Source organism: Amblyomma americanum, chromosome 1 (genome assembly GCF_052857255.1).
Source record: "Amblyomma americanum isolate KBUSLIRL-KWMA chromosome 1, ASM5285725v1, whole genome shotgun sequence".
Classification (NCBI taxonomy): domain Eukaryota; kingdom Metazoa; phylum Arthropoda; class Arachnida; order Ixodida; family Ixodidae; genus Amblyomma; species Amblyomma americanum.
The window spans coordinates 2,780,701-2,924,879 of NC_135497.1; the positions used below are offsets into that span (position 1 = coordinate 2,780,701).

A 144,179-nucleotide genomic window follows, 5' to 3' on the forward strand; every position below is an offset into this window, starting at 1 on the left:
TTTCACACCGGCTCTTATACACCTGTGCCCTTTTTTTGTGTTGTCATTATGTTGAGCCTTCGCGGCGCTAGCGCATCTCTTGTTCTGTTCATAGGCCTTATGAGCCACCTGCTTTCATAAACAAAATCAGTTGGAAGTCTGCGCCTTCACTGTTCTTATGTGTACCTTTCGTCTCGTTCACTTTGCGCAGTTTTGCTCGTGCGCTTCAAATGAGCCAAGTAGCCTGCAAGAGCGTCCTACTTCTGAAAAATTGCCGTTGACGGAGACTTGTTGCTTGACCCTTTCGAGATAGTTTTTATTCCACTTCGCGTCATGAAACGTTACCTTTTCATGTAACAGGACGGAAATAAACTCTTTTAGTGCAGTTTAATACGAGTAGGTGAGGCCTCAAGTAATAAGACTTTACCTTCTTTCTGTGCGCTGCTTTCTTGCGGTTTTGGAAAACTTAGTGCAGATACGGCAGAACTTGAGGTTCCACCTTGGTGCCGCCATTTTAAGCCTTTTCTAGTCAAGTGCTGCACTTTGTTTTTGTTTTTTTGAACGACGGTTTCAGCTACTCCAGTTAACGCCACCCAAGAGAACCCTGCGGTCACAAGACGGCCAACCTGACTGTCTAGACTAACGTCCATCTGGTTCAGACAGGATTTTAAGAGTGAATATCCAAGCATAACGAGGCGATTGCCCGCAACATTATTTTTGACTGTGCTTAATTGAAGGGAAAGAATTCCTTGCTGGTTCGAAGAGAGTACGCCTCGAAAACACGATACTAGCGCCACGTGTGGATGCTCCAGAAAGGGAGCTAGAAAAAGCAGAAAGTCAAAAACCTCAGGAAAAGCTTGCTCAAATGAAAGCAAAAATGACCAACATTGGCATCCGCTATGGCGGACATTCATGCGCGAGCGATGTGGAGGACAGTCAACAACGCGGTGCTCAGAGAGACGAAGAGCGAACTGTCGGAGAACGAGGCAGCAGGGCGTAATCTGGCAGCAGTGGGGACTGTGACGCCCCGCTAGTGGCGGCTCAGGGACTTTATGGCATAAGGGCAACCTTTCAGCAGGTGCAGATCGTGGTGTGCACAGTACGAAAGGTGCTAGCATCGAACGGAGTGGTTGATAAGGATGTGGTGACTGTTAATTGGCAGATAAGGAAGTTGAGCACGGAGAAAGGCTTCCAAGTGGCAGAAATAAACATGGAAGTGCATGGAGCAGGCGCTGGCAGAGGGTTTCGGCGAAGTGCCCTCAACAAAACCAGCTGGATTCTTGAAGCCTATAGCACCGCCATCGCGGCCTTTCAAGCAGATCGGGATGGACATGCTGGGCCCATTCCCTCTTTCTCATTCGGGAAGCAAGTGGATCATCGTTGCAACTGACTACCTAACACGATACGCGGAAACATCAGCTCTTCCAAGCGCCACAGCCCTTGACGTGGCAAACTTTTTCACCTATCAGATCGTTTTGCGTCATGGTGCACCGGAGATCCTAATCACCGACAGGGGTACAGCATTCATGGCTGACCTCCTGCAGCAGATTTTACACCACAGTCATACAGAACACCGAAAGACGACATCCTACTACCCTCAGACGAATGGTTTAAAGGAACGATTAAAGAAACCTCTAGGTGACATGCTCTCAATGTATGTCGACGTTTAGCACAGCACTTGGTACGAAGTGCTCCCATACGTCACCTTCGCATACAATACGGCCGTACAGGAAACGACAAACATGCCACCGTTCCGTCTCGTTTACGGCCGCGACGTGACCACGATGCTGGACGCCATGTTACCGCATGTGGGCGACATCGACCCGAATGCGGATCTTTACACCTTCCTGCACCTCGCTGAAGGGGCTCGCCAGCTGACCAGAGTGAGGATTCTTGACCAACAATGCCGAGATGCCCAACACTATAACCTCCGACGCCGTGATGCTCGGTACTCATCAGGAGACCGTGTGTGGGCCAGGTTCCCATTCGCCGACGCGGACTTAGCGAAAAGCCCCTCTGCCGGAATTTTGGACCCTACAAAGGGATCAGGGCAATTGGAGACCTCAGCTGTGAGGTCGTTCCTGCCGGCTTTCAGAAGCCTCGGCGATCCCTGCACCCTGAGGTGGTACACGTTGTCCGTCTAAAGCCTTACTACGAGTGACAGCGGTAGAGCTGGACTTTCGCGCGCACGTCATGCTTTCCCGAGTGAATTTTTTAAAACACACATGCTACGCATCGGGACGACGCTATTTCTTTCCGGGGGGCCAGTGACATGGTGCATTCCGCTAGCACACGCCGCCTCAAAAGAAGAAGAAGAAGAAGAAGAAGAAGCGATCTGGAGCTGTGGTCAAGACGTTTGTCGAAGCCCGCCGCTGTCTCTTGTGATCAGTGATCTCCCGCATTCACGCGTGACAATATACATACAAATACATTGTCTATGCACAATCCAGCATACAAAGAAAAAAAACTGCAGAGAAAATATACTCTCATCACTATGATGTATAATAGTTTTTTAACACGAGTGGAAAATTTGTGCTTTGCTCCACATCATCTTTAAGGGCATGCCACAGCTTCCTCCCTACATGAGCAATGGTGCTTTCTCCGTAGAGATTTTTCGTCTTTGGAAGAAGGAAGTTTCCATGTGTAGCGTTACGGTTGCGATTAGATGGCAGAGTGAAAATGGATGAGTGTAATGGGTAATTGTCCACAAGACATGCATGTACCATTGGTAGAGTCCTGTATTCAATAAACGATTTTAGTGGTAGAATATTCATGTATTTAAAAAGAGGAGCTGTGTGCGCATTGTAGTTCGACTGTGTGATGAACCGAATCGCCCTTTTTTGCAAAACCCTGAGCGGCTCCAAATAAGACTGGTAGGTGTGAGCCCAGGAAATAAATAATTCTGAGTGTGTCTTCGTCAAAGTACTCGCGGCATTTATACAGCGCAAAGAACGCTGCACCCAACTTTTTAGAAAGTGCCTCAATGTGGTCCTTCCAGTGCAAGTTCTCGTTCATAATTACTCCGAGATATGTCACCTTATTGACCGGTTCAATAGGATTACCCAGCCATTGCACTGCAGGCAAATTTTCAGGAATTATTTTTCTTGGGCTCTTAAATATAAAGTGTTTTGTTTTATTAACGTTTACAACAAGTATGCTGGAGATCAAATTTTACTCAAAGTTTCTAAATCCCGGTTAGACGTGTTAGCTAGTTCAGATACACACTCATGTGAGCATAAAAGAGCTGTGTCGTCAGCATACATAAAAACAGGAAACTGCTTCGTGAAGTGTGGTAGGTCATTGATGTAAAATGTGAAAAGAATCGGAACAAGGACTGAACCCTGAGGCATGCCTGCAGTAACTGCTGCAAAATCAGACCTTGTACCACCCAGTTGGGACATTTGGCGCCTGTTAATAAGGTGACTTGTGAAGAATGCTATGCTAATCCTTCCAAATCCATAATGCATTACCTTCCTTAGTAAAATATGATCGACAGTGTCAAATGTTTTTATCATATCCAAAAAAATTTCTAGAACTATTTTATTCCCATTTAAGAAAGAGTTCATTGTATTTGTTAGAGATACTACTGCTCTCCCGGTAGATCTATTAGGTCTAAATCCGTGTTGATGAGGAGACAGTAGGGTTTCGTGCTCGAGAAAAGCCTTAACTCTGATAGCAATAAGTTTTTCAAACAATGTGTTGATACGGCTTAAAATAAAGATGGCGCGATAACTCTCAACCAGGTTTCGGTCTCCATTCTTGTATATCGGTACAATTCTAGCTAACTTAAGTAAGTCCGGATAGGTAGCGGAATAGAAGGCGAGGTTGAAGATTTTTTCGAGTGGAAATCATAAAATATGCTATGCATTGCTTTAGCACAAATGAGGTGATTCCATCACATCCCACTGATAATTTGGACGAAATATTATGAACTGCAGAGACTATCTCATACCCTGTAATGTCGGGCTACGCAAAGGTAGCTAAAATGCGTTATGTAGGTGCGAGGTATTCTGTGGACGGACAGCTATTTCCTGTTTTTTGCACCAACAGTGGAACAAAATATATTAAATGTTGAAACAAGACTTTCAATAGATATCTCTGAGACTGATGTCAGGCAAAATGAAATAGTTGGCTGCTGGTTTGATACCCGAGTTGCTGATTTTCCACGTAACTTTCATATTATGGGCCTTTTTCAGTACTAACTGTGAATAGTACTCCTTTTTTCGCGATCTTATAGCTGCTGTAACCGGGTTTCTTGCTCTCCGGAATTTTTCGAAGTAATATGAATTAGCAAGGTGAAAAGTTGGGCTGGTTGGTGCATGATCTTGTGGCGGGAGCAGCACAGTACGAGACAGAGAAGGGAAAGGCGGGACACGACGCTGACTAACAACCAGATTTTTAATGCACGTTCGTCGAATATATACACCTCGCTCGTATAAGAGGGAAAGGAAAGAAGCATGAAAAACGCATAAGGTGTACACGTGCTAAAATATTAAGACATCGCACGCAGATAATCAGTTTCTCTGTCACGAAGCGCTATCGAAGGTATGCTGACGCATACGTCGCCCTTTTGTCAGATGTTGAAGGCTTCTTCATTCTCCCTGGCCCGTTGATCAAAATATGACGCGATGATCATTGCGTTGTTAAGCTGCGGAGCCCATTCATGCTCTCTGCAATGTTTTGCTAATTCACTGCTGATGGCGCCCTTTAGGGATCTTTTGTGCTCTCGAAGCCGTTCATTTAAACAGCGCCCAGTTTGACCAATGTAGGTGCGTCCGCATGACAGAAGTATTTCACACACAACGCTCTTCACACGATTCACGTGTTTTATCCGGTGCTTTTTCTTGCATTGATTTTTTTCTTTGCTCGCTGTTGACTTTGGCGCACAGGCTTCTTAACTTGTTGGGTGCTGACATGAGCACTTTAATGCCAGCTCTTGCGCCTATCTTTTTGAGGTTGTGGGAAATGCCATGAATGTAAGGAATGACCGCGTACGGCTTCCTTTCTTCTGATGTGGTAGTGATGTATTTCCTGCCTCTAAGTGCTTGCATAATCCCATCTGCGACACTGGATAGCAGTCTCGTCGGGTAACCTGCTGCTTTCAAAAAGCCGACGGCCCTGGGCATCAAAACTGCCTTGAACTTCATGATGACAGGATCTCGCCAATGCGGCTCTCATTGCTGCTTTTGCGATTCCCCGTGTGATGATCTTGGAATGCGCAGATGTGTAGGGGGGCAGTCCATTCTTGCTTCGTGGTACGTACCGCCAGCATATGTGAGCGCCTCGAAAGGTTAGCGGCAGGTCAAGAAATCGCAGAACGTTGTTTTCCGGGAGTTCGCTCGTATTTCTAGTCCTTTTAGTTCTTCTTTGAAGATGTCAATGATCTGGTCAAGGGGATGTGGCTGTCCATCGGACCTGTCCAATTTGTAGAGTATTAGGTAATCTTCCACGTAACGGAATAACTTTACGGTGCTTGTCACTTGAATAGCAGTCATTAGACGTCTGTAAATATGCGCGAGAAACAAATCACTTAAAATGGGGGCGAGCGAAGACCCTATGCAAATCCCCTCCCGTTGAATGTACAGACTCCCCCTGTGGCTGATGATAGTAGAATGCAGGTAGCTGGTAATTCCATGAAATTTCCTTTTGGCAGCTCACTGGAGTTTTGGAATTTTACAAAGCCGTGTCGGTCATAGCATTCTTCGACTTCTCGGCACGCTAAGTTCTGCGGAAGCGAATAGTATAAGTCCTTCACATCTATCGAAAAGCCACTCACGTTGGGCGGATAGGTGCCTTGAAGGAAGTCGTCCACGCTTTGCGGATTTCGTATCAGGAACGGGCCCTATCCGATCTCTTGGTACACGACCCGTTCCTAACAAAGCGTGGACGAAGGAAACAAAGGAACGACGCACTGGTTGACAGAAACAGGCGTTTATTGCTACAGCAAAAATAACGCCAGCTAGCAACAAAGCACGCTAAGGAATCGAGATCGTCCGACTCACCAGCAAGGTTATGAGGGAATGTTCGCCCACGCTAGGGCAAGGGATACTCCGAAGCCAGACGGGACGAGAGGCGGGAGCAAGTCTCCCCGCCACTTCCTCGCCCCGCTGGCGAAGAGCGGAGCCGCGAGCGACATGTCCGCTCGCGCCGGATGTGGGGATTGCCCCACTGTCCCTTTCTTGGATTTCCCGCGATGCACCCTGCAGTAACAGCTTCGCCTCGATGCGCGGCGCGCCACGTGACTCTCCCTGGTTAACTTAACTAGCCAGAGAGGGCGCTAGCGTCGGAGTGGGAGAGACTGCTTGCTGCGCGCGGGACAGCCCACAGCATCACGCTCTTCGGCTGGGATCGTCGGCACAAGCGGATGTGTCGCTCGCGGCTGCGCTCTTCAGCAGCGGGGCGAGGAAGTGGCGGGGAGACTAGGGTGGCTAGAATGGGGAGGTGTGAAGACCGGCTTCCGGATGCTGGCCCCAAAACCCGTTCCAGCCGCTCGGCGGCGCTGCCGGCGGGGGCGCCGTAGTGTTCCTGTATATGCTCCTGCGGGAGCATATACAGGAACGTTTCTCGCGGCGTCTGCATTGCTCCGGCCCGGCGAAATGATTTGGTCGCGTGTGTTTTTATCCGCTTGAACGCTTTAGATGCTCGCAAGTATCTTTTTTCAGCAATGCAGACGCTAAGATAATTTAATTTAGTTCCTTCCCTACTCTCATTCCACATGAGAAACTGCCAGCACCGACCGTATACAGCGAGGGGCTTGACCTTCAACGCTTATATCCAGTGGTCTTAACGCGGTCACCTATTGCCGAGGTTGGCGCACTCATGCGTTGCCGAAAGTACAGTTCGCCATAGGAATTACTGTGGAAAGGTCAGCACACTGGAACGACCTTGAAGATGTTGACCGCTCATTTGTGACGTATTTGCGATTGTGATAGTACTTTAATGGGAGGAAGAGATTGGTGCAATATGTACAGTCGTTAAAAAGATTATAAAGTACAAAACATGGTGGCTGAACACAAGTTTATTACACATAGTTCAGTTATTGCTGAACACATTTTTACAGAACACAGGGCTTAACCCTCATGGCTTTTTTGTGAGTATCAGGCTGGTTTTTAAACCTTTGAGCCCCTACTCGCCGCGGTAGGAAGTGCCTGGGTTCCATTCCGGCCACATTTCGATGGTGGTGAAACGCAAAATGCACCCGTGTGCTGTGCGATGTAAGTGCACGTTAAAAAAAAACCTTATACCGTCCGAAGTAATCCGAAACTCTCCACTACAGCTACCCTCATGGCCCGTTCGCCGCATCGGGTTATTAAAACCTCAACTTTTGAGAGAAGCTTAAACCCGTACCTTGCGTCGAAGTGCCTTTCGCAAACCGAAGAATTCTCTTGCAGCGGCTTGTCGGCCCTTGGAATATCACGTGCCCACTTTTCAAATTCATCTTTGCGGGCAGGCGCGCGGAAGATGTAGACGGCATCGCCACCTGGCACAAAACCAGGGACCCCGGAACAAAGGGGGATCGCCCCCCCCCCCCGACATTTTTCCAGAGCGGGCAGCGCCCCCCCCCCCCCCCAAAGTCTCCGACTGCTTGCTCTTGAATCGGAGTTCTGACAAGTGAAACACTTCAGTTCTAGGACTCCTTTAATGCAAAGCACAGTGCCGCTGAGCTACTTTGCTTCCTAGCCAGATGTAAAGCATTTCGTATACCAGTCATGTCCCAACAGAAGTCGACTGTCTGACCCGTGTACATAATCATGATTAGCGGAATTTAAAAAAAAACTATGCACAAACTTTTTAATGCAATTGATCACTCCTCATGCGCACAGGTTTCCATTTCAGTTCGTTTTATATTGCCGCGAATCTTTTGCACCGTTTGTTCGTTCGCAGTCAAAACCGCCGGCCCGCGGCTGTATCATTTTGTTTTGTAATGCGAGATGCGACCAGACTTAGCTTCATTGATCGTGGCCACGTGCACATGCTTCCACATTTTTCCAGATTGTTGTATTTTCTTTTGGTTCTTTATCCAGAGGGTTCCTTGCCAGCTTTAAATTGAGATCTGGAAAAAAAAAACAGCGCACCGTAAAACAAGGGCAGAGAAAGGTATAACGACACAGCGCTGAATTCAACTAGTTGAAGTTAGCGCTGTGTCGTTATACCTTCCTCTGCCCGTGTCTTAAGGTGCGCTGCCTTTTTTTTTCCAAGTATGAACTACCAACTAGCCCCTTGAACCACACTTGCATTCAAATTGAGCGTGGCCAAGAACTGCAAGCATTCATTTCGATGACCGCCGAGCACGTTTGTGGCTATCGCCACCGCCGAGTCATTCAGTTCTTAGTCGGCGCCAGTCAGCCCCTGAAACAACTTCTTTTGGAAGCCTTTTCGTTGTCTTCCTGACTGCTGGAGTGTCGTCACCACATCGTGACAGTTTGCATCAACCTTTGAACATTGAAGAAAAAATAATAAAAATATAAAATTTATTACATAAATGAGCAGTAAATGAACAAATAACAAAATATGCTCGAAATCTTGCCCCCCTCCACTCGAAAAAAAGTTCCGGAGTCCCTGCACAAAACACCACCATTGCGTTTTTTCTTCGGTGTTGGCATGATCTTTCAGAGCGTGTCAAGGGATAGCGACAGCTGCTCAAGCCACCAAAGTTGAAGAGTTGCTAAAGAAACGCAAAGGAAACAAAACAGCACTGAACAGCTAGCGAACGCGGTACCTTGAGCGGCGCCGTGGCCTACGAGACTGGTTCATTTTCGCTCTCAGCGCAACACGAACGGGACACAAGACGAAGGAGTAGCACAAACACGAACGGGACACAAGACGAAGGAGTAGCACAAACACAAAATCTTGTGCCCCGCTCGTGCTGCGCTGTGAGCGAAAATGAACACTTACCAACTCGCCCAAATTTCCGCCTTGCTACGTGACTGGACTGGCCAGGCTGACGCCCCCCCCCCCCCCCCCCGACGGAAGCGCCATATCCCCCCCCCCCCCCCCCCCGTGGCAGGAACGCGCAGCGGAGCCTCGCTAGTCAATGGCGGCGCCGCGGTCTTCACACCTCCCCCTTCTAGCCACCCTATAGGGGAGACATGCTCCCGCCTCTCGTCCCGTACGGCTTTGGAGTATCCCTTGCCCTGGTGAGTCGGATGACATCGATTCCTTGGCGTACCTTGTTGCTAGCTGGCGTTATTGTTTCTGTAGCAATAAATGCCTGTTTGTGTCAGCCAGTGTGTCGTTCCTTTGTTCCCTCAGAGCAAGGTCCGCCGTGGTCGGCGTGCGCTCGGTAGAGTGCGCGATCACGGGGTGGGGTCCGGGCGGCTTTTAACTGTGTCAGTCGCGAATAAATGGGGGGAAACGTATTTATCTGCCCTAGTAAAAACCCTCATAGTCCCGTTCCGCAGTGGCTTAGCTCGGCTATGCCAGGATATACGTAGCGCGAGCAGCAGTTTCGCTCTCCTTCTCCATGGCTATACTACACTGGCAAACGCCCCGCTATATGTATACCCCTACTGATACCTATGCGCATGCGCACAAAATGAGAGGCGCTATCAAGCGGCTCTGGCGCACCGTCAGACTTGGCTATTCCGCAACGCAGGCGCACAGCTGGGCACATTCCGGCGCCACTGCGTCTGCCGCGGCTACGGCGCACTCTGATGACAGGCGAGGCGCGCGCGGCGGCGGCGGCTCCGGCGCGCCAGCTGTGCGCCGTGTGACGTCACTGCTCCTCGTGCATGCGCAGCCCGGCTCTCCAGGAGCCACGCGAAACTGCTCAACGTCGGCCAGTGTATCTCACGCTACAATAATATACGAATCATGCATACCTTCTTCCGCAATGGAAAGAACAGGAAGTGGACTTGAAAGAGCCCAAAGGTTAGACTACAAACAAAATAGACTTCATACTATGCGCTCCCCCTGGCATCGTGCAGGATGAGGAGGAAATCGGAAAGGTGCGATGTGGAGACTGCAGGATAGTAAGGTCTCGAATTAGTCTAGATTTGAAGAGGGATACGGAAGAAACTAGTGAAGCGGAAGCACATTAAGGTATTAGCGCTAAAAAGGAAAGATGAGGAATTCAGGATGTCGCTTCAGAACAGATATTTCGCTTCAACCGAAGACACCGACATTAATGTTAATGCTATGAACGATAATCTCACAGCTATCATTATGGTGTGCGCAGCAGAAGTATACGCGGTCGGACGGTTCCACTGGATACTGGGACGCTCTACCAGGAGAGGAAAGATCTGATTAAGAAAGGCCAAATCATGAAAGCATCAAAGCCCACAGACAGAATAGAACGGGTCGAGCCATGAAAGTTACTAAAGAAGCGCAAGGTAGCCGACAACAAGAAGTTAATACGGAGAGAATCGTGCATGCTCTCATGAGCGGAGTAGCCGAAAAGCGGTGAGGAGGAAACTAAGAATTGGCAAAAATCAGATGTATGCGTTAAGAGACAAACACGGCAATGTCATTAGCAGCGAGGATAAGATATTTAAAGTGGCCTAAGAGTTCTACACAAATCTAAACTGTAACCAATGTAATCAGAACGTTAATGAGAGAGACAGTAGGAAACAGCAATGCGTCATCCGGTCAGTAATGAAAGGTGAAGTAAAGAAAGCCTTACGAGCAATGCAAAGGGGAAAAGCAGCTGGTGATTATCAGGTAACGGCATATCTATTGAAGGACGGAGGGAGAGATGCTCACTTAATGAACATGCGCAACGTCCGGATGTAGTTTGGCGCAAAATGAACTCATTGTTGCATCCCGACAGTCATGCTTCAACTCTTGATGCCGTTAGACATGCGGGAAAACTGCTATCCGGCGCTTCATTGGAAGATGCTTTTAACCCCTTCTTTATTGAGCAAACTAAACACAGTCAACACAATGGGTGTATCTGCCGAAACTAGACTCAGTACGGGCGAGGAAATGATAACACGAAGACCCTCTTTTTAGCCCCACCCAATCAAGTTTGAGCTTTGCTTGTATAAATAATATCAAGAATAGCAAGTCGCAGGACTCGAACGATATGCAGATCTTGCCCGTAAAATACGTTTTTGATACTTTGTGCCCTGTTACTACCCATATTTGCAATCTATCTCCGCCACTGGGATTTCAATAAGAAAATGCAGATAGCCCCGGATAAACCCAATATTTAAGTATGAAGATAAAAAAATATTTAAAAACTATCGACCAATTTTCTTACTGTCTGTGCTTTCTTACGGCATGGAGAAAATAATGCATATTTGACTGACCTCATATTTTGACTACAATTACTTATTCCTTGATTTTCAAAATGGCTTTAGGACGCATAGGTCTTCTGAAACGGCACTTCTAACGCAGAAAGAAATTATAATAAGGGCATCCAAAGAAAATAATCTCACCGGGGGCATTAATATTGATTTTACTAAAGCGTTTGATGTCAGTTATCATAATACTATACGTTTTTAAATTAAATAAGTACGGCGTCTGTGGTGTTGCGATAATTTAACAGAATCCTTTTTGTCACAGAGAGCTCAGTACGTAGACGTAAATAACGCGCTGTCTTCTTCCTATTACATCCGGAGTGCCCCAAGGAAGCATACTTGGGCCATTAATATTCTAATTTATATGAATGATATCTTCTGCCGCTCGACTGGCTCCCGTATTGCTACATGCTGACATCTTTTTCTGTAAATGATTCTTCAGAAGCGGACGTCGAAAAACAAGCAATGTTCTTGTTCAACTTGGTTTATGGGCAGAAGCAAATTATCTGCGAATAAATTCTGTAAAGACTAAAATTGTATTGTACCGCCCTAAGGTAAAAATGATATCAAGATCTATTGAAGTCCTATTCACTAATCAAGCTATAGAGCTCGTTGAGCCGGCAAAAGCACGGGTTACCTTCTCTAGCAATTTAACGTGGAATAGTCATGCAGAGTACATTTGTTCAAAGGTCACTTCAGCTGTCGGTATACATGAACCGTTTAGACACATTCTTCCAGTAAGAGTAATGCTTTATAACGCGTTAGTCCTTTCTCATTTTCAATATAGTACTATACTTTGGGGCCCAACGGGCATAACAAATCATAAGTTACATTTTGTTCAGAACAAAGCTCGGGGGCGCATTGCAAATGTTCAAATTAATTTTTCCTACCAGAAATATTTTGACGAAGTTTGATATTCTTCAAATATTTGCCTTACATTCTCATTGGCTTCTGTTATGTTATAAATCTCATATAAAACACCCCAATCATCCCTTCATTTTGCTTGCACACCTTAAAGAAAACAGCAGCTGCAGGGACATAAGACAGATAAATTTGGTTTACCCCAAAACCAAGAGCTTACTTCATAGATCAATTAAGTAGAACACGTTGGCGGGCTAGTTGATGCACCTCAACAGAAAAAAAACTGGCGCCAAATCAGACAACTGCGATGTGGATCAATCTTTATGTCATAATCTTTAAGTTCTGCTAAACATATTAAGCCAGGACAATTTTCATACAACCTGTAGACCGAAATTTTGAATTCGAGGTTACTGTTGGGAAAACTTTTGTCTGAGTTTTCTGTACGGCATTTTTCGATTCATTGCTTGCGCCGTTTTTTTCTTCATTCTGTTATCCCTATGACTTGTGTGACCTTTTGTTCGCGTAGCAGGTTATATATGTGTATAATGTGAGCCACCGTTTAGTTGAACGTCTTTATTCCAGGACAGTCTGGCACTAAGCGCGCGAGCCTCCGAACGAATGCGAGCGATGGCGATGTTGGGTATATACATGTGAAAGAAGTAGAATTTCCCGCAACGCGCTCGCACTAATTCTCCCGGCAGGAAAGCCACCTTGGCCGCAGTTCACACGGTAGAATGGCGTATGGCATGATGCGTGACACGTGAACGACCTCTTCTGAGCGTCGTCGACGATCGGCACTGGTGCGGGAAGGGGCAACACGGTAGTTAACGGGAGATGAAGCAATGGAGAAACTTCTCGCAGAAGCCAGGGGTGCGGAAAGGTGTCCAAAAGAGAACTTCATCACCGGGTTGAAAGGAGACAGTAGGGTGGTGCTGGTTGCAACGGCGTTTTCGTTCTTGCGGGGCGACTTCAGTGTTGAGGAGGGCAAGTTGGCGACAAGGGGCCATACAATAAGCAAACTGTTCACCCAGTGGCTTAGGCGGGAAAGAAGGTGGTGTCGAATACAAAGGAAGGTTGGCGGCCATAAACCAGGAAGTGAGATTATTTTTTTTCAGTCAGTCAGTTTTTATTTTCCGGAAATATCATCCTGCAGGTGGCAGAGACTAAAGGCATGTTTGCCTGGCGTGGTTTCTGCCCCCGTAACAAGAGGAGCAGCCTACAGCAATACAGCAGAGAGCTGGTACAAAAAAAGAGAAGATGCGTTACAGATAGTACACGGATACATCATATACAACATGGCTGTACTTAAGCGCTATGGAGAGTTTTTTAATCACATTGAAGATTCGCTCATGTCACAAAAGCACGTAAAAGGAAGTCAACAAATGAAAAGGAAATTTACATTTATCATTGTTACTTAACAATCTCAATGGAAAACAAAATTGCCCGCAGTTCACGTTTGAACGTTTTTTTCTGGGTAGACAGAAATCCAAAATAGAAGCACAGTTATTTGCCATGTCTATTACCTGATCCTCCAGGTCTTGTTTTCCATAATTTGTTCTGACTTTTTTATTTCTGCGTTTGGGGTTACGGATATCATATTGCGCCAAGACAGGTGTGTAAATACTGTGGAGTTTCTTTTCATGTATTCGCTGTGCCAGTATCCATAAATAGACTTTATTTGCTCGTAAAACATCAAATCTGGGAAAAGTGGTTGCATCGACAACAATCTAATAGGGTCGGTGTGGTTCACAAAAATCCGGAGGACACGTTTTTGCAGCAGTTGTAGCCTATCCAAGTTCCCTTTTGTCGTTGTTCCCCAAACCAGAATGCCATACAAAAGTTTAGAATAGAACAGGGAGTTCTATAGTGATTGGTTTAGCCAAACAGGTAGAAGAGAGGCTATTTTTTTAATATATCCAACAGACTTCGCGAGTTCGGAGAGCAGATGATTTACATGAGGGGTCCGATACAACTCTTCACTAAACCATACCCCAAGGAACTTTTGCACACTTGTTCTAAGTATTGTCCTCTGTACTGCAAGTTAATCATTTTTTATGCTTATTGATTGGCTTAAATATCATGTACTCCGTTTTTACTGCATTCAACTGAAGTTTGTTTCAACTGAAGTTGTAGCCAGTGGTACACTGAATCGCGGAATTATATGCAAATGTGCCGAAGGGCAAAATATTGTCCCAGTTTCTGTGGTCGGGACTGATGCACATGGATGTCATGTCGGACAACGTGCGGTGAAACCGCTCGATGAGGCCAATGGCCTGAGCATGATAGCTGGAGAACGGCTCGAGGATGTTGGCTGCGCGAAGTAGCTCCTGAGGTACTTGGGAAAGAAACGTCTTCCCACGGTCCCTAACCAGGATACGAGGAGCACAATGACCCAAAATTATCGCGCGTAGGAAGAAGTCGGCGACTTCAGAAGCGGCACCGGATCGTAGAGCGGCTGTTTCAGCGTACCGTGTCAGATGGTCAATGGCGGCGACATCCCAACAGTGGCCGGCTAGCGTGGGGGGTAGAGGGCCATACAACTCGATTCCGACAGTGTCAAAAGGCGCAGATGGGCAAGGAAGAGGTTGCAGGGGGCCAGCAGGAGACGTTGACCGCTTACATAACGGAAAAAATAGCGCACTCAGGACAACGGACGAGGAAGTCCAAACAACACCAGCGGCTGTGTTGTTTGGTCTTCCTCGTCCGTTGTCCTGAGTGCCCTATTTTTTCCATGATGCTACACCAACTAGCTCAAATGCCGATTCTACTTCAGTCGACCACTTACGATGCTGGCAAGAGGGACAGGATGATATGTACTAGGCGACGCTGGTAGAAAGGTCGTGCCAGAAGTAGCGGCTCTTGATACGATCGTACATTTTGTGGTGCATAAATGACCGGCAGTGGCGTCGTCGTGGTAAGCCCCTAAACCTCGGTGACGAAGGGACCGAGGAACAACGGGAACCCACCGGTGACCGGTAGGGTGGTAAATGTAGCGGTAAAGTATTCCATGCGGGAATTGGAACTGGCGGAGCTGACGTCGCAAGCGACTGTTGGGTGCCGCTGATTGACCGCGGAGACGAGCGATGAATGTGCGGCAGTAGGGATCAGCCGACTGCAGGGACGGGAAATCAGTGTGGATATCGCAGATGCGTGCAGCATCTAGATGATCCCCGAAGGCGGACGTGAAGGGTGGAGTGTAAAGGAGGTCGCAGGTGGAAGTGCGGGAGCAGAAGGCCATTAGCAGTGAGGTAGGGCTTCAGCGTCAAGGAGTTTCTGCCGGATTTGTATGGTAAACGCATGCTATTGAAGGCGGAGTACCCAGCGACCCAGACCACCGGTAAGTTCTTTAACGTTGACCGATGACACAGTGAAAGACATGAGAGCGTAAAAAATGGCAACACAAACCAGTAAGGAAACAGGCCGAGCGCTGCACTTTCAATAGGATTTATTCAAGAAGGAGCGTTTATATAGCCCCTGTCCTTATCTATGCTTTTAATCGCCGCTGACAAACAATCGCCTCTCACAGATGTGCATCAAGAAACAGCATTTCACTGTGGCGAAGAACAACTGACCTGACACTGATGCAATAATCACCTCGCTTCTTGATATAGAAGGCTTCCACGAGCTCACGCTCTGTCTTATCTCGGCCTTTCAAGGGCACTTTGCATTGCGGTAGTCGAGGATAGCAGGCTATACGCTTCTCTTTCGAGCAGGCTTGGCAGTGGTCAGGCAGATGGGTACCTTTCTTGTTTAATGAATTCTTATGTTCAAGCAGGCGCTCATTAAGACACCGCCTGGTTTGTCCAATGTACACCTTGCCGCATGTAAGCGGGAACTCGTAAACCACACCTTTCTTGCAACCAACATGTGGAGTTCGGTGTCTGATGGCGCACTCTTGCACTTTTTTTCTCCCAATGCGAGAACACATTCCGGCGAGTTTTCGAGGCGCTGAAAATACCACGAAGACGCCGTATTTATTGGTCACCTTCTGAGGTTATGAGATGTGAGGTGTACGTAGGGTACAACTTCCGGATTTACCAGCTTTTTTTCTTGAGGTCGGTAGTTTTCCTTTCTGCCCTTTAGCTTTTTCAGCAAGGTCTGCGTCACGGAGAGAACCAGGCAAGCCGGGAAGCCTGCTTTCTGCAGCCTGGACACCTGAGATGCAAAGCTGGCGTGCATGGCATGGTGGCAGGACTTCTTTAGTGCGGACGCTAAGCACTGGGAAGTGATAGCCCTCTTAACAGTCTTTGAATGGTTCGAATTAAATGGCAACAAATCTTTCTTGGTGCGTGGGCAGTATCGCCAGCAAACATGTGAAGGGTGAAAGATAAGGGTGAGATATAAAAACTGTAATTGGTTATTACTGCTAGGCAGTTCGTGAGTGAAGGTGAGGCCCATGCTGTTCCGACCAAACGTATCTAAAACATCAGCTACTGCTTCGTCAAAACTGAAATCGCTATCTGACAAAAGGACCAGGTAAACGCCTATATATCTAAAAACGTGGACTATAAAATCCGTGTCTAGTGCTTCACTCAAGGAGCGGTCAATTTCAGATAAAAATATATTACAAAGGACCGGGGCGACACACGAGCCAATGAAAATGCCCTTTTTTGTGGATACGTTTCGTGATTAAAATAAATAAAAGTAGCCCTCAACCGAGGACTGGCCAATAAAACAACGAAAAAAATCCAGGAAAGGTGCCTATTGGACGGCGTTGACACCCTCAACAGGTCAGTCAGGGATCCAAACCCTCCCAACCATCGAGCTGATCCCACAGCGAAGGTCGTGTCGTTTTTTAGAGCGAATGATCTGCAGCTCGTGCAGGCAGACAAAAAAGACGGTTTTGTTATATTACCGTCCGGTTTATACCACGAAAAGGCAATAGAAGCAGTCAAGAAGAATTTCAGGTCCGTGAAAGTGAAAACGACGCAAATGAAAAAAGGTGCAGCGTCGTTTTGTGAGGAACTGCAGCTGCATAAACTAGCTAGTGCCATCAGCAAGTCTGAAAAGAACAGCCTTTCGTTTTTTTTCGCCGCGAAAACACACAAGCGGGAAATACCTTTCCGAACTATAGTATGCGAAACGGAAACCTGGCAACTTCAAACCGGACTATTTTTGCTCAAGCACCTGAAGACTCTGGAAGCAGAAGACCCCTTTGCATCTAAGAACTCTGATGATGTGATAGCCTTCCTTCAGACTAATAGGAACATAAGGTCTGGTATTTCAATTGATGTAGAAGATCTGTTCTACATCGACATCTCTTTTCTGCAGTGCCTGATGCATAGATAGAAATGGAGCCACGGCTTTTCAAAACGCTACCGGTTTGAATGTGAACAACTTCATGTCATTACTTGAGTTTTATCTCACGGCCACTTTTATTTATTTTAATCACGAAACGTATCCACAAAAAAGGGCATTTTCATTGGCTCGTGTGTCGCCCCGGTCCTTTGTAATATATTTTTATCTGAAATTGACCGCTCCTTGAGTGAAGCACTAGACACGGATTTTATAGTCCACGTTTTTAGATATATAGGTGTTTACCTGGTCCTTTTGTCAGATAGCGATTTCAGTTTTGACGAAGCAGTAGCTGATGTTTCAGATACGTTTGGTCGGAACAGCATGGGCCTCACCTTCACTCACGAACTGCCTAGCAGTAATAACCAATTACAGTTTTTATATCTCACCCTTATCTTTCACCCTTCACATGTTTGCTGGCGATACTGCCCACGCACCAAGAAAGATTTGTTGCCATTTAATTCGAACCATTCAAAGACTGTTAAGAGGGCTATCACTTCCCAGTGCTTAGCGTCCGCACTAAAGAAGTCCTGCCACCATGCCATGCAGGCCAGCTTTGCATCTCAGGTGTCCAGGCTGCAGAAAGCAGGCTTCCCGGCTTGCCTGGTTCTCTCCGTGACGCAGACCTTGCTGAAAAAGCTAAAGGGCAGAAAGGAAAACAACCGACCTCAAGAAAAAAAGCTGGTAAATCCGGAAGTTGTACCCTACGTACACCTCACATCTCATAACCTCAGAAGGTGACCAATAAATACGGCGTCTTCGGGGTATTTTCAGCGCCTCGAAAACTCGCCGGAATGTGCTCTCGCATTGGGAGAAAAAAAGTGCAAGAGTGCGCCATCAGACACCGAACTCCACATGTTGGTTGCAAGAAAGGTGTGGTTTACGAGTTCCCGCTTACATGCGGCAAGGTGTACATTGGACAAACCGGACGGTGTCTTAATGAGCGCCTGCTTGAACACAAGAATTCATTAAACAAGAAGGGTGCCCATCTGCCTGACCACTGCCAAGCCAGCTCAAAAGAGAAGCGTATAGCCTGCTAGCCTCGACTATCGGAATGCAAAGTGCCCTTGAAAGGCCAAGATAAGACAGAACGTGAGCTCGTGGAAGCCTTCTATATCAAGAAGCGAGGTGATTATTGCATCAGTGTCAGGTCAGTTGTTCTTCGCCACAGTGAAATGCTGTTTCTTGATGCACATCTGTGAGAGGTTATTGTTTGTCAACAGCGATTAAGAGCATGGATAAGGGCAGGGGCTACATAAACACTATTCCATGAATAAATCCTGTTGAAAGCACAGCGCTCGTCCTGCTCCCTTACTCGTCCGTGTTGCCATTTTTGCGCTCTCGTGTCTTTCACGAATACGCACCAACAAGCCAAGTTGCAAGTACTTCTTCGCCAACACAGTGCATGGTGACCTGTAACTATGGTGAAATGGCGGCCATACAAGTAGGGTCGAAATTTTTTAACAGACCAAATAACAGCGAGACATTCTAGCTCCATTATGGAGTAGTTACGCTCCGCTTCAGTAAGGGAACGGCTGGCGCATACCACTACTTGTTATTCAGACGTTGCGAAGCGTTGCAAAAGAACCGCGCTGATGCCTTGTCCACTGGCGACAGTGTGAATAATGGTGGGCGCTTCTTCATCAAAGCGGCGGAGCACGGGAGGCGAAGTGAATGCCTGCTTGACGGCATGGAAGGTCTCTTCACACTTAGGAGACCGCACATAAAGTGCTTCAGAAGTCTAGAGCTTGTGTAATTGGGCCGCAATGAAGGCAAAGTTCCGTATTAAACGGCGGAAGTATACGACGCCAACCCAAGGAAGCTGCGGAGTTCTTTCTGGCGTTGGGGCCGAGGAAACTGCAATTTCATCGTGGTCGGTCTGGATTCCTGCCTTGCTAAAGACATGACCTATAACATTGATGGTCTTGACGGCAAAGTGACACTTCTTGGTACTGAGCTGAAGACCAGCTTATGCGAGGTACAGAAGTACTACCTCGATAGAAAGAATCGCGAAAAACCCGGCAACAATACGCCCCGCTGTTGTAATTTATTTTCATCGCGCTTTTACCTGGGTGGTACGAAAAAGACGCTAGAGTCGTCCTAGAATGTATCATGGACGAGTCTAGGGCCTTTTTGATATCACCGAAGTAAAATCGTGGTGAAAAGATATTGAAATAGCGGGACGTCTTGGCGCCGGGTTGTTTGCGTTTATTTCCATTGAGGTAGTACTTCGTTGAGACGGTGTAGGTGCTGAGCGAAGTCTGACGAAAACACGATGATATCGTCGAGATAGCAATGGCACGTCTTCCATTTCATTCCCCCTAGCACTGTGTCGATCATGCGGTCAAACGTGGCAGGAGCATTGCAGAATCCGAAAGGCATCACGTTAAACTCGGAGAGTATCGGAGGTAGCAAATGCGGTCTTGGGCTTGTCGGATTCGTGCACGGGAATTTGCCAGTATTCCCAGCGGAGGTCGTGACTGGAGAAATATTCAGCTCCTTGGAGGCAGTCCAATGCGTCTCCGATGCGAGAATGCGGATGAACATCTTTACGGGTTATCTTGTTTAGGCCCCGGTAATCGACGCAAAAACGAACTAAGCCACGTTTTTTTTTTTCTGAACGAGAACAACAGGACAAAAAGCATAAACATTTATCTGTAAAAATGAGACCGGAGTGGGTTGTGGGTGGGGTCCTCAGTCCAAGGCTCCAGGGGCTTCCGCCGAGGACCAGGGACTCGTGTATGGCCGGATGATGTTTCTCGCGAGCATGTCGGCAACTTGTTCGTCAATAATTTTGCGTTCTGATGAAGAAACGCGATACGCACGGCGACAAATAATAGCTGAGCCATCCGTTTAGATGAGATGGGTCGTGACAGAGGTCTGGTTAAAATTTGATGTGCAAACATCAAACGATCAAAAGAGTCTTCGTGCTTCAAAAAGACTGCTACAAGGCTGTCGACTGCTCAGATGTAAGGTAAGTGCTGACGGCGTTGGCGAGCGCGGAGGAAGAGAGCGGAGGGTGCGTACCAGGTGTTGGTGGCGCACTGGAGAGCGTCTGGAGGGGGACAAGGTCCCCGTCATAAAGAAAGCCGACAGTCGCACCTTTTGGTAGTAATACGGGCTGGCCTGTAGTGTTCAGAGCGGTGACAACCGCTCAACCACGGGTGAAAGAGGTGAAGTAAGGGGGGCAAGAGCGATGCCGTCGGAGGTCCACCTTGGAGCTGGCATAACTAAGGCATCACTGTCGAAAGCGTAATCCAAGTTAGGACGAACTCTTCCCTTCCACAATGCAGCAAAAAGGGAACTGCACCGAGAACAGCATGCGGAGGTGAACAGTCAGAAGCAGGGGCTAGCTCGGTGTTGGCAATGTAGATGAGGCGTTCGCAGTAAGAGATGAGGGCAAACGCTAACCACAAGAATACCCAGCCCAAAATCAGCTGATGAACGCACGAGGATAGCACGATAAATTCGATATGGTGAAGCTGGTTATCGATGAGAACACGCGCTGTACATTGCCCCGTGGGATTGATGCGAGCGCCATTGGCTCCACGAAGTGTGGGACCGGTGTATGGAACAGTCACTTTGTGCAGGCGTGAGTACAGGGTGATATGTATGACGGAAGAAACGGCGCTCGTGTCGATGAGGGCCTCAGTGCACACGCCTTCGATAATTATTTATTTATTTATTTATTTATTTATTAGAACCTCACAGGCCCCGAAGAGCATTGGGTGAGGGGGGCAAATACAGATGTACATACAAAAAAAAACCCATAATATTGGTGCAAGAACGCGGTACAAGTCTAATACAAGAAAGGAACACGAAATTTATACAAAACCGAGTTAAAATAACATCAGACACGAAACAACGTTAAGAACAAATGAAACTGTTGTACATTTCGAACATCACTATGGCAATAAATGTATACATAGATGTTTTTTAAACTCACCAGGATCAATGAAAGAGATTATGTTGTCAGGAAGATCATTCCAGAGTTTTATTGCTCTAGGTAATGCAGAGGAATTAAACGACAGGGTCTTCCCATATATCCGGTTGAAGCAGAGTTGATTGTGTAAGCGTTGTGAAGAGCGGAAAGGTGATGCCAGAGGTAACAACGAAGGACGGGTGTGAACATATTTATGGAATAAACACAGAAGTGAAATGGAGCGACGAATTTCAAGTATCTGTATGTCATTAAGGTATTTAAGCTGGGATACACTTGCGAGGGGACTATAATTGCTAAAAATGTACCGGGCAGCTCTGCTTTGAATGGACTCGAGCATATCTATGAGATATTTTTGATGGGGAGACCATATAGGTGAGATAAATTCCAGCTGTGGGCGAACAAATGTAAAATATGCAAGTTTTCGAACGGAGCTAGGTGAGTTTCGAAGGTTCCGGCGTATGAAACCTAATGTCCTCGACGCTTTGTTGCAGACTGCAGAAATATGAGAAGACCATGAAAGATTTGGTGTGAACTGAATTCCAAGGTATTTGTACGACGTAACCCTTGATAGAGAGGTATTATTTATAGAGTATATGAAGTTAGAAACAACATGCTTGCGGCTAAAAGTCATTAATTTACATTTATTAGGGTTAAGAATCATTTGCCAGTTTTGACACCAATCAACAATAGTGTCCAGGTCATTTTGAAGGGTCAGGTGGTCAGTCTCAGAAGCGATCTTACGGTAAACAACACAGTCGTCTGCGAAAAGGCGTAAACGGGATGAAATGTTAGTGGGAAGGTCGTTAATGTAGATTAGAAAAAGTAAGGGTCCAAGTACGCTTCCCTGTGGTACGCCTGAGGTTACGTCACATAGGGATGAGGAAGAGCCGTTGACAACTGTGAATTGCTGACGTAATGAGAGAAAGTTTCGAAGCCAAGATAATGTGAGGGAATCAAGGGAAAGGGTAGATAATTTTGTAAAAAGCCGGCCATGTGCAACTCTGTCAAATGCTTTTGAGAAATCTAAAAAAATGCAATCTGTTTGCTGGTTATCATCCATGTTGAAATGCAGGTCAGTAGTAAATTCAAATATCTGGGTATCACATGAGTAGCCTTTCCTAAAACCATGCTGATTTGAAAAGAAGAAGTCATTTCGTTCCAGATGGTTGTAAATGTGAGAAGCGATAATATGCTCAAGTAATTTACAGCATATGCATGTTAACGAAATAGGCCGATAGTTATCAGGAGAGTTTTTGTTACCCGTTTTGAAGACAGGGATGACTTTGGCTTTTTTCCAGTCAGTGGGCAGTTCTCCGGAGGATAATGATTGCTGAAATATATGACACAAAATCTGGCTGGAAATTGAAATGGTGTTTTTAAGTATCTTCGAGTTAATGTTGTCCACTCCGGCAGATGATGATAACTTTAGATTTTTAATTAGTGATGCGATACCCTCAGCACTAATGGTGATGGGCTCCATGAATGGGTAGTCAGACTCGAGAACAATTGGCATACTGGAATAATCTTCCTTAGTAAACACTGATGCAAAAAATCTGTTGAACGCGGTTGGACATTCAGTGTCAGCTAGCGGCAAGTCATCAGTATTGTGTAGTTGTATGAGGTCATGTTTACTTTCGGGAGATATAGCCTGCCAAAACTTCTTAGGATTAGTCTGCAAAAGTGACGGCAGATCATGAGTGAAGTATTTGTTTTTGGCAGCGGTAACAGCAGAACAGTACGCTTTCAAACACAGTTTATATCTTTCCAACGAGGTTGAAGAAGGAGCAGATCTAACTTTTCTGTATAGGCGCTTCTTTTTATTCCGTAATCGACGGAGGGTCTTGTTGAACCATGGATTTTTTATGTCATTAGCTATTGTAATCAGAGGAACATGTTTCTCTATCAGTGCAGATAGTTTGTGTTTGAAGAGCAACCAGTTTTCTTCGGTAGATCGTTCGTTCCTTAGCGGGAAAAACACCTCATTGAAAAATGAGGCAAGTTCCGTGTTAATTTCATCATATCGTGCTTTACTATAATCTCTAATTTTTTTAGTTGTAATACCTGCAAACAAGCTCGGAACTAGAATATCAAACTGCAACATCTTATGATCGCTAAATCCGTCAAGATACATAACCGGCCCTATGGTATCGGGAGCAGTGGATAGAGCTAAATCAAGAATGTTAGAACCACGCGTATTCTGGCTAATCACTTGAAATAAAATGAAATCTAGTGTTAGGTTGATGAATTCTGTTGCAGCATGACTAGTTGAAGACAAACAAGGCCAATCTATTTCAGGAAAATTAAAATCACCCAACAAGTAGATGTTGCTAGGTGAACTGTGTTCGACAGCGGCAGCAATGCTAGACCGAAGATCATGAATGAAAGAAGTCGTACAATCGGGCAGACGGTAACACACTCCAAAACGTAAATTCGAAGATATAGTTTTGCAGGCAGCCCAAACTATTTCGAGGTCTGAGTTAGAATTGATAGCAGTGGATGGTAACGTTTTTTTAATACCAAGAAGCACCCCACCCCCTCTTTTTTCTGCACGGTCATGTCTGTAGATATTGTAAGCATGGGCGTCTGGAAAGATTTCATTGTCTTTGATACCGGCGTGCAACCAAGTTTCAGTTAAAGCAACTATATCAGATTCACTGTCTTGCAGAAAAGAGCAGAGATGATCACGTTTAGGCATCAAGCTTCGGATATTAGAAAATGAAAGGGACAGCGTCGGAGCCTGGGGGCATGACGTGGACTGAGGACAATCACGCAATCTAGGTGCATTGCCTAGCTATGGTGATACTAATATGACCGAATCAGTGGCTCGGTCATACGCATATGTTTGTTTGTCCATTCTAAGTTTATCAAATGCCAGTTTATAAGACTTGGATTGTGACTTTGCAAATTTGGTCAACTTGCTTCTAGCCTCACGAGTTGTAGCGGAAAAATCCTCACGGATTGCAAAACTGGAGTCCCTCAATTTGTGGCCATTTGAAAGGATGTTCTGCTTGTCTTTAAAGAAGGTCATCTTGGCAATGATTGGTCTGTGCCTATCAGTTTTGAATTTGCCTAATCTATGAACCCTTTCAAACTGTGAAGCAGTCATAGATAAATCTAGGTGCTCTGAACAAAATGCAATGACTTTCCCTTCAGAATCTGCCCAGCTTTCGTCTTCCACATCGTCGATGCCAAAGAAAAGCAAGTTATTTCGGCGCAATCTATTTTCAGCATCATCACACCTTGAGTAAATACTAGAAAGCTGGGAAGAAATGGCTTGTATGGCATTGTCAGTTACAAGAGAATCAGGCCTATCAAGTAAGGTTGCCGTTGCCTCGAGGGCTGCCACTCTCAACGTCAGCTGCTTGACTTCTTTATCGGTAGCATCCTGCCTTTCTTTAACACCTTTGATTTCATTAAGTATTACAGCTTGGCCAGCTTCAATTCTTTGGACAGTCAGCAAGAGGGCTTCCAATGTTTCTCTTTCAGTTGCATTCATAGGCCCAGGATTGCTTTCGATGTCACCCGACAGTGAGAGCAGCATACCATAAAAAATAGGTGAAGGCGAGAAGGCAAAGACAATACACGCTTTAGTACATCAATACACTCTCCAGGGCACGACACCGTAAATAGACAGTAATCACTGCTCTTCACACAGGCAGCGCCTTCCAAATAACTAACCTGCAAAATCCGCAGCGGTAAGATTTCCATGGCGTTCACGGTGCCGTGCCCGAGGTGGGTGTTTCCGGGCTTGCTCTTATATGCGTCGTCGATGTCGGAGATAGTAGCTGAAGATCCATGTTGCCAGATGAAAAATCGGTCGCCAACTACGTATGGCCAAAAAGCAGGCGAGAGCGAAGGTCGCTCAGCGGCAGCGGATGGCGATGAAGCAGCGGGATCCGGGAAACAGCAGGAACCACATAGGAACGCGGCCTGCAAAATCCGCAGCGGTAAGATTTCCATGGCGTTCACGGTGCCGTGCCCGAGGTGGGTGTTTCCGGGCTTGCTCTTATATGCGTCGTCGATGTCGGAGATAGCAGCTGAAGATCCATGTTGCCAGAAGAAAAATCGGTCGCCAACTACGTATGGCCAAAAAGCAGGCGAGAGCGAAGGTCGCTCAGCGGCAGCGGATGGCGATGAAGCAGCGGGATCCGGGAAACAGCAGGAACCACATAGGAACGCGGCCTGCAAAATCCGCAGCGGTAAGATTTCCATGGCGTTCACGGTGCCGTGCCCGAGGTGGGTGTTTCCGGGCTTGCTCTTATATGCGTCGTCGATGTCGGAGACAGTAGCTGAAGATCCATGTTGCCAGATGAAAAATTGGTCGCCAACTACGTATGGCCAAAAAGCAGGCGAGAGCGAAGGTCGCTCAGTGGCAGCGGATGGCGATGAAGCAGCGGGATCCGGGAAACAGCAGGAACCACATAGGAACGCGGCCTGCAAAATCCGCAGCGGTAAGATTTCCATGGCGTTCACGGTGCCGTGCCCGAGGTGGGTGTTTCCGGGCTTGCTCTTATATGCGTCGTCGATGTCGGAGATAGTAGCTGAAGATCCATGTTGCCAGATGAAAAATCGGTCGCCAACTACGTATGGCCAAAAAGCAGGCGAGAGCGAAGGTCGCTCAGCGGCAGCGGATGGCGATGAAGCAGCGGGATCCGGGAAACAGCAGGAACCACATAGGAACGCGGCCTGCAAAATCCGCAGCGGTAAGATTTCCATGGCGTTCACGGTGCCGTGCCCCTCGCAACTCGCAACATGCTCGACGGTCCGCCGGGAGGAACTGCACAGTTTGTACACGAAGCAGCTTTCTCCCCTCCCAAAAACTGCTTCTGCTAATTTTCTAGGCTTGGAGCGAAAGCTGAAGAAGCGGAACGGAGCGGTGACGTTTGGCGGAAAGGCGAAGGGGAGCGGCGGCTAGTAGGACGAGATGGCCGAGAGGCTTCTTGTTCTTGCGTAGGCTAGGCGGAGCGACGGGAAAAGACAAAGTACGGCACGGCAGAAGCATCAGGCGGACGCACATAGTCACGCTCGTAGGGAGCATAACCTTCTTGCTCGTCTTGCTGGCGTCGTCGACAGACACGTCTTGTGAACGTCTTTTTAGCGCACAGCCTTTCAAAAATGAATATGTAAAAACTAGCCCGTCAGAAAGTCCTACTAAAACACGGGAAATGTGACCACGTATCTCGAGCAGTACAACACACGGCGAGAGGAGGGTCATGGTTGAACATAACGAGCCTGTGAAGAAGCCACAGTAGCCACATGACCGGACATAGGTGTCCGACAAGGCGGAGGAGACGGCAGGTGGCAGCGAAGCAATCTCGGCGTAGGTGGCTGTGCGAGAGACACACGGTGTGGGGGCCACGGCGCAGGTGAAAGCAGCCAGTTCATCTTTCATGATGCTCCGCAGATCCGCTGAGGCAAGCGGGAGATTTGAGCTTGGCGGGACTTAGGTGACCTGCCCGGGCAGCTCCTCCCGTATGAGGGTACGGATAATGGAGCGTAGGTACCCATCTAAGAGGGCGCCGCCATCGATGAGGCCTTGCTGGAGGCGGCACGACTGCAGCTTGTCCAGGCGTTGACAGGTGGAAGGAATGGCGGACACAGTAGAGGGGCTCAGCGCCAGCAAGGTGCTAAAAGCGACTTTGCCTATGCCCTTCAGAATGTGGCGAACGCACTCCTATTCTGGCATATCAGCATTCACCCGACGGCAAAGGGCGAGGACGTACTAAATATAAGACGTATAAGACTCGCCAGGTTGTTGCATACGAGTAGCTATCATTTTTTTAGCCAGCTCAGGCCGACCAGAAGGTGTGCCGAAGATCTTGCACAGCTGCTATGTGAAAGTGGGCAGTCGAAGGTGTCGTCCTCGTGATTCATGAACCAGGTTTTTGCGACGTCAGTCAAGTAGAACCCGACGTTGAACAACTTGTGGGAGTCTTTCCAGCGATTAAAAGCAATGACGCGTCGCAATTGTCAAGCCAGTCCGACAAAGATCCGGGGATCACGCTGGCGGCTGGTGACTGTCCAGGCCTGGGTAGCCACAGCAGCGGGCCGAGACGGCGGGTGTGGACGGGTTCTGTTGCCCTCATTCATACCTGATTCAAACGAAGGCCGTAACGAAGCTCCAGGGAGGACGGTAGACTGGTTGAAAGCGAGTGGTTGGGAACAGGAAGGGCACCTCCGCCACTTGTGAACCACCGCTTTGATGAGCGTGTTTATTCCAGGACAGCCTGGCGCTAAGCGCGCCAGCCTCCAAACAAATGCGAGCAATGGCGATGATGAGTATATACGGGTGAAACAAGAAGTTCGGGCAACGCGCTCACATTAGATATATTTTTTCTATCATTTCATGATGTGCATATCAATTGTTTACATTTTCAAGAGTGACAATTGTAATTCTCTTTGTTTATATATTGCATTGTCATCAAAGAGATATGTTTCATAGTATGTAAATTTATGAAATGCATTTTTGCAATCTTATGTAATACTCTGTAACCGCCATCTTCCTTCTGTGCTGTCAGTTACTCAAAGTGTCGGGATCTTTTGTTAAGATGTTGCAACAGCTTTTAGTCCCGGCTCCTCCTTTGTAAGAAAGGAAATAAACTTGAACTTCATTTAATACCCACCTGTTCCTCGAACCGCCCTCGTAGACTAGGCTTCCTGGATAAGGTTCTAGTGTTAACCGTTGCCAGGTTAAGTTTCCAGTGGCAGCGTGTCCGGAGCCACAGACTCTTAGCACCTTCCACTGCGCCTCAGGTCTCACAGCCGCCTTGGTAAGTTACTCCGAATTTCATCGAGCCCCTAAACTGTTTCCACGGTACGTCGATGACTGTTTCTGTGTGATTCGCCGACAGGATGCAAGCCGCTTCCTAGAGCACCTGAACTCCTTTCAGCTCACAATACAGTTAACCAAAGAATAAGAACAGAATGGCGCCATTACCTTCCTGGACGTACTTCTGCAAAGAACAAGCAATGGGTTCGCTACGTGCGTGTGCCACAAGCCCACTCACTCACACTGGTCGGTACAGGTCCTGAGTTTTCGTTCGGCACACCCTGTCGCGCATTCCCGCACTTTCCGCCTTTGTTCAAGCCCAAGGACACTCAGATCCGAACTAAAAATCGTCAGGAAGGATCTTGCCAACAACGGGTACCCGAAGAATATTATAATGACTGCAGAACGACGCTGTTCCCGTCGAAACGTGGAAACAACGGCCACCGAGAAAAGCAAGCGGGCAGGCACCCCCTACGCTCCAGGAGTGAGCGAGCCCTTAGCCAGGGTCTTCAAGGACTATAATGTCCGTATCGCCCACGTGCCACCGAGTAAACAGAAGCAAAAATTTGTGACAGTTAAAGACCGTGTTGAAAGAAACCGATTCTCCGGAGTGGCGTACAAAATTTCCTGCATGGACTGCAAAGCTGCATACATCGGCGAATCAAGCAATTTCATTAGGCGCTTAAAACAACATCAAAATGACGTCGCCAAAGGCCCCACGAAAGAAAATGCCTTGGCTGAACACTATCAAGCTGCATCACATGCCATCGATTGGAACAACGCCTCAGTCATCGCGACGGAGAAGTATATATCGTCCCGCTTACTTCTATAGAATCAGTTCACATCCAAACGACAGCGCATGTTTTGAACGGAACGCGGGGTAATCTTCCTGAGATTTACGCATGCTCATTGCGCCACCTGCACCGTACATTAGTCACCGCCTTCGTCCATCCGCTGCCATTGTGAACAAGGGACCCGTACGGGCCCCGAAACGTCATCGTTTTTCCTTTTTTGGCGAGTGCTCCTCTTTTTCTGTTATTATGTTCCCTCCTCGCCAGACGGGATTCCGTCAAACACTCGACTACGATGCTCTACCTCTGTGCTATGACTACACTTTTAATTCTACAAATGCAGACTAGACATTGAGGCTTGTCGAAAGCATCAGGCCGACAAAGCTGCTTTTGAAACAAAATACGAGGAAAAAAGAATTGCATAGGATATAAGAAAGAATATTATAACCAATCTCCGTGCTCGAACCAACCTCGGATGTCAGGCATTGAGCTAACAAATACCGGATTTAATAAACGGTTATCCGAGCCTTCAGGATCTCTTAACCAATATTCGCTCATTAAATAAAGTAGACATCTAAGGAATACTTTTTATAGGAAGATTAGCGCTTTCGAGTGACAAACAGTTTGTTTTCAAGAGTCAAGTTCAATCATGTGCATTTTGTAATCCGAATGCGTTTCAAATAGGATTGTTTGCCTAATTTTTCTTTTGTGCCTGTAGTGATTTTCGAACTGTAAAAAAAAGAATAGGAAAAACATCATTCCTTCTGAGCTCTGCTCAGTTTGCAAATAGTGTTTACTTTGTTTTCTTCTGTGCTTGAATGTCTTCGCTGTTTATCTCAAGGTATAATGACCTCCTCAGGCTGTTTCTTTTTTCTAGTCACGTCCCCCATCACATTAGGTGTCTATTATTGTCTTCAGTAAATGAATAAAAAATTAGCCCTGCACATACGCCACCCCTGACGTTGTCTGAGCTGATAACTCGCCCAAGACTTCATAGTGTGTGTGCATCTTAGAAAAAACTTGAGCTGTTAGTTCATGCCTGTGTCGTGTTCGTTCTACTTTGTCCTGTGTTTGCGCTGTTCCCTTTTGAAAGCAAGATGTTAATAACATGGGTGAGAATGCGTCATCCTACATGACACTCTACCTGGTTTGTATCTTATACCCTTTTCCTGGACACAACGACGATCCCAACGTGAAGTCTCCGCAGACCAGAAGACGATGCTCTTGCACTAGGTGCTGTTGGCGCACACTATCAAACCCAGGAATTGGGCGCCATCTTTTTAGGGCTGTCAAAACGCTACGAAGTGCCTTTGCGCCGAGCACAACAACCGGGGTTTGTAACCACTGAGGTTTGCAACTTCAAAGTATCCCTGTCAACCTCCTGCAATTGCAAGAAGTCTATCATCTCCACACCCGAATGCTTTTGTCGACGGATGCAGCAAGAGGAAAAGAAGCGGCGGCTTGGGTGTGGAGAGCTCTGTGCGATGTGCACGGCTTGTGTCGAGAGCTGTGCTGCTGTGCAGTGTTGAGCCTGCATCGTTTCCCATCGGGCGTTAAAAATGTCAACCTGTGTCCAAAATGGATTGCTGTGCTGCATAGAACGAATTACGAGGCAAGTACGAAAGCATGTGTAAGTACTGTAAACGGCCGACCTAACTGCGTGGCCATCGCAATACGTTCAGCATTCAGCGACCATGTTATGGGAGCATTCGGGTGTGCGTCTCGCAGGAGGGGAAGCCTTGCTCTCCTCCCCGCGGAGCAAATTGCAGTGACGGCTGTGAGGTTGATGGCCAGTACCCACAAGTTAGCCACAACAACGGCCGAGTGAAACCCTGAGCCAATGCTGCTGCGCGGCTACACAAGAAGGAAAAGTGTAGCCCGTAAATACAATGTTGGTTTTCAGTGTTTGCACGTTAGCGGCATCGATCTATGTGGCCGCGCTGAAATTGCGCGTTGGCTAGCAGTATGACCGATAGAAGCCAATAAATCTGCTCGAGTCGGGCGATCTGCCATGAGCGCGTGTTGGTCGTTAAAACTACCTCGCTTGCATTTGTACCTCGAGTGCTCAAGTGTTATATAAGTGCGTAAAGCTTCATCATGGTTCTAGCCGCCGCGGTGACTGAGTGGTTAAGGTGCTCGGCTGCTGACCAGGAAGACGCGGGTTCCATCTCGGCCACGGCGGTCGCATTTCGATGAAGGCGAAATGCTACAGGCCCGTGTACTGCGCGATGTCAGAGAGCGTTAAAGAACCCCTGGTGGTATAAATTATCCGCAACCCTTCACTGCGAAGTTCCTCATGCCCTGAGTCGCTTTCGGACGTTAAACCCCATAGAACCATCAGGGTCTCCCGAATTATCCTCCACCCCGGATTTCGTAACATCGCGGCTAATCATGTTTCTAATTCGTGGCTCGCAACTAGTGCCATCCTCGAAAGGTTAGACACTGTGGCCTGACAAAACAATATCAACTGTAATATCTGTACAGTTATTCCCTTATTATGTTGCAAAGGCCAGAAATGCACATCAGCAGTTTGTAGCAATGCTCGTGCATTATTGAAGCCTGCCTCATTGTTTCGCGGGCTTTTAACAAAACGTGGTTTGAGAAAATTGCATGCGAAATTCTTGCACTCATCAGAGGCATTTTCCCCAGTGGTGGGCAAGGGGCCTGCAATAGCCATCGCCAGTGGGCCCAACGACCTCGCGGAAAGTCGCAGGAGAATAAATTCGTTCAGTAAAAATTATGCCTTTAATTACGACGTCGTCTAGCTTTCACAAAGCGACATGTGGCTCCTGCTCCCGTTCGCGCTCTGTGTCGTCTCGCATGACAGCCCAAAAGTTGAGCCTACCTCCGCGTTCAATGGATGGCGCCACAGTGCTTTCAAAATGGCGGCACCCAAATTTCGTGTTCGTATATAGACACAGAGAGCTAGAGGAACTTTCCTGCAGGAGAGCTATTTTCTAGCAGCTGTACAAATATCTCCTCCACGCCTCGATTACCTAATGCTTGCGTGTTGCCCATGCTCCCATTAATCAAGTGCTTTTAAGCATGGAATGCTTTTAGCTCCTATTCTCTGCGAACTAAGGGACTATCGAACGGAAAACGCGCCTAATCGGAAGCAGGACATGAAGAACGTGTCCGAAACATTCCGAAGCTCTCCTTTAGAATAGTATCCACCAAAATAATGGCAAGTGTTTACGCACACTAAGTAGCATGCTAAGCTAAATCTAAAAGAGACAGCTGCCGCTGTGCGGCTGCCTGTCTTTTGCTAATGAATGAGACCTACTGAGGCGACTCAGATCACGCCAACCATTGAAACGGGAGGTCACGTTATGGCCCGTGACCTCAGCATACGACCATCTGGTCACTCGGCCAGTCACGTAACCGCGTATTGACGGATTGCGCTGTGAATTCACTGGGAAAGCCTAAAAAAACAACTCCACCACCACACTATTGGAGATTGCAAAGAAATCGGCACAATGCTGTAGTGGTGCCGCGAACTACACTGTAAGCAGAAATCCACCTAGATTAGAGCCAATGGCTTGCCGCCGTTGTTGCGTACGTCGAGACAAGCATTGCTCAGGCAGGCCTTTTATCGAGAACGAAATGGAAAATTACCAAGAGACTGTCAAGGCAGTTGCCATCAGCAGCAGAAAAGGCGGCCCTGACTTGTCTCGACCTGCGCTTCACCACGAGGTCTTCCCATCGAAACGTGACTGGCTCCCTTTCTGCTTCCGTGCTCCTGTGGCGCTTTCTACGAACATTAATTGCTTTGTTTTTCACCTGGTGGGAGTTTTTAAACTCTGCTCTTTTTACACTAATAAAGATCATTAAAGCTATTAGGCTGGTTTCCAAATCATATAATAAATTAAGTGCACTGGATGCGAATAGCATATTTGAGAACTGGGCATTAGGTGCCAGAGTGGAAGCTTGGGCGAGTTGGTGACAGAGTTGGGGACGCTTGAACCGCCCAGTTTGTCTCCCTGCGTCCGTGTTTTAGCGCTATGTGGCAAGTGGGCATTAGGTGTTCCAAGCGCAAATTTATTGATTACCTTTTGCTCTCAATTTGTTTCTTGTTATTTTGTATTGTATAACTTCCTCAACCATGTACAGCCCCCTTCATAAGTACACAGCCCAAGGGGCTCCTGAGTTGTTTAACGGAACTCCCTAGCACATCTAGCAGTCCAACGCTTGGGAGGATTGAGGACGCGAAGCCATACCTCTTTCTAGAGGTTACGGTCGCTGAGGATGCTTAACGAGGCACTCAGTAGGGCTCACGAGTAAACCCCTTGGGCCGTACACTTTTGATGGTGGATGTACTACTAGTCTAAGCCTATTTTCTAAGCCTAAAGCATTTTCTTTATTAGCTGTAACGTTGCCGATAGCCACAACTGCGTGAACGTTCATTGAGTTTTTATTACAGTTCCTGTTTCTAAATGTACTATACTACTATATTACTTTATGATTTAAGAGGTCCCAGAAGAGTCACTGACTACGGGACCCCCTTCTCTATAAATTTGTCCATCTGATAATTTCTTTTTCTTATTTTCGGCTATCAATTCCAGCTAAGTCACGCATCTTAGTATCTGCGATGAGCAACGTGTCCTGTCGGCTTCTGCTCACCGTCCCAGTGTACCGAGATGGACACGCACCAACTAGCCTGGAAACAAATCATTCTGCAGCTTCGTGTCGGCAGCAAACAACCTCGCCAGGGAAGGACAAACTGAGACCACTGTGAAGGGATTCCACTCTTCCGGGTGAAGAGGACGCCATGAGAGAAAGCTTTATTGTAAAGAAGAAAAAGCCCTTTGGCAGGCACAGTAGGCACATGGTAAGAGAGATGTAAGGCACAATTCCAGTCCTTGGTCACGAAAGCAGCGCAAGGCGGCGCAAAGCAGCCCTGCTCGCCGACTGCGAAAGAGCACATTTGTCAGCCTGTTCAGCGGCAAAAAGCACATAAATAGGCACTCTCATAAATAGATTTGGCTAGACGGGGGGGGGGGGGGGGGGGCGGAGGGGAATGTTTGAGGCAGCTGATCACATGGCTCTATCCGATGATGGGAGTCCGCCGTTGAGCAAGTGTCGAGGCCCGGCTGTTTTTGGCACGAGCGGCGCGCGCGGGGTTTGTACTGGGATCGCCGCAGGCTTGGTCCGGTCGGTGGCCAGAATAGCAGCAAATGGAGCGGAGCTATTCTCAGCCGGGGGAGGAGGCCCCTATCACAGCAGTCCAGGGAGGGAGATCCTTCAGCGGCCGCCGGGCTCTTTGGACAGGGCTGCGAGAGACAACAGAGAACACACCTGTGCAAAGCGCCTCCCTCACCGTTCGAGCAAAGCGTCTCAAAGGTGGCCACCGCGTGAGTTGCAACCGCATGTTGGATAACAATAGCAATATGCAGAAAAACACAGTAGCGTAGCGATGCTGCGCAACGCAAATGATACAACATGTGAGATTCAACCTGGATGGATGATCTATATACACAGACGCGACTCTTCATACCCAAGGATGTTGCGACAGGTGCAGATTTACGGTTAATGGTCATTGCCCCATGTTCGCCGTACGCTGTACGATTTTACTCGAAACATTTATGTCACGGTAGCAGGTGGTGCAAAAGGGCTCACGTAATCACTACTGCCAGAAATTGTGATTTGTGCTTAATATTTGTCGCAGGATATCCAGGCTTCGTTTCCCTCCTGAAACAATGCTGCTGCGAAGCTTATTCGTCAAGCTGGATGCTTCGCTCAGTCTGCCGAGTGCAGCTGCCCGACTGGGACACACCGCGTCTTTGGGACTGCCGTTGGCCGGCAGTAAAAACCACGTCCTCTGACCATGCCTTCTCTCTACAGAGTTGCAAGAGGCGTTCGACATTCTAAACAAAGGAATCATTTTATATTTAACCTAGCGCCAAGAAGAGCCACCCAAGTTCACACGTCAGATTCGCAGTTATGTCACTACTAAACAGAAGTCCCTTACAAAAATGAGTTTTGAGCTTCAGTTGACGCCTTGTTGACCTCGTGTTGAATCAACTTGAAACCAAAAATAAAAAGAGAACAATCTATACTGAACCTACACAACAGCTGCCCAAAAAAAAGTTTGGTTGGTTGCACTTAACATAGCCTATATTTGGCAATTGAAGTTTATTTTTGGTTGTGCTTTTACACAGCATACGAATAGTAAATTTGGGCTCATAGGCGCATTAGTTGAAATGTGGAAATGGACTTCCTTTCGAAAGTATCGAAAGGGTAAGTATTCTGCTGCATTGCATATTTCGATATATTAGGGGCACGATCTCACATAAGTGACAAGTTACGCGAGAATCACATACCTTGTGATAGTTATAAGCACTGTGGAACATTAGACTGATCTGCACTAACATGTGACCCCGCCTACCTGCTCATAATTAGCAGGTTTCTCCAATAGATAGAACAATTTTTTTATACGTATGTAGTTTTCGGTTTTTGAAAATCCTGTGTGAGCCCACACATTACTATTTCGCTAGCTAACTGCTATTCAGATATCGCAATGCAAAGCTTTGAATGTCATAATTCTAGTAAAGTTGATTGCGCGAAAGGGACGAAGACAAAAGGCAAAGAAACGAATCACGTGTGCCCAGCCGAGGTGTTCGTTTCTTTGCCTCTTCTGCACGTTCTATTGGCGCAATCTTGCCTTTCCTCGAAATGAACCAACCAGCTGGCAATAATGTTATCATCATCATCAGCCTAACTTCGCCCACTGCAGGAAAAAGACATCTCCCATGTCTCTCTTATTAACCCTGCTCTGTGCCAGCTGCGGCCACGTTATCACCGCAAACTTCTTCACCTCATCCGCCCACCTAACTTTCTGCCGCCCCCTGCTACGCTTCCCTTCCCTTGGAATCCACTCTGCTACCCTTAAGGCCCAGTGGTTATCTTGCCTTCGCATTCCATACCCTGCCGAAGCCCATTTCTTCATCTTGATTTCGACTAGGATGTCATTAACCCGCGTTTGTTCCCTCACCCACTCTGCCCTCTTCCTGTCTCGTGATGGTACACTTATGATTTTTCTTTCCATAGGGGCGGAGAGGCTAACAAAAACGGTTCAGCTTAAATATGTTCTACTATAGCTTTAATTCTGGTTTGGGCTTTTCTTTTGGAGGTTCTGTCAGCAGAAATTTACCAAGGGTTGACCTCAGTTATGTGAAAAACAGTGTCTTCCAAGGTCGCCAGGGAAATCAAGTAAGCAGCGCACGCATGCCCTGCTTGCATGATTTCTCTTAGCATCTTCTGCGTCATCTGCTTCCACAATAGGAAATGAACAAAGCTATCAGACTGCTGACTATGGCCATGGCGATTTCAACAGAATTACTGTTGAACGTGGTCAGCACATTATTTATTGAGTAATTTCTTTTGAATTTATTTTGAACCGTGTCTCATTAGAGTCCACGTGTCTAAGCCTAACGAAACGAAATCAGGCCAAACTTCGATATGCGTCGTGTAAACAAAACGTTGTCAGATTTTTTTATATTAAGACCGCATGCAGCACCTATTAAGACTCTAGTAAACCGCTGGAACTCTAGCACAAAAAAGTGCCAGTGGTGCAGTGCAATAAGCTCTTTCAGGCATGCCTTCTGCGGACGATTCGTATGTGCGCTCATAAAAACGGCGCTTAATTACGGCTTCATTTCTGTTGTTTACAGATGAACCAATGTCTTCAACCAACAGAACGTCGCATGTGGACTTCATTGCTCCTACTGAACATCAAACAAATAAATAATAACAGTAATAATTGACATAATCTTGCTGATTGCGCAGATCCCGATAACCCCGTGAAGGAGTATATAAGGATGAAGTTGAGATTGACCTTAAAATGAAAAAGTACTGAACTCTCGGTCAGTTCATGTTATAGCCTCGTGTACAGTACTGTTTGTTCCATGCTCTTTACGTGACGGTTGTATACGCGTAAATATATGTATTTATTTGTAGATGTATACACATCTGTGTGTTTGTGCGTATATGTTGAGCACTACACGACTGGGGGCTGCCAGAGACACGTTAACGAGAACCTGCAGCAATAAATGTGGCTATACCGCCGAAAATTGCATCGGTAATCGGTCTATCTGGCGCAACTGGAGTGCATTCATACGATTTTTTTTTACCAAAATGCTGCGTTGAGTCACCCCGTTAATTTCACCACAGAAAAGAAATAGCAGCGCTTTTTGAAGACGGACACTTGCGCTCGTTCTCTGCCCGGTCTTCAAAAAGCGCAGTTATTGCTGTACTGTGAACATGTACCAACCAGCCCGTATTATCCCTCGCCAGTAATTTCAGCATGCATTCAACAGGAATAGCAATTCTGTTGAGAACGCTCAACTGTAGCACGGTAGCCACATTTCCGTTGAAATTCACCGCTGCCTCAACATGCCATTCCTGGTCTCACCATGATCGCATGTTGAGTCCGCTCAGAAGTCCAACGCGGCCTCGAGGAGAATTTCATCGCAGCTTCAGTGGTCAACAGCAGCGCCTGATACACGAAGGAGTGGCCAACCCACGTCCCGTCCTTTTGTCTCAAGCACTGCCAGCCTTAATGTTGCGACCATCCAAATAGCGAGCGGCGCATCAATCAGTCGCCGGCAAATTGGTGCCCTCGACAGGACACTGCGGCACATGTGGTGCTGCCGCGGAACTGCGTTGTTTGAAGCGCCGTTTGATCACTCTGAGCATTGGCTAAACTGGCGGTTGACGCTTCCTGCGCCATCTGGGGCTGCAGTTCTGCGCGTCGTCACGGCAGCGCCGCCGCTCATCAACGCTCGGCGAGAAGCGCAAGGGAGTTAATAAAAGAGCAGCTGCTGCGCAGTTTCTCGCCCTGTTCTTTTGTCTCTAGGCAGAGGGAGCATTGGCTGAGCTCCCTCTCGCCGAGCACATAGCTTCCTGGGCAGAGAGAAACACAGAAGCGATTGGACAGGCTCCGATACCGAGTGCTGGTTTATATCTTATTTCAATCTTCCCTCCATTTTCTCCCTCTGCTTCTATCTTCCATTCGTTATGTATCTCTACTGGGTGACCTTGGACGGGCTTCAACCAAGCGACAGGTGGGCTTCCTATAATGGCTCACGCCATAAAAGCCGACGTTATTTTGACGGGGCGCGGCCGACAGTACTTGTCTTCATGGCTAAACTTGCTCTCATTGGTTGATACACCACCATTCAACAAGCACTTGCAGCAACAGGCGTTGTTCCCGGCAAATGTTTAGCCATAGCATGCCACTCCATTATTCTTCGAGTGTCAACATTCCAGCGCGTACAGAGTGGACATACTAAAATGTCCGTAAAAGACCGCTTCTGTACCAATGATCACTTTCTTAGTAACCTGTCACATGCTCAATGGTCTGCTCGACGGCATACTTCCTCAACCAACGACTGCTGAAGAAATTGGAGCACATACGGCCCCTCCCTCACGCGCTCGCCGACACTCGGTCTCTGTGAGGGACATATCCAAGGGAGATTACGGCGTGCGCGCGAGATCAACACGCGTGTGACTGTTACTGATAAGGATATTGCAAATGGCTACTGCATCAAGCTTAGGCTTAAAACGTGTGACCGCCTCCGTTAAACGGCGAAATTTTTGGCCTCGAGTGCTTCTGCGCAGGTCGCGGCTGTTCTCCACGAAAATATTTCTAGAGCGGCGGCAGGATCGACCCCGTCAAGTGACAGCACACGGCTCCTGAGCATCGCGCCACAGGAGCGCGCTCACCCGAAAATTTGTGGGATAATTCCACTGCCATTGTTTCTGACATTTTCTTCTCCTCGCTAAAACGTGGGACTGTAGTGTCTATAAATAAATACAGTCGTGCCTCATTAATATCCTCACTTGGATTGCCGAGCAAATCTGTCCACAATAACGACTCATGAAGTAACGTGAGGAAATAAAACAGTTAATGTCGAATGTCTCCTTTTGTGCGTAGTGGTAGGCAGTGAAGTGGCAAACAGAGAAAGTCTGATGGGCAAGTTACTCTGGCCGCCACTGCTTTCGACTTTACAAGTCCTGTATTAAAGGTAAATTATCGGAATACTACAAATAAAACAACGAAGCAATCAGCAATGAAATAACTAATTTGTTCTCACTGTTTGAAACGTCCTTTGATATCACAAGCCTAAACGAAAACTCCACAGTTGTCAAACACAAAATATCCCAAGCAGCCAGTAAATATATCTTAACATGCACTTTTAGGAAGAGTATACCACAACTCTGGTTTACGAAAGCACTAAAAAAGTTCGAAAGTAAGAAAAACGCGCATTTCGTGCATCTAAGCGACAAGAAAGCCCAAATGCGCAGCCAAACATGATAGTCGATAGTTCCAACAAGTTCTGGAAAGGTTAAACGCCAAGTATGTGTAAAAAATCTTAACTGAGCAGAGAGGCCCTCAACCTAGCTAACTTGTGGCAGCTGTGATGTTTCTACTGCAGCCCTTGCTTGTTATCCTGTTGCGCTTTGTTTCAAGCATCGATGCCCACACTTGTTTTGATTAAAGCTCTCTGAGTACTGCAGTAGGGTCTTCTATTCATTACTGTAGAAAACCCACTGTTCGAATTTGCCCGCTTTAGGCACCTTCTTTTGTTTGGAGAGGATTTTCGCCAGCCAAACAAGGGAGACCAACACAGGACAAGGGAGACTAACAACAGAAATCTTTATTGAACACAGACCGCTCAGTAACAGCCACGCATGCGCCAAGCCACGGCAGGTAATCTACACAAACTCATTAAAAATCAAGTTCCTTGGATGTGAGCGTTAGGGATTCGGAGCTGATACAATCATCGCCATGTTTCGCTATCTGGAATGCCTCAAAGATTTCACGTGCCTTTCGTGTTTTTCTTGGCCTATAACAAGAACATTCGGAAAAAGTGAGGAACATTTCACGGGACATCTGCTACAATATCATGAAAGATTGCCGTCCACGCCGGCGCAAATTTTTGTGCAGTGCTTGCGGAAATGTACTACTGGGGACAAAAGTTTCCGGGACGCGAGCTCTAGGAAAATTGTTTACTGTAGCTCCACCTCGCTATATACCCAGTTGCCTGATGTTGTGTGAAGCCATTAAAGGCCTAAATGCTCCATCCTCTTTTCACAACATTAGGCGACTGCGTAGCGATCGAGGTGGATCGAGCTGCAATAGACGTTTCACCTAGAACTCGCGTCACGGAAACTTTTGTCCCCAGTAGTACAGTCACCAACCAGCTTGTCGTGTGCAAAAATTTCCACAGTTGAGAGGAATCTTATCGATTGCTTCACTTTCGCATTTCGCGAAACATATTTCTATGTTTGGTAGTGCTGTGTTTGTCCCTTCCGCCAGGGGTCGTTCGTGCACAATGAGGCGCACAATATATCAAAAGTCATCGAGGCGGTCTCTTTTCTGCTCCAGCAAAACTTTCAGGTATTTGCGCAAGAATTGGCGGAAGGACGATATATACCAAGCATGGAAATGTGTTTGCAATACGTGAAACTGACGCCGTCGATAATATTCCTCATAGCTGTGGAAACGTTTACACACGGGTGACTGTTCGAATGAACGCTTGCACAAGCACTGAACAAGAATTGGCGAAGGAGAGCACGGAAATATTGCGTGACATTGCAGCAGATGTCCCATGAAATGTCCTTCATGTTTTGCGAATGTTTCTATTCTAGGCTGTGGAAAAACACGAAAGGCAGGTGAAATCTCTGAGGCCTTCCAGATAGCGAAACATGGCGATGATTGTATCAGTTCCCGATCTCTAGCGCTCACACCCAAGGAATCTGGTTCTTTTAATTAGTTTGTGTAGATTACCTGACCTGGCTTGGCGCATGCGTGGCTGTTATTGAGCGGTCTGTGTTGAACAAATATTTCTGTTGTTAGTCTAGACTTTGTCCTGTGTTGTTCTCCCTTTTTTGGCAGGCAAAAATCCTGTTAAACATGCCATAACTACAGGCTCACCATCCAGCCTTGCTTCATTTGTCTGCGCACTGCGTCAGCGATTCGTTTCCATTATATTGAAGAAAACGTCCAAGTGTCGGACAGGGCGGACCTGATCGCAGCGTGACATCGGTGAGCAGACTGCGTCACGCATGCACACGAGGCAGCGCATTTGTCACCTGGCTGTTACCAAACGACAGTTTTCTTACTCGCACTGACCTGCTCGCATTTCGAGTGTGCAGTGCAACGGTGTGCGCAGGAGGGAACACATGTCGGAGCTTCATTTCGGCCAGCTGCGGAAAGGCCTCGACGCTATGCGCATTCCGGTGGCGGCGGCGCGCAGGCCGGTAGCCGCGAGGGGGGAAAGTGCCCTGAAGGGCGAATTTGTTTCCCAGCCTTCCGACAAACGCGGCGCTCGGTAATCTCGGTGATTTGCCACCGGGCGGGGAGCTCGGATCACGAGCGGCCGGGGTCACGAGGTCGGGAAACCAGTTTGTCCGGCCCAGTGGCCAGTTTCGGCCGCCCACACCTCGGCGCCTTTCCCACGCCGGTCAGCGGCCGCCGCAAACCTGCCCGGCACGTAACGCCTTTTGGCGCAGCACGGGAGCGGCCGTCCTCGGCGTTTTCTCGGAGCTTCCGCAAAGCGAGCCACGGCGTCCCGTCTCGCCATTAGAGATGCCTCGAGCTGCCGTTTTGTCTCGCACAGCAAGACACGTTGTGCAATGAAGGCAGAATGCGCACAGTCAACCAAGCTCTTGGAATATCTCGCACAGACCAGAGGAAACAAGTCTTGCATTTGTTAGGGTTGGCACTCCTCCCGGGCGCTGTCTTCCCCAGTATGAGCGACATGCAGCGGCAAAGTTGAGAAAATGGCAATGAATAGAAATCAACACGTATTCTGTAAAGAACAGGCTTAATTTCGTCAGCAACAGTTACAAGAAGCCACTGTGAGTTAGGAACGGTCTAGCTAATACCAAGGTGATTAGTAATGAAATATGCAAGAAAAACGTCGCCCCTTCCTCTAACTAAAGGCTGGTTCAAAGTTTGAGCAGCGAGCCGCAGTGAAAAATTTTCCACCTTGTTGGAACCTCGCCGCGACGACTCAAAACAGGTTTTTGCGCTGCCGCGGCAGGTTTCGCTAGCATGTGAAACAGGCTTTTTTAAAAGTATAGGGCCAAAGTTGACACCGTCTTGGTGCACCGGAGTTTCGGTAGCTTCAGAGCTGCCCAATGCAGTGATTAAAAGTAACTACCCAGTGCCACTGCATTCGAACGCCGGTGTTAAAGGCATTCAAGAGAATTTTTGTTTAATTTCAAGGAAACCCTGCAACACCAGTTCCATCTTATCCGTTCTTTAAGCAGCCAAAAAGAACCGGGTATGTTCAAATAACGACACTCATCGAGGCCCTCTTGCAATGTTTCCTGTGAAGGAACTTTTTACATCTCATGGGCTAGTTCACCGACCAAAAAAAAAAAAAAATCACCTTACTTTCACAAGAAATACCGTAGTTTGGTAACGCAAATAAGTAAGTGAAAAACCAGTTATTCATTTTCCTAAACTTGCCAGTTCTGAGGCCTGACTGAGGAAACACCAAAATGCATGGAACGTCAATTTTCAGTCATATATATATATATATATATATATATATATATATATATATATATATATATATATATATATATATATATATATATATATATATATATATATATATATATATATATATATATATATATATATATATATATATATATATATATATATATATAGTGCAGAAAGATAAACGTATTTGGTTGCTAGAGGTAAATGCAAAGTTGAGAAACGCTTCATTTAGACAGACTTATTTTGAGTCGATGTTTCGGACAGAGCCTGTCCTCTTGAGAAAGGACTCAAAATAAATCTCAGTCTAAAGGAAGCGTTTCTCAAGTTTGCATATTATATATATATATATATATATATATATATATATATATATATATATATATATATATATATATATATATATATATATATATATATATATATATATATATATATGCGCGCCTATGCTGTGTAATCTAGGGGTAATAGTTTGCAGTTGTGCAGAAAAAAAGAGCGAACATGTCCCTCGAAACGCAACGAGTGCAGAAAAGGGAGCACGATCGTAACACAGGATGCACCAAGAACTAGGCGTGTGCGCGTTTTCGCAATACATTTCGGCTACTCTGCTAGTTTCGCTAAAAAATCTTATTTCTGGGCAAGAAAGTTTTGCAGTCGAATCTTCGAAACTTTCGTCGGATAACATCGCAAAAAGAAGTTCACTAACATCTGAAAAAAAAAAAAAGCTCACCATCAGTTATCTGGATAAGTTCTCTGAATGACCTCCGGTAAGGTGTTGCATTACTTTTTCACAGCTATAAAATTCTCCGTTACGAAAGCCACACTGGGCGCACTTATAAAATAAAATGCAGCTTCGTTTCTATAGTTACGTCCCTGAAGGTGAGGAGACAGTCGCCACTCCCACTCTCATTCCGGCAGGAATAAAACAGACGGTGAAGGAGAAGGGGCATAGGAGATTTTAAATTGCCACCGGGGGAAACGGCATACGTGTGTGCTTCCCTGCCAGGACATAAGACCGCAGAGGAGGTGCAGACGCACCGATATGCCAACCCAGCTAGCGGTGCTACTACATTTACCAAGGCAACAAAACATGGTGTCCCCATCGCTTTAGGTTACGCATGTCTCGTACTATATACGCTGCTGGCTTTGCTAATGGAAGCAACAAAATTATTTGCCCTCCAACAATTCCATACTTTAATGACACTTTATGTTTAATCTTCAATGTTTATGCGTGCTTTTTTAATACTTCGTGAGAATTTCAAACCATTGCCTACACCTTGGAGAAATTATTGTTTGTGTGCTTTTCGACGCAGAATATTGTATGTGTGAACTTGAACATCTTGACGGCCGAAATTATTTTCGACACTTTGTTCGCACAGGACACTGTTTCGCAGCGCGCACCGTCGCCCATGACTGAGGGTGCTCGTCATCCTGCGAGGAAGGGTTAGTGGATGAAATTGTTTTATTTTGAATATTTTCAACTAAAGGGCGCCCGTGAATACAAAGCTCCTATTGCGAGGGATGGGAGACGCCACTATCCCCCCGACATCCCATTTAGCGCCGTAGTTGCCCTCTTCGCCCCATCGCCACGGCTCTGGGCGTTGTTAGCCTCGCAGTGGACTTTCCTTGGCGCTTCGCGGGACCTACACTGACCGCTCACCATAGCGTGGCTGTAGAAATGGAACGAAAAACGGCACGGGGCTCAAACACCGGCAGTAGGTGACTACCACGTCTGCAGGAGTGTGCAATATAACCCTGTCACATTTAGCGACACCAAGTACACTTCGCTTGAACGAACGGCGCTTTCGGTGCGCGCTGTCACCCGGCAAAAACAAGTGTCATTTGGAAATGATGTCAGTGGTGATGGATGTTGCAGCACCTTGTGGAAATTAATTTGCTTTAGCGTGAATACTTAGAGAATACAATATTACTGCAAGTAAATTTTCAGTTGTATTTCCGCATCTGAATGCGTATTGTTAACTACAAAGAGCATCACGATCCGAGACAAGTAACACCCCTGCTACAAGGGCGTTTCGAATGCCTTCCAACCGAATGTCAGTCGACTCGATTGCCGCCTTGTGCTGCTAGATGAATTTTTCACAGCATTCGCCTGAGATACATTCGAGTCAGCGGAAAAAGACATTGGAGATTGCCCACGAAAGGCTAACACTGACCAACAGCCGTCGCCATCGTCCCGCCACAGCAACCCCGGACGAATGCGTGGGTTCTGTTGAATCTCCTGTGTGTTGCTCGCTTTCTTCTTTAGCATTTATTTCGTGGAGCCTCTAAATGACGTGCTTGAAGATGATGGTACACCACTGAGCATTTGCCGCATTAGCGCGAAATTTCCCCATGAGGACGACTGCACTCCAGTACTCTTGTTTATGCTAGCGCTCGTGTGCACGGCATAAAATGCTTCAGCTATGTGAAAAACAATTGCCGCTTGCTTCCTTGTTATTTTGTGCAGTGCGGCAAGCCTGAAGGAGGCGCTGACGTGATCGCGCGTGGGAAGCACTTGGTAGCCGGGTTGCCGACGCTTCCTCCTTAATCGACGTGAGGACGCTAATACCGACTCAGTTTATCCAGAAGCACGTTCTCACTGCTATGCACAAGCGAGGGCCTAAAGCACTGAGCGCGCCACTCTGGCTCCGCGTCCCGTGATGTAAAAAAGAGCGCAAAACTACGCTCGTTCGCACTCTCCACAATGGAAGGGGGTGGTCGTCACTTGGCAAAGCAGGCATTACTTTTATATGCCGATGACTCAGCTTTCATTAACAAGCACAACGATGGCAATTTTAACACCTTTTCCGTCGAAGCGCCGCTGCCGGAACACACACGCGAAACCCGTGGATCGCCAAACTCACTTCGGGGCAAGCGCGTTCTGCAGCGAATTGTCGGTCGCTAAAGCTCATCGCGTGACACTGCGCGAATGACACTTGGGCGAATGTCACTCGTTGAGAGTGGGCCCATGTTACTGCACTTTAACAGGCATTTGCCTCTTGCGCGTCATCACAAGCAAGTAAAAGGCCCATGGATGTCTGCACTTGAAGAGCGGCCCGTGGGTCGGCAGAGGTCGCGGCGGACCCTGTGCAGCTGTCCTTCATCGGCCCCATCTCAGCTTGTGCAGACCAGTGAGCAGCAGTCACTCGACTGGCGTTCGTTGCGAGCCCCGTCTGCAGCACTTTTGCTCATCCTGCTGTTCAGTTAGAGAGGGGGACTCTCGGCTAAGCGTGGATAGGAAAGTGGCAGGTAATCCAGAAAGGGCCTGCACACCTTAAGTGCGCCTTTAGGAAAGATTCAAACACCCGGAAGGCAGTGAAAGAACTCAATTCCAGCACCACACTGCTGAGGGGCTAGCGGTCGAAGCGGTGAAAAATGCTCCGCGGGATACAAAAATTTCCCTTCTCATAGAGGTTCAGTACAACTCCAGACTAAGTCGCAGCGCACAACGCTTAGAAACCAGGGCCTGAACAAACGTTACCCTGATGAGTTTCGGCGCCATTCGGTGGCAAACGCCAGGGGACAGTTTTTATGACTCACTCGTCTCGCGGTGTGCGCCGCAGGTGAGCCACCGCTTGGAGTATGTTCCAAGGTACTTTCCCACTTGGCATACTACTTCAAGGCAAGAGTTGAATTTTTCAATGCAAATTCGATTCGCTTGTGTTGAATCGGAATCCTGAACTTGTACCTCAGTGTCATTGTTCTGAGCCGCAAATCCTTCAACCCCTTGCACTGAGGATTCTTTGCTGTGTAGGTTTACATATTTGCCGTACTTCGCACATGTGTCATCATTTCGGCTAAATTTCATTTTGTAACTCCCCGGTCTCAGACGACCTCAATGCGTTTCAAACCAAGTCAGCAGACTGCTTTTTTTTTTCATTCAAATAATCCACTTGAGACGCCGTGCTTTTGTGAGCCGGCGCTTAAACCTCCTAATTCCTGCATGGGTTTGAGGAGCCCTCCTCTATCATTAGCCCCCCCCCCCCCCCCCCCCCCCCGCCGTGAGCGCTGGCATACAACGGAAGCGGCTAATCCCACCTGAGGCGCGTCTTGGTTCTGCAGCCGGGGAAAGCTCGCAGCGAGAATGGCGCCGGCAGCCTCGCGGCGCTATTTCGGAGAGGGGGTGGCGCCTATTTCGGGCGCATCGACAGGATTCCGTTCGCGACTGCTAATCTCGGAAGATCCCGGGGCCGCCCTTCTAAAGTCCTCAGGTGGCAGCACCTGGGTTCAAACTGTAGCGATTACAGCTGCATAGCAAAGCTGAACGCATGCCCCGCAGGAAAAAAGCACCAAGCAAAAGGAAGGTGCACACGAAAGAGAAACAATTTCAAGAATCGCCGCTCAAATCACGAGGCAGGCAAACGCTCACTTCAGACCCCGAAGACAGCGCGAATAGCCCAAAACTTGTCAAGTAGCAACGGCCGTAGATGCCATCATCTGAGAAGGCGTCCTTGAATGCGCGCTTAGTAGAGTAGGCAAAACGCGATATCGTCAGTGCCCCAAGGAGTGCAAAAGGAGTTGTCGGAAAGAATGCCACGCCTTGTTCGATGAAAGACGCCTCGGAAGTTTTCCCCTGTGACGCCCCTTCGGACTCGTGCAATGTTCTTAAAATTTCAGGGGCGAAAATCGGCCATAAATGGAGGCTGTTTTTAGGCTTCTTCATAGTTTACGGTGCGAAGAAACCTCGCCTGCACCCAAACATTCATTTATGCTGGGTTGAATCATGTTTCCGCATTTTTTTTGTTTTGCACCGCTTCAATCGTGACCAACACTTGCTGAATTTCTGTGTGCGCCCCACGTTCGGCGTCACAGCTGCCATTGTGTTTCCACAGGCATAGCCTGCATGCACTGGGAAGCGATTCCCAAGGAGGCGGGCGCAGTGGTCCTAGTGAAGCAAGGCGAAAGCCTTTCCTGGCTGATGAGTGGCGTGGACGGAAGTTGACAGCACCAACTGTCAATCACAAGTTGTGTGGTAAATAAAACAAAATGTTAAAGTTGATTAAGAAGCAGTTCTAAGCAACGTATATGTAATGAAATAAACCAGAAAATAAAAATGGAAACAAAAAGTAAAAATAAATAGATAAACATAAAAACACATAAAGTAATTGAAATGAAAAATGAATAAAACAAAAAAACTGAAATTATAGAAAATCACAGAAAGAAAATTGGAGGACTCTTAAGCTTCGTCTTTCCGACTGGGACGCAACACCGTGTTGCGGCGTTGCCAAGAAGTCCACGGAACGCCATCATCCGTTCGGCGCAACAGCTTGCCCGTTGGACAATTTAAGGAAAGGAAATGACGCCTGTCTCACGTATCTCGGTGGACACCCGAACCACGCCGTATGGGAAGGAAAATGAAACAAAATTAGTTTCAAGGAAAGGAAATGACGCCTGCTGCTCTCATCTCGGTGAACACCCGAACCGCGCCGTAAGGGAGGTAATATTTCCGACGCGCGGTGCCGAAAACTACAACTACTACTACGACGACGCCGACGGTTTTTCAACCGAGCGAGCTGTATACTCTATCGCGTAAAATGAAAAATGAAGGAAAAAAGAGAGGAGAGGGAAGGGCTTTCGCATTCCCGCGCTTAAGCAGATTTACGTGCCATCCTGTAAGTCTTGGGGCGAGTACGGCAGCTCATTAGATCCAGTGAAGGAATTTCACTCGAAAAAATAGCCTCTAGGAGCGGCAATTTCTGGGCAGAAATCGGGTTTAGTTGAGTTTTCTGAAACTTCCTCAAGATGCCAAATTCTAGAAGGAGCGGGCTTCACCTGGAAACAGGCTGCTCTGGATTCCGAGTGAAGTGTTCTTTCTCAACTACGGGAAACGCTGGAAATTTAAAAAAAAATTGAAAATAGGAACAGCAGCGTTCCGTCTTATTGTTCATGTGTGCATGCTGCTGCCGCCGAAAGATGCGCCTCGTCACACGAGACAGACGTCGTCCGCTTGAAAAGCTTCGGACCCGGGAGCCAAAGTAAAATGTGCAGCCTAAATGAGCGCCAAAGTGCTAAAAATGTCTGCAACAAGAGGGCAGCACTTGTGTCATCGGGGAGAACCTCCTTTGTGTTTGTTTGTATCAAATTATGCTGCAGTGTATTTTTTATTTTATTTCTACTTATTTCAAGAAACCCCTAAAAGCCCACGTCCCGAGTGTATCACATAGGAGGTGGTGGTAAGAATTCAAACATGAAGATACAAGAAGGAACGTCTAACATGAGAAACTGAACAAAAAGCAGAACAAGAAAAGCGCAATAACTTACAGTCAGCAAGTATCGAAACGTGGCGCAAAAACAAAACACAAATTGAACATAATGAAAAAAAAAACGTTATAAACAGAACGAAAAAAAAAACTCAAACAAGTTACGCTGAGCAGAACAAGAAGGAAACTACGCATCGCTTTCATTTTTTAAAAGTTCATGAAATGATCCCGTATTCGTTTCAGTTGCGATTGTGGAAGGCAGTCGGTTCCAATCAATAATCGTTTTGGGTATGAACGATTTCGCAAAAGACTGAAGTGCGATATGTGATGCGTTTGATCTTGAAAGGATGGCCACGGCGCGGAAGCACTGCTGAGTGTGAGTGAAAGAAATTGTCGCGGAGCAGCGTATGATGGTCAATTTTGTGGAAAAGAGTTAAGCGAGCCAGTTTGCGACGATGGGAAAGGTTGCGAAGTCCAGTAGTGATGTCGTGGTCATTAAGACCTTTGAGATGACATATTTTGTGAATATTTTTGTCTTCTTTTTCTGTCACTATATGTCTCTCCCACGATGTCTCTCCCACTGCCACAATGTCCAAACCATTGTAAAGTTTGGCAGTACTTGCGAAGAGAACGATCCACCATCTCCAAGATCATTATGGAAACAACAAATATTCTTGACCCTAACATGGTGGTCAACGAGTTTGATGCTTTTTTTTGCAGTCGGCACAAGAAGCGTCCCAGGCGTCACTGGAACCGTATCATCTTGATTACCCCATGCCAGAGTTGCCTTTTACCGAAGTGACATCTGCTTTCTGAAAAACCTCATTTTAAAAAAGTCCCCCGGGCCTTACTTGACTTGTCTACTATTTTCCTCAACAGGCATAGCATTTGGCTTGCAAAATACTTTAAACAAGATGTATCAGATGTTCTTTGAGACTTGTCTGGTACCAGACGGCTCGTGGTGCGCAAGCGTTGTCTAAAATCACGAATCCGACTTTAAATTTAAAGTAAAAAAAATGGCCGGCGGTTTAGCATTCTTAAACACGAGATATTGCGCAAAAGCACAGCCCTGCAGGTGGACACCACCGCCACGTACCTGAAAGTGAGACCCGGGGAGCCATTCATGCGCGTCTTCCAACTTTTTCATCGTCAATGCCAACTTACCCAATGTACGCCGGCGGCCTACGCTCCAGCGCCGCACTTGTGCACCAACGCGTATTGCTCTAGTGCCACAGCCTTGTGGATCCACGCCAACGCATGCAGCGCACTTGTCTCTGTCACTACCGCCACGTAGCTCGTGAAGAATACGGCGTGCAGTCCACAGCGCGAGAGTGTGTTGTAGTTTATCACGAGGCTAAGTAAGGCGAAAGTTGGGCGAGTTGGTGAAAGTTGGTGATGTAAAATATAGCGCAAGGGAAACACGAAATACAGACAGGAAGACGGAGACAAGCGCTAACTTGAAACTGAGGCTTATTGCTGAATGCACGCAATTTATACGTGGCACGATGAAAAGCATGAAACAAACGGGTCCAGTCGGGTGCCAAGTACAAGGTTGATAAAGAAAACGCATGCAGCACGAGTCACTCAGCGCTTGGGAAAGTAAAATTAGCATAAAGAGTCTTTATCATTAACCTTGCGCGGCGGAGACTAAAAATTATATTGACAATCTGCCATGGCAACAGAGGGCTGGCCGATACACTGATCTGGACAGATCCGTATTTGGTAAGCTTCCATAATTTCCCGGACTAGCTGGTCATGGTGTCTAAAAATGATGGCAGCTCTAACAAATACAGGTGTGACCTTTTTCTTTTTCTCTTGTTTCCACTGGCCCGGGTTCAGTAACCTTCGTGTTTCCTTCGCGCTATATTTTACATCATTAACAAGAGGCGTCCTCGGTTGCGACGATAGCCTATACTCCGTCTCATACATCAGGTGCAACGCTGTGAAAGTTACGGAAGTAGTCCGGACGGGAAAATAAAGGGAGCCGTGTTACTCCGCGCTTGTTCTGTGCCCGCCGAGTGGTCTATGACACGAGAAAGCGACCGCGCGTTATCAGCAATAACAGTGCAATTAATCGAGATCATGACAAATGTGTCATGTGGTAAGCCTACAGGCAAAGTATTTACTATGTTTGGCTCACCGCAAATAACGCACTACTTTTTGGTCGCGGACGCAGGCAGCGTAAACAAGAGCGCTAGCTTTGACGGCGTTGCACATGATGTTTGAAACGCAGCGTAGTGTTATGGCACTGTGGCCAGCGAAGCTGACCTGTTCGCGCCACCGTGGATTCGCCACCGTGACCTGTTCGCGCCACCCGGTCGCGGATATTTGTTTCTTTCACCCACAAGCATGTCTTGCCGGAATAGTTTACTCGCACGAATAAATATAGGCCCGTATCACTAACCACTACGTGCTGGAAAATACTGGAGCACGCTATTTTGAAAGCCGTGAGTATAAGTTTGGAAAATAATAGCCTCCTGTGCAATAGCCAACACGTATTTCCCTCAGGGCTATCTGGTTACACAATTAGCAGAGAAAATTCCCGATCTAGGTAGCGCACTTATCACGAGAACCCTAACAGACGCGCTACATCTGGGCGCCTCTAAAGCGTTTGACGCCGTCGCTCACAAAGATTTAGTGACTCAACTCCTCGCAGTTGGAACCAGATGGATATCCTCGTATTTAAGCAGCTAGAGCATGGATAACCTGGATGTGATTTCAGGAGAGTTTCTGCCCTGTTTATATATCATTTGGCTGGGCTAAATGACATTGCGTTCCCTCAGTGAGCACGGGTCAAGTGTCCTCGAGCCGCGCGGCGGCGTGTTTTTTTCGCCTCTGGCCGCCCGCGGTGGAACCGGTAAGAAACATCGCCAACCCGTCTAATGTCACTACTCTTCTGCTTGGCCTCGCTATGCAGGCGAAAATCGCTGTCAGCTGGAGCTTACCCGTGCACTCTTCTAAACACCTCGGCTTTCTCACTCTGGGCAACCTCACGTTGGCCCGAAATAACCCTCCGGATTGGATATCTTCCCCGCAACCTATCCTCTTCGACTACTTGCCATGAACCGTCTAGAATTGGCCGGAAAGTGTGCATGCAAATTTATTCCGTCTAATTGATCTCCCATAAGTCGCTCTATCACCTCATCCTCGCCTCACATTGTAAGGTGTCACTCTGCCCCGTTTCCACTCGGCACGCTCACATTGATCTTTCAGCAGTCCATCTTCCTTCACACGCCCGCTTCGGCACCCGGCCCTGATGCAATGCCTATACTTGAGGTTAAATAAATTATTAATCGATTACTTGACCCACACTTATAGAAATATTTACTTTACTATATGCTAAAGAAATGTGTGACCGTGTAAGACATAAGATTTCCTGCGCGAATGTCCAGAAGGGACGTGCCTCTGCAGTCTATGGGATCCGCTTTCAAATCATTTAGAAAACATATTTTTGGTTGACTGATTGGGTCAGCCTACCCTCATCCATTAAATACACCGTGCGCCTATATCAGCTATCTCCAGGAAACCCGCCATACACTGTTAAACGTAGTAAGCTTCTTGAAGTCAAAGTCACTTGTGCGGCGCAGTGAAAGCGGTGTTGGTATAGTGCAGAAAACCGGTGAATCATGCAAACTAATAACCTGATTAACTAGTTTTTGTTGGTCAACCTGTTGAATATCATAGTTTGGCAGCTCTTGGCAATTAGAGATCTGTAGTGGGCCGCTAGTAACAGCCACATCTTTTTTTAGAATTTTGAAAACGCGCTTAGCCACGATTGTGCAGGTCAACAAATGTTAACCACCCGACACCAAAGCATGCGCGCTTTCCGAAAGCACCCGTTTCTGGCGCGCCCAAAACAATTCCAAGGACCCGCTGCAGATATTAAATCCAACCTGATTTAATACCTGATTTAATATCTGCTGCGGGTCCTTGTACCAAAGATATTAAACTTATTTTTGGAATATGGCGGAGTGCTTGGCTTAAAGCACTCTGGCACGGGTCGGCCCGGTGTTTCACTGCCTCCGGGGTCGGCCCAGGGAATATTAGCGCGGCGCGTCTTTTCTTTCGCTCTTTGCTCTCCTATCCTCTACCCCTCCTACTTTCAGCACGCGGCAGCGAGCGTGGCTCGTCTTGAGCCAGTAGGCAGGCCCGTGCACTTTCCTTTTCCTTCTTCCTCTCAGTAACATCAGTCAGTCAATCAGCAATTCCTTCAGGCAGTGTCTTGGGCGCACGCGTCACGTGACCTCCCGTGTGGAATGTCGCAGCAGCGCGGGTCACGTGGCCCATGTACCCTTCACCACGGCACCTATTTCTTGTTTCGCTCCAACCTTCCTTCAGGGCGGGGCTCGGGCGTCCACCGAGATATGCGAGACAGTTACTTACTGTGCTCAGAACCAACTCAGCTTGTCATGGCCAGCTTCGAGAGCACCGCCTCGGGGCATATAAAAAAGCGCGCGCTCTCCAGCTTGGCTCACGCGTTCTAAGTTACTTTGATGACGCTTGTTTTAGTAATGTCCACTGTTTGATCGTGCTGCCCAACTCAGTGGTGTGAAAACAATACTAGCGATGTCCCGCGTGCTCAGCCTTTGCTCAGACGAGCCCACAGCCTGGAACTATAGGTCCTGCAGTGACACGTTCGTTCTCGACGCGGTTCGCATGCGTGAGGCGACGATACTTGAAGGCACAGGCCACAGAAGAGGAAGCGTGTCTTGCGCTGCTGAAGCCTTCGGAAAGCCACGCGCCCGATCCGTCGATGTAAAAATATTAGTGAACAACACAGCACCAAGACGCGACGACGCGGAAATGGGACGGTGTAATTTGTCATTTTTTGGCTTAGACGATGAAAGGCGGATGGGTGGCATCCGAGCAGAAGGTTATAAATTTATGCTCCGTGCACGTGGGAGTCAGTGCTACAAATGCCCAATTTGAAATAGCGCGCAGGCTGGGCCATTTGGCTTCCCTTTTTTAAGGACAAGCAAGCTATTCTGAAAGGGGTGCCCCCGGAGAAGACGAAAATCAAGAAAAGCACCAACGAAGGAGCCTCGTGCACATGGGCAGAAAAAAACGTATATTTTAGTTTTTATTCCAAAACGGCAGTTTTCCAGAGCAGATAGATAGCTAAGTGCTGTTACAGTCACACTTACGCGCAAGCACACCAAATGTTGAGAACTCCTCCCATATCAGTTACCTTTACTAACATCCCAAGTTTGTTGCCCAAGCGGGATCAGCTCAGTTCCATTACTGGTAACAGTGACTCAATATTCCCGTCCTAACAGAGACATGGCAGCATGGTGATATAGAGAACAAAGAAATCCTTCCTGATACCAATAGGTTCAACATATACAGACATGACCGAGTCGATAAAAAAGGCGGTGGTGTCCTACTCGCCATAAATAAAAGTATTCACTCCTCTTCAATTGACTCCAACTCAAGCCTCGTAATAGCCTGGGTGAAGTCTTTCAACTCCTGTCACAGTTTTCTTATCGGTGAACGTTACTGTCCGCGCGATCCTGTTAGTATACCTTTCTGGAAGAACTTGGCTTTAGTATCGCTATAACCATGCGACATTCGAATGATAATATATATCTACTAGGTGATTTTCCGCAGATAAATTGGTTCGATATATCATCATCCTGTCGTGCTTCTCCTGAATTTGTTAACCTTACTCTAGATTTTAGTCTATCTCAAGTGATAAACCAGCCTACCCGCGGCTCCAATTTTTTGGACCTGGTCCCCACGGATGCTCCAAACTCAATAGGTTCAGTATCATACTTTCATGACTTTAGCGGCCATAAACTGATGCAGTTATGAATTAAAATTCCGTTATCATTTTCAGGCGTCAAAACTAAATAAATAATACAGTAAATGCAACTGTGACGACATGAATAAGGAACTAGCTTTTTTGTGTGTGTGAACGTACATTTTTCCCATCATTTTAAGCTAGGTCTCTCGAAGACAACTGGTTCCCTTTAAGGATAAAATTTCCGAATGAATTAACAAATACGTTCCACTAATCCCCAGTTCGAACTATAAAAACAATGCGTGGGTCACTAGATGCTTTCGAAAACTACGGAATAAAAAAAACCGCCTCTATGAAAATGCAAAACGTACTATCCCTTACAGCTTACAGTGGCGCCGATCACTTATCGGGAGATAGTTTGGCTGTTCCAGCAAGCGCGCCGCCCCCCCACGTTCTTCTGAAGGAAATTGCTGTCGTTCTTTTCTTGCTCGTTTCGTTTTCGCCGAAGAAGAAACTGCAAGGCGATACAGCCACCGACCAGAGATGACGTGCGAAATTATCATTACTTCGTGAAAGAAGGGATATGCGATTGACATGATTTCAACACTGACAGAGCGCGTAGGCAGGAAGAGCCAGGACGTTGCTTTGAACAGGGTGTTGGCACAGCTGATGCGGACACGCGTCGCCCTTGCTACCGCCGCCGGGCTCCTTAGCAGCCTACTTTGCTCATTCACCGCAACACCTGTGACAGTGCACGGCGTCGTCTTCATCAACCTCCTACCGTGAGCTCCAGAATACTACGCTACCAGAATGGCCTCTTACGATGCGTCAAGTGGTCCCAAAATTTTATAGTGCCCTACCACTAATCTCCCCAAACGCGGATTTCGCCGATCTTTGCCTGTATTTACAAAATACACAGTCCCCAATCGGCTCATTCACTGGAATACTTTTCTTGGCTGTATGCGCGGGTATTCTTGACCACGGTACTTAACAGGCTTTCCTAAACGTCTAGTCATCTTTGAGAGACGAATTCAGCTCGAATGAAAAACGCTATTGATGGTACTAAGACAGCTTGCGTGCTGTGAATTCGAAAGCCTGAGATGAAATAGGGAGTGGATGAATGTGGAATGAGAGGTTGATTCAGGTGGATTCAGATGTATATACTGCAAGCAACAGGGCCACTGCGACCACGTGACTCCCGACGGCGTCAGGCAAATTTCCCTTTTCCCTCCCGCCAACGGCTTCCGTTGCTAATGGGGCATATAAGGTTTTCACCTCAAAATGGATTATCGGTATTTCAGTAAGAGCAAAAGCTGCGTCAGTCTTTTGTTTGTTTTATGTTTTGCGCGGTAGAATTTCTCAAGTGTGGCCAGAGATGGCGAATTGAGTAGCCTCTCTTTCGTAGTCAAACAAATTAAGAAAGATATAAACACGTCAACTGTAATTTCTTCATTGAAATATAAAGCAAACTAGCATACAATACAAGCCCTCGCTAAAGTAAATATACAACACAATTTGAATAATGCATAGCCAATCGCATTAAATCAACATGAAAGGCGTCAAGGAACGCACGGATTGTGCGTGAAAATAAAAAAAAACGAATTGTAAGTAAATACATAAGATTACCCTCAGCGAAAAAAGGCTGTGCTAAAAATGCATTTTGAAGACATTTATTAATTTCAAATTAATTATGCATTGTACCTATGCTTAAATTGCAATACGAATGCTTTTTAAGTATGTTAGGAGTAATATTTTGAACATTCTTACAAATGCGTCAAAAATACATTTTCTGTCCGCTTAGTATATTTATTATACATTGAAAATTTACTAAAATGTATATTAATACATTAAATTTCATTAAAACTACACCAATAATATACAATAAATACGTTAAAATATATAATAAATACATTGACGTACACAATTATTCGATTAAAAATATTTTCACTTGGGCTTAAAAAACGTACTACTAGTCGGATTGACCGGACAATACTGATCAATGTTGTCAACATCAGAAGTAATGAGTGAACTGGCTATAAGCATCAGGACACAGACAATCATAGAGAAAACACGATGTCACCAAGAAGTCTATGACAATGGAAGGTCACGTGACGGGGCCTGAACAGGAATGGCGTCGCCACACAATGAAATGCCGACGGAAAGCAACGTCAGCAAACAGGAACTGCTCTACCCCCCGACAGGAGACATTATCTTGCCCGGTGAGGCGCTTTTCGCGCAAAGACTGTGCCCCCCCCCCCCCCCCCCCCCCCATTGTCGCACAAGTGTCGGAGTGGTCGCTTTCGAGTCTGCGGCCTATCTAGAACCGAACTGCTAGTCGTTACTTGCGTCAGGCATCGGTCAGAAGTCGAACTGTCAACCAACAAATACATGGGCGTCTATGGGAGCCGATCGGCCTTGCCAGTCGGGGTACTTTTCGCTGGCATGTTCGAGCCCGGGGGGCGCGCATGGCGTCATTGCCAGTATAATGCTATCACGCTGGCACACGCAATTTAAATAAGTGGTGATTGCCTTTTTGCTAGAAGTTAACATAAACAAATGGACGACAGAAAATGTAGAGTTTCCACTGTTCCCGGAAATGTCATTTCGAGGATTGGGTTGTTCCACGGCAGCTTGAAGTGTGCCGAAAATATGCTGACTCCGACTATTCGTTAGTTAGATATGATGCATACTTTGGACGATTCAATTTCGCATTTACGAAAGCACACTTTAAATACATTGCCAACATGTCATTTCCCGAAACGCTATTTCGAGCACTGACTCTTCAACGGCAGCTTGAAGTATGCTTGAGCCACCGCCCGATGTAAAGGGTTCAGCCGTATCCATCCATCCATCCATCCATCCATCCATCCATCCATCCATCCATCCATCCATCCAGTACTACCCAAAACTGCTTGCTCTTCTCGCTAGACAGTGTGTTATGGCGCTGCAATCGGCACCGCAAACTTCAGCGCAAGTTCCCCATAAGCCTGGATGATGCGGTTCACAGTCTTATTTCATCTCCCAGTCATTTCAGCCATTTGGCGTTGGGTGTATTGATCTAACGACAGTTCATCCATCCGCATTCGCGCACTCTTGGGCACATGCTCCGAGCTGACAAACGTATTACTCTCTATTCTGGTTCACGCATATCAGACCGCGGCGCTTTAGTCCAGCATTCAAATGGTGATGCGCAAAGTGGCGTACTAGATATTGCCGCGAATCTTTGCAGTGTTTCTTCCTTCTTCAAATCTGCCGCCACGCCACTTTATAGCTTTGTTTGCGACGCAAGACGCGACTAGATTTATCTCGATTGATCGCAGCCAGGCAGAGCTGATTCTACGTTATTCCGGAATGTTCTAGTAACTTTGCACGCTTTATCCCGAAAGTTCGCTATCAGCTTTAAATTGAGCACGGCCGACAGCGGCGGGCATTCTATTCGACGACCGCCGAGCACGCTTGTCGCTTCGCCGCCGCCGAGTGATTCAGTCCATTTTGGGTGCAAGTCAGCCCAATAAACAGTTTTCTTTTAGAGGACCTTTTGTCCGTCTTTATCGCTCCTTCGACTGCCGTCACCACTACGTGACGATATCACCGATTTTGCGAATCGAGACGATCCCAAACGTGCAGTTTGGGCGTCCATCGACAGCTACAGTTATTTTCGGCACTGATATTTCGACAAGACTCGGAGAGGGTGAAGGCGAACGCAAGCAAGCAGAGGTGGTGCGCGCTTGCAAGCACAGCTACACTCGCTTCAGACAACTCGGCGCCACTGTTGCAGAGCGCTCGCGTGGTGTTGCTCATACTGAGCGAGATAGTGCGCCTCAGCCATGGTCTAGGCAGAAATACAGTGAGCGTCTCAAAGAGTATTGCTCTGCGATATCTGCCGCCAAATATATGTATTATTTCAATGAGTTACATTCTCTTCTTAAATCAAATCATAAAAAATTCTGGGAACCGACATCTCCCGATAATGACAATGACCATATACCATTACATGGCTATAATAACATTATTACCGACACGGAGTGCTCATCCACATTGAACACATTCCTCTCATCCATTTCATCACGGAAGATCATTCCAGCGTCCATTTTGCAAAAGAAATGGAGCCATAAGTATCACTATCGAAGGCATTGCTCACCTCGTTGTTAATAATAAAACATCAACGTCTTTAGGCATAGATAACATTAACTCTGAGATACAAAAAATACTCTTTCCAATTCTAGTCAAATTCCTTTCAAGAATCCCTATCATCCGGGCAACTGCCAGCTGACTGCAATATTGGCAAAGTGATTCCAATAAATAAAACCTGGTCGAGACACTAATCTGATAATTATCGTCCAATTTACTCAAATTGTATACGCTGTAAGCTACGAGAACGCATACTTGCCTCTATCGTTTGCTGCAGTTCGGAGTCTATTCACTTTTTCGCTGTTAATCAGCATGGTTTTAAAAAGGATTATCCGGCGAAACGCAACTGTTGGAATTTGCTTCCGTTCTTTGTTTTAATATGGACTTCAACCTTCAGACTGATTGCCTCTTTCTTGATTTTTCGAACGAATCTGATCGTGAAGTTCATTGTCGTCTAATATCTATACTTTCTACTATTCGATTGGATTCACTCAAGTTATCAACGCTCCGCAACTTCTTGTTCCTTCGCAAACATTTCACTGTTGTCAACAACGCTTCATCACAGGTTACTTACGTTACATCAGGCGTACCACAGGGCATTGACCTTGGGCCTATGCTTTTTTAACACACATCAACAACTTGCATACCAACGTATCATCGTGCATAAGACCCATCGGCATGACCACCTCACTCTTAAAAGGGACCTTCACTTTATCAGACTTCAATGGCTTATACAAGTGGCAGATGTCTTTAATTGCTAATACTTCCTTCCATTACCAGCTCAACAACACCACGGTTACCCGGGCCTGAACAAACAAATATCTCAACTCGTCGCCTGTGCCAAGCCTCTGACACACTAGGGCATTTCCGTCGCAATCTACGAAATATAATATCGGCAAATTGGCCTACTTAACTTTTGTCCACCCCCAACTCCAGTTTGCGTCATCTGTCTGGAGTCCTCAGCTCTAACATTATTGGAGCCATTCAGAATCATGCCCCAGGATTCATATCCAGAAACTATGATCACAGCGCAAGCATAACTCAAATAAAACGTCACATTCCTCTTCAAGATCTTCAACGTTGAGCCTATCTTCTTTTTCTTAGATAAGTGTACAACACCGCTCAATGCTGCTTCACGCATAGCTCAGCGGTGGCATGATCAATCGACTCGGTTTTATCGCGTACACGTGGTTCGGCTCGGACATTCACTTCATCTGCGCTTTCTTGGTCCACATTGCTTTGCAATGATCTTCCCGACTATATCGCTTCGATAACATTTTGAGACGAGTTGTTTCCCCATCACTCGCGTTGACGTCATTTACCTAAATTCCGCGCGTTTGTGGCTCTTTCGTCACGCTGACTTCTTTGCTCGTGCTGTCTGCCTTTTTCGCTTATATTTCTGCACTATATTTACCAACAGATTTCGAGTTCCGTTTGATGATTACCTTTTCTGTTTGTGCGCAGTATTTTTGCGTGTAAGTCTTGTTACAGTCTGACGTCATCAATTGTGTTTTTGCTTTGTCTGTGAGCTGTCATTTTTTTTCTTTTTGGTCGCCTCTGCGTTTTGTTGGTCGTCTAATTTTTATGTTCACTTGCATACGTATACTGTTACCGCCCCCTTTATTCAGTGCTTCAAAGTGAGGCATGTAAGGTTTTGTGAACAAATAAATTACCCCCTAAAGACAAATCTACACCACCTTGGGGTGTTGGGTAAACACCACTTCGAGGTGTTTATCTATTCCCTCTCGCCCTGCCATATAGCCGTCTTGGTTTGCTCTGTTGGTAAAGCGACTGCCCAGGTTTGAGCCCCATTCCAGGACGAATATTTTTTAACTGCGAAGCTACTTTCGAAGCTGTATACCTTTCGTTTATAACCATACCGCTTCGCTTGCACTCTTATTACAAAACTACTCCACCTTGCGGCATTCCCCTGAGCATCAGACCAGCAGCGTTTTCAATTCCCTGCCATACGCTTGCCCTCCCGATTGGCTCTGTTGGTAACGCGACAACCGCGGTGAGGCGGTGGTCCCAGGTTTTTGTTCTGAGAGAGAACAAGAAAAAGAGAGAACAATTTCGATGCTTGTTGATATAACTGGAGAAAAACTGCTCCCGCTGGCCATGGAACGGATTCCCTGTCATGAAGGCCACCCCGAAAGAACATTTTGTGCCCCGTCCGTCCTCTCCCGAAAAGAGTCCCACCGTTTCCTCGAAGCATTTGGGAAAAAGTACACAAAACTTGCAGATATATAGCTCCAAGACAACGAAGGGCAGTGAAGAGTGGACGACAAAAGCGCTGAGTTGTCAGTCAGCGCGTCTAATCTTCCTGTTTTCGTTGCGCTAAATTTTCAACATGGATGTTAACGAAGTAGTCCGTACTGAAGATACAAAATATGTCGGTCTTGTAGACTACCACTGCACTGAAGCTTTTATGCTCGCATTCTAAAAAGCGCCATTCTCGATCTTGCTGGGTTTTTTTTCGCTTCCTTCTCCGCGAAATTCGTCCATGTTTTCAAGTCAGTTAATTTCTGTCGTAGCTCACTAAGTATGTTATTTCAGCAGGTATTTCCAATGTTTACTGACAGACTAATGGGCCCTTCACGGCATTATATACCCGTCAATTACAACGTTTGTGGAGAACCTGTTTCCTCCCATTTCGACGCGGCCCATCTTCACCATCGTGCGTCAGGACAGCACCGGCTGGGCAAGAAGGAAAGTCTCCCTCATGGGGGAAGCGGATGGATGGATACGGCTGAACCCTTTAAATCGGGCGGTGGCTCAAGCCACCTAGCCATGACTTATAAAATTTTACTCTTCTCTTGATTTTAGCCACCAATCAGATAACCTTCGCTTGGTTACTTCTACAAGCTTAAAATCTACTTTCCCTTCACTGTCCTTAAACCCCAATGCCTTGGATAAATCAGCCCCGCTGCTTTACACTGCAGGGTGAAGCCCTTTACAGAAAAGTATTAAGTGTTCAGCCGTTTCCTCCTCCTCTCCGCACGCAACGCACAATGTGTCTATCTCAAGGTGCCTGACTCTATATGTCTTAGTCCGCAAAACTCCCGTCCTGGCCTCAAACAACAAAGAACTTCCCCTACAATTATCATAGATATTTTCTTTGGCAATTTCCTGCTTAAAAATCCTGTATGTACTCAGTGCTGATTTGGTCAGCATCCCTGTTTTCCACAAAGCTCTCTCTGTTTCTTTAACCTTTAGCGGAAACAGCGACGGGAGTGCCACCTCGTAGGTTATGCGGAACCAGAAAGCGTCTCTTCGGGATGCGGCCAGCGTCACGAGTGTTTGCAGCCGCACGCTCTCGTCACCTTCCGCGGCCGGCGCATGGAGATCCGTCGTGCCTTGCCGCTGGACTTCTGGTTCCAGGCAGCGAAGCGAGCGCAGCAAACGCGCGCTCTCGTCACCTTCCCCAGAAAATGCTCGGAGATGGCTTTGCCCCAAGAATGCGGCGCGCATGGGAAAACCCGGCCGCCATTGTCGGCGCATACAAATGTTCGCCGCCGATGCCTCCGAAGTCGCGCCCCTGCCCCAGCCGGTAAGTCGGAAGTCTTTCTTACGTAGCCTTCTATTTCCTAGGAGTGCCTCGTTGATGTTCTGTAGTTAGCTGGCCCGCTCTGTGTATTAATACTTGACAGCGCAAAAAAACGAGGACAAAAGCGAACGAGGAGACACAACACAAGCGTCCTCGTTCGCTTTTGTCCTCGTTTTTTTGCGCTGTCAAGTATGAATCCACACCAACTAGCCCAACTTTCTGTTCTTATTAACTGTGTATTAATTTCAAGTGTAATAAATAGCAAACGAGTGTTAACGCTTTGTCGTCCTTTCCCTTTGTTCCCTAGAGCACGAACCCATCCGCGGTTAGCGAGCGGGAAAACTGCATCCGCGGAGTGGGAGTGCAGGGGGGAGGCGGAAGGCTTGTCCCCCATATTTCCCCACATTTAGCTGTCCGCCAGGGCAGCGGGAACAAACTGTCATGAACATCGTAATCCTGACGGGGCAAAGGCCTCTCCCATGTCTCTCCATTAACCCAGTTCTCTTCCAGCTGCGGCCACAGTATCCCCGCAAACATCTTAATATCATCCACCCAACTATCTTTCTGACGCCCCCTGCTACGCTTGCCTTCTCTAGGAATCCACTCCGTTATCCTTTAGGCACAGCGATTATCCTGACTTCGCATTACATGCCCTGCCCAAGCACATTTCTTCCTCTTGATTTCGACTAGGATGTCATTAACCCGCGTTTGTTCTCTCACCCACTCTACCCGCTTCCGGTCTCTAAACGTTGCACCTTTCATTTTCCTTTCCATGGCTCGCTGCGTTGTTCTTAACTTAAGCTTAACCCTTTTCGTTAGCCTCCACGTTTCTGTCCCGTAGGTGAGTACCGGTAAGATGCAGCTGTTGTACACTTTTCTCTTGACGGATATTGGTAAACTGCCATTCATGATCTGAGAGAACCTACCATATGCCCGCAGTGCTCTGCCTGTCTAACTCATTGATCATGCTTTGCAGTTCATCTCCTAAGTGACATAGCAACAACAAACTGTACGGGGTCACAAACGTCGGGCCAGAGCTCTGACAGCCCAGGCGCCAGCGCTAGGCTCCACTCGTTTCCGGTTCACTGGAAGCGATTTTTCGTCCTTTCGGGAGCAACGACGGCCGTTTGAAGGAAGCTTGGTGAGCGAAAAGACCAACTGCGGGGCGAGGGGGCAGCCGTCTGCAGATTTCAAGAACCGCGCCATCGGCAGCGAACGGGGGGACATCATTTCCAGACCTCACTGCCAGTCACCATCTTTGCGACCTTTTGCAATCGAGACTTGAAGAAAGGCCTAGCGGCACTGGTGCGACCGCCCGATGAGAGTGTGCACACGGCGCTTTTGGAAACGTGTGCGAGGCTGAGTGGAGTGGTGCGCGAGCGCCATTTCATTTCGTTGCTGTAAGTATACGGTTTCTTCATAGGGTGCAGTGAAGTTACAAGCGGCGCCATGCACTCGACGGGCGCAGCGGTACAGTAATTCTGCGCTCGTTGGAAAGACACACCCGCGGCGAGCAACGAAGGATATGAAAGCCGAAAGGCAGCGGCCGCATCCTACCCAGCTGCAAAGCGCTGTGCGCCAGTGCACACATGGCTCGTCCGTCGTTATTGCAGGAAGAAGCGCATAACAATAAAACAGATGTCATTAGCAGCAATACTTGCTATAAATCCTGACTGTGGCTGCTTGACTATTCCAGACTACATTTGCGTAAATCCCCGTATTAGGAATATACGACGGAAGCCAATTGGCACCGAAATCAAGGAGAATAGGGGGTGGGATCCAAACCCACGGCCTCCGAAGTTCGCGCCCGGTGCTTTACCAACTGACTTACGGCGACGGCTGTCCAGTCTTCTGCTTTCCGGGGGGCATTTATGTCCAGCGTAACTGATCCTTGAGACAGTTCCCCAACGCCACCCTCGTCCATAGCAGCGGACGTAGTACGTCCTGTTATTACCGCGAGTGCCACGTAGGAACGTGGTCGAACGGTGAGGCCGGAAGCTGTGCGAGAACCCTCTTATCATATACCTGTGGCATCAAGGCTGCCAGGTTCGAGGCTCTCGTTTAACTATTCAGCAGACGTGGAAATGGAAAGAGGAGCTCGTTATGACATACATGACGGAGGCCAACAGCCATCGAAACGAAGTAGCAGAGGGGTTGTCTTTTTTCAATTAATTTGTAATTTTTCATAAATTGGAGATTAATAAAACTCGCATGTCGCCGACCACGTTCCTACGTCACACTCGCGGCAATACAGGACGTACTACATCAGCCGCTATGGACGAGTGTAGCGCTGGTGAACACTCTCAAGGTACGATTACACTACACACATAAATGCCCCCCGAAATCAGAAGACTGGGCAGCCGTCACCGTGGCTCAGTTGGTAGAGCACCGGACGCGATATTCGGAGTTGGTGGATTCGGATCCCACCGGCGGCATGCGGCTGTTTTTTCTGCTGCTTTTCTAATCTCCCATTGATGAGAAACTACAAATAAAAAAGAGATCCCCATGCTCCTTGGTTTCGGTGACTGTTAGCTTCCGTCACGCATGTCATAATGAGTACCTCCTTTCATTCCCTTGTTTGCCCAAGTAAAGAAAGGCTTATGAAAAACGAAAATGATGGACCGGCACTGTGAATAAGTTGTTCCGACAAAACCACATTTCTTCCAAATGACTCTTCATCTGGGGGGAGTGCGTGAACAGGCCGGAGTGGCAGTCCCTCATGGTGGCATGCTCAGCCTTACCTCTGTTGATCTTCCTTTAGATCTCTTTCATGCCGTTTCCTAAAAGCATTCTAAGGAGTTGATGTAAATGTAACTTACAAGTAAATATACCCGACTCTACGAGACAGCTTCGTTAAGCTGTCGCCCCTCTGCATTTAGTCTTCCCGCGGAGTGGCGCACTTCCGGCGGCCAGAAGCAGTGCGTTTCTCCGACAACGTGGGGAAGCGTCCTCCCAAGCCAAGCTTAGGCGTATATGCCTCGATGGGTTTAAACCTGCTGCTGTCGCGCGTGTGCATGCCACTTCAAGAAACTCTTTGGACCCTGTCAGTGCACGGTGAGGATACACGCGACTGAGCTCCAATCGACCGCTTTTCCCCACGCGGGTTGTATCACTCATGCTGCAGGGGCCACCTGTGCGCTGACATCGTTCCATAAACCGACCAGGTGCTCAGTGTCCCTTCATTATGGCGGCGGCATCTCCTTGCCCCTGCTGGCTTTTCCACGTAGATCCCTCCTTCATATACCCAAGGTGTTTGTATCCTGTCACCCTGCGTATCTGATGGCCATGTACAATGCAAGCACCTGCTCAGCACCATCGTCGAATGTCATGAAGCCTGAATTATTTGCGCAAATGTAAAGGTTTGGTTTGGTTTCGTTTACGGGGGTTTAACGTCCCAAAGCGACTTCGGCTATGAGAGACGCCGTAGTGAAGGGCTCCGGAAATTTCGACCACTGAGGTTCTTTAACGTGCACTGACATCGCACAGTACACGGGCCTCTATAGCATTCTGCCTCCATCGAAATTACCGCCGCGGCCGGGATCGAACCCGCGTCTTTCGGGCCAGCAGCCGAGCGCCATAACCACTCAGCCACCGCGGCGGCTCAAATGTAAAGGATAGAGCGCCTCCGCAAGCATGAACCAGACTCTCATAATCTCCCACTCTATCGGCTGATAGCACAATATCGTCCGCGTACATTAACCCGGGTGCCGCTAGTCTACGACCACTCCGTACGAGAAATTACAGCCCTGCTCAGCCCATCGTGGACCTCAGCGGCTGCCGCGCCCTTATCCCTTGCTACGCAGTTTGCACTCTTTTATCTATTGCTGTTATCCCATGAGTGATACCTTCGTCGTTAATGGTACCTTCCGAGCGCTCGCCTTCCGCCCAGAGCGCGTCGACTTCCTTTTGCAGAGCGGCTGGGCGCTCTGTGTCACGTAGGTGCTCCTCACAAATCGGTGCTGGCACAGCGGCGATATGGGATGGGGCGGGCGCTGGTGGCTGTGTGACAGTGCTCTGGTGTTCTTGAACTCGAGTTGTGCACGAACTTGGAGGTGTATGCCACCGCAGTTTCGGAGCGCTTCTTCGCTGTGTGCAGCAGCAGCGACCGCACCAGCGGCGTTTGCAAGTGTGGATACAGGGGCCTTCTCGACAACCCCGCTCTTGTGCAAATGCAGTGGAGATGTTCATTAGAGTTTATAGTGCAAAGGTTTGCGTCTGTATAGAGACCGTGCAATTTTCTTGTGCCCTGTAATGGCAGTGCCGGCTGGCGAGCTTATCTGGACCAAGCTGGAAAGCTATCGTCTGGTGCCGATGCAATGTCACGATTTCTCTGCAGATTTGAATAAGGATATGCTTTGAAAGAACAAAATAAATAGAACGTCACTTCCAGTCGGTGCGAAGCCAAAATTATGTCACGCTTTCGTTGTATGTGACCGCTCTCGCCTCGGCTTGACGGCACCTCCTGGTTCAGAGGAAAAAAGCGACCAGTCCAAGATACCATAATCGTCCTCCAGAAGAGCTTTCTATTTACGCTGTGCTGCCCAGGAAGGTGGCCTGTTTTATGCACTGTGTAAACACGAAGAGGCTATCCTCCTACCACTTATGAAGCATTTAATCCATTTCTATCAATGCCTGTCTACAAGCAACTGACGTCAATCTAATCGGTCTGCAGGAGTTGATGTTGGTCTCATCTCCCTTTTTTTCATACATAATTCCGCTTTGATCGCAATTCGCTTACATGAAAAAACTGTTTCGAATGTTTTAGCAGCGCTTCTCTGCCATTTGAACCAAGTTTAGAAACTACCAAAATTTCGTCTATCCCTGCGGATCTTTAGTCAGCAATATTTATTTGCCTGCGCCTTTTCCCAGCTACGATTGTTCAATATCAAACTAATTTCCTTTGTGCTGTCCTGTGCTGCTTCTACATTAAGGTATACGACTTTATCGTGGCCCTTAAAAGACTAAGGCATAACTGGTGTATGGTACTTCAAAGCGTCGTCCTCCTCTAAACCTTTTCCCTCAGCGGCTTGAATCAGTTCCAGCATTATTTGATTCTTTTTACCCCGACAACATATATGGTTCCAGGATTTTTTTGCTCCACTCTTAGTTGCATCGCGACTTTCAGCCATCCAGCGATCAGCGCACTGCTACCCTGGACGAGGATCTGTACTTTCAGTTTCTTCTGTGGATATGATTCCTATTATCTGCTTATTGCCACTTAGCGGCTCAGGGGTTATGGCGCTTGCCTGCTGACCCGAAAGCCGCGGGTTCGATCCCGGCCGTGGCGGTCGAATTTCGATGGAGGTGAAATTCTAGAGGCCCGTGTAGTTTGCGATGTCAGTGCACGTTAAAGAACCACATGTGGTCTAAATTTCCGGAGCCCTTCACTACGGCATCTCTCATAGCACGAGTCGCTTTGGGACGTCAAACCCCCATAAACCCAACCATTTTCTGTTTATTTGATCTTGAGAAAGCTTTCTCTCCAAGCTGCCTTTCTTCGTTGGATGAGCTCCTTAATTTCCTAATTCTGCCAGCTTCCTGGACTCCTCTTTCCTCTCCATGCGGTCTGACTATTTTACTTGTTTTATTTTCCTTCAAATGAACCGTTCTAATTCATCATGACTCCAGCTTTCCAATGGGCACTCCTCTATTTATTCCTCAATGTGTGCTGTTTTTTGAGCTATTTATTGGTCATTTAGATCTACTTTTCCCTGTTGTGTTCCATGCATCTTCCTCTTCACCAGCTGTCCGATCTGCAAACTAATACCATATGGTCACTCCCCAAACTGAGCTGCCCCTCTTGGTCTATTTCCATTTTTGAGAGCTTGCGATAAATACCTCATGACGTTAAACCATAGACAATGGTCGGCTTCCTGTTTTGGAATTCCCATTTATGTTCCCTACTTGCTATAACCGGGTTGTGCTGCTCACGGAGTAGTAGCATTAATTTACGTTGCTGTGTGTGTATCCGTGCAGATCTTCGATGTGACCGTTCGTATCCTCAGATAAAATTATCTCGCACTGTCCCCAAACTGTTTTATGGTAGGCACCACGCGCGTAACTGAGCGCGGCATATAGGAGTGACAGCGCAAGAGTAATCTCCACTGGGGCGCAGACAGCAGAGCCTTGCTTGCGGACTTCGGCGCGTTATCGTTTCAAGCAATACTTGGCCTCTTTAAGTGGCGGGCAACCTCGTTCACGTCAATCCAATTCACGTTCAGACTGTCTCACCTCCACTGCAATGCGAGCACGAATGGAACAAGTTTCAGACGCAAGAAAATAGCCTTTAATAATTCGCGTGCGTTCATTCATTGACGACACCATTGTTATAAACTGCTTATCTAAAAAGTCACGGAGAGCACTTGAGACTGCTTACGTGCTGTGAATGCGAAAGCACTTACGGCCCGCGCCTCTAGCGCCATGTGGCGTTTCTCTCACCTCTCCACGTGACATGGTGTGTTAGATAACGCCACGTCTTGATATGTCATAATTGAAGACGTGAGTCACACATTTACCATACATGTGCTCTGAGTTTGTGACGCCACCTTGCATTATGACGCCATCTTCATTTTACCCCCTGACGTCATATCTTACACTAGTGCACTATGACGTAATGAACTATCACTGTCTTCAACGTCAAAAATATTACTGCCATTATCTGTTACGGGGCGTGGTGCCTACATGGCTATGGCTGCGCCGCCCAAGGGAATGCTCATCTTTGTGCTGCTCGCTTCAGTTTCGTGCCAGTGCTTATCAGGGAATTGGGAGGGCGTAAGCTGCAATGGCGTCTGCGACGAAACGGGCAACAGCCCTTCTTGTGCGTGGAATACCAGTCAACGGACCCTGGAACATCGCTAATCGCCACTATAGCCTACAAATACCGCGGCATTCCTGTCTGCCGCTCGGGTAGGGTGGCTTTTTGAAGCGTGTGGTGAAGCGGCCGCCACCCAAAACGCACCGATGCGAGGGCGAAGCATGCGTTGTTTAGCGGGCTTTTCATGCTGTTGCGTACGTGGATGAACAACTGAAAATAAGTATTCTTCCAGAAGTCTTTTTCTTACTGTGCATGTTTTGCTGAGGAGGTGCACACTTGTATGCTTCATGAGATGCACTTCTTGGGAGCGTTTCTTTGAAAAGGAAATTCTCGTTCGCCGAGATGGCAACGTATGTAAAAACTCCACGCGGCGGAAAATTTAAGCTGGAGCCCTCCACTACATTTTTAACTATTTCTTTTCGGCCTCGGCACGTAAAAACCTACTAATTCTTTAACGTGTATGCGACTCAATGCAGTCTTGACATATAATCGTCTAAGGAGCAAAAAAAAAAAAAACATGCAACGCTTTGCGAATATGTTAAAAATTTTCCACACAGTAGCAGCGCAGATCTGCACGGTTTGTTTACAGCATTTAGGCTTCAAATCCAAGCTCTTGAGAGACAGATCTAGCCGCTCTGTTGTTATCCGCTGCTAGTCGGCGTGTGTACCGTAACGAACCCCATCGCAGAATGCAAGAGAAGTTGCTGACGCAAAACAAACGTACCACACATCAATGCAGAAGCCCGGCTGAAAGCAAAAGAATTTACTGAAAGGCAAAAACTCAGCGCGAGCGCACCGTTCTAGCTGCGCGCAAAAGGAAGGGAGGGGCAAACTTGTCTACTTTACAAGCGAGCGCGTTCTAGGACGTCTGCGCAAGCAACTTTTCGTGCCAGCACACAAATCGAACCTGAACAGCGCCACTACCATCAACGCCCCTGGCGGCATCGGTGCCACTTCCGGCACACCACCCTAGTTCGGCCGTGGTGCGGCTATGGCTGAGCCGCTGACGAGAATGCTCAACTTTATGCAGGTTAGTCAGAATGCAATGCTGATTATGTTCCTACTCTGACGGTACCACCCCCTGCGCTTTTGTGAGAATAAGAGCTCATGCATGTGACGCTCGACCTGTGTTTCGTAGGCGCCATCGGTTACGTCGTTTCGAATGTTATTTTTTTTGTTTCTTGTAGGTTGTGACGTCGAGGTGAATCGGGGCGCTGACGATACTGCTCTTAAACAACTGACGAGACAGTTGGATGCTACTGAAAAACACAAAGCCGAAAATAAAGCTGCCATGTCTGACCTGAATGAACGTATGAATAAGTTAGAAACGTCACTTTCGAAACTTCAAGATTTGCACAGCGTGGTCAAAGAATGCAGAGAGGTTTGCCAAGTACAACAGGTCCTTGTTTACAAGGCTGATTACCTTGAAAACCCCAGTGGGCGGAGCAATTTGATTTTTTATGGCGTGAAAGATCATGTCGAGCATGAAACGTATGAAAAGGCATGCCTTGGAAAGTTTATCAGTCCAAGTTACAATGTGACAAGTTTCTAAATGAGAGAGCCCATCGTCTTGGAAGATTTAGTCCCCATAAAAAGCGGCCAAAAATAGTCAAGTTCATCTCGTTCAAGGACAAGCAGGCAGTGCTATTAAACGCAAATAAATGAAAGGCACTGATATTAGTATTTCAGAGGACTTTTGGGAAAATGTGCGTAACGACTGTGGGATTACGCTAAAGCGAATCAAACCAAGACCTCTGTTTACATAAAGTAAAGTATATGTATGATGAATGCCTGAACAGAGTTCTGCAAGCAGATTGACAGAGCATGCGAACGGAATGGCCGAAGTATTCGAAACAAAAGCGATGAATTTTCTAGCCTCGTTGATATGCCCCGGCCAGCTGTCGTTCTTGGACCTGAATCCTGAATCGATGCTGACGTTGCGGACGATGGAGTGTTTCCCAAGGGCTTTGTTTGCTACCGTAAGGAACGCAATCGTTCTGGCGCTGGCGTTTTTATTTTAGTGGATGCGACATTGTGCTGCCGAAAAATCGAGATTGAATGCAGTCAAAGTGAAAGGCTGTTGGTTGAGATTAGATTGAAGAACGGCAGGTCATCATCGGTATGTTAGTTCTATCGCCCGCCAGGAAGTAAGGTTAATATTCTAGGTGAGCTTACTAATGCCAATGAAACAGCGAACACCGGCTATCTATTAATAGGCGGAGATTTCACTCTTCCAGAAATCGATTGGTCATTGGGTGACCCCAGTTCTAGTGCTTGCAGCCAGTCTAGCAAAGAAATGTTCACTATTTGTCGCCTTTTCGATCCAACACAGCTGGTTCCAGAGCCTACAGGAGCAAATGTTTTAGATTTGCTTTTAACTAATACGCCCGAGTCGGCGCGGCCTAGCATAGTGCTACCGGGCATAAGTGGCCACCAAGCTGTATTGCGCGATATGAATCTGCAGTATGTGATGGCTGTCAACGGTGGTACGCGGCTTATCCATAGCTATCAGAAAGCACGTGTAAATGGTGTGTCCTTAGCTCTGGAATCCTACTTGGACACAGGGCGAGTTTGCGAATCCAATATGAAAGGTCACCGGTTATGGCTGCGAGCAAAAGTAACCAGTGGTAAGAGACCCGGGCAGTGCGCGCATGTTTACGCTGCTTATAAGAAAAACCCATCGGTAAAGACTGCATTAAAAGGAGCTAAATTCTCTGCACCGTTCCATCTGCGTATACAGAAAAGACCGGAATAACTGCGGCAATTCTTTGAAAGACGCATTAACAGTTCCGGCCTTCATAATGACGTCAAAAAAATCAGAGCGCGTTATCTCATTTTTCAGTTCTGTGCACACTGCTGGTACTAACGCGCTTAAGACTGTGGTACGATCCACTGAAGTGGTCGGTGGGCGATATCATAACTGACCAGCGAGGTATAGAGGTCGCTGTGAAAACACTGAATGCATTTAAACCAACTTGGCCTGACGGTTTATCGCCTGCTCTGATTTCTCTATGCCCACGTCAAGTATCCAAATATCTGTGCGTTATCTTGTCGAAATCTTTACAAGAAATTTCCTTACCAGATGACTGGAGGCTTGCCAATGTTGCCCCTGTACACAGGAGAGGACCGCGAAGTAGTGTTTTAAATTACCGGCCTATCAGCGTTGCATGCAAGTTCCCTGAGCATGTTATGAGCTATATGAACGCACACTCTCTCCTTAATCCCCAGCAGCATGGATTTAGTAGTGGCTTCTCCTGTACAACTGAACTGCTTGAATTGAGACATGATTTGGCAGAAGCTTTAAATGAGGGTTTCTCTGCTGGCTGTTTCTACATTTTAAGACGCAGTTCGATGTGGTGCCTCACTGTTTGCTGGCAGAAAAATCAGAAAAGTAGAACGTAAACAATACGGCTGTGTACTGGATCAAGCAATATTCAAATTTAGGGAGTGGTGCGTAATGGCAAAAACCCCCCTGAAGTTGATGTGTCCTCAGGTGTACATCAACGGTCAGCTACAGGACCGCTTTTGTTCCTCATCTACATAAATGACCTCTGCTCTGCTATTTAATCACAAATGAGGTTATTTGCTGATGATTGTGTTCTGTGCAAAGTTATTCACACTACCCACGACTGCACCGTTTTACGAAATGATCTTAACAAAGAAACTGAGTAGTGCACCAAGAAGCACATGCTTATCAACTTAAAAAAAAAAACGTGCATATGTGCTTTTTGGAGGAAAAGAACACCTCGTGACTTCTGTTACAATGCAAACGCAACTGAACTGCTATCATTTCAAGAGCACAAATATTTTGGTGTATATTCCACTCCTTCTTTGTCCTGGCGCCCACACATTGATCATATCCCGAGTAAAGCATGCCGAGTTTCTAGCGCAGAAATGTATCATTGCCCAAATAAGAACCTGTGCTGGCTTACGCTGTGTGGTGGGATCCGGGGTGCCGAAAACAGCTTAGAAAGCATTCAAAACGGAGAGATTCGTTTTGCTTTTTTTTTTCAAATTAAACCAAGGAATATCTTAGCCTTTCTCATAACATGTATCACTGTCGTGCCGGTGTAGACCCCCCAGGTGTTTTTTATAAGCCTGCTTACGTTTCACTACAGCTGGACCGTGCAAATAACATTATACAAATACGACGTAAAACTCAAGCATTTAAAATATTTTTTCCCCAAAACTATAGGCGAATGGAACAAGCTTCCATCCAATGCCGCAACGATTTCTTCAAATGAGGTATTTTCTAAATCAGTGTACGCACTGAAGTAAAATAGCATATTTTGTGAGTATGTGTGCGTGTGGGCGTGTAAGTGTTCGGGGAAAGTTTTTTTCAAGCAAACATGATGTGTTGATGGTACTCACGATGTATGTACATGATATGTTGCGTTACCTACGTTGTTGTTGTTGTTAGCCTATCAAAAGATAGCACAAACCCACACTGGGGGATCGGCCAAGCATCGGGCGACTTTTCACCCTACGTTATTTATATTGGCTTTTGTTTTCTTCTTCCCCCGCCGCAATGCCCACGGGCGCTGTGGGTATTGTGATACAATCTATATAAATAAACACCGTCATGGGGAGTTTTCAGACGCACCCACTGGTGTTGCCAGAGGATGCGGCGAGACTAAAACAGCCACGCGGTGCACCCCGCTTGTAGCTCCATCGGCCACAGTGCCTGGAGGGTGTGCTGGGGGCAGAGCGTGGTTCCTCTAGCCGGTGCAGGGTGAGGGTGCACCCCTTGCAGCTGGCACTTTCGTTGTGTTTTACTTTGTTGTGTCGTCCTCTTCCTAATAGCCCAGCATCAAGTCCAGTACTGCTCCCTGACGTGGCTTCACGAGCAGCATTCCAGACTATAGCTGGACGCATTCTCAAACTGCTTGGCCTTTTTGTTTCCGCAGGCCTTGAACTGGCCACGTAATTCCTCCTCTGTGGGTGAGCGTCGAAGCTCGGCAGGCAGAAAAAAGCCAGACTGAATGTTTCATGCTTCCTACGCGCACAGATAATTTCAAATACAGTTTTTGTCCACGCAAAATTGAACCATACAACTTCTGTGTAATAAGATCTCGCCCACTATCCTCGTTCGTAATTTAAAATGCCACATAAATTTATGCATTTTTTGTGCTTACAGTGCACTGCTTCCATTTCTTTCATGTTACTGCAACTTTGATATATCCTTTGCTGCCATTGTATATTCATTTCCTGTGCCCTGCCGTATTTCAAATCAATCAAACCATTTATTCATCTTTTTTTCTCTTACACTGGAAGACAAAAAGACAAGGACAGGAACAAAAGCTACCCTTTTAGTGGCCTAACGACGTTCCTGCCCCTCTCTCGGTTACAAACAAACGGGCACTTGTGCACCAAATAGAACCAAATTTACTCAAACACGATAAATGCATTATGCACAGGCCACCAAAATCAAATTAAGAGCAACAATAAATAGAAAAGAGTATCGAACTTCGGAAGGCATGTTTTGTATGCAGTAGATTGTTATTCATTGCCCAAGTCATAATAAACATGGCGTAGTTACATACTCTTTAATATCAGGGATTGTTTCCATTTTTACTGCAACTACTTCAAGTAAAAATTCAAGCCATGATTTATACAAGGAGAGAGGATTGACCAGAACTCTGTTTTCCTGATGAAATAGGATGTTATAGATTTGTTCCAAGATTACACAGCTTTATGACAGTGTCAATGTTATTTCTGACACTTCCTTTATATTTCATAATGTGGTTGAATTGTGGAAATCCTGCAAGAGTAGCACATTAAGAGAGGCAAATATTCCCACTGCATGGGTGTCACAGGGACACCTCCGACGTGACCAATGGCTCTCTTCGGCAATAGGAACAATTTGTTCATACTAGTTTGGGATGAGGCGGCAATAATTGATATGCGGGGGAAATAAACAGTTTTACAACCTAAGCATAGTTTTTACACGAAGTAAGCACCAGAGCAAACCAGTAGCTTTTGATATCGTTGATTGAAAATCGCCCTGAAGTTTTTCGCTTCTGTTGCTGGTATTATTTCTTCTGAACCAAGCTGCACATTGACATCCCCGCTGATTTTCTTTTTCACAGGCGCAAATAATAGTTTTTTAGAGCGAAAGCTGTACTTCACGACCAAAGCTGCAAAAGCCGGGCCATCGCTGAAGCCCTGACTTTCAATAAAATAAATATTTCCGCGACTGGGCTTAGAACCTGCGGCGGATCGAACAGATCAGCTTCGCTGGCCACTGCTCGAGGGCGCACCATGCCATCGCCGCAGCCGATCACGCCTCGTGTTAAACACACACTCTGGCTGTGCATTGGACGTCGTCGTCTTCATCAACTTCCATCTGCGACGCCAACAGATCAGATCAGCTTAATCCCGATCAGAGCTTTACCTCAGTTTAATATCGTCGGCAGACGTTCAGATGACCCAGCAAACGAAAACCGTGAGCCAACCAGGCTAAACACATGACGTCTAGGTCGGTTTAGCCACGTGAGAACCCTACCATTCTTTTTTGTAGCATTGGCTTCCAAGCCGTATATTCTAGCCCACTGAAGCAATTGAATTAGTGCAATATTTGCGCAATGTTTGTGTTCACAAATGCTGTTCGACTGGAAAAAAATACTCGTATAATCTGTTTAAACATAGCAATATCCGTGTTATATTCATATTATCGTTTATACAACTGCTAAATGGCATCGATTCCAATACACTGCCCTGTGGTACCACTGCTGTAATGTTTAGGACAGAGAAACACGATTCATTAATTGCAATAAATTGCTTCGATGATTAAGATATACAGGGTGTGTCACGTAACATGAACCAGGCATCTTTAAAAAGTGGCTCTCGAGAGCTCGGCGAAGCCAAAGACATATTGTTTCCCGTCGTGCGGCGTTCCTCAGAGTATTTTCTTTAAATTTCGCCAATTAGGTAATTAGCCAAGATTAATTATGTAAATTTTTGGATTATTCACTTTAGGGTCACGTGCGTTTCCTTAATTCGCAGACGGGCTAAAGAAAGAAGCGATTCATTTTTCTGTAGCAACGTACCTCATAGGTTGTCCATTTTTCCGGCAATTAGAGAAAGCCGGCGAAATATGAAGAAAAAAAAACGACGTGGCTGCGCTCATGCGCTGCCATGTATTCCAGCGCTCCCAACCGTGTTTTGAACGAATGAAACGTGCGCACTGACCGTGCCCAAGTGAGGAGCGGCCGCCGCTCAGTTCGACGGGCTGCAAAATGATAAAAGTATTAGAAAAAATAACGAGCACAGCTTGAAATATGCGACTTGACAGCTTTTTGTCTACGCGATGGCTCTATAGAACCTCCATCTGAATTGGCTGTCCTGCTTATCACTTATCTCAGATCATGTTCCCATGTTCAGGAATAATGTGCTGACACATTTTCAAGACTATTCTGAGAGTGGCGTTAGCCCCTCACTTCGTTTACTTAGGGCAGCGCTATAATACGGTAGCGCAAGAGCACAATCCCGTGGTTGTTATATATATATATATATATATATATATATATATATATATATATATATATATATATATATATATATATACACAGGGGTTTAACGTCCCAAAACAACTCAGGCTATGAGAGACGCCGTAGTGAACGGCTCCGGAAATTTCGACCACCGGGGGTTCTTTAACGTGCACTGACATCGCACAGTACACACGCCTCTAGAATTCGCCTCCATCGAAATTCGACCGCCGCGGCCGGGATCGAACCCGCGTCTTTCGGGCCATATATATATATATATATATATATATATATATATATATATATATATATATATATATATATATATATATATATATATATATATATATATATATATATATATATATATATATATATATATATATATATATACATTAAAGAAGCCAATAGTCACCGAAACCAAGGTGGAAGGGAAATTTTTCTATTTTTTTAATTTGTAATGACAATCGATTGGTTTAAAGAAAATTACTTATAAAGCAGCAAAAAAAAAACAGCCATGCCACCGGTGGGATCCGAACCCACGACCTCCGAATATCGCGCCCGGTGCTCTACTAACTGAGCTACGGCGACGGCTGTCCAATCTGCTGCTTTCGCGGGTATTTATGTTTTTGCGTGTAAGCGAGCCTTGAGAGTGTTCACCAGCGCCACCCTCGTCCATAGCGGTGGACCACGTCCTGTAATACCGCGAATATGACGTAGAATGTCATCTAACGGCGAAGGCGGAAACTGTGCGAGAGCTCTCTCTCTCTCTCTCTCTCTCTCTATATATATATATATATATATATATATATATATATATATATATATATATATATATATATATATATATATATATATATATATATATATATTTCGCAGGCTCCCTTTATATGTTGGAAAAAGGGATCATGTAGAAGATACGTTGATACAAAAAACTGCATCGGTTGTTTCGTAGCCCCCTCCACAACTTAAAGAAACGCATGTGACCCAAAAGTGAATATTAAAATTTTTGCATATTTAATCTAAGCTATTGGTAAAATGTTTACGGGATCCCCCAAGGTGAAGTGAATTAGTAATAAGGGAGTAATTAGTCATTGGCATCCACCAGAGCGCAGCCATACGGCTACAAAGCAAAGCTATACAGCTTTCTGAGAAACTTCATAGTTATAGGAAAAAGAATTTTTTTTTCTTTAACTGCCAAGTTTCTGGGAAAGCTGTGTAGCTTTCCTTTGTAGCCGTATGGCTGCGCTTGGGTGGATGCCAATGACTAATTACTCCCTTATTACTAGTATAATCTAATAAACTAATTAAGCGGAATTTTATAAGTAATCTGAGGAGCGCCATGCGACGGGAAACAATGTCTTTGGTTTCACCCAGTTCCGGTGAACCACAATTTTCTTCCTTGGTTCAAATTACGTGAAACACCCTGCAGAAATGTACCATGAACTCCAGGGAAACTGTAATGCTTTAATTTTGTAGATAAGATGTTATGGTCGATACGGCCAAATGCTTTTGAGAGATCGAGAAGGAAACCTAAAGAAAGTGCATTTGCTTCAAAGCCTTTAAGTAATCTTTATTCCTGGGTTAAGAGAGCTACCTCTGTAGATAAACTCTGACGAAACGCGAACTGCCGTTCTGAGAGTGTCATATGCATATCACAGCTTACATATGACCTTTCGCTAACGTATGACCTTTTCTAATACTGTGGAGAAAATAGGCGGCACTGAAATCGGGTGACACTTTGGAAAAATATTTTTGTCACCACATTTGTACAAAATCCTTACTCTAGCACACTGCATGCTTTCTGAGAAAGTACCATTCTGTAAAGTTTTTAGCACTCTTGGAATTTTCTTCTTCATCTGCATAGATTTTCTACAACCATCAGTTTTATGTACAGCGTTACAGTGCCTGCATTGGTTCGCCTCTTGCTCCAGTATTGAGTGACATCTTTTTGTCGTGCGTTGACACACACATCAATGGCCAGCTTCTGTTGACCGCTAACGTTGTTATGGTTTTCGGGCGTGCAGAAGACTTTTTAGTGGTACTTACAAGCCGCACAGGTTCTTGCTGAGAAGGAGCTGACATAAAGGACGACCAAAGGAAAGGACGCTCTTTTTCGTCTTTCCCGTGTTCGTCCTGTATGTCTCAACAATAGTCGTGCGCCAACTCGTCTGGCGACTCTAAATCCCATCGGTTAAAAGCCATCACTGGTGACATCGTCCCCACGTTCGTTAGGAGGGCATCTAAGTTTTTCCTAAGAAGAGCCCAGAAATAACAGCCTTCACTTGCTATCAAATGGCATGGACAAGTCTGTTGCTGGTTTTATAACATCAGATCATCCATACTCCCTTTCAATAGTACGCATTCCAAACTTATCATGGCGTCTTGCTTAAATGCAGCATTGGAAAACACTTATGAGCATGAGATTGTCAGACCAAACGATTGCTGGCTACCCGGAACACTTGACGCGTGCGAGACCCGTCTGCAGAAAATGAAACCAAGAACAACAAAGAAAAGCAACCGCCTCTCCTATAATCTCAACTGAAGCTATCAACAAAGAAAGTCTTGGGGCTTAACGTCCCAAAGCGACTCAGGCTATGAGGGAGTGAAGGGCCCCGGACCGCCCGGGGCTCTTTCACGTGCACTGACGTCGCACAGTACGCGGGCCCCTGGAATTTCGCTTGCATCGTCTCTTTTGGGTCAGCAGCCGAGCACCACAACCACTAAGCCAGCGCAGCGGCTTAACAAAGAAAACCCAGAAGGTGTCTTGACTGATTGCAGTTCCGGTCAGACAGGCCAGTGCTTCAACGACAGAGGAAGGCAGCGTAAGAAAACGCTGAAAATTGGCTATGGCAGCCACTTGGCCACCCATTGTAAAGGCTTTGTTCTCTAATGTTTGAAAAACAAAACTGGCCGGTAGATCAAAAGATAGATTGAAAATAATCTAGGGACATTTCATCCAGCAAAGAAGCCCTTCCTGCGTGAGCAAACCATCCCTGTCACTTTCAGATCAAGGAATTGCTTTTTTGAGCGATAGCTCGATGCACCAACCCCGCTCTTCACCACGTGACCTGTCCCCCACTTTTTTAACGGATCTCTGCTCATGCTACTTTGCGAGTGTTTCACCGTCTTTTTTTTCTGTCGCTTTTTTGTATTCCTCTGTGGTTTATTAGCGGCTTTTTCGAAAAGACAAACCCAGTTGGCGCCGGTCCGGTCCCTGTGTTCGTACTCACGTATTCGCGCCACTTTGCGTTTCTGCAATTATGTCTCGTTACAACCAAACCAAAGTACTGCATGCCGTGCTCTTAGTGCAAGGAAACTGAAAAGTATCACAGTTGATTTTTCTCTTCTAAGGCACGATAACAGCTCTCCTTTAAGTGGTAACAAACCCGGCTTGAATTTGTTATCGAGGAGCGAATTCTTCTTAGTTTTCGCACTAGCTTATCGTGTTCGCGCTTGTTTTAACGGTGACGGTATATTGCTTGTCCGCAAGTGAGAGCCTTTTATAGGCTGCCCACGTTTTTAGCTTCCCCACGCTGCGCTCAGATCATTTTATTTACTACGCCTGCGTCCGAAGACAGTTGAATGGAGGGCGGTCACATTCCTGCCGTTCATGATTTCTTTTCGTTTTATTTCCCGACGCGTCTCAGCGTGTAATCTTGAATAAATGAAGCATGGCTCCCCATGTTGCGCAGCTTCCATTGGAGCCCTCGTTTGTGTCTTTAGTAGAAACACGCAAGCACTGTGATTCACTTTTTTATGGCTGTGACATTGACATTAGGGCCCGATCTATTCATTTTCGAGCTTGCCTCCAGAAAAAAAAAACCGCGCCATGCCTTTGCATCACGCGCCACGAAAGACGAGGTCAACGACGACGTAGGTAGAACGGTGCTCTAGTGAGTCGGCTGAGTTCACTGCCGTTACCTGAAGTCGACTTAGCAGTGAAAATTGCTTTTAAGTCGGCTTAAGAGCAGGGTGTCGAACCGGAACTTTTTCGGGTTCAGTTCCGGGTACGCCTCCGGGGCGGCATTTCGTTCCGGTTCGAAAAGGTTCAGACTGGGCCGAACCGGTTCAAATGGGTACAGACTAAAAAAAAATTATGAACCTAGATGGGTTTAAACCAACCTTATTATGCTATTTAGTTTTCTGTGTGTCATTGGTATATAACATAAAAATGCTAAATTTACTCATTGCAAGGTGTTTTCACTTTACCGACTTTAATTTACTGTCTGAGGCAAAAAGATAGCGATTTACGGCAAGAGCCGACAAATCAAATGAATTCAAAATAATGCAAATAAGCTACGCATGTATTCGCCAGAATCCATCTGATGCGGTACATAAGCAGGAAAAAACCCCCAGCTTCAGCACTTTTGGAGACTAATAGGTGTCCCCGCAAGCTCGTGTCAGCAGGGAATTTCGCGCGCCATCCGGACGGCCGCATGCGCCCTCTACGTTATCCCAAATTATTGAGAGAGGAGGAAGCTGTCCTCTATCTGCAGGTAGGTATATACAGACAAGACACCGTTAACCGACTTAATTGCCACTCACACTTCCGACGTGCATCTTTTAAACAGCCGCACCCTACTATCCCCGTGACCCTTTACCACATGGTAGCCGCGAGGGAGCACTAGCCCTCCCTAATAACCAAGAACATTCCAAACATATTTTGAGTCACCGGTTCGACATCGCCTTTATAACTCCCGTTATATATCCCGACCCCCTAAACTCAGTATCTTCAAAACGACAGCTGATCAAGGGTTCTCCATATTACAGTGTAAAATTAAGATTTTGGCCTATGCTGATGCCATCTCCTGCTTTCATTAAAACAGCAATTCGTATCTGCATCTCCGATGCGACATTGCGTTGTGACAAAGTGCGGCATTTAGCGAGGGAGAACGTAAATGCGCCACATAGAATTTCTGCTCATTTTTCAAAGGGAGCCTATTCTCTCGTCCTTGATCAAGTCTGGCGAATCGGTCGTGCCCTTTACGTCGACCAACTTATTCCAAGGTTCATGTTTTTCAAAACCAAAAACTTGGCAGCTCTGTTTATTGGGCGACTAGGAGATCATCTATCTTTTGTGGGCATGGTCGTGAGAGATATCTCTGCTGCTGGTGCATTCGGTTTCCCCACTCTTCGCTTTTCCTTACAACACCTGCACTGCCTATCCAGAAGGCATATGACAAAGGTTGTGATTGGTCATTATTCCTCTATCCATATACGTGCAACCTTACCTAGCATCTCTTGGCACCAGTAATAGGCCACAAAAAACTTCGTTAGACGTCAAACGTGGACCTTACGCGTTAGGACGTGCCTTCGGGCTGAGGGAACGTTTGTGCCATGGTCAGTGAATCGCTGCCTGCGAGAGTAACAAGAAACTATTCAAGAATGAAATTATTTGTGTTGTGTTGTGTTGTGATGCCATCTTCGTTTGGGACATGCTTTAGCATACTCATAAAAAAGAACATTGAAATCACGCCTTACACTATAAGATTTCTGTCTGTGATGAAAAAATCTGGGATTCAGAGTGAACTGTTCGTGTTAATATGTGACTGTTTAGTGTGTGTAAAAGCCGTATTACATTATTACAGATCCCAGTTTACGCAGACAGAGGACGGACCAACGTCTTCACATTTCACTTCCGGTGGGCTCTCACAGGGGGCAGTACTTAGCCCAACGCTTTGCAGTCTTGCACTTGTCGGCCTTATCGACGCACTAATACAGTCGGCGCAACTCGCAGTCTATGCGGACGATATTTTTATCTGGACATCAGGAGTTACGTGAGCACAAGTTCGAGCAAGGCTTCAAAAGGCGGCAAGCATTCTTACGACCTACCTGTGCCTGCAAGGCCTCGAGAGTTCCACCGAGAAGTGTTCCCTTGTTGCCTTTACACACAATAGCATGTCTCATTACCCCGCCTGCATAAATGGCTTAACAATACCCTACGAAAGAACCCATCGCTTCCATAGAGCAATCATCGATCGTAATCTAACATGGAGCCCACATGTCCGGTGCACAAAAAGGCGACCGACATCGATCGTTCACGTTCTCTCCTTTCTCGGAGGGAAGCCGCAGGGAGCATCAGTGCAGTCGATGCTCCAGCAGTACACCGGCATTATTCTTGGAATTCCTTCGCTGCAGCCTCCCTGCACTTGGAAAACTGAGGAAAACGAACACACGGCGTTTTCAAAGTGCTCAAACTCAAGCTCTCCGGACGTGCCTATTACTGCCAAAATGCGCGTCTACAGCCCGAACAGTACTCATCGTCCAGGAGAATCCAGTGGCTACCTATATAATAATCGACGCCTTGAGAGTGCGTATTCCACACCTCTACCGGATTCCCGCACACCATCTTGCCAGTCTTCCTGCTAACCGGCCGCGTACATCGTTTGCCAAAATTATCCATGCCCATAGCGACTTTCTACCATCCCAGTTTACACCAGCCTCCAGACCGCCCTCCCCATTATGAACTCTCCACCAACCTCGTGTGCCTCTTTCCGTACCGGGCATCAAAAAGAAGGCTGATTTGTCGCCGACAGCATTAAAACAGACTACTCTTAAGTATTTGCATGGGAAGCACGGACACCGACTGCACGTATACACCGATGGCTCAGTGATCCTCTCCAGTTCCTCGGGCTCCGTGGTCATCCCCGTTAGGACCATTGTTAAGACACTGACAACATCACACCAGACTTCATCGACTGGTGCAGAACTTACTGCTATTCGTGTCGCCATTTAGCGTATCAGTAAAGAAACACCGCAGCAATGGTCTGTTTTCACTGATCCAAAAGCAGCCGTCCAAGCGTTACAATCTGCTCTTTGTCATGGGTGCCATAAACAAGTGGTCGCGGAAATGCGAGAGCTCCACCACACCGCTATCAGTAAAAGGGCACGATATTGTCTACCAATGGCTGCCAGGACAGCAGCCTCGCAGGCAACCACCACGCGGATGAGGCTGCGCGAACTGCTCAGCACGAGGGTGATTGTGTGTCCATCCCCATCTCGAGAGCCGACGCAGCGAGTAGGCTTCGACAACTGGCGCGGTACATCACGCTTGTCGCGTGGAATTCAGATTCGAATTCCCGTTTAAAATCTTTGGACCCAGATCTGAAGCTCCGGCTTCCATCCGGCTTACCACGACGTGAAGCAACATTGCTGTGTCACCTGTGGCTTGGTGTAGCTTTCACCAACCATTGCTCTTTCTTAATCGGTACGGTTGATAGGCCTGCATGTGCCATCTGCGGGTGTAACGAGACTATAGCCCACATCCTCTGTGAATGTCCTGCCTACAGCGCAGAAAGGCAGCCTGTCTGCCGTGCGCTGGAGCGTCTAGATCCACGCCCACTGACGGAAATGAAGATTCTCGGCCACTGGCTGCGGTGATCGTCCGCGGTGAAGACCGCCAAGGCACTGTTCCGCTTCTGGAGAACTTCTCGCCATCACGATAGGCTGTGACTTTACCGAACGCTTGCTAACTTTGCACAGTGACTTCAATTTCCTCGTACTCTCTTTTCTCCTTCATTGTCTTTATCCCCCACCCCTTTCGCCCAGTGCAGGGTAGCAAACCGGTTACTGTTCCGCTTAACCTCCCTGCTTTTCCTCTTCCTCCTCCGTATTACATAGATAAACTTGCAGGACCGCCGCGTTCAAAGAGGTCACTGTTCAGAGAGCAGTGAATTTCAGTGCAGGGGGTACACGCTGCTCAAGTTCAACCCCCTGACTGGTTACCCTTTTTTGACGCACGCCCTCCGGAATTTTGATGTGCGTGTGGAGTAAGGGAGTGATGGTGGCGTGAGACAGTCAATTCGACCCGCTAAAGTAAGAAACGAGGGGGTCAGGGGGTTCCTGTTATTTCATGCGACAACAACAAAACGAACCTTCCGAGATGGCCGAGCGGCCTAAGGCACCCGTACTTGAAGCTTCTCTCTTGCGTCGCCACTCCCACTCTGGGTTAGAGTGTGGCAGTTGTTTTCTTTATTGCATTAGCTGTATGCCTCCTTTCCTAAAAATACCGCGGTGTGCGTGTGCCTGTGCATGCACTGTACGTGCGCGTGCGTGCGTGTGCAGCCTTGACCCTTGATGCACACTCCGGTGGGCGCACATCAGGGCCCTCACTGGTAAAAGTGCATCTTCACCCACCCGCAGCCGATATAGCCAAGGCGGATTGCTGTGATTGCTCCACGTGCGCCCTTGGCAAAAGGTTCTACGAAAAAACGCCAACAAGCATAAGCCTCTCGTCTCATACACCAACAACCCGGCCGCTGCGGTGGCTCAGTGGTTATGGTGCTCGGCCGCTGTCCCGAGGGACGCGGGCTCGACACCGGTCGCGGCGGTACCATTTCTAATGAGGCGAAATGTTAGAGGCCCGTGTACTGTGCGATGTCAGTGCACGCTGAAGAACCCCAGGTGGTCGAAATTATTCGGGGCCCTTCTTCATGGCGTCCCTCTAGTCTTGTCGCCTTAGAACATTGAGCCCTAAACCAAAAACAACAACCTGAAGTGCGAGGCGAGAGCGAAAGGGAGATATAAGCCACCCGACAGAGAATTCAAGGCGCAGCAGTCTGAGAACAGCATAACAAGTCGCCCGCTAACGCACTGCATATATGTTCTTAAGCAGAACAATTTCAGCGTATCCACATAACACAAAATCATTTCATCGCCGTTGCATTTCGATGAAGTAGCATGTTTCTGGGCGTAATCATTATCGCATGCTATCAAGCACACGCATTTTGGCATTGCCCATTAGTGTAATCGCTATTTATTTTTTTCAGTACCTCTGCCCCAAGACCGCCTTTCCTTGCTTATTTCAGTCGCATGCAACAAACGATGTTCAAAATCTCGAAGAAAAAATTGCAACAACTTATACTTCCTTAATTTTGTAATATTAGTAGTAATATCTGGGGTTTCACATGTCGAATCGAAAAAGGGGCTATCAGGGACGCTGTTGTGGATGACTCTAGATTAACGTTGGGATTCCTCAGCGTGAGCTCATATCGCACGACACACGCGCATTTTTGAATATTTTTTTTTGCATTCTGAAATGCTGTCCCCGCGGCCGGGATCGAGCACGCGACGTTCCGATCAGCAGCCCAGCGCCACAGCCACTGAGCCATCGCGACGGCTCTATGTTCTGCCTGAGACAACGAATGCCTCCGAAAGTAAATGTCGCAAAACATGGTTGGGTCGTTGCTCCTGTTTCACATATTATCCCTCAGTGCTTCATGAGTTAGAGCAGCGCAAACAATTCGATTGAAACTGTACTCAAACGAGGGAGAGACTCTAATAGACTCAAGATTTGGCATCAATCGAGCGAAGAATGGTTTAGAATTACCAAAAGCACATTTCAGAAGCGCCAATTAGGTTTCTTCCTCGACTTCCATCCGTTTTATTGTCGCAAAGACTGGGGGCCATTTTCGCACTGCGCAGCGCAGACTGCTTTCGGTGGGTAACTCGACGCGCTGGCAAATCTCATTTTGCCTGAACAAAAAAGAAACCTAAGTCGGGAGCAAAAAAAAAAAGTGGGGCTGAACCGAGTTCCGGTTCGAATTAAGTTCCAATATTGCGGAAAAACTATGGGTTCTGTTCGGTTCCGGTTCCACATCCTGCTTAAGAGTAACGGCGGCGTTTATTTGCCGACTTTCGCTAGCACTCTTCTATCTTCATCGCCCTTGGCCGCTTATATATAAAAAAAAAGTTCAAAACGCGCGCCAGAAATGTCATCATGCCGTCACAGTTTCTCATTTGTTAATTCGCATCCACTGCCAGGCAGCGCCACGTGCCTCCCTTACAAAAATTTAATTAGACAGTCTATAGACTGTCCATAGACTTCTGTCTATAAAGTCTATAGACTCTCTATAGACAAACCCTAAAGAAGTCTATAGGCAATACAAATCCTATAGACAGTCTATAGACAATCTATAAATTTATGGCCATACACTTTTAGTAGACATTTGTCAATAGAAAGTCTATAGGCTATGAATAGACAAAAAGATATATCTATAGGAAGGCAATAGAGTCAATCAGAAGTCTATAGACTGCCCATAGACCATTTTTATAAGTGCTCGCTCTATCGTTATAGAACTTCGCTACGACTTGACCTTCTCTGGGTTAGTGGGGGGATCTTGGAATAACGGGGTGCGGGCGCTTAACAGTTCATCTCTTGAGGGATTCTGTGCAGCAGCCAATGCAATCAGAACCTTAATGAGAGAGACAGCAGCGCACAGCAATGCGTCATCCCACCAGTAACGAAAGAGGAAGTAAAGAAAGCCTTAGGAGCAATGAAAAGGGGAAAAGCAGCTGGTGAGGATCTGGTAACAGCAGCTCTTTGAAGGACGGAGGGGAGATTGTGCTAGAAAAACTAGCCACCCTGTGTACGCAATGCCTTATGACCTCGACCGTACCAGGAGCTTGGAAGAATGCAAACATTATCTTAATTCATAAGAAAGGAGACGTCAAGGACTTGAAAAATTACAGACCGATCAGCTTACTGTCCGTTGCCTACACGGTAATCGATAATAGAGTAAGGGCAACCTTAGACTTCGGTCAACCAAATTATCAGGCAGGCTTTCGTAAAGGATATTCCACAATAGATCATAATCGCGCTATCAATCAGGTGGCAGAGAAATGCGCAGAATATAGCGAACCTCTATATGTAGCCTTCATTGATTACTACACAGCACTGGATTCAGCGGAAACCTCAGCAGTCATACAGGCATTGCGGAATCGAGGTGTATCTCAATATACTGGAACTTACATATAGCAATGTACAGCTACCATAGTCGTCTATAAAGTCAGCAATAAAATTCCAATAAGCAAGGACGTCAGGCATGGAGACAAGGTCTCGCTAATGCTACTCACCGCCTGTTTACAGGAGGTATTCTGAGGCCTGAATTGGGAACAGTTGGGGATAAGAGTTAAAGGTGCACTAAAGAGAAATCTGAACTCGTCTTTTTACCGCGGGAACTCTATCTACAGGTTCCGGGCATTCTTAGAAACTTCGTATTTTTGTCCTGTGCGGTCGATTGCCCTAATTAAATCGGAATAAACGGCCCGGCTCCCACCTTTTATTTTTTGTACTCAACGCGGTAGGTAGGAGGAGTCAACCAACGCGTTAGCCAGTCGCGTGGCGGCTTGCCGCTCTGCCAGCGGCGGAGTGATACGTAAACCAAAGAGTCCCCGTGTATTTTTATTTCCGTGGGCCTAATTTGCGGCTATATTGTCTGTGACTGTAACTGTTTAGTCACAGAAACCTAAAAAAAACAAAATAAAAGCGAAAGAGAAGCGCTACTGGACTGGCTGAAAGGCACTTCACGCGTTGGTTGGCTCCTCCTACCTACCGCGTTGAGTTCAAAAAAAGGCGGGAGGCGAGACGTTTAATCCGATTTAATTAGGGCAATCGGCCACACAGGACAGTAATTCAAGGTTTCTAAGAATGCCCGGAACGTGTAAGTAGAGTTCCCGTGGTAAAAAGACGAGTCCAGATTCTTCTTTAGTGCACCATTAATAATGAATACCTAAATTATCTGCGATTCGCTGACGACATTGCCTTGCTGAGTCACTCAGGAGGTGAACTGCAAATCATGATCAATGAGTTAGACAGGCAGAGCAGGACGCTGAGTCTAAAAATTAACATACAGAAAACCAAAGTAATGTTCAAGAGTCTAGCAAGGAAACAGCAGTTCACAATTGGTAGCTAGGTGCTGGAAGTGGCAAAGGAATACGTCTACTTAGGGGAGGTAGTGCCCACTGATCCGGATCATGAGATGGAAATAACTAGAAGAATAAGGATGGGTTGAAGTGCATATGGCAGGTTCTCTCATATCATGAATAGCAGGTTACCAATATCCCTCAAGAGAAAAGTATCTGTACCGGTACTCACCTTCGGGACAGAAACGTAGAGGCCAACGGAAAGGGTTCAGCTTAGGGACAACGCAGCGAGTTATGGAAGGAAAAAAACTACGGGAACACTGTGTGGGCCTAAAGTGTGCATGGCGAAAGCCGTGTTGATTACTGTGTCACCTCGACTGCCTGCGCCGCCTGCTGCTGGGGGTGCGAGGAGGATGCGCGCCGGTGAGGGGGAGGGTAGCAGCTGGCACTGCGCCAAGATGACCCGTACGGACACCGTCACCGCGAGTAAAAGCGCTTAAAGGCTTTCGCCTTAAAAATGATAGATGTAACGTTAAGAGACCGGAACCTGGGTGAGGGAACAAACGCGAGTTAATGGCATCCTAGTCGAAATCGAGAGGAAGAAATTGGGCTTGGGCAGGGCATGTAATGCGAAGTCATGTAACCGCTGGTCCTTAAGGGTAACGGAGGGGATTCCAAGAGAAGGGAAGCCTAGCAGGGGGCGGCAGAAAGTTAGGTGGGCGGATGACATTAATAAGTTTGCGGAGATACGGCAGCCCCAGCTGGCAAAAGATAGGGTTAATTGGAGAGAGGCCTTTGCTCTGAAGTGGGCGCAATCCGGCTGATGATGATGGTGATGCTTTGGGGGTCGTCCGACGCCCTTTACGAGGAGGACAGCAGCAACAACAGGGCACTACTGAAGGAAAATATCTCGAGCCTTTCCCTAAAGCAGTGAGATTGCGAGGGGGGTGACAAAGATCATTCTGGATTGCACCAGAACCAGGGCTTCACGGACAAAACGGCGTTGGCAGCAAGTGTCATGCTTCTAGCGTCAAAGGCCGGGCACGCCAAATTTGAAAAACCCTGCGAACTGGACATGCGCAGCAATCAAGGCTGGCTCAGCTAGCTGCCAGCGGCATGTTTAATTGAAACATCTCAAAGCCTAATTTGATTTCAGCCAAAGCACCGTATTTTTCAACTTTGCTGGTGATTTTATGCGCGAGAAAAAAATTCTTGGAATGCGCGCATGCGTTCCGCCACCACGTTGAGCTCGAGACAGCACCGTCCTGCGCGCCCGTCACTGGCCTGATGTGGAAAGGTGCCTCTCCTGCAGGCCTTGCTTTGCGCTGAGGCTGTTGAGCCGACGCTTATTAGCGTTACGTCACTGGCGTCATTTCATTCCGAGAAGGCTTCGTCAGACACTGCTCCTTTCGGGTAGACGAAATGAGGGGCCTAAAAAAGAAACTGCCGTGCGCCCTCGGGTGCAAGGAATGCCACGTGTCACAAACAAACCCAACGCTTCGCGGCAACATCAAGGCGGCGATGAAGCGCGCATAACAGGTTCCCGTAAGCGCAGCTAGTTGAAAATTCATGACAGCTAAAAAAACGTACCGCAACTTTGAGACAGGGACGAAGAGAAGGCGGACACCAGATTTCAACTCGTCAGCGCTGTGATGTCCGCCTTTTCTTCCTCTTTCCGTGCATCTGTGGCCCACGGGGAAATCCCAGATTACAATATTGGAGCGAGCTTACTTGCAAGGCTCCCTTGTATTGCATTTTAGAAGACCGTCCAGAAGTAAACTTGAGCTCCCATTTGGGGTCTGCTCTCAGGGAAGCAATTAAATGGACCAGTTCCTAAACCTGCTCTTGGACGTGTTCGTGAACATGGAGCCAGCTGATGCCTCACCCCGCCATTTATGCATGGCAGCAGAAATCTTCAGTCCAGATTTAGAACGCTGCTGCTGTTGCCCTCTCTCGGCGCGTTCCGTACATTGCCCTGCTGGGATATCCCGGTCCAATTTTCGGAGCACGGCCGTTAAAACGGCCCTTGCGTTCCACATGTTGCCAGCGTCACAACGCAGCTTCGATCGGAAATCTCCGTCAGGTTCAGCGGCTTACCACCAGCTCGCCATTCGCATCCAACAACTTCTCACGACGTATCGCAAATGGGAAAATCTGAGCCCGATTATGTGCGGCAATCGCGAATTAGTGCTTGAATCACGGCCGCTGTCGATCCCAACAATAGCTCTTCCTGCAAGGACCGGGACCGTGCTCTTATTCTTGCTAAACAATCTCCTGCCATTGCTGTCGCTTGTTGCGTTTTCACATGAATTATTTCATAACCATCGCCATTAAAGTTGATAAGCAGCAGCATTAGGCGATTCTCGGTGGATCGTTCAAATACGTTAGAAGCCAAACGTTCGTTATATCCTAAGTTGACACACTAAAGTTCGTTATACCCGACGTCGACACATTAAGTTCGCTACATCCGAGGTCCCTAATAAACTAAGATACGTCTCCAACGAAAACTTTCTAGCTGGGTTTTTATCCCAACGTTTCGAAGCCGGCTCGGCTCGTTATGACTATGTGTACTTAGGTATACATCATGGGGCAACAAGAAGAAGGAATTCCTTCTTTCGGCCTCTTGCTGCCGCACCCTCTCTCTATACCAGTCACAGCCCCCAGTCACCCCTGAAGAAGGAGCCGAGCCGGCTTCGAAACGTAGGGTTAAAACCCAGTTAGAAAGTTTTGGTTGGAGCCCTATTATAGTTTATTACCAGCTATCAAACCCGACCAGCCAGACAATTATACCGAAACGTTTATTTTTAAGTCTGTCCACGGTCGTATCTTGGAGGGGTTTACACACGAAGGTTTGGTAATATTATAGCCGAGGTTAACGTGTAATTTCCGAGGTGGACTACTAAGCTTCATTACATCCGAGGCGGTACACCAAAGCTATGTCAGCCTGACTGCACGGCAAAGACGTCTCCGACGTCAGCCCGGTGTCCAAGTTGCAACCTGCGACAGTCGCTATATACCGACCCACGGCGATCGCCATCTGCGCTTGCAGAAACCTGCCCTCTAATGCTAAGGCATAATAAAGCAGACTAGTCCGTATTTTAGCGACACCCGAGGCACGGGCGTGGGATGCTACACTCACATTAGCGCCACGGGCAAGCTCTGCAGTGAATGTCTCGTGGAGTCATCGTGTTGGGACAAATCAGCAATGGGCATTTAATTCTGACCAACCAGCGTCTGTTACAACTGCAGCAACGGCGCAAACGCTGCGTTTTTATGGGCAGCAGTGAGGACAAACGATGTGCTTTTCGGTACACGTGTCCAGTTGAAGAGTCAGCGCTCGTCCTGTCTCGCGGGCTATTCGCTATGTCCCGGAGTGATTACATGATTATTCCTCGAAGACGACGTTTCCTCCCCCAAGCGAATGGGACGGTTTCCAGGAAGGAAAGGAACGGAGACGAACCAACTTTTAAGATACGTTCACTGCTCATTAAATTTTGGCCCGTTTCTCAAGTCGGCACGCAACAACGGGAACCAAGAGCCCTGTAGGCCGAGGTCGACCGGCTCTGCTGTACCGAGAAAGGGAACCGGGCCGCTCGGCAGCTGCGGGGAGAATGAGCGCAACCGAAAAGCGACTATGAGGGACGCCGTAGTGGAGGGCTCCGGACCACCTGGGGTTCTTTAACTTGCACAGCACACCAGAATTTCGCCTCCATCGGCATTCGACCGCCGCGGCCGGGATCGAACTGCGAATGTACGAGTTCGTAATGACACTCAGCGAAGCGGTGCTCTCAAGTAGGAAAAGGCCCATCTGGTACGTGCGCCTGAAAGAGACATCGTGGCTGCAAACGAAGCGAGAAGCCAAGGCCCGCTGGGTGCACCATTATGAAGGTTAGCCGCAACAAGAGCCTAGACAGCCACGCATTACGAGCCTCTTGCATATTTCACGGTCATATAAGAAAAGCCGTTACTTGGCGTGAAATGGCCGAATGGAAGAGCACCGCTTGGCGGTTTACTGTTGAGATCTTAGCCGAGGAATGCCAAGTGAACCATTCCAAGGGGCAGGAGACTGCGCACGTGTGCAGTGGGGCAAGCACGTACGCCGATGTCCCTTGCCTTGCGCGGCCATCATGAAGAGGACATTCTGGCAATGGACACGGCCGAAGGGACTTTCGCATGACGGCTCCCAGCTACAGACAACGCCGCTCGACTGCGTCTGTCAACCACACTCCCGATTGCTACCCGAGTTCTGAACCGTACTGGCTTGAACAAGCGTCGCAGGCAATTGAGAAACAGACTTGGCAGTAAATGAATTACTGCAATGCAATTACATTCAATTTGCAATGTCATCATTTACTTTTCCGGTCGAGAGATTTAGTAATGCAATGAATTACTTCTGGGCACTAATTTAGGGGCGGCACAGCAATTAATTAAGAATGCACCACTGCTATTTGTGCTGACGGATCGGCCACCTAGCAAAGCAGCCAAGTGCCGCCACTAGCAAATGGGATAAAGGAAAGCTCACTTCACGTAAACATACTGACACGTGACGATTTTTATTTGTACTCAGGGCTGTTTTTCATCATCAGAAGGGCACCCTGTGTGTTCAGAGCAAGGAAAAATTTTAGACGTCACTCAAGTTCCCTTCATCCTGGGGCGCGGTAAATTGAGAAATCTGAAATTATTGTAAAAGCTACGTCCAGTGTACTTTTGGCATATGTGAAAATTAAAAAGTAATTTAAAAGTAATGGCAATTTTTTTCTGACAGTAACCGTGACGTCATTGACCTTTGTGAAGAGTAATTAGAATATTAGAATTTATTGGGTACATATAGGATAAGTACATAAGTTCGGTATACAGGCGAGGGCCGTACGTAAATTGGCAATGTTCTTTAATTATATTTTTACAACTTCCAGGAAAGTACTTGGCAATGTGTTTTAATTACATTTCAAAATCAATATTGCAAAGAGCAGGCAAATGCCCATGTTTTCCTGCGCGACTGCCTGCAACCCACTCGTCATAGTATTGCGCGCGACGAATGTCCAGTGTGCACTGCGGCTGAACGTTAAGAAAGTTTTCGCTGCTCTTATATCAGCACTGACTTGGGAAACATCTGCCCCTGTCCATGAAGGAAGGTATGGTTCAGTTATTTGCGCGTCAAAATGTGTATACATTCCTTCGAACAGTGAGGAAAGTAAGGCCTCCTTCCATAACTTATCTACTACAGTCCACCAGCGAGAAGGGAGTTTGCTTCTAACCAGAGATCTGAGATATTCATCACTCGATGCACTATGGCTCAGAAGCAAAGCCTCTACACTCATGCCAAAGGGGGTGCTTGGAAGCTTGGGTTCAAAGCGATAACTATAGGCCAAAATTTATTTTAAAAAATTTGTTTCAACCGAAGAAGGTCGGTATCCTTCAAATGTTCGGTGCCGCTTTCGAGTTACATTCGATCACAAGAAGGAGTTAACAAAGCGCGCATCCAGGTCAAATAGCTTGGATCCACGGGGTGCCGGCCGAGACGTGGTCTGACAGAGCATCCTGCTCACGCTAGGAGTTCGCGCGTTGGTAGTCCGCCATGCCCGGCTTCGGTCCAACGCCTCCCGTGTTTCTTTTCTTCCTCACGTGTCTGATTTCTGCACGACCCCCCTTTTCCTTCTGATTGCATTACATTACCCCATCAGTTGATGTCCGCCATTACTTTTTTCATACAGCGATTGTATCAGGTATTTCACAACTACTACGCTAAACACCATAATTCCCGAGTAACTTATTTGTACATAAACTGCTCTAACGAACAGGCCAAGGTAACCTATGCATCACATTTTAGAGCACCGGAATATCGTCGATATCCCTCCCCCCCCTCCCCCCCCCCCAAAAAAAAAAAAGAAAAACGGCAGTTCTTCGCCGGGATAATACTATTCGACGAAAAAAAAAAACCCCGAGTACTGTGTCCTCAAATAAACACGAAAAAAAAGGATTTAAAAAAAAATTGAAGTTGGCGGCCAAGCGCGCCTTTCCTCATCACACGCAGTTTTTCGCTCAGCGGTCCTCGCAAACATTTGCAGCGAAGCCGCCTCGGTGGCTCAGCTGCTGACCAGAAAGACGCGGGTTCAATCCCTGCCCTAATCAGGCTTTAGAATTTTTTAACACTAATATAGACAACAGCTGCCCGGATTTTTCAACTGACATTAAAAATATCTTTTATTCGTCACCCCATAACTTCCGTCTTGAATGCGTTAAGCATTCTATGTACAAAAATGGTTTCATTGTTTTTCGAAACACTACCGGAGTTCCAGTTGATGGTTCTTCACAACTTTTATGCTTATATTTAAAGGTCAACCTACATCCAGTTTGAAGGGGCACCACACTTGCAAAAGGTATGCATTGGTTCCTGCAACGCCCCAGTCGTCAATGGATGAGTACTCGCTCAATTCGAGCGTCTCTATTATGCCTCGCTCATGGACTATGATGTTCTTAAAGTTTTTAGCTTTGTTCGATTATTATTTATTTGTTTTGAATTGTGAAGCGCGGGCCATTGACGGTGAAAGCAGAAAGGTGCTGGCTGTGTTTGGAGTAAAGGTGATGAGCCCCCGTGACCTAACGCACGAAGGAAAGAATTCTTTCTTAAGTTTCATCTTCATGGCCACTTTAAAGCTTTTACCTGTTTGACTCGTGATGCGTTCAGCGAATTTTAGCGCTTTTTTGGTTTGCCTCCTGATTACGCTTTTTAGTGTTTAGCCGCGTTATGTGTTGGTCACAAAAAAGTATAAGCTCTTTTACCTGTTTTTAGAATGTGACACGTCTTTTGCTTCGTTGCTTTTTACCGCTTGATGCACAATCGCCTGTCTCCTGATCAAGATTTTTGTCGTTTTTACTGTTTGTGCGCGTTTCTTGGTTGCCTCCCTAGTATTGCGTAAGCTTTACCTGTTTTTGTCTTGCGACTCAGCTTTTGCTTCGATGTCTTTAGTGCCGTGTCTTTCACATGCCGTGACTTTTCTTTTGGACATCCCCCCTTTGGCCGTGTGGGTGAAAGAATCGTATGCTTCTCCTTTGCTCCTCTCTTTTTTGCTTCGTGCTTCATTGGCTCCCTGGCTGTCGCGCGGTTTATAATGGCTTCATAATGCGCGGGGTGGCTTTGTAACGGAAGACAGATAAATTATCCGCCAACGAAACTGCCCTGAAATGCTACTCTGAATTGGAGGGGCTTGGTGAGGAGGAAAAGGCGCAGAGGTATAAATAATAAAAAATATGCGCTCGTCGAGCAACGGTTGTAGCAGATGGCTTCCTACCCAATTCTTCGCCCCCTTCCAGTAAGCATTCGCAGTCCTTGCAATATCAGCGCATAACGCAACAATTGCATCACATATTGCACCTAGATGGCCTGCCTGCAAGCATACCGGGTAGCGAGAAAGCGCATGCTGTGTTGATGCAAAATAAGCAAAGTTGGTGGAAAAAACAACTCGTCCCTTTTTTTTATATACGTCTTTATTTCTGCATAAAATCCTTCAGTGTGAGGTGAGGGCTCATTCCTGAGAACTCTTGAGCATCTTTTAGTTCTGAATCGGCACGTGCATTCTGGACCAATTTCGGTCAAACTTGGCCCGGTGGTACCAGTCCAGCTCCTAGCGCGCTTTCGTCGGAGATCCCTGACGGTCTGCGTTCTAAACGAATGCCACCGATAGCTGCGCTGTTTATGGCTGCTCGGGCTAGAAACGGCCGCTACTATACGAACCGAAGAGTGGCCCGTGAAGCCACACGGTAGTGCATTTAGGGAGAAAAGAGTTGTCTGCGGTGCGTTGCTGACAGATGAAAGAGAACGTACGTGGCCGGACCGAGGAGGCGTTGGTACCACACTGGAGCCGGCATTTTTTTTTTTTTCGTAAATAGTCGCAGTACAGCTTTCGTTCTTTTTTGTGAAAGTAGTTGACAGCGTGCCCTTGGTCCGTCTCCTGGCTCGCAACACAAAATGGGCGCCCATGCGCAAACGTCACGAAAGACCACTGCTGCACCGACAGACGAAGCGAATTCTACGCCGCTGATCTCTTCACCGTAAATGCGGCTAGAAACGTCGCTTCCCCGCACAGAGGGGCAGATGGGGGGAAGTGGCTGGAAAGACGAGTGTGACCCCGTGAACTGCAACGGCGGCCACCCGCAGTTCTTTAAAGCCCTTCGCAATACATTCGGGCACGTCTGCGAGACAACGCCGTGCTTCCCTCGATGTGAGGCTATTTCTAGACACGTGATGTTTGGACGTGATCAACGTTGCTCCATAAAATCGAGGCGTTCAGTTGCGGTCGTTGCTGACAGATGCAGTTTGCAACCGTGGTCTCCTGTGGACACAACAGTTTGTCCCGGAATGCAGCCCTTGGATCGGAGCCAGAACTGACCGCAGGTCGGATTGATATTCGCAAAAGGGTACACTCCTTCTCGCACCATCGAAGAGTGCCTTCAGACGGAACCATGGAACATCTCATGCCACCAGGCGACAGCAACGGCTCATATAGCCCCGCTGAACGGTTCAAAGCAAAGCATTTTTCTCTAGTGCAAAAAAAAAAATGACAGCACGAGAGTAAGCACTGAGACATAGCAACAACGCGACGGTGAGAGCCTTCAGCTGAAGACATCCCCACAGACTCTAAATGAGACGCCCAAGTGATGGAGGCTTCATTACTATTTAGTCAGGAACCGCACTCAAATTGAAGCATTCAGCTTCTCAAAATTGATGTCAACTAAACGATACGAGAGACGACGACAGAAAGCAGCCCACACTCTCACAGAGCGCAAGGAAGAAGAAGGGCGGCACTATTTGTGGTCTGTGAAAGTGTGCGCTGCTTTCTGTCGTCGTGAATCAACACCAACTTGGCTAAACGTCTACTGCAGAACGAGACAGCGATTACAGGACCTGGGCAGCATGGCAGGCAGCCAATGAAAATTCCGCAATCACAATCGCTTCTTTCCGTGGCTATTCGAATAACAGATATGCCAAACCTGCCAATTTGCCACGCCATCAAACACACACAAGAAAAGGGAACAACCACTTTGGGGGTGGCGCCAGGTGGCAGAAATGCGGCAGCTGCCGCCCAAGAGACGCTCAAGCGAGGGGTGCAGCGGGACACCACTTGCAGGCCCACCTCAGGCCTGGTCATGCGCCCCCTGCGCCCGTGGCCTCAAGTCGCCGAAGGCTTGAAGCGGCACAGCCCCATCCCCCCAAGGACGGCCAGAAAGCGCGCCAATAAGGCTGCGCGCAGCGTTATTGGCGCGGCGCTCACCTGCGTCGCCGTCGAGGCTGGATCCGCTCGAGTCCGGCGGCTCGTAGCGCGCGTGCGTGCGCATGTGGCGCGTGATCATGTCTCGGCGGCAGGCGGCGTACGGGCACAGCGGGCACTTGTACGGCTTCTCCCCGGTGTGCGTGCGCTGGTGCGTGCTCAGGTGGTCGCTGCGGCTGAACACCTGGCCGCACACGCGGCACGTGTACGGCTTGAGGCCCGTGTGCAGCCGCATGTGGCGCGTCAGCATGTCGCTGCGCGCGAACGAGCGGCCGCACACGTCGCACGCGTAGACGCGCCCGTCGCTCGCCGCGGCCCGGTGGCGCGAGGCGACGTGCTTGGCGAGCCGGTCGCGCTGGGCGAACGCCTGGCCGCACGCCGAGCACACGTGCGCCGCCGCCGCCGCCGCCAGCGAGAGGTCCAGCGGCGCGTCCAGCTCGGCGGCGCACTGTCGGCAGCCGCACAGCGACGAGGACGAGTCCGACGGCGGAGAGAAGGCGTCGTCGTCCGAGCGGCTGCGCAGCTTGTCGAGCACGGCGCTCAGGCGACGCCGCTTGCGCGCCTCGGCGCCGCTCGTCATGCTGCTGCTGTCGGGCTCGGCCATGCTGCGGCCCGCGGCTGCCGCCGCCCAGGCCGCGCGCCGGCGGCCATCCGCGCTGCAGAAGAAGAGGCCCGTTGGTGGGGAAGGTGCCCCGCGCGACGACCACGCTCACCTGACGCCCGTCGTGGTCGCGGCACGCTCCGCGTCCGGCGGCGCACTGCGGCGGCGAGGGCGGCCGCCTGGCGCGCCAATGGGCGCCGCGGCGCCGCCTCCGGAGCGCACCGCCCCCGCGGCCCTCGCCGGCGGCCTTGGCCTCGCTCCCCCGCCGCCAATTCATCCCAAAAGAGGATCGCCCTCGGAAGCTCTCCACGGGGCAGCAGCATCCGATCTGAAACAGAAAAATAGAAACGTATTGGCTCCCACAGACCAAGTCAAGAAAAAAGCGGCTTTTCCCCGCCAAAAGGACCCTTTTCCAGCCAATGGCGTCGGCCGAATCTCATGAACCTGCTAGCGTGAGCAGCGCGACAATGCCGGGAGTTCCGTGGCAGTGTAGAGACGGGGCTATCCCCGACAATACAGGGAAAGCACTATGGTCTTCCATCTACCACTCCCTGCATTGTCACGCCAGCACGTTCATGAGAATAGGCCCACGCCATGTTCTGGAAGGAGGCCTTCGACAATAAAAATACCCTTGTTTTTTTTTTTTTTTTACTGCTATTCGGCGAAGAGGAAATTCCAGCGAGGATAATTAACACTTCGAAAAGACAGTCTCCGCGCCTTTGAAATGAAATGAAGGCCTGCACTAAGATCGCGTTTTCCTGTTCGTGTTGCAGTTGTCTTCGCATTTCATTCGTTGCTGATACTACAGCACTGACGTCGCTCTGCTTACTTTGCTTGCCGACCAAGTATCGGGATGTCCTGAAAAGGTGTGGTCTGAACGGTCTCCTTCCGTTCCGAGGGTGGCTCGCTTATCAGGGCAGCTGGAGCAATTTGCGACACTGAATACAGTCTGGTGGCGCCTCTACTTTTGACTGTACTACCGGGACAGAAGTAACTGCCCTCCTCCCCCTGGAAGTTCCGAACCGTGCCGCACTCCATGCTGGCGCCACCCGAAGAAGCACTGCTGGTATCGACACCGTTACGTTTCTGCACGATATAACGTTGACGGAGCGTTGCGACCGGCGAGCACCGTCTTGGATACGTGCCTGCACAGGAAGCCGTGGCCACCTCACCAAGAGGGCTGGGTGAACGACCTGGAAATGTTGCAAGAATGAAAGCCAACTGTGTCGGTACTGCTTGGCTGGCTTGTCCGTATCTTGGCTCAAGTTTGATAACCACGTCGGTTGCAGAAATGGGCCACATGCACCGGCGAGAGTGCTCTTGTTGGTCGTAAGCTCTACTCTCGTCGCTCCCTAGCTCCTTCGTCCCCAGGCCACAACCGATTTCATCCTGATGAAGGGTAGCCTCAAGGTATGAGTATTAAGGGGCTCGAGAAAGGCACTCCCCTTACAGCTGGTCAGTGCCAACGCTGTACGGGCGCCTCATAAACAGACCTCACATCGTGCAGATGCAGTAGCCGGAACTACCTCGCGAACTCACAAGGTGCACGGCATACGGCCTGCGTGGCTCTATGCGCTCCTAATTGCGAACTGTGCACACTCCCCATCCATAATAGCAACGGCGGGCGCCTAGAAAAGAGAATGATAGTCGGTCTTCGCAGTTAGGGTGAAGTCGAATTAGGTGCACGCGCTAGCAGCTGGGTTTCCACTTCGGTTCCGGTGCTCAGATCCAGTGTTCACGGATATGGCAGGCAGTGGTTCGGGTAGCGACATATAGTTAATGCTAGTGTGTGTATATATCTTTGCCGAATAAGATGAAGTGACCCTGAGCTTCAGCGGCATTGCCATCGCCGCGTGTGTCTTCGCTCCGGCCTGACCTCTGACTCTTTTCGCCGCTGCTCCCGTTGTCCCAGTTCCTTTAAATAAACCCGTCTTGCATGTGATACACGTGCTGGAACTCCGCAGCCGTACTCTTCCGATACCTGCGATTCCTGAGGACGTTCAACATCAAGCCGTGCAAGTAAGTCCTGCTGTTGTCTGTGCCGGCCTCCTTCGCAAACGGGGCCTGGCCATCTTCAGCAGGACCGATGACCATCATGTAGAATATTGGCTCGCATGTTACGAACGGGCGAGACTCTACAACAAATTGGACAATACGACCAAACTCAATAACTTTTATCTTACGGGCGTTGCTAACCTGTGGTATCGAAACCACGAGGTGGACATCCGTACTTGGTCTGCCTTCAAGACGAATTTCTCAGGATTCTTCGGTCGCCCGGCAGTAGGAACCTCCGCGCCGAACAACGCTTGCGCGAAAGGTCCCTGCAGGTAGGCAGAACCTTTACAAGCTACATCGAAGACCTCATCGACTTATGCGAATGTGTAAACCTCCACATGTCGGAAGCTGGCGCGATAAAACGCATCTTGAAGGGCATCGACGATGACGCCTTTCAGATGCTGTAGGCACGCCACTTGCACACGTACGGTTGCTGAAATCGTTACTCTGTGCCAGGGCTTCGGAGGGCTGCGCAAGCAGCGCATCCTGACTTGTCAACACCCCAAGCAGCTTGAGTCGCTTGCTGGGCTAACGCCCGCCGATGACAGCTCCTCGCTGCGGCTGCTGCAAGAAATATGGCTTTGTTCACGAAGAAGTAGCGCGTCAGCTTTTCCTCCTACCGAGCCCTTCAAAGACGCAACACATCTGGCTCCGCCTCTCCGATATGCCATTGAAGAGCAATTTGCTGAGTCTCTTCCGCCCGCCAATCCGTCACCGCCTCTCCGCTGACCTGCACCGACGTCGTCGTCCGTCCGTCACCACCTGTCGCCGCTCCGCTGACGCACGCCGACGTCGTTGCCAGACCTCGACCTATCCTTTGCCTCCCGTACATGTTCGAGCGACAGCTCCTTACCTTCGACTACCTTCGGGAGTCAGCAATCCCTGGCGTACCGCCGACAACCGGCCTATTTGCTACACTTGCGGATTGCCTGGTCAAATGGAAGGGCTTTGCCGTCGTCGTTTACCAGTCTCAACACCACCTCCTCAAGCTCTCGCGTACTGGCCTTTCACGAGTCAGTACTCCGGACCTGCTGAGCCGCCGTCGAGTCGTCCCTTCTCCCCGGACCGTTCGGCCCTCTCTATAGACACCGTTCACCTTCGCCGAGACGCCGCTCCATTTCGCCTACGCGGCATCGCCCCAACGCTACTCGGGAGGAAATAAAGGTGTTGCAGTTCCTGAGGCGAGAACTGCGCCCCCGTCGAACTTTCAAAGCCCTCGCATAACACCTGCTAATCTTATTGAAATTTCTGTGGAGGGTGTTATTGTCATGGCGCTTGTGCGCACCGTTGATGCAAATTCGGCAATGTGCGAAGAACTTTCTCGCTCGTTAAGGAAGGGAAAGACGCCAATTTCAGGACTATCCCTGCGCACGGCCAGCGCTCAGCACATCAAGCCGTACACCGCGTGTGCCACTAGAGTTGATATTCAAGACTCCCTCTACACGATAGAGTTCGTCATGTTGCCTTCCTGTTCCCATGCTGTTTATTTTGGGCTGGGATTTTCTTTCGCGCCATCAAGCTATCATCGACTGTGCTCGAGCTGAAGTCGGGTTCACTGCTCTGCCCAATCATCTGCAGGACGCTTCTGCTTGTTTCTTGTGTTAAAGTCCTCGCCGCCGAAGACACCTACCTTCCTCCACGCTCCTCCGTCCTTGTTCACCTCTCTTGCAACCCTCTTTGCGACGACACGGTAATCTTCACACCGGCCCCTACTTTTCTGAACCGCAAGTGTTTTCCATTGCCCTACGCCGCACTGACTGCATGCATGTATCCACTGGCCTGTCCGTACTTCTGATTTCTAACCCCCTTTCCTCTCCTACCACTTCGCGCCTTTGTGAATGTCTCGGCAGCACCGAACCCATCGAGTCTGTGGTCATCCGCGCGGAGAGTGATAATACGCCGCACTTCGCCATGGCCGCGCTCAGCCCACCTCCTTCAGCGCCCGATCAGTCTTCGACCGATAGATAGATCGATAGATAAAGAGGAGGAGGGAAAGGCAGGGATGTTAACCAGAAAGGGGTTCCGGTTGGCTACCCTGCACTGGGCAAGAGGAATTAGGGGACTAAAAGGAGGAAGAGAGAAGGGGAAAAGGCATAACACACACACGCACAACGCTGTCACAATTTGTCACTCAATCCAGTCGCTCTCAAGTAGGCAAAGAGTGCCTTGTATGCCTTGAGGGCAGTCGACTGCTGTGGCCACGGACCGAGGATCTTTTGCTCTGTTAATGGGCGAGGGTCGAGGCGGTCCAGGGCAGAACAGAGTGTATGTCTTGCACTCGCAAATGCAGGGCACTCACAGAGAATATGAGCGATGGTCTCCTTAGAACCACAGCTTTCACAGGCAGGACTGTCGGTCATCCCCATCCGGAAAGCATAGTGGTTGGTAAAAGCAACACCTATCCATAAACGGCATAACAATGTTGCTTCGCGACGTGATAAGTTACGTGGAAGACGAAGCCGCAGTCCAGGGTCCAGTGCCTTGAGGCGGAGGTTGCAAAACTCTCCCGTGATCCACGCTGAAAGTGTGAGCTCCAGCGCCAAAGGGCGCTGGACCGAAGTATTTCTTCGTTCCATCGACGCCGATCTTCCTCTGCCGCATTTTGATTAATAAAATCAGGCGCGCGATTACACATGGTCACACGTCTCACCAGGGACAGAATTAAACCCATAGATATTCGTGTTGTTTGTAGAGCAGTACAACCTTTTCTTTTTTGGAACATCGTACAATGCAAGGCGGAGCGAGCGATGAATCAGATCGCGGTGGTTAAGCTGCTTCTTTATTTTTATGGTAGAGATACAGGGGTTGGCTTTGCCCAATACAGCGCAGCAGCGCTTTCCTATACCGCAATTCCAGCGAAAATAGGAAATAGAAAGAAGATATGACTGTACTGAACTACTCACAGTTTGAACGAAAAAGTTCCACAGCAACGCCGCCAACTGGTTTTGATTTGCAGTGTAATTTTGAGCTGAAATCAGACTTCTCTCTGGGAAACTCGGCTTAGGACATGGGAATTCAACAGCCTTACAAGGTATAATTTCTACATGTTTTACTTCACACTCTGATCATCTGACATACTCGGGGCTGGTAATGAACATATTGACTGCTGCACCATTGTTACCGTTGGACCGGCGGCCACCCTCACGGCCCCTCCAGTGCCCCCTTGTTAGAGAACTAAACAGGGTGTTTCACCTAAGACTTTGCACAGTTTCTAAAAATAGACTTTTTGAGTTAAAACAGCACTTTTTCCAGCATAACATTGTCAGCGCTGTAGTACATTGCGGCGACGGAGAAGGCTTTCGGGTTCGCCTCGTGTACCTGGACACATGCGCGTAATTGGAGGGCTGTGCGGTGGCCCTGGGACCTTAGAGGGTCCAAACTCGCTTGCCTATTCAAGTTCTTCATCCATCCTCCTAACCGCTGCGGCGGCAATGGTGGCGGCTCTCGGCTGCTGACCCGAAAGACGCGTGTTCGATCCCCGCCTCGGCGGTTGAGTTTCGATGGAGGGGAAATTCGTGAGGCCCGTGTGCTGTGCGATGTCAGTGCACGTAAAAGAACCCCAAGTGTTCGAAATTTCCGGAGCCCTTCACTACGGCCTCCCTCATACCCTGAGTCGCTTTGGAACGTTAAACCCCCGTAAACCATAAACCATAAAATATGGGGCTGGCACGAAGGCCTAGGGTATCGTTATTTTGCAAATAGACGCGGAGCGCAACCAGTGAAAGTTCGGTGTTGCTGACTCCCAAGAGATTTTTTTTTTGAAATTTAGACGTATAGTTACTTGTGCAATTAAATAAAAAGGACATCTGCAGGAATACGGAGCCAGTGCAACTGCCGTTACTATGCAGAGTTATGAAAATAGTCGAGTACTTTCATTGCTAAGCCAGATGCAGCGTACCCGCACGCTGCGATTATGTGATTTGCATTGCTACTGTCTCATTTTCATGCGTGTTCCCTACTGCTTTTTTAAGTAACAGATAATCCACATGCTGAGACGATTGCCGTTTCTTTAGAGTTGCGCGAAACTATGGAGAGGTAGTCACAATGATTTACTTTTGCTACGGTGGTTTTGTTATTTATTGATAAAGGGTAATCAGGTCTGGATATGGTGCACGTGTTCAATAATTTTCAGTTGGAAGAGAGAGCCTTGTCTTTTAATCTTCCATTGCATCCAATCCTAGTGGAGTGCTGCTTCAAAAGCTGTGTATAATGACCATGCACACTTTGAACAGCACCATATCAGCTTTGTTTTTTGAGCTCTTCAGTATACGCGCGCAAATATGATTCCTGGACAACACTGACTGTTGGTTCCTGTGCTGTTATAGGTGGTGTAAATGTGATTCCCCTGAGCGTATTTGCTTTTTCGATGCTCAGCAAAAATGCCTGTAGTTGCCACACGGATCAAATGTCACGGCAAATGCACGAGTGGTAACGTTTTCGTGTGCAGCGATACCTTTCGAATACGCACTTTGCATCACGCTCCCTCATAGGTGCACTGGCTCACCGTTGTTTCTTTAGCCTCTAGTTTTATTCCACTTAAGCCGTTGCTGCACTGGTTGCAACTAAATGAGATTGAGCAGCTCAGATGTCTTCATGCAGTACTGCAATCAGCTGCTACAAATAGATAGGAGTGATACTTGAAGGCACAGCAAAGTATTTGTAGCAGTGATAAATAGGGGCTACTTGAGGTGGCATTAGACTTAAAATGTGGCAGGTGTAAGAGAAATGTATATTTGGAGCAGCATTCCTATCTTTGGAGAGTTTCTGTGTGTATTAGGCAATTCTAGCTAGAGGGGTCAGTTTTCTTCCCAAGTGGTGCAAAGCATCACTTTTGGCACTACGCACTACATTTTGCCTTTCTAATTCTGCCATTATGTTATCAAAGAGTGAGAGCATTATATTCATGAAAACAAATTTTCACTTTTTTTGAACTCCATTTTTCTTCTACAGCCTTCAAAAGCACAATAATGGGATTTTTTGCAGTGTTTCAAATCTTTTAACTGTTTTGCTTGTAACAGTCTTCAAGTGGCAACAGCTGCTGACAGCGTCTCCAGCAGGCCAAGGAAAATCTTACTGGACAGCACACGGTGGGTAGCGTGCCATTCTATACACTTATACAGCCTGTAATAGGAGTAATATTAGAACTTCACTGCGCTCCTTACAAGGTGCAGTTAATTCATAGTAGCGATGCAAAAATAAAATAGAACTGTCGCACTGCGTAAATTCATTCTTCAATGGGTGTACTGATGAAGCGATTGTGATCCACAGAACTGTTGAGCACTATATGGAATATATTTATGTGAAACTAGGCACCAGCACTTATGGCTGAGTTCTTTGTAAGAGAGATTTTATGAGTGCCTTTATAAAGTGGAAGTAAAAAAGGACTTGCTGTGTATCTACTAGAATGGAAATATGCTGTCATAAGCACAAGAAAGGGGTGCTTCATTTCCAATAGGAGTAGCAAAGAAAGTGCCTTTTTGCAAAAATATTTATGTTGAAATTAGTTTTGTGATAATATTAGTCTGTTGTGCTGGGGGTCTCAACTCATTGCTGCACACTGAAGCTTCACTGTAGGGTTAAGACAGGCGGCGCAAACATACACATGCACACCAATGCATGGAAGCTGTATTTGTGCTTTTCAAATGTCAGGACGAGGTAAATGATTTCTTAAAACTAGCGGTTCAAGGCAGCATGATGTAAACTGAGCCGTACAGAGTCGATCACACTTGTCTAGAGCGCTCGGGCGGTGTGCTGCGGAGCAAATGAAGTGAAATCTTTTCGCACCTGCTTTGCTAGCGGTAAGGCGCTGGTGCCTGTGCGGTTCACGTGTCTATTCTGCTGCTCTCCAGCGGAACCATTATCAGTGAAAGTCAATACCTGCTTTAGAATTCCACTTTATTTTCCCCAGATGGCACGTCTCGAGCGCTCTAGACAAGTGTGATCGACTCTGTATGTCTATCAATGAGAGGGTAAGCTGCTTGGGATCGCTCACTGCATGATTATTTATGCTTTTAAGGCTTTGACACGTGCTTCTATTTTGTGTCTGATGCTAAAGGCAACATAATAATGTATCCGCAGTAGATAGCCTCCGTTGATGCATTTCACTGTCAGAATTTATTTGCGTGCCTTACTCGCTTGCACCACCCCGTCGACCGCATTTAAATTAGACTGACTATATCTGTGTTAAAAATTCTGAAAATTAACGTCGATTTCACATTTAAAATTATGTGCTTTTCATCAAGCTTGCAGCGAATCTGCAGAACAATTGGTAGTATTTGAACTAATGGCCTGAAAGCAGTCAAGTAAGTTCACGTAAAATATCTGCATTTAGACGTGTTAACACAGCCATTATATTATTTTATTCTTGCCCTGGATTGTTTAGTCTCTTCTCAGTTACATCTCGAGACTGACTTGGGATTATATAAATTCTGCCACCCAGAGGCCCGGCGGGTGAACTTGCGGCAAGGTCCGCTTACACGCAAAACATAAATACTCACGTAAGCAGCAGATTGGACAGCCGTCGCCGTAGCTCAGTTGGTAAGAGCACCGGACGCGATATTCGGGGGTCGTGGGTTCGGATCTCACCGGTGGCATGGTTGTTTTTTCTGCTGGTTTATAAGTAACTTTCTTTAAACCAATTGATTGGCATTAGAAATTTAAAAAAAATAGAAAACATTCCCCTATGCACCCTGGTTTCGGTGACTGTTGGCTTCCTTAATATGTTTGTCAAACGAGCCCCTCATTTCATTTGCCTTGTCTGGTAATAGCTTAACGGGGGTCTCGGTTCTGGCAGTCTTGATGCCATAGGTAGCATAAGAGGGCTCTGGCACAGTTTCCGCCCTCGCCGTTAGATGACGTTCTACGTCACACTTGCGGTACTACAGGACGTGCTACGTCCACCGCTATGGACGAGGGTGGCGCTGGTGAACACTGTCAAGAATCGCTTACACGCAAAACATAAATACCCACGAAAGCAGCAGATTGGACAGCCGTCGCCGTAGCTCAGTTGGTAAGAGCACCGGACGCGATATTCGGAGATCGTGGGTTCGGATCCCACCGTCGGCATGGTTGTTTTTTCTGCTGGTTTATAAGTAACTTTCTTTAAACCAATTGATTGACATTAGAAATTGAAAAAAAATAGAAAACATTCCCCTATGCACCCTGGTTTCGGTGACTTGGCTTCCTTAATATATATATATATATATATATATATATATATATATATATATATATATATATATATATATATATATATATATATATATATATATAGTGGAAGCAGTAAGGGTTGCTCAACGGGCCCATGAAAACTTGCACAGTGAAAAGGTCACAACATGTTCGGTTATCTAGGTTTATTTCACCAACGGTTTCAGACGGTGGACCGTCCTTCGTCAGGGTTAAGTCGAATGAATACACAGATGCGCACATCTGTGCAATGCCTGAGACCGTCACCCAAACCGCTTCACCGCTTCCGTCGGCTGTCTTCTGTTCCGGCGCCGCGCGGCAGCGTGACGCGGCCATCTTCAGCGGCACAGATGACACGCATGTGGAGGATTGGTTGGCCTCCTATGAACGCGTAAGCGCATGCATTAAGTGGGATGATAGCGTCAAGCTCGCCAACGTTATTTATTATTTGAGCGACGTAGCCAATCTCTGGTTTCGAAACCACGAGGCTGACATCTCAAGCTGGGCAGCCCTCAAAATCAGTCTGACAAGTCTTTGGCCGTCCCGCAGTGCGAAAGTTCGCGCCGAGCAACGCTTGCGAAGTCGGGCCCAGCAAACCGGTGAAAACTTCACCAGTTATATAGAAGAGGTCGTCGAACCTCTGCAAGCGTGTCAACTCTTCTATGAGCGAGGCCGACAAGATCAGACACATTATGAAAGGCATTGAGGATGATGCCTTCCAGATACTCGTCGCCAAAGATCTTCAGACGGTCTCCGGTGTCATCGGCTACTGCCAAAGCTTCGATGAGCTGCGCAAACAGCGCCTTTCTACCCGGCGTGCAGGCTTTCAGGAGGCCACTCTTTCCAGCTTGGCTCTCCCAGGGGACGGTGCTCTGGACCAACAGTCGCTCCTCCAGCGCATCCAGCAGTTTGTACGTGAGGAAGTCGCACGCCAGCTTTGTCTACCTGCCCACCTACGCCTGCGCCTTCGCTCACTCCCAACCTACAGCGTGTTATCGAGGAGCAGGTCGCTGAAGACCTGCCACCTCCTCCTCAGCCACCCCTGATCTCGGCTCCTCTGTCGTACGCCGATGCCGTGGTGCTGTCGCGGCCCTCACCTGCTGCCTCTGTCTACAAGCCACCTACCCGGCAGTTAGAACCCCAGCGACCTGCAATGCCACCTTACCGTCCGGTTGAACGCCCCCCATCACAGCCGCAGCCACTCAATTGACCCCTGGCGCACACAAGACAACCCGCCCTGTTTTCTACGCCTGTGGCGTCGCTGGTCACGTGGCTCGTTTGCGTAGCAGTCGTGACCACCGTCTCCTACGATTATAGGCGTGAGCCGACGCACGACCTTCCGTCGTCGTCCACGCCTACGTCACACGAGCCGCCTCCGGAATCTTCTTCTTCTAGTTACCATCCCCGCACCAACCGCTCGCCGTCTCCTGGCCGCCGTTCCAGTTCTCCAATGCTCCGTCGCCAACCCGCCGTCCACGCGGAAAACTAACGGCTGCAGTTCCGGAGGCAAGAACTGCGTCACCAGCGACTCACTCAAGACTTGTTTCTGTGCCTGCGAATATTATTACCGTGTTCGTTGAGGGAGTCGCCGTCGAAGCACTTGTTGACACTGGCGCAGCCGTTTCCGTTCTCAGTCACAACCTTTGTCGCAGACTCAAAAAAGAGACGACGCCCCTTCCTGCCGTTTCTCTCCGCACCGCCAGCGCTCAGGGCATTCGACCGTTAGCCGCCTGCACCACCCGCCTGCTCATCGAGAACGTTCCCTACACAATCGATTTCATCGTCCTCGCCCGCTCCTCTCACGACGTTATCCTTGGTTGGTACTTCCTCTCCTCACATCACCCCATATTGACTGCGCCCGTGCTCAGCTTGACATGTCGTCCTACAGTGACGCTTTATTGGACGTAACCGGTGCTGCTGCCGCTACTGTGGTCGTCTCAGAGGACACAGACGTTCCGCCTTTCTCTTCAGTGCTGGTGCCTCTTGTGCTGCTCTCTCTGATGAAACTGTCACTTATACCCCCTCTTTACGATGCGCTGATCAGAAGTCTGTTTTGCGGCCTCATGCCGTGCTGACAATTGTTCACGGCTCCAGCGCTATTTATGTGGCCAACCCGTTCTCCTGCCCTACCACTTTACTCCGTGGCCAATCGCTTGGTAGTGTTGCCTTTCTCAATCCCGCCTCAGCATACCCCCTCCTCGATAGCATGACCGGCCTTCACGTCAGCGCCATTACGCCTGTTCCCATCACCAATCAGTCTTCTGTCGATATTTTTCACCGTTCCGTCGACGCCTCCCTGACGTCTACCCAACGAGACCAGCCTGTCGCCGTTCTGCACCGTTTTCAAGCTTCGTTTGACTACCAGCAACCTTCCTTGGTGCACCGTTACCGACTGTATTGACACTGGAACCCATGCCCCTTTGCGCCAACGCCCGTACCGCGTGTCAGCCGCTGAGCGCCGCCTCAGTGACGAGCAGGTGACCGACATGCTCAAGCGCCACGTGATACAGCCGTCGCACAGCCCGTTGGCATCGCCAGTGGTTCTGGTCAAGAAAAAAAGACGGTTTAACGTTTGAGTCCGCTGATATGGCTTCCGAGCAACGCAAAGGCCCATGGATCACTTGCCTCTTAGACCTCTTATCTGGCCAATCGTCTCGACCTCCTTCCCGTGCTCTCCGTCGCCAGTCCCACCATTTCGCCATCCGAGACGAGCTTCTTTACCCCCGCAACTACCTCCCGGATGGTCGCAAGTGGCTTCTCGTCATTCCGACACATCTGCGCTCCTTTATTTTCTCTTTCTACCACGATGATCGCCAGTGTGCCCATGCCGGATTCTTGAAGACCTTCACCGGTCTACGACAGTGGTACTACTGCTGTGGGATGGCCCGTTATGTCCGCCAGTTCGTTCAGTCCTGCACCGCATGCCAGCGATGAAAACACCCACCTCGCCGACCTGTCACTCCTATGCAGCCGCTGCCTTGCCCAGCGCAGCCCGTCGAGCGTGTTGGCATCGACTTCTACGGCCCTCTTCCCAGCACATCAACCGGGAACCGCTGGATCATCGTTGCCATCGACCCCCTTACACGCTACGCTGAAACGTCACCTTTACCATCTGCTACAGCCTACGACATTGCATCCTTCATTCTCCATCACATCATTCTTCGCCATGGTGCGCCCAAAGAGCTGCTCAGTGATAGAGGTCCGGCCTTCCTCTCTGAAGTTGTAGCAGCTCACCTTCAGGAATGCAACATCGTTCACCGCACCAGCTCCGCCTACCATCCCGAGACAAATGGCATGGTTGAGCGTTTTAACCGTACCCTCGGCGACATGCTAGCCATGTATGTGGCTTCCGCCCATTTTAACTGGGACCGCATTCTTCCTTTTGTCACATACGCTTATAATTCCGCTGCTCAAGCCACCACCGGATTCTCTCTGTACTTTCTCCTGTACGGCCGTGAGCAATCTTGCACAATGGACACCATCCTACCTTACCGCCCTGATGCTTCCGAATTTACAACTCTTTCTCAAGCCGCAACTTATGCCGAAGAATGCCGACAGCTTGCCCGGTCCTTCACTTCTCTCGCCCAGCAGCAGCAGAAAAGCACCCGTGATCCCCCTGCACTTCCTCCCGCTTACCTTCCTGACTCTTTGGTCTGGCTCTCGGTACCCTTCTCATTTCCCGGCCCTTCCTCCAAACTTGTTAGCAAGTACCAGGGACCCTACCGTATTCTTCAGCAGACATCCCCCGTCAATTACCTTATCGAACCCCTTACGCCATTCCCTGATAATCGTCGCCGAGGCCTTGCCATTGTGTACATGACCCGCCTCAAACCATACTACGACCCCGCCGTCGTCACATCGCCCTAGGCCGCCAGGATGGCACCCTTTCGCCCGTGGGCAATTGTTAGACTGGCCTTCTGCTTTGGAGTCTTCAGTGGCTGGCGCTTAACGAAGAAGACGACGAGAAGCGCCGAACGCTCCGAAGTTCGAGCGCCGAACGCTCCGTCCCTAGTGCGTGCTCTGGACTGACCGCTGCCTCTGGTCTGTGCCTGGACTGTACCGCTGGTTTTTTTTTTTGAAGCGATGTTTATTCCCTCAGGGAATAAAAACTATGAAATGAGAGATGAGTAAGATACTTAAATAAATGAAAAAGGTGGGCTGATCTGATGAAATCAAGAAGTTAACGATGATATGGACCCTGTGCCCAGGCAATATAGGAATCCGTATTGTCCGGTGAGAGGCCCACTGCCGTCAGGTGCCGAATTCTCGTCGGCTTAAGCACAGGGAAGTCCCACAACAGGTGGTGGTTATCCGCCTCACAGTTTGTGATCTTGCAGACTGGACACCCGGGGCGGGGATATAAATCTTTGAAATGCGGCCACTTGCGTGTCACAGCTGGAGTTAGGGCAACCCCGACCCGTATCCTCCGAAGCGCAACCTCCTCTGCACGGGTAAGACCACGGGGGAGGGTTACCGCACACGGAGGGATTAGAGCACGTGTGTGGCGCGGGAGGTGTTCCTTTCTTGTTAAAAGGAGGGTGGTGTCATCCAGAGTGAGGACTCGAGGCAAAGACGAGGTTGGGGTCGAAAGTCGGGTCGCAGAATCTGCGCAGCTTTGTGCGCGCAGGAGCTCGCGCGGGACCCACTCAATACGGATTTGCTGCCGGATGCGTGCCGCTAGACAATGGATGTCTTGGCAGATTTCTGGGGTGCGACTGACTCGTCGTAGTAGGCGTGTGACGTGAAGGGCGTCGGTGCGAATGACAATGCGGGCTGTAGGTAGCATGGGAACGGCGGCCACAGAGTAAATTGCCTCTTAAACCGCAAGCATCTCCACACAGAAGGAGGAAGGAGGTTCTGAGAGGCGAAACCTTGACGTTTTGTTCAAGGCAGGCTTGGAAGGACAGTAAACTGCCGTTGTTTCGCAGGCCTGGATGCTTGCGTCAACGTACATGACGATGGAGCCATGCGGCAGATTGGCGTCTTGCTCTGTAATTCGGTCTCGAAACGACGATGCCGCGCGGGTAGATAATGGCCGACGTAGATCAGTTGGTTTGTTGTCGCTTAGTTGCACAAAACGCCAGGGAGGAAGAACTGGCGGGGGCGGCTGTAGAATGGAGTGCGATGAAGCATATGCCCTGAGTGCACACGTTGTGTGCGTAAGGTTTGACTTTAGGCGGCGAGCATCGCGTCGTTGCTGCCCCAGCTCGTCTAGTGTATTCAGCTGCGCATGTTCTTGGAGCACCACGATCGGGGTAATGCGGGGAAGGCAAGTGATGACCCTCATTGCTCTCGATTAACCGCTTTTAGACGATTCCAATGAGCCCTCGTCAAATTCTGGAATTGGGCTTGGTAAACGAGGCGCGGTTGCACAACCGCCCGCACCAACTGTCGTGCAACATGAGAGCGGGCTCCACCTTTTTTAGGGGCAATGCGTCTAATCAGACCCAACGCCTGAATTGCTTGCTTTTGAGCCAGAGAAAGCCAAGCAGTGCCTGTTCCTGACTCGTGTATGTCAAGCCCAAGATTTTTACGGTCGAACTTTCTTAAATTGGAGTTCCGGATAGATGGAAACGAATTGGTGTTGCAGCGAGTTTACGGCACCCCCAGCGGTTGGCGACTGATACGAACGTTGTTTTGCTCACTGAAAGCTGCAGACCAATTGAAGAAGCAAAAGTCGACGTAATATCTATGGCTGGTTGTAGGCCTGCTGCTTGAGTCATCAGGTCATTTTGAGTGCTCCACACCGTTATGTCATCAGCATACAATAAGAACTTAATCTCAGAGACATCGTGTAAGCGCCAAGCAAGGGGAATAAAAGCAATATTAAATAATGTTGGCGATAACACCGATCCCTGGAGAACGCCGCGAAGAGGCACAAATGATCCGACGGTCTCACCACTGAGGCGTATGGCAAAGTGTCGGCCTTCAAGGAAGACAGCCAGTCAATCTTCTGTACCTGTGGACGTACGAAAGCCAATTTGGGCAGGATGGCAGAAACCATGGTGCTCAAGCCACCACGACAGTCGTGTGGCAAGCATTTTTTTCGGTAAGATTGCATAATGTTGGCGTAAGCGATATAGGCCGGAAATTTCTGAGGTCTGTCGGCGGCTTCCCCGGCTTTGGTATGGAGATCACAATAGCCGATTTCCAGGTTTATGGTACGACGCCTTCTATCCATACCTTGTTAATGGTGGCGAGGAGTTGAGGCAGTACAGCGGAACTTAAGTTCTTGTAAACCTCGTACGGAATGTAGTCCGGACCGGGCGCAGTCTTCCGACGGGCCTCGTCTATTGCTACATGCAACTGGGGCATTGAAAATAGGCTTGCAATTCCCTCGGCGTCGGCTGTAGATGGGAGCTTATCGACATACGTTGGAATGGCAGCCAAGAGGGCTCCTATGACCCTTGGAGGCAACACATATCGTACTTGGGCAGAAACTTCCGCGCTGCCTCTCGGGTGAAATCATCCGGAGCTAAGTTAGCTGCGAAGCATGCTGTGGCCGCTGCGTCAGGACGATAGGAACCATGTTCCATTGCAGGAAACGTTCGCCAGAGAGCAGCATTCGATGACTTTGTCGAGAACTGCTCACACCACGCATGCAACTGCCGTCGCGAGAGATCGCGTTCATATCTGCGAGCCTTGGCAGTAAGGTAATTCAGCCTTGTCCGTGCTTGCGCAGAAGTCGTATCTCGGGAAGCTGCCATCTCGGCTTGACGGCGAGCAGCCCACAGGTTAAGCAGACCCACATCCAGCGCCGGGCGATTCACGTCCGTCCAGGTGACAGCAGTAGCCTTATTCAGCGCGGTTTGTATGCAGTCCACAAGTAGTATAGATGATTTCAGAGAGAGATCTTCGACGGTGGTGCGAAACGTGTCCCAACTGACCACAGAACACCTACGGCGTAATCGGCGGGCCCTTAATGGATGGAGACCGATGATGATAGGATGGTGGTCACTACCCCAGCTGTATGGCTCCAGGTGCCACGACGGAGTCTCGGGACCTGACCAACACGTAAGGTCCGGAGCATATGTTGGACTGCGAGCATGGCGCACAGTCCGCGTTGCTGAATCTGGATGGTTGAGAAAAACAAACAGCGCATCCGCGAATGCGTCCCGCACACGCCTACAACGGGGGCTTGAAGTGGGGTACCCCCAGTCCGGATGAGGGGTGTTAAAGTCACCACCGACTAAAACAGGCCACCCTGGGTGTTGTCGTCGTAGAGTTAATAACCACCCCAGATTAATGCGGGAGGGAGCTCCACCGGCGGGTCTTACGTAGTATGACACGACCACAACAGTTGCCTTGGGAAGCTTCACAGCCACTGCGACGACCTCTTGATATGAGGTGCACCAGTTTTCTATAAAGAGAGGCGAACTTGAGGAAAACGCGCAGCAACGTACACCGCCACCTTTCCCGGAGGGGCAACAGTGTGCACACGACGGTCGTTCATTGAAGGAGACATGTATCCATTAAAGCCCGGAATGGATGGCAAGGCATTGGTCTCCTGCAGTAGCAGGGCCCACACCTGGAGCTTGTTAATGCGAAGTCGAGATTTGAGCTCTCCCAGCTTTGTGGAGAGGCCTCTGCAGTTCCACTGGAGCACACCACAACAACGTGTACTCGCCATTTTCGATTAGGCTTCCAAGCGTTGTAATAGAACTGATGTCAGGTTAGATAACTGATTTACCATAAATCGGAGGAGGGATGCTGTTGAGTTATCCTGCAGTGCTGCAGAAGACCTGGTAGAGTCTGCGAAAAACGCATGAGGGCTGGACGCAGTCGAAGGCGCTGCAGCATTGATTGGCGTGGAGTGGGATTCCGCTGGTTGTCTACGGCGAGCAAGCAGTTCACGGCGTTGCCGTATCTTAGAGACCTCGGCTAAAAGGCGTGCAATTTGGTCGTCAACTGCTACCATGTCCTCACGCAAAGGTTCCAGCATGCTGTGCTTTTGTGTAGCTTGAAGGCGACGGCGATCCTTGCGCACTTTATCACTGTGCGTCTGTTGGGCAGAGACTGCAGGTGGATTGGGCTCAGAAAGCCCCGGCCAGTCGTCTTCATCCCACTGAAGAGCCGCAAACCTGTTGGATGTCTGTATCGGGACTCTGTTTTCATTCGGTGGCACTTGCTTACGGATACCACACCGAACCTTCTCAGTTGCTTTCTGTTTTGTCGGGCAAGTTGTAGAGATGATCTTGTGGTCGTCAGTCTTGCAAAGTCCGCACCTGTAAACGGTGTGCCTTGTGGCCGAGCCTCATCTTGCGTTGCAAAAGGGCATGATCGGCGCATGTGGCCAGGTCTGAAACAGCTGTAGGAATAGACAGCACTCGGTTTGTAAGGGCGAGGCCGCAGAATACAGCCATAGTAGTAAAGTCGTTCTGGGAGAGTTGGGCCTTGTAGTGTGACAATGCACGAGCGCCCCTTTCCCATATACCGCGCTTGGATGACACGGTGTGTTGGACAGTACAACTCACGCTGGAGGGTCCTCTGGTCTTCGGCAACGTCGACGTTTTAAACAACACAGGGTTGTAGGTCCGAACCTTCTACTAGCTACACCTGGACCGGCACCGAGATTTAGCTTGTAATCGATATGCACTTGAGCGTTTGCAGACGCTCGACAGCAGCCAAAGTCGGGAGCCACACAGCGGTGGTATTAGTTTTCGTTCTAGACGTGAAGCCACGGAAACCTCCGTTCCCAAGACACTCGTCCAGGTTCGCCTGAAGAATCCTGTTCGGAATGTCTGCCAGGCTTTTGGCTGCTAGAGCTTTAATGACCACTTTATACGGCACCGATCCCGATGTCGGCACAGCCACCTGGTTGGCATACGCTGGGCAGGAACGCTTGCCCTGTGAGCTGCAGTTGGCAGAAGACGGATCTTGTGCAGTGTCCCCTGATGCGCGCTTTTGAGAACTGCGGGAAGCCGGTGGCACGGATGGAGGTGCTGAAGATAGGTCCATTGGAGAGCTCTCCTCCTCACGCTGCACGGTTTAAGCCCCATCCAGCAGTAGAGGCTGGGCAGCCATTGCCGAGTTCCGCCCAGAGGTCAGATCGCTCACGGGCTGAGGTAAATTTGTAGAAGGCGGGATGTGCGCTGCCGCTGATGGACCGGGAGCAGGGACCGACGCCGGCGAAGCCACCTCTGCCAGCGCGTCACCGGTGACCCTAGGCCTAGCCTCGGAGCCCAGTCCAGCTGCCGGGATCACTGAAGGACATTTGCTTACTGCCACCCAGTCAGACGGCGCATGAGCTTCGGGAGCGTCCTGAGATGGTGTAAGTCAGTTCTCTTGATATAAGGAAAGTTTCTACGCGGATGGCGAGATTTTTCACTGGAGCGATGTGCAGCCACCTTAGCACCGCTGGTTGTTCGCGACGCTGTGCTTTTGCAAGACGTTCCTTATTACAATATATATATATATATATATATATATATATATATATATATATATATATATATATATATATATATATATATATATATATATATATATATATATATATTACTAAGTCACCGCGGTGGCTCAATGGTTCTCGGCTGCTGAGCCGAAAGACGCGGGCTCGATCCCGGCCGCGGCGGTCGAATTTCGATGGAGGCGAAACGCTAAGGCGCCCATGCGCTGTGCGATGTCAGTGCACGCTGAAGAACCTCAGGCGGTCGAAATTTCCGGACCCTTTCACTACGGCGTCCCTCATAGCCTGAGTCACTTTGGGACGTTAAACCCATATAAACCAAACATATACATAATACTCGTAGAAATCACAAAATAACAACTTGATAATACCCACCAAAAAAGTAAAAAGGGCATTAGAGTGGTAAGGCAACTGCTGGTACGAAACACAATAACAATACATATAAATGCAACAAGTGATAGAAGCAATAAGCAATATTGGACAGTCGTTTGAGTTACGTGGTACCAAAACTTAAGGTTACCTTCAGTTGCGATGCGCGATGACAGATTATTCCAATCGACTGTACTACCAGGTATGAATGGTTCCGCAGAAGCAGTGTGTCATGAAATGCGTTTAACTTTGAACGGGTGATCACGTGTGGAAAATATGTTTCTGGTGATTGGAAGAAATCGCCATTGAGGAAAACATCATAATAAAGTTTATGGAATAGATACAGGCGTGCTGGTTTGCGACGATGTGACAAGTTATCAAGTTAGGCGCGCGCCTTTATGAGGTGACGCTAGTATGTCGAGAATAATCCGTAAAGAGGAATCTGACACCACGGTTTTGCAATGCTTCTAACTCATGGATAATGTACGCTTGATCAGAGTCCCAGATGGCTAATCTGTACTCGATTTTAGGCTCAATCTTACCCTCGAGTTCTGATCGGAGTTTGTTATCGGCCTCTTAACCATGACTCTTCATTTAGGGCCCTGTTTCATGACGCTTTGAACAGATTAACAGTCCTCTATCCATACACTTCGATTTTATTGTTCGGTGACTTCAATTTTCCTTCCATAATTTGGTCTGATCTTGCATCCACTCTCTCAAAAAATAATATTGATAGTGAATTGGTTCAGACCTGCCTTATTTTTGGGGTTAGAACAAATAATAGATCATCCAACTAGAATAACAAATCATTCTGCTAACATTTTGGACCTTGTGCTGACATCCCAACCGGGTAGTTTTTCACCTATAACTTATCTAGAAGGGCTTAGCGATCACCTGGTTATTCATGCTACTTTCTCATGTCAGCTACGGAATAACAAAAAGAAAAAGAAAACACTTACCCTATATGATAAAGGTGATTACAACAGTTTTAACCGTGACCTCGCTGCTTTCCTCGATAACTTTACCCCTGATTTTCAAGTTCGTTCACTGCAATCGAACTGGTTACTTTTCAAGTCCGAAATGCAACGCCTTATCAGCATACACATTCCTACTATCACAATAATAGAGCGACCAAGTTCCCCATGGTATAATAAAACACTAAAGAGATTAAACAACAAAAAGAAACGATTATTTCGTACGGCTAAAGCTACTAACATGGCGCACGATTGGAAAAAATATTTCACTACCTCCGCTAACTATGACGACGCCGAAGTGGCCAAAGCTAAGGGTAACTTCTTTTCTTACACCTTGCCTAATATGCTGGATAATAACCCAAAGCGCTTCTGGCAAACTATTACCGCTTCTACGTCTAGCGCAATTTCATTAACTGATCATTCTGGACTTAAATATTCTGATTTAGATGTTCCAAATATCCTAAATGATCAGTTTTGCTCTGTGTTTACTGAAGAACCTCTCGATAACCTCCCTGAAGTCGCGTGTCTTAATGATTCTCCTATGGCAAACATTATCTTTGAGCCGAGTGGAATATTAAAAATCATAGAATCTTTACCAAATTCATCATCTGCTGCTGTTGAAGGCATCAACCCGAAAATCCTGAAAAATACTAAAGTTCTTTGTAGTGTCATATTATCTGTGATTTTTCAGCAGTCGCTTTCTTCGTCCTCACTACCACACGATTGGCGGGTCGGGAAGGTCATTCTAGTCTACAAAAAAGGTAACCGGTCATCACCACTTAATTACAGACCTGTCTCGTTAACAAGTGTTTGCTGTAAAATCATGGAACATGTAATATATTCCCATACTGCCAAGTTTCTATCATCGCATAACTTCTTTCATCCTAATCAAAATGGCTTCCGCAAAGGTCGTTCCTGTGATAAACAACTTGCTCTCTTCCTTAATGACATACATGCAGTCTAGATCATAACGTTCCTACGGATGCCATATTCATAGATTTTGAAAAAGCGTTTGATAAAGTCACTCATGCACGCCTCATTCTTAAACTTTCACGCCTAAACCTTCATCCTTTGGTTCTGGATTGGATCCGTGCTTTCTTAATGGACCGTTATCAATTCGTTCGCGCTAATTCTCATTCGTCATCACTTTGTCCTGTTCTGTCTGGCGTTCCGCAAGGATCTGTCTTAGGCCCCCTTCTATTTCTTATTTATATAAATGGTTTGCCCTCTAACATCACTTCTAACATACGGCTATTTGCTGAAGATTGTGTCATCTATCACCCAATAGTCAACCATTCCGACATTACCATGCTCAAAGAAAACCTGCTACGCGTACAAGAGTGGCGTAAAACCTGGCTAATGCCATTACATTTTACTAAAACTTACCTTCTTTCATTTCACCGCCGGCGCAACCACCAGGATGCAATTTATAGAATTAACGACCTTCCCATTAAATCAGTAGATTCTTATAAATATCTCGGTATTCATTTAAGTAAAAATCTAACCTGGTCGCAACACGTTCACCATGCAACAAATTCTGCTAATCAAGTTTTACGGTACCTGCGCCGTAACCTTGCTTTAGCACCGCGTTCCATAAAATTGCTTGATTACTTAACATTTGTACGGTCGAAATTGGAGTTTTCATGCTCCGCCTATGATCATAACTTTGCTAACCTGATTGACACGCTCGAATCAGTCCAGAATCGCGGTGCAAGATTCGTTTGTTCTAATTTTTCATACCACACTAGTGTTTCCGCACTAAATTTTCAGCTTAATCTCCCCACATTGGCCTGTCATCGCAAGATCGCCCGTCTTTCCTTATATCATAAATTTTTCCATACCTTTAATCACGAAGTTATTCCTATCACACGCGCTCATCGTATTTCCCGCAACTGTCACCCTAACGACGTCTATCCTGTGAAAGCCCGCACCGAAACATACCACGTCTTTTTTCCTGAAAACAGCCCGAGACTGGAATGACCTTTCATCCGAAGTGGCAACCATCTTCGACTACAGCAGGTTCAAAACCGCCCTCGAACATCATCTGTATTCATGCTAATTGTCTTCTCAGCCCACCCCTTATGTAATGTCTCTCGTGGACCTTTGAGGAACAAATAAATAAATAAGTATTAAAGTGATGTATGCTGGTTTCCTTATGTGAGAAGGGTTTTGTTCGAGGTTACGTTTTAAAACACCAAAAGAGCGGTTAGCAGCATCCAGAATTCAGATAATGCAGTAATTCCACGTTAATTTAGACTGAAACAAAAGTAGCGGATATTTGTAGGTTGTAGAAGTTCAACTGGTATGTTAAGGAGAGTGCAAGCGTTTGTTCCTATTGTTGGATCTATGAAGTTTATGATCAAACAACCAGGCTGCACTGTGGTTGCTCTTTATCAATATAAGCCGAAGGAACTGATTGATGAGGATCATAAGAGTAGCTCTGCACAAGATCCAGTTTCCCTCGACAGAACGAGAGGAACAGTCGGTAAGGTACTGCACAGAGAAGGCGGTTAATTCCGAGTGAATTTTCGCAGTGTTAGCCCTGTTATAACATCTTTTTTTTTGTTTCTCTCAGGCTGAAAAGATCATGTGCTTGATTATAATGTCATGACCACAAAGTCCATCGTAATGAACGACATATGAACAAATATTCGGGTCACTGGTGAAGATTCTGCCCAAAATATTAGAGCAATGAGCCGATGACCGAGCAGGTTTAGAAAAAAATTTGGATAACTAAAAGTCAAGACACGTCTGTATCAAGGCGTCCGCCTCTTTGTCACTAGAAGAGGCATACAGCATGTCCCAGTCAACGTTAAAAAAATGAAGTCACCAAGAATGAGCAAAACAGAATTCAGAAAATGTGCAGACACATTACCTAATATGCAATGAAATTCATCCCTAACACCTTCAGACATGTCAAGAGGTCAGTAAAACACTCCAATTAAAAGGTTTGTTAAACCGCGTTTCAAATAAACAAACGCACATTTAATGAAGAAGTGACTATTACGGGTAGAGCTACAAATTCCTCATCTACTTCCATAACGACACCACTTCCTCTCCGAAACTTCCTATCACAACGAAAAAGATTAAAAGCAAGATTCGCTCAACAAAACACTGCTGTCTGGAATCGCATCATGTAACCACATCTCAGTTAAAGCAACAAGTGAGGCAGAACTGGAATCAATGAAGGAAGAAAGCGCAATGGTTTTAGGAATAGCGCTTCTGATGGTAGTGTCAAGAAAGGAAGTGACTTATCATCGAGCACAATCGGCAGGCGGTGTCAAAAAAGATGAAAGAGCTTTAGTAGAATGACTGCTTAAAACATTTCATTTCCTGCTGAGACTGGGGACACAAACTGCACTGCTGGTTTTGGAATCCCACAAATAAAGATCTTTGCTGATGTGTAGTTTGTGAATAATAATAATTGGTTTTGGGGGGAAAGGAAATGGCGCAGTATCTGTCTCATATATCGTTGGACACTTGAACCGCGCCGTAAGGAAAGGGTAAAGGAGGGAGTGAAAGAAGAAAGGAAGAGAGAGGTGCCGTAGTGGAGGGCTCCGGAATAATTTCGACCACCTGGGGATCTTTAACGTGCACTGACATCTCACAGCACACGGGCGCCTTAGCGTTTTGCCTCCATAAAAACGCAGCCGCCGCGGTCGGGTTCGAACCCGGGAACTCCGGATCAGTAGTCGAGCGCCCTAACCACTGAGCCACCGCGGCGGGGCTAGTTTGTGAAGTGCAAGCTTGGTTTTATTCCCCTCTTTCTTTGTCGCTTTTGAAAACTGCAGCAAATCTCTGCGCGTTTCGCGATCGGCAGGAGAATACGAGAAACACTAAAGCCAAGATCTTTTAACTTGTGCGCATCACTGAGCACGTTTTCAATTTCTTTACTGCTATTAAATTTGGCGATGATGGGCCGAGTTTTATCAGAAGAACGACGTCCCAGGCAATAAGCAAGCTGCATGGAACGAACTCCGACGCAGACTTTCTTACTGTAGAAATCAGTCACGAGCCGTTCAGATGTTTCACAAGATTCGGATTTTTCAGCGTCGGTGATGTCGAAGAACAATAAATTGAAGCACCTTAAATGGTTTTCCGGATTGTCAGTTTTTTCCTCTAATTTGGACAAACTGTCATTGCCGCCGCTTGCAGGTGGCTCAAAAGATACTCAACCTTCGCTTCAAGTTCATGAACGTGTTTTTTCATTTCATCCATATCAGTTTCCAGGCCGATATGGAGGAGTAGGACCTCATTAACATCCTCAAGAATACTGACAGTACTAAACTCAAGCCGCTGAACGGCAGCAAATACAGAATCAGACTTCTCTTTCTGGGCCTTCGTGATGGGCCCAGGATTGAGCTCAACATATCCACTTAAGAGAAGCGCAAGCATACACAAGACATGCATGCAATCAGTACACTTTCTATGAAGGCTTTTGGGCAAGGCAACACCACTAGGCATCGAAAACTTGTTCTAACCTAAGAATGCGAAGGTTTCTTACCAACCTGAAGTGCGTAGAGGAGCAGATTATTTGGTGCCTGCATCCAAACGCGGCCGAAGTGAAAGGGGCGTTGCTTGAAACGTCGGTTGCTCCTGTCGATGCCGTTGAGTAGTTGCATGTCACACAAAAAACTAACCAGAACACGGCGCTGTTGCGAAGAAAGTCCTCCGGACACACAGTAGTCCGTGCGTTTCACGTCGAAAGCGACGGTTAGAGTAGAAGTACAGCGATGTCCAGGAGGCTATCCATCCAAGATAAGGCCCAACCCCAGGGAAGGGACCAAGAATGCGTAGAGGAGCAGATTATTAAGTGTCCACATGGCAGCGGTGCCATCTTGCCAAAAAAAAAATTCCCCATAATATCTGAAGGGTGCCCTCATTGAAAGTTACGCTACCCTCATACGGAATAACGATTTCAGAACGACGACGCGACTCATACCCCAAATTCTCGGAGCCAAGTACACGGAACTACAACAACCTAGGTTAGTAGGAAATATTCAATCGTTTGTAATTACCACCGGGAAATTCATATTTCATTTCTCAAATACCTAAGATGAGGTGCAGGTTAAATCATCAGTTATTCCAACTAGCACACTGCAGTGTTTTGTAGTTTTTTCATTAATCCATGCACAGTAGATGTCATCTAGAAGCGTATGTTGTCACTGTAATGTAAACAGGCCTCCTTGCGGTCTCCCCACTTAACTGTTCTTGCAAAAGGCATTTATTTATTCATTAACATAACAAGTGCCTCTGAATTATGCATATTAAAAGTTTCATATTTCAACACATTGCTGTCACATACGAATCCAGATACACGAGTTTCTTTCGTCCCGCGTATTTCGCAAGGAGCCGCAAGCCTTATTTTTAAGCCCATCCAAAAAAAATTGTTCAAAAAATGTTGCTTTGACGTCCATGTGGAGATGTTAGAACCTGTACATCTTTACTTGATAAAAAATTAGCTCGCAATTTAGCGTTACGTAGTTATGATATTAAAACAAAATAATACATTAATTTTCTTTCGATATCCCATTCATTTATTTTTGTCACATTAAATATGTTTAGTGCGGGTGCGACAGGCGTATTAAACTAAAATCAACAATTTTGGCAAAGGCAAGTTAACTTTCATTTGTGCAATTAATGCGGTGTTAGTTCTTAAACATATATTACAAATTATCCTGCAAACTGTGTTGCAAGTGTCTTGACGCAGACTGTGCCTCACAAAATTCCGTGTTATTTAATCATATTTGTTTTTGTCCTGTGACGGCCATATTTAGGCTCCTCATGACATCGTGCATCTGTTTGCAGGCTCGACGCATCGTGAGGTGATCGTGCAAGAGCTAGAGGAGGAATTTGCTTGAATGCAATGCAAAAGTGCTGTTGCAAGAGGAATGCAACGATTACTTCCGATATGACTGAAGAGTTCACTGCAGGACAGCTTCGTTAAGCACTCTTTGAATTCCTTAGCCGTGCCACAACAGCTTGCCGAGCTGCGTTGTAAAACCTGAATCGCTGACACGCCGCAAACTTAAAAGTAAATGATTTTCCCACAGCCTCTGCCACCCTGCTCTTGGGTCCTCCTTTCTTTTAATTCCCAGGATGGCTGGTAGGAGCGCTAACCATCTTGCATGCACTAGAAGCGTGATCCTCGTAACTCGATGCAATGAACCAGTCTGTTTCCAGAATTATTTGGCACCCTCATTTATGAATATATGCTAGGTTGAACGGTATATCCACAATGCCAGTCACTGGACAGTGGGTTATGTTGCATGTGCCAATTTCTGTAAGCAGGATACCAATGTTTCAAAGCTGGATGTCAACGTTAGAAATCTGGATATGCCAGTGTTCGAAAGCTGGATGCAGATGTGAGAAAGCTGGGTGCCAGTCGGAGGCCTTTACTGGCCCATGTCGCGGAACGGACGCCAGGCCTGCGTTGGCCGCTGGACCGGCCGAAAGTTGACCCAAAAATGGCCTGAAAGTCCGGCCAATGCGTCAAAATGGCAGCGCTCTAGCGCTCTTCCTAAGTGTATACGACCACCGTTCATGCCAATTTTTGCCACTGATCGCCCGGCGTTCATCCAGTGCTGTTGTGCTGGCTGGGACCGTGGCGAAGCGTTATAGGCATACAGTTTGGGCTGCCTGAGCAACACCGGCGACGGTCCCGCATGGGCTAGGCATGGGCACATTTTCCATTCCCACGCCTTCTCTCCCTGTGTCCTCAATCGGGTATGAAAGGGCTAAGCCTGGGCTGCATGCAGTTCGTGTGCATAAAAGATGGAGCTGCATGATGGTGATGTGCGGGCACCCCAAATAGAGTCTGCCCGTGCAGCACCTTCCAGCGCCAATTAGGATCTGTGTGGACTAACACCAATATTCCCGCCTGTAGCCTACATGGGTCCTGCTTAGAAAATACGTGGGCTGGGCACCTTTTGACATTTCCACATATTCCCCGCCTGTATCCTACATATCTGGTAGACAAGTGCTAAGCGTGCTCTGCGCAGTGGCTAAATATGCAGTGCGTGCACGAAAGGCGCGGGCTACATGACGGTGAATTGCGAGCAACAGCAATGGGGCTTCCCGTGAAGCACCCGTACAGAGCCAAGGCGGCTGTGTGTGGGCAAACAGCTAGTATATTTCCGTCGGCAGCCTTCGTAAGTCTTGCGCAGATTACTCTGAGCTCCAGAGTGCAGAAATGTCATGCGCCATTGGCGAGTTTCCGGGCGGCACCTATCGACTGACCCATGTACAATAACTGTAAACGGGAAGAGTTGACATTCTCACATTTAGCCTGCCTGCATATCCTTCATCGGATTTAATGGGCTAAGCGCGCCCAAACAGCGAGACCTTGCATGTTGCACTTTTGTGACGAGCTGTTGTTTCAACGTCATAATAACAATAAAACTCGCTTCTTTACCTGGGAGTTTTTCGTGCTTCTTTTGCGCATATCGCATTGCATTTTTTATGGTTTCTACGGTCGCCGCGCAGAAAGTTGCCAGCATTAGGTTTCCTGACGAAAGTAGACGGCGCCGACCAAAAGAAAGGATGGAATGACGTTGGCTGCCGTGGGGGATCCGAAATGTCATCCCATCCTTTCTTCTGGTCGGCGCCATCTACTTTCGTCAAGTACCATCCCGACCAGACGGGTTTCCGTCAGACTCTAGACTTCAAGCATAAGGTTTCCTGCTTGTTTCAATGCACTTCTCTTACGCCAGCACTACAAGCACTCCCGTCGTCTCCATGCAACATGTGGCGCATGGCCTTCACGACTGGTTGATGGACATTGCGAGCCTCTGGCGAGTGCACCAGAGGCAGCCGAAGCTTTGTTGGTGTCATCTTTCATTGCATTAGTTTTCTTAACGTCCGCTAGCCGCCGTCTGTAGCGACGCATCGATGAAAAGAAAGGAGATTCTTGGCTTCCGTGCAGGCATTCTTTCCGCTTCTTCTTCGCCAAGTGATCGCTCACTTATAACGCAACTTGTCCAGGAAAAGATAGCATGCACCATCAGAAACGGCCCTGCCCTTCACCCTATAAGGAAGAGATACAAGAGAGTTTTGTGTGTCAAATTCTCTTCGTTTAAAACTAAAAATGCAGTTCTGTTCTCACGCGCAGACCAAAAACTATAAAAAGTTTGTGTCCCAAGATTTTCCTCGGCCACACGCAGATGAGAAAAAACATGTTGATTTCGCCAAATCCTTGCCAGAATCCCCTAATTATGAGATGAGGTACAAGAAGCTGCTTGTGAACAAAGAATGCTACGTCTCCTACTGCACAACTGACAGCATTAAGAAGCTTCCTCAACAAAGCCTTGTCGAAAATATTTCAACTGAGTCGCAAAATGTGTCCTCATGGGACGACGCGAGGGGACGTGAGGCGCAATCTTCTAAATCAACTTCATCTGTTCTTCTCATGGCTTACGTTCGAAGCATCCTTAGCAAATTTGACCCCCTTAACTCTGTTATCGATACCTGTGACGCAGACATCACTGCACTAACCGAGACCTGGTTGCACCCCAACGTTCAAAGCAGTGAAGCATTTTACTGGTCATCGCATTTCACAGTTCATCCCTGTGATCGCACTACCCGTGTTGGTGGCGGTGTGTTGTTCGCGATAGCTAAATCCATTCCTTCCTACCCAAATTCACATTAAAAACCGACTTGAATCTACGTGGACATGCGCAGAACTGGGCCACAATAAATTTATTTTTCGTGTATGCTACCGCCCTCCTTCGCACTCGTCCGCTTTTGTTGCCGAGCTTCATGACGCTCTTGCATTGTATCAACACGGCATCCTACTGCAGCAATATTTCTTTTAGGCGACTTCAATGTTCCTAGCATTTCATGGTCGTATGAGGTGCCTTTCTTAAGCCCCTTTTCATCCTAACGTTGCGATTTTTTAGATATTTGTTCTACCTTTTCCTTAAGACAACTCGTTACGAAACCCACCAGGTCACTCAACCATAGTGCTAATACCTTGGGCCTTATTCTAACCACATGCCTAGACCTTGAGTGTTCAATATCCTACCTGCCTGGTTTTAGTGACCACGTAGTGTTAGCAGTTGATAATAGAGTCTCGAAAGTAAACCAAGTAATACCACTAAAACCATTCGCGATTACCGCATAGCTAACTTTGAACAAATTAACAATGACTTAGCCACTTTCCTAGACTTATTCAAGATGCATTTTTTTGACCGAAGCGTGAATACTAACTGGACTATTTTTAAATCCAAAGTCAGCGAATTGATTACAAAACACGTACCGAAACGTGTAATCACTTCGGATGCTAACACACCCTGGTATAACGCCCATTTGCGCCGATTATCTAACCGAAAGAAGCGCTTTTATCGAGCGGCTAAACTGGCTCCTTCTGATGACCGTTGGGCAGTGCAAAAGGAAGCTAAACAAAGTTACGTTCTGTCATTGAAACAAGCAAAAACTTACATCCTACAGACGACACTATCACGCAAGATTAATGATAACCCTAAAAACTTCTGGCGCGTTGTTAATCCTTCTTCAAAGACCTCAGTAACACTCATTCTAGCGGAGCTTCTATCACTGACAGTGAATGTCCAACCATTTTGAATAATATATTTTGGAAGAATTTTGTCTCTTACGATGGGTAATTTTTACCGAATCTGCCCTCCTACAATTATTTGCCTAAGAATTCAGTTGTTATTAATAGTTGTGGTATCGAGAAAATAATTGAGTCTTTGAATATGTCTGCAAGTCCAGGTGTCGACCCTATTAAAGCCAAGTTTCTGAAGGGTACACAGGCTTACTCTTCACTGTGTTTGTTATTAATTTTTCAAGAGTGCATTGATACAAGTGGAAGCCCTGACGACTGGCGAGTTGGGAAGGTGGTTCCAATTCATAAATCCGGTAGCAACGCTTTCCCATATAATTACTGCTCAATATTACTAACCAGTATCCGATGCAAAATCTTAGAGAACATTATTTACTCTGAAATATTCCACTTTCTGCATTCAAATTCGTTTTTTTTTTCACACTCACAACACGGCTTCCAAAAAATATTGTCTTGTGAAACACAACTAGTTACCTTTACAAATAAGCTGCACCTAATCATTGACCGACGCTGCCTTGCCGGTTGCAATTTCTTAGATTTTGCCAAGGCATTTGGCCAAGCTTGCCACAAACCACTACACATCTTTTTGGTTACAGGCGCGAAAACAGACACAACACAAGGTAGAAAGACGGGACGGAGCGCCTTTCTACCTTGTGTTGTGTCTGTTTTCGCGCCTGTAACCAAAAAGATGTAGTGTTACCAACTTGCCCAGCAAGACGTTCTTTTAAACAAACCACTACTCTTAAAATTAGCGCAACTTAACCTGGATCCCAAAATTATTACATGGCTAAAACACTTCCTATGTCATCGTTCTCAGTTTGTTTCTTGTAACGATCATACTTAATCTTTCAGCGCGGTCAACTCTGAAGTGCCTCAAGGCTCGGTTTTGGGTCCCCTTATTATCTTAATCTACATTAATGACTTCCCCCAGCACGTTACTTCTAGCATGTATCTATTTGCCGATGACTGAGGTGTGCTCCTAGAGATCACTAGTGACCACGATTCTAACACGTTACTAACTGACCTTAACGCTATTTTGGATTGGTGCAGTCAAGGGCTCATGTCACTCACTATCAATAAACGTAAAGTCTTGCGCGTATTCCGTAGCGAGTCACGTCCAGCTGTTTACCTTCTTAGTAACACTATCCTTGAGTCAGTAACACCTTACCGCTACCATGGCGTACAGATTACGTCAGACCTAATGTGGTCCCTACATAATAGCCATACATTATCTAAACCCAATCGAATGCTCGGTTATCTGCGACGTAATTTTTTTTCTGTCCCCGCATCACTAAAACTAGTCCTTTAGAAAACATTAGTCCGCACTAAACTTGAGTATGCCTCATTTGTATGAGACCCGAGCATAGCTAAGCTAACTGATGCACTCGAACGTGCTCAGAATAATTCTACTCTGCTCACTCTTCATAACTAGAATCGGACTGCCAGTATCTCTACCATGAAACAATCCTTAAGTCTACCATCACTTGCCTCTCGCTGCTAAAATTCTTGCCTTTGCCTTTTTCACAAATATACTTCCATAACACCACCTGAGCAATGAACTAATCTCTAATCCGTCGTCTCGTTCTGGCCGCGTTGACCACTCTCACAAAGTTAGTATTATATCTTGCCGCACTAATTCGTGTTCCCAAAGTTTTATTCCGCGCACATCACAAGATTGGCACCGCCTTCCCAGACTTGTCGCTGCCATTGAAGACCACATGGTTTTAAAAATGCACTTGCTATCATTGTATAATTAGGAGCCTAACAACTTGTATTTCTATTTTTGTTCCGTTGCTTACTTTTGTTTAATGTGTAATCTATTTAATCACTCCCCTCTGTAATGCCAAATGGCCCTGTCGATATTATTAAATGAAATGAAATCGGCTCGTCCACCTGAAAGTTCAAGTTGACCAACTTGGTCCGCCTCATTGTTCACCCCGTGCGCATGGTCGCAAGGACCCGTACTCATGCGGCTCAAAAACGATCGTACAGCAGCCTTAAAGCTGGCGGCTGCGGGAGGCCGACGCGTCGCACACCGCCGTGTTGCCTCGACTAGCTCGAGCTAGGCCTCTCGCGGACTGGCGGCGCCGGCGAGGCGACAACACGCAGAGGCTTCAGAGGCAGAGTCTGTGCAGCGCATGGCCGCGCAAGGCGGTGGCGAGCCGTGTCTTGTACCATGGCAAACGTGTGTGAAGCAGCAAAGAGCAGAGGCGAGCAACGAGGTAGCTGGCGCCGTTACCTGCAAGCGCGGCGAACTGGCAGCTGCCGCTAGGCGGTGGGCAGACTCTAAGGAGTTTTTAGAGGGTCTGAAGGAGTATTCAAGCCGACGTACTCCTGTTTGGAAACGTATTAGTAAAATCACGTGAATGCTTTAGTTTACTCCTTGATTTCGTGATGGCAGTAAAAAAGCAGGATTCCCTCATTTTCATCACTTACTGCCAGTCGCACGATTTTATGATAAGTAGTTTAAAAGCGCACCATTTATGCTCCTATTTGGGCTAATTTTTATGTACGGTGTAATCTATAAACGACCAGAGATTCTTAGCACCCTCCGCTGCGTCAAAGGTCTGACCGCTCCCTTCCTCAGTTGCTCCGCAGCAGCTCGGGACTGAGGGCCAAAGGTTAATTGGTTTGTTCATAGAAACTTGTTGCCAAGTACTACACCAGAGTGGCCAAATCCTGCTCTGATGAGGGAGTGCATCGTCAGTTCTGGTCACCGAGATCAGGCCGCACCCCAGGCCTTGTTATGCAGTTCGATTGACCCGGAGAGTTTTTTTTTTTTTTAACCGGCGGACAATTACGCGGCACCGGGATTCTAACCCCGGTCCTCTTGCACGCGAGTCAAAGGCTCTACCTTCACGCCATTGCTGCACCTCCGGCTCCGGACAGGCCGCCATTGGAAATTGAACATAGCAACGTTTAACGCTAGAACATTATCCGATGAGGCTTGCCCAGCCGTGCTGTTCGAGGAACTAGCGGGAATTAAATTGGGTGTCATAGGGCTTAGGGAGGTTAGGAGGACAGGTAGCGCGTATACAGTACTAAAGGGCGAGCACGTACTGTACAGTCGTGGATTAGCGTACAGATGAGAACTAGGTGTCGGATTCCTCATCAATCAGGATATAGCCGGTAGCGTATAGGAGTGCTGCAGTATTAATGAGAGGGTGGCAGCTACCGTAATTAGGCTTATTAAGAGGTACAAGCTGAACGTGGTGCAGGCCTACGCGCCTAACATCCAGCCATGATGACCAGACCGTTGAAAGCCTCTATGAAGACGTGGAATCGACAATAAACAAAGTAAAATAAGAGTGCACTGTACCAGTTGGCGACTTTAATGAGAAGATAGACAAGAAGCAGGCCGGAGACCAGGCGGTAGTCGACTATGGGATAGGCTCTAGGAATAGCAGGAGAGAGTTATTAGTAGAGCTCGCAGGGATAAATATTCACGGATCATAAATACCTTCTTCCGGCAACGAAAGAAGAGGAAGTGGATTTGGAAGGGCCCCAATGGTTAGACTAAAAATGATATATGTTTCATACTATGCGCTCACCCTGATATTGTGCAGGATGTGGAGGTCCCCGGAAAGGTGCGTTGTAGTAACTACAGAATGTTTCTGTCTCGACTTAGCTTATATTTGAAGAGAGAACGGAAGAAGCTAGTGAAGCCTAAGTCCATTGACGAGTTAGCGGTAAGAGGGAAAGTAGAGGAATTCAGGATATCGCTGCAGAACAGATATTCGCTCAAACTGAGGAAGACGATGTTAATGCTTAAACAATGAACTATAATATGCCGAAGGCCAAGAAAACCCAGTGGCTTTCGTCCTGTTCATCGCTGCCCCGACGGCTCTGCTCTGCTGGGAACGATCGGATAAGTTTCGGGTGGCTGATTGTGGCATTTCCTCTCTGCGTCTTTGCGCGGTAAGGCAGTAAGCCCGGGCTATGTCCACCCAGTCTCCCGGCCAGGGGAGTTCCCTCTGGTCGGCTTCTCTGTCAACTGATCTCCTACCGTTGGAAGCTTTTTTGCGCAGTGGTGTTGGCAGTATCCCTGTCGCGCTGGTGCCTAAGGATGGTGGTGCTATCAGGATGAACAACCCTGGTGCTGTTCGGGCTGCTCTCCAGTCGGCGACTTCTCATTATGAGTCAATCTCAGAGGTTCGCCAGTTTGGACGCGGTGGGATTCTGTGCAGATCGCCAGACCTCGCCTGTGTAAGAGATTTACTAAACTCCTCATCCTTTGCCTCCCTTCGGGTAAGTTCTTTCATCCCTTCTCATCTGGCGTGCACGAAAGGTATTGTACGAGGTGTAGACTCTTCCCTGTCTCCGGCAGAGACTCTTGAGCTTCTGTCGGCTGCAGGTGTTGTTGCTGTGCACCGCTGTAGCCGGGATGTAAACAACGTGCGGATGCCCACTGAATCAGTGATTGCTACCTTTGCCGGCACTTCCTGCCCCTCTGAAATCAAGGCATGGCCTCTAATTTTTCGGGTAGACCCATTATCATCTCGGCCTCTGCAGTGTAACAACTGCTGGCGCTATGGACATAGCGCTGGCGGTTGCAAATCCAACTTGAGGTGTTGCAACTGTGGGGATGGTCATTCAACAAGCACCTGCACTGAGAAGAATGAGAAGTGTTGCCTTTGCGGTGGTGCGCACTCTGCAAACTACTCAAATTGTCCCTCTCGAGCTCAGGAAATTCAAATTCTGGAAATAATTGACAGGAAACGCTGTTCGCGCCGTGACGCTATTTCAGAGGTCAAAGAACGTGCCCACGGTTATGCCGGTGTGACCACTCGGCAAGGTGTCATGTTAGACTCAACGCTGTGCCAGGCAATTGCGGCTGCTGTGGAGGCTTCGATGTCTAAAATGGTAGAAAAGATTGTCGCAAGTGTGTCGGAGTGCTTTACAAATGTTCTAGCGACTCAGATTACACATGCCGTGCAGGCTAGTTTGGCACCTCTTTCGACAGCAATTCCCTCTCCTCTAATCCGGTCTCAAATTCCAGTAGCATCACAACCCCAGGAACAAACTTCTGTCACTTCCGCTGTACCTACCTCGGGTACTTCGAGGGATGTTGATATAATGTATGATTCCGAGATGGTGGAGCCTGATGCGCGGCTTCTTAAGCGCAGTGGGTCCCCCATGTCTCATTCGTTGTCTTCTCAGGGCACCCAGCCCAAATCAAAGAAGAAGCAGCTTGGCACTAAACCCAAGGATACCATTTTGGAGCAGGCAGTTGCTGCTGCTAGACTTTCGCAATCATAGCGTCGTTGCGAGTTCTGTAGTGGAACTGTCGCTCTATTCTTTCCGCTTCCACAGATTTACACTGCCTTTCTACTCAGCTTAATCCGGATGTCATAATTCTGCAAGAAACGTGGCTTTCAACCGACAAACATTTTCATATCAAAAATTACCGGTCATTTCGCCTAGACCGCCAGTCAAGAGGCGGGGGTTTACTAACTTTAGTCTCTTCAAAATTTTGCCACAGGGCTGTGGTATCTTTTCAACAAATGTCTCCTGACTGAGATTTTGGCAATAGACTTTGTACTTCCTGGGTGCTCTTCATTTTCAATAGCAAATTGTTATTTCCCCAATGGAGTCCAGGATGTTAGACCTCTGAATTTTTTACTCGTAAACTGTAAAAACCCAGTTCTCGTGGCTGGGGACTTCAATTCTCACCATGTGTCTTGGGGTTTTAGGACTAATTCATGCGGCAAGCGCCTTTGGGACTGGGTTTCTGATCACAACCTGATGTGCTTAAATTCAGGATCGGCCACTTATCTTCGCTCACACACTCAATCTGTTTTAGATCTCACGTTCATTAGTCCTGGAATTGGCGTAACGAATTGGTCGACAGTTGATAGCGGCACTTCAAGTGATCATATACCTATTCATTTTGATATCATATGTCGTGTTACTCCGGCGTCTTCTCAGTTGCGGTCACATGTAAATTATGACAGATTTCAGACGGCGTTGCGCTCTGCCCTTGCTCCTGTGTCTAACATCGCCGAGGTCCACCAGTCAGCAAGCATATGTCTGGCTATTGAGGAAAGCCGTAAAAAGTCGGAGTTCCTGGTGAGGTCAACAAAAGGGAATTCTTCTAACTGGTGGAATGCGGACTGTACAAGAGATTACAGGCGGAGGAAGGCAGCATGGAAAAAGCTTCTTCATAACCAATGTCCGAATAACTGGAGTGATTATAAATTTATTGCAGCCACCTTTAAACGCACAGTTTCTCGTGCAAAGGAAAAATTTGACTCAGAACACTTCGATTATCTTTCAAAGGCGGGCAACCGACGTACACTATTCGGTTTTCTACGGTCTAGGAAACAGCTCATGTCCTCTCATAATTTTCAGTCATTAGTTATGTCACCTGTAGTAGCTATCCAGGCGGTTGAATTAATAGCCACAGGCCTGCAAAAGCGGTTCTCGTCTTTACTACCTATGCGACCATTGTTGTTTGCACCAGACGTACGAAATGATAATGCCTCACAAGTAAATCTATCAGAGCTTTCACAAGTTGTCCAGAGATTGCCAGCTGCTGCTCCTGGCCCTGATGGTGTTACCACAAAGATGCTCAAGATTCTATTTGAAGAGTCTCCCAACTCCTTATTGCACCTAATAAACTACTCTCTCAAACACGCTTGGATACCTTCTGAGTGGAAGCTGTCCAAGGTGATCCCTTTACTTAAAAATCAGGGTGGAGGCTATGAATTGGATAATATTAGGCCAATTTCTTTAACATCAAACGTGGTAAAGTTGATAGAAAGGTTGTTACTAATTCGGGTGTCAGCCATTGTGGACCGCAAAAGTATACTCAGCCCGTGCCAACTCGGTTTCCGGCCACGGTGTTCGATATGGAATGTACATGCTGATCTTGAGAGCAGAATTCTCCTTGCTCGTCGTCAACGCCTGGTTGCGGCTTTGGTTACGTTAGATGTCGCCAAAGCTTACGACAGTGTAAAACACTCCATCCTGATGCATAGGCTACAGTCTCTTCAATTTCCAGATTATATAGTTGCATGGATATCTGCATTCTTCATAACAGGGAATTATTTTGCGTCCATAATGGTGTTCATTCAGAGAGGTATAGACAAACGCGAGGTGTACTGCAAGGAGCTGTTCTTTCTCCTGTGCTCTTTAATATTCTGTTAAGCTCAATTCCTCTCCACCGCCATGTACGCACTTACGTCTATGCGGACGACATTGCGTTTTTTGCTGCTGCGCCGGATATACATTCTCTGTATGGTATGTTGCAGTCATATTTGAATACACTTAAGCACTGGTTGAGCGCATTACACCTGAAGTTAAATGTTGGCAAGTGCGCTACTCTTGTTTTCCCTCTATTCACTCCTGTAGTGGTCTCTCTCACTTGCCAGTTAAAAATAATACCGCAGGTTCAATCCCTAAAATACCTAGGGGTCATTTATGACAACAAACTCACCTGGCGACCTCACATTGACCATTCGCGGCGAAAGGGGCTCGTGCCGTGGGCATGTTACGGAGATTATGTCATCACCGGTACGGCATGCGCAGAGATGCGCTATTAATGATCTACATAATGTATGTCAGGCCAATTTTAGAATTTGGATCAGTGTTGTTTTCAGGCTCGGCTACATATAAACTTCGCCCTCTCGTCCTTTTAGAGAGAGAAGCACTTCGCATGTGCCTCGGCCTTCCAAAATTTGTGGCTATCAATGTGCTGTACCTTGAAGCCCGCATTCCGTCTCTCTTATCACGACTTCAATTTTTAACTGTGCAAACTTACCTCAGGATCTATGAATCCCATTTCTACCTTTCCCAAAGCATTTTCTGTTCTCAGCCGACCTCCTTTTTTGGTGTCCCCTGGTCTCGTTTCAATTCCCCTCAGGTAGTGTTTGTGCAAAGACTACTTCAGCCTTTAGATGTAAACATTTATGATATCCTTCCTGCGCTTCGGAATGGGCCCACTATCCACATTGTTTTCGATGACATATTCCCAAAAAATGCAAAGCTTTTGCCCCCGAGTATTCTAAATGGTCTTCTAGAAGATCGTCTGAGGACCCTACCTACAGATATAGCAATAGCCACTCATGCATCGCAATGCAATGAAAAAGCAGGTGTGGGAATATTTTGCTCGCATTTAGACTGGTCTTTTTCTCTGTGCCTTCCAGATTTCACCCCTATTTTTCAAGCAGAGTTTCTAGCAGTTGTACTTGCTCTACGCAAGCTAGACCCCTCTATTACAGCAGTTGCAGTAATTACTGATTCTTTATCTTTGTGTTCGTCCCTCGCTGCACACGTTGACGGTCCCATTTTATCAACTTTCTTATCCCTACTTCCTCCGCATTTGAGCCTTGTTCATTTAGTATGGGTTCCCGGCCACAGCAGTGTGACAGTAAATGAGATTGCTGATAATCTCGCAAAGGCTTCCCTCAGCGGCCCCGTGTTGCCAATCATCCCGGCTACAGCCTACATTACAGCATCTAGATTTCGGCGACGTGCGTTTTTAAGCACGCAAGACACATCACTTTTAACATCGGCGGATTATGAGCACCTTAAATATTATTAGAACAGGAAAATTTGTTGCTCTCGGCAGCTTGAAGTATCACTGACGAGGCTGCGCTGCTGCATCCCCCCTCTAAATTTCTATTTACACAGGTCGGGTTTGGCGCTCTCTCCCCTTTGTGCATTTTGCGGTGAGCCAGAATCTATTGAACATTTTTGGCTGTATTGCCGCCGATTCAACTCACTGAGAAAAAGGTTGCTGGAGGAATCCTTGCAGCATCTTGGCCTTAGTTTGAGCAGCCCGCTCTTGCTATCATTTGGCGCCACCACGTTTGGGTTCAGCCACAGATCTGTTTGCACCTCTGTTAAAAATTTCCTGATAGAATCTCACCGACTGCCTTGCTAAGTGTTCCAACCTTTTCTTTTCTATCAATTATTACATTTTGACTAAATCATTAATATTTAAACCCTCTCTTTATTATTATTCTTAAAATTTTAAAATCAAAACACTCATCCCTTTTCTGTTCATGACGAAAAATTCACCGGTGTAGCGCTCCCACGTGCTTTTCCTTTTTGTTAACTGCGTTCAGGTGAATAGCCACCCGATTCTTGGCCGATCCCCCAGTGTGGGTATGTGCCATCTTTTGATAGGCTAACAACAACAACAACAACAACTATAATCTCACAGCTGTCATTACGGAGTGCGCAGTAGAAGCAGGCGGTAGGATGGTTCGACAAGATACCGGCAAGCATCTCAAGAGACAAAAGATATGAATAAGAAACGCCAAAGCATGAAAGTATATAACCCTACGGACAGAACATAACTGGCAGAGCTATCAAAGTTAATAAATAAGCGTAAGGTATCCGACATAAGGAAGTTTAATAGGGAGAAAATAGAGCATGCTCTAAAGAATTGACGTAGCCTAAAAGCAGTGGAGAGAAAAGTAGGCATAGGTAAAAAGCAGATGCACGCACTAAGAGACAAGAGAAAAATTTCATTAGCAATCTGGATAAGATAGTTTAAGGAGCCAAAGAGTTCTACAAAAATATATTCAGTAAACAAAGTAATCAGAACGTTAATGAAAGAGGCAGTATAGAGAACAGAAATGGGGCATCCGGACAGTAATGAAAGAGGAAGTGAAGAAACCCTTAGGAGCAATGCAAAGCGGAAGAGCAGCTGATGATGATCAAGTAGCAGCAGATCTCTTGAAGGAAGTATACGCAATGCGTTATGACCTCGGGCGTAACAGACGCTTGGAAAAACGCTAACATTATCTTAATTCATATAAAAAGGAGACATCAAGGACTTGAAAAATTACAGAGCGATCAGATGTCGGTTGTCCACAAGGTTTTTACTAAAGTAATTGCGAATAGAATCAGGACCACCTTAGACTTCAATCAACCAAATGATCGGGCAGGCTTTCGTAAACGGTACTCGACAATAGACCGTATTCGCACTGTCAATCAGGTGATAGAGAAATGCGCAGAGTATAACCAACCCTATATGTAGCCTTCACTGATTACGAGAAAGCATTCGACTTAGTGGAAACCTCAGCAGTCATACATGCATTGCGTAATCAGGGTGTGGAAGAGGTGTAGCATGTAGAACCGGGTGTAGCATGCGAGTCCCTCGGTCTGGTGTCACGCGCAGTGGACGCTGTAAAAGAACCAAGCACCGCAGCCGGCAGCAGTGAGGACGTTCTGACCGAATTCCGCCAGATTTTTCAGGGAACCGGCTGCGTGAGTGGCCAGTGCAAAATGGTCCTACGCAAGGATGTGACGCCAGTTGTCCAGCCAGCTCCACGGCTAGACAACAAACGGACAGTTTGTTCTTTCTTTGTCACTCAAGAGATAAACTGCAAATCATGAGTTAGACAGACAGAGCGGAACGGTGGGTCTAAAAATTAACATGCAGAAAACCAAGGTAATGTCTAGCAAGGGAACAGCAGTTCAAAATTGGCAGAGAGCTGCTGGAAGTGGTAAGGAAATACGCCTACTTAGGGCAGGTGGTGGCCGCTGATCCGGATCATGAGAGGGAATTAACTGGAAGGATAAGAATGCGGTGGAGTTCATATGGCAGGTTCTCTCAGATCATGAGTGGCAGTTTACCAATACCCCTAACCAGAAAAGTGTACAACAGCTGTATCTTACTGGTACTCACCTACGGGGAAGAAATGTGGAGGCTAACGAAAAGGGTTCAGCTTAAGTTAAGAACGCTGCGAGCCATGGAAAGAAAAATGACAGGTGTAACGTTAAGTGACCGGAAGAGGGGAGAGTGGGTGAGGAAACAAACGCGCGTTAATGATATCCTTGTCGAAATCAAGAGGAAGAAATGGGCTTGGGCAGGGCATGTGATGCGAAGGCAATTTAACCGCTCGTCCTTAAGTGTAACGGAGCGGACTCCAAGAGAAGGCAAGCGTAGCAGGGGGCGGCTGAAAGTTAGGTGGGCGGATGAGATAAAAAGTTTGCGGGCATACGGGGGCCGCACCTGGAAAAGAAAAGGGGTAATTGGCGAGACATGGAAGGGGCCTTTGCTCTGCAGTGAGCGGAGTCAGGCTTATGAAGATAATGATGATTATGGCGATGATGATGATGATGTGTAAATGACTAGAAGCTCAACGACGCCTTGCTTTAACCTTGTGCGCTCAAATGGCAGCTACGACGTTTAATGTTTCTTCAGCGAATGTGTGCGAGCTTCTCTAAATGCAATATCAGCAACTGATATGATTAATGAAAAAATTAAAACACCGCATGAAAGGCGAAATGCGCAGAAAAAACAGCACGTACTATTCCATTTTCTTTTTTGAGCTTCTTCGAGCTTTTAAAACGTCTGGTTATTATATACAGGGTGTCCCAGCTAACTTTAGCCAGGATTCAAAAATACGCCGCGGCACTCTAAGAGGACGTGACCAAATTCATGTTGCTGGCTATTGTATGGAGCAACTCCCACTATTTTAACGCGACAGCGTTAATGAGCTCGTGTCGCAGAAAAACCGGTGTCGTCGGCGTCGGCCGTGAGCGAAAAATTCCTCCTCCTCGCCGTGAGCGAAAACGTCCACCTACTCCTCCTCCTCGCTATGTACGCCACTGCCACAACCATACCTCGGCAAAATCACGAGTGCTCACTCAGGCTCACTCATAAAAGTTTGGTTAACCTACGAGCTCACTCAAACTCATACTCACAGAGGCATGGGCTCACTCGAACTCATGAACTCAAACTCATTTATGATCAAAACTCACTGGGGCTCACTCAGACACACCACTCATTCGGGGTCAACCGCTCATAGCGACTCACGTCTCACTCAGACTCACAACTCATCTAGGCTCACTAATTTCAACTCACGACTCATTTGGGCTCACTCATTTAGACTCACGACTCATCTGGGCTCACTCATTTCGACTCACGACTCATCTGGGCTGACTCAATTTCGTCTCACAATTCATCTTGACTCATCTGCGCTCACTCATTCGGGCTCACTCGCCCATTCCAACTCATGACAGCCAGTCTCTCCTTGACTTAAGACTCCTATAAGCTCACTCATCGGACAGATAAATTTGCTTTACGCCCAACGGTCCGTTACGTGCCAGAAAGAACATTTACATGTGGCAACTATAGCACCTGTACTTGTATTTTTGTAGCGATAGTTACATTACGCTAGCATTTCGAGCCTTCAGCGTAGGGGCGCCGTGGCCTCCGTGGCTGGTCACGTGGTTGGTCACGTGGTGCGGAGCAGCTGCCGGCGGCGCAGCGCAGTGGCGAAACTTTGGGTGCCTCGATGCCAGCGCGCCGGGGTGGAGACAACTTCAGCGGCGCCGCCATATTGAATCACACGGGATCAGCGGCGCTAGCGTTTGTAACGGCGCCGTTCATGCTCGCGGCGCGCTTCAAAGTGCTTTAACTTGAACGGCCTTTTGCAGCGAGAGCTACACTGGGCTACCAGTCGAGCATTTCGCGGTACATGCATGGGAGAGGCCAGTTGTGATTCAATATGGCAGCGTCGCTTAAGTTGTCCCCACCCGGCGTTGGCATCGAGGCTCCCTAGCGAAACGAGCTGTGCGCCGCGGCATCGGCGCGCCGCCGTCGCCGACGCAAACTGATCGGCGCGCCGCCGCCGCCGACGCCGTTTTCTCTCGGCACGATAGCGCGCCCTCTAAATATGAATATATTTTCCCCCGCAAATCTAGCTGCGTTTGAGATTTGGTTTTGTCTCGTTAAATTCTTTACCCTGTCTGAGGCATATAATCATGTCAAGGAGTCAGCATATGTCACGTGTACGCGTTGCAAATGAATGAACACAAAACAAAGAAAAGCAATCCTGCTCTCCGCACGTCTACGCATGCGCATCGTCACCAGACAACGCAAGGTGGCATTCCGAAACTTCTTCAAAAGCGCAGCATGGAGCAGCAATAAGAAACAACGGTTTCGGAATATCGGAATCACGACTTGAGGGTCGCGGGCACTGTGGCTGCGGGTGGAATCAACGATATGTCCCAACACGGCATCAACGCATCGTAACATATCTAAGCTACGAAAATGTTCACCTGCTGCAAAAGAAGTAACATTTTATTGCTTTTTCATTGCGGTAAAATGCCTTATAAGAAGAGTTACTTTAAACAAATGATGATTAATATTCAGAACAAGTGATTTCACAAACTGTCCAGACGGAAATATCTATGTTATAACATCTACTAATTGGCTGGCAGGTAAAGGGCTGAACCAAGCAAAAGTTGATCATACAAGAGGTCTGTTTCTCTTTACATAAAGAATAATGTATAAACACAATCTCATTTAGAACAAGTGGAAGTACGATTAACATATCGAGTGTCACGTGCGTCAGTGCCGGCTTAACTCTAGACGAATTCACTGACTCTGCGCAATGGAAAAATACGTGCATAACCGAAGGATAGCAAAAAAGAAAACAATTGCGACCACGACGCAGAAAACAAGAAAGGTTATGCACGTTCGTGAGCAAGAAATATATAAACACTATCAACATAAGCGTTTGTGATATGTGCCTATTTTTTTTAAATACGGGACACTTAAACATTATTTTATTTTTTGTTAATTTTAATTTCTATTTTTTTTATACGGGACACTTAAAATCCGCCTTAAGGATATAAGGCGATAGCGTTTGTTCCTGTGTGTGTTCCGACCTCCGGCTTGCGTCGGTGGCCGGTGTTCGACCTCCGGACGTGCTCTTGAGTTCGGGGGTCCTTCAGCTGGCGGGCGCCTCAATACGGCGAGCTAGCCACCTTTAAAGGCTCTTGCCTTTGACGTCGTCGTCCCTGAGGGGGCTAGTCCGGGGGATGTCGTCGATGCGACAGCCTCCGCAGTCGGATTCGAAGAAGTTTACTGTGTTCAGCACTTCGGTGGACGCAGTTACCAAATAACCATGAGTGAAGCCGCCATGGCTGCAACCGTTGAGGCGTTCTGCCTCATCATCGGCAAGGAAGGCGTCGCCATCGTCCCCCTGAGCCCGCAGGTGACTCAGGTGACTTCTTTTTCTGCCCGCCCGCGTACCAAGTGATGCCCTTGCCAAGGCTCTTTCCCCTTATGGCAAGGTACTGCACATAAGTCGCGTCCCACTGTCACCACCGGGACGCGGTGCATCCGAATTGAAATGAAGCCGGAGTCGCCCATGCCTAACTGCATCAAAGTCGCTGGCCATCGCGTGACATGCGCACACTGCACATTTCAGAGCACAGTGCACGGCTCCGTTCTGCGCCCGCTGCGGGGTTTTGTGCACCAAGGCCAAGATTGTGTGCTGCCGTGTCGACGTTGTGGTGATCCACACGCTACCGTGGCATGCGCGATCAAGCCCTCGTACTCTGAGTCTGCGGCCCGACCTGCACCTCCGCCGGCCGCACAGGCAGACGATGAAGCCATCAAGGAGCCCGGTGTTTCCGAAACCGACGCTGTTACGGGTGGTTCCTCTGCATCTCAGAGTATCTGTGTGGAAGAACCGGTGCCTGCGGCTGACGCGTCCAGTGATGCACCAAGCAAGCCGACAGTAAATGTGCCTGCTCTATCAGCCTGAGTATCTCCAAGTGTACCTGCCGCTACGGAGGCCGAGCCCATTGTGCCCCTGCAAGTCTCTGATGCTGGGGACAAGCCGCTCTCGGAGCCCGCGCTGAAGCCTGCGGCCAGCGTTGCGGCTTTGAGCAACAACGCCAACATGTCTGAGGCCGATGGTGACGAGAGCAGCTTGTCGTCCTCATCTTCTTCAGTCAACCTCGCCATTGACGAGACTGTCATCGTGCCTGAGCAGGAGCCGACGCCGCCGTCAGCGTCTTCTTCGTCATTGAGGTTACGTCATTGAGGTTAGGCACAGATATTTCGCCTGGGCAGGAGCCAAGGCCATCTCCTGACGTGGAAACTACGCAGTCGCCGTCCTCTTCTGCATCGAGGATTAGCGCCAGCACTTCGAGTACCCTGTCTTCGGATATTGAGATGGTCACTTTGAGTTCGAGCTTAAAGCGTCCACATGCGTCGGCTACGGACTCAGACATTTACGCTGGTCGGCCAAGGAGGCCTCGTGCCTGGTCGGACCCTACGAAAAAAGTGAGGTGCTTTGGCGCTGTTCGCGGCGTGCTTTGTATTGCCTAAACATCACAACTCCTCGTTTTATTTTTCATTTCCAAAATGGCTACCCTTAACATCATCACTCTTAGCGTGCAGGGGTTCCGCATTGATATGAAGCAGGCTGAGGTGGTCGCATTTGCTCGTCCATCGGGCTGTGATATCCTCTGCCTGCTAGAAACCAATATTTAAGCGAAAGCTTTACTGGCCGCGAACCTGCGATTTCGTCGTGGTGGTTCTCCGAGGAGACACATGACGTCACAACGCGTGCCTCGCCGCGGATATTTCTCTCTCTCGCTCCCTAGTCACGACTGCGCATGCGCCACAAGTAGCACCGAGCCACAGGTGTTCTGCCGATGCGCAGCGCCGCGCCTTTCCCCAAAATAATAATAATAATTGGTTTTTTGGGGAAAGGAAATGGCGCAGAATCTGTCTCATATATCGTTGTACACCTGAACCGCGCCGTAAGAGAAGGAATATATAAAGGAGGGACCGAAAGAAGAAAGGAAGAAAGAGGTGCCGTAGTGAAGGGCTCCGGAATAATTTAGACCACCTGGGGATCTTTAACGTGCACTGACATCGCACAGCACACGGCGCCTTAGCGTTCTTGCCTCCATAAAAACGCAGCCGCCGCGGTCGGGTTCGAACCCGGGAACTCAGGATCAGTAGCCGAGTCACCGCGGCTAGTTTCCTCAAAATCCAACTTTCAATTTTCAGTTTTCTCTTTCTTCTTTCCGTTCCTCCTTTATCCCTTCCTTTAAGGCACGGTTCGGGTGTCCACCGAGATATGCGAGACGGTTACAATGCCATTTCCTTTCTTAAAAAAAACCTAACAAAAGAAGTGAGCCGACCGCGTTTATAGAGTTCATTGGCGTTGACAACTTTCAAAGCCCGTTCATTTTCACGAAAGGAAAGGCGCACAACCGGCTCCGTGGGTTAGTGGAGACCTCAACTTCGCTTTCATGTACATGGCGTTGGTGTTCAGCTGCTAAAGCCTGCTTTGATTGCGTTCCGAACACTGGACAGGCAGCGCGCCCTCCCTGCCACCCTGGCAGGTGCCATGCAGTTAATGGTTCATCGCGAGAGACTGATCACCAAATGAACGCTGCGGCCTAGCTGTTGCTGCAGTGCCGCATGTCAGCCACAACGCCTCATTTCCTGCCACCAGGTTTGGTCCATCCCGGGTCGTGAAATACATAGTGTGTCTTCCGTAACGCGAGATATCCTAGAGTATACTACACGGCGGCGCGCACAGGGTCTTCTTGTTTCCCCCTATCAAGAGAAGGCGTTCGGCTTTTTAGAGCATGAGTATATTTACGGTACACTGGATGCTTTCAATTTCCTACCTTCTTTCGTGCTTCTCATTAGAGATGTACAGATACATTTCAAGCAATTCCTCGATGGTAGGGAAAGTACCGCATTTTATGTTGGCCGCGGCATCCGTCAAGGTTGTACGCTCTCCCCCTTTTGTTTGTGTTAGCATTAGAGCCTTTCCTCTTGGCAGTCAATCACCACTTTCTTTAATATTAGAGTTATGGCTTGGCCAGGCAGTGAGGCAGTACGCGTCACCGCTTATGCAGATGACATCACACTCTGCTTAGCTGATGAACGCAGTCTGCTCGAAGCCTTAAATGTTTTTCGTGAGTACACCTCCTTGTCGAGGGCTGCTCTTAATTACTCGAAGAGTCGTTACTTTTTTGTTGGCTCTCCTCAGACACGT

At 47.6% G+C, this 144,179-nt stretch overlaps 1 protein-coding gene across 1 annotated transcript; it reads right to left on the reverse strand.

Moving 5' to 3' along the window:
- Positions 1 to 33,616: 33,616 nt before the first annotated feature.
- Positions 33,617 to 99,920, reverse strand: klu (zinc finger protein klumpfuss). Its single transcript, XM_077647567.1, has 4 exons — positions 99,808 to 99,920; positions 97,939 to 98,079; positions 97,229 to 97,881; positions 33,617 to 34,148 (listed from the first exon to the last, which is right to left on the reverse strand). Exons 1-4 carry the CDS (start codon positions 99,918 to 99,920, stop codon positions 34,120 to 34,122), a joined length of 936 nt encoding a protein of 311 aa, XP_077503693.1. The 3' UTR covers positions 33,617 to 34,119.
- Between the last annotated feature and the right edge of the window lie 44,259 nt (positions 99,921 to 144,179).

Excerpts from the sequence above, each read along its gene's own strand:
- klu (XM_077647567.1), bottom strand. The coding sequence starts at position 99,920 with ATGGTCATCGGTCCTGCTGAAGATGGCCAGGCCCCGTTTGCGAAGGAG. Across the intron at positions 98,080-99,807 it reads AACGTCCTCAGGAATCGCAG|GCCAAGGCCGCCGGCGAGGG; the intron begins GTATCGGAAGAG and ends CGGGGGAGCGAG. Across the intron at positions 97,882-97,938 it reads GCGACCACGACGGGCGTCAG|CGCGGATGGCCGCCGGCGCG; the intron begins GTGAGCGTGGTC and ends CTTCTTCTGCAG.